At 50.6% G+C, this 143572-nt stretch overlaps 1 protein-coding gene across 4 annotated transcripts; it reads right to left on the bottom strand.

The window, feature by feature from the left end:
* Positions 1-27573: 27573 nt before the first annotated feature.
* On the bottom strand, positions 27574-140139 carry FAM222A (family with sequence similarity 222 member A). Of its 4 annotated transcripts, none has more exons than XM_075898836.1 (3): positions 139524-140136; positions 81313-81444; positions 27574-30604 (listed from the first exon to the last, which is right to left on the bottom strand). In XM_075898836.1, exons 2-3 carry the CDS (start codon positions 81392-81394, stop codon positions 29361-29363), a joined length of 1326 nt encoding a protein of 441 aa, XP_075754951.1. In that variant the 5' UTR covers positions 81395-81444; positions 139524-140136; the 3' UTR covers positions 27574-29360. The 4 variants fall into 4 exon arrangements, with proteins under 4 accessions (XP_075754951.1, XP_075754954.1, XP_075754953.1 ...); XM_075898839.1 differs by lacking the exon at positions 139524-140136 and adding an exon at positions 136128-138125; XM_075898838.1 differs by lacking the exon at positions 139524-140136 and adding an exon at positions 88696-89263.
* Between the last annotated feature and the right edge of the window lie 3433 nt (positions 140140-143572).

The following is a 143572-nucleotide window of genomic DNA, read 5'->3' as shown; positions in this document are numbered from 1 at the left end:
GACTCACGCGTCTCCCAACGGGTCTTAACAAGGGAGTGTACCAGGGTGAGACCGCTGAGGCTCAGGGTGAGTCAACCACACAGATGGGTCAGGTAGCTTGGCCCATGTCCCCCAGGCCTTTCTGGCACAATGCCATGCCCTTAAGCATGAAAGACATTGTTCAGTTTCTGCCACACTCGGTGCCCCCAACCTGTGAGTAGTGGTGTAAAACACCCCTCAAGTTTTCCCTGCTTGGGGGTGGGTGTGTGGCACTTCGTAACGCCAAGGCAGGCATATGGCAGCGCTAACAGGAAATGGCCCACCCCCGAGCACTGAGTTTAGAGGACAAGTGGAAATAATTAGTCTTACAGTTATCGGGCTGTTGCCTCCGATGTGCTGGCTTTTGTTTTTTGTTTTCACTAATATCTTAATTAAACAATTACCTCTTGCATCTATGAACAGTGCATTATTGGTGCCCTCGTTATTATTAGCTTTTGTTATTGTTTGAAGAATGTGAGAGATTTTTTTTTATTAAAAGCAGTTTCAAACCCCAAAGTGCTAGTCCTCCCCCACTCCTTAAAACAGTGTCTGCTGGCTTCATAGGGCGTGATTCTCCGTTCCTCCATCAACCAACTCATTTCACCTGTGTTAACTTCGACTGAGTTGCACACACATCAAGTGCTCTTGTTTTAGCAGACTGAGTGATCTCTGCCTTGTGCCTTGCTTGCTTTCAGAAACTACCTCAACAGCCAGAGAGTTTGGGGTAGTCTCTATAAAATCCCCGGCTACGTCTACACTGGCATGATTTTCCGCAAATGCTTTTAACGGAAAAGTTTTCCGTTAAAAGCATTTTTGGAAAAGAGAGTCTAGATTGGCATGGACGCTTTTCTGGAAAAGCACTTTTTGCGGAAAAGCGTCCGTGGCCAATCTAGAGGCGCTTTTCCACAAAAAAGCCCCGATCACCATTTTCGCGATTGGGGCTTTTTTGCGGAAAATAAATCTGAGCTGTCTACACTGGCCCTTTTGCGCAAAAGTTTTGCGCAAAAGGACTTTTGCCCGAACAGGAGGAGCATAGTATTTCTGCAAAAGCACTGATTTCTTACAGTAGGAAGTCAGTGCTTTTGCAGAATTTCAAGCAGCCAGTGTAGACAGCTGAGAAGTTTTTCTGGAAAAGCGGCTGATTTTCCGGAAAAACTGGCCAGTCTAGACACAGCCCCTGTGTTTACTGAAGCCCAGGCCTAGACTAACAAGGAAACATCAGGAAGTTGTTGTAACTCCGTCAGGGAAGCCCGGTTGGTAGAAGAGGTGAAAGAAAGCACAGTTTAAAGAAAGGAGCTTGGGTGGGCTAGCCTGGGCTGGCAACACTGTGAGAAATCTGGGAGGGGAAATAGCATAAAGGCAGGGGAGTGTGATGACAGGCCGATCAAAGACATGGCATGCAAAGCAGGGGCCCTAACCTGAAAGGCGGACATGCCTAGATTAAAGGAAAACTTGCTTCTGGTGAGAGTGGTGGGAGCTGCCCTCGGTGGAAGCAATGAGGTCTTGATAACAAGGTGCTCACAAGGAGGAGGTGCAGCTGCACCGAGCAGTGGATGAACTGGGCCAAAGAGCTGGTGAGCAGGGCTTAGTGGGCTGATGAGAGCAGTTGGTACGGGTGCAATTCGGGGAAGGAAGCGGGGAGAATTGGATGTGTTAGGGGCAGTAGCAACTTGCAATATAATTATATTGCTATAAACTTAATTCGTAGTGCTGAAAACAAGTGTGCAGTGGCTGGCTTGGGCTGGAGGGAGGGGCCTACGGTGCTCAAGAGAGGGCGGGGAGGCAGCCAGACTGGCTCACAGGTGGGAGGACAAACTCAGCAGAGGAGGTAGCCAAGGAAGCAGCATAGCCAGCCAGGGAAATAGGAGGCTGCACACCAAGGCTATGTCTACACTGGCATGATTTTGCACACGAATTCTTTTGTGGAAGAGTTCTTGTGCAAAAACTCTTCCAGAAGAGAGCGTCTACACTGGCATGTGCTTTTGCGCAAGAGCATCCATGCCAGTGTAGACGCTCTCTTGCGCAAGAAAGCTCTGATGGCCATTTTAGCCATCGGGCTTTCTTGCGCAAGATATTCATGTTAGCTGTCTACACTGGCCTCTTGTGCAAGAACAGGTGCGCAAGAGGGCTTATTCCTGAGCGGGAGCGTCATAGTTCTTGCGCAAGAAGCCCTGATTTCATACATTAGAACATCAGTGTTCTTGCACAAGAACTCCCCGCCTGTGTAGACAGGCAGCAAGTTTTGGTGCAAAAGCGAGTGCTTTTGCGCAAGATCACACCGATGTAGACACAGCCTGAGGGTCTGCCTTGGCTTTTGTGCAGTGCATTTCTGGGGGACAAAATGTTGTAGCTAAGTGACTGTGGGAGTCTCAGGGTCCCCAACGCAGCTCTCTCAGGGCAGTGAGATGTCCTACGCCCTTTTCTACCACACGTGCTTGGCTGGGGCAGAAATTCCCTGCCGTGTTCTCCCTGATGCTCCTGATTCGTGCCACCTCCTTGGACAGGGGCTGCACGAGATGAACTGCTCTTGGCTGGTGAAATGGGCTAGCCCAGTTGATCAATGCTGCCGTTACCTCTTGGCCATGTTATCCCATCTGGAATAACACTGGGTTGCCTGGCCCCCAGCAGAGTGACAGCTGGCCCCTGTGGGGAATAGCATGTGGCTTGTCCAGTGTTTAAACTAGCTCAATACCTGGCCTGGACAGTTAGCATCCCTGCTATTTCTCATCTGAATTGTGGGAGCAGAGGATGCTGGAGGCTCCCACTCAGTGTTCTCTGTATGCTGGGTGCTGGTGTGGCTGCACAGGGGAGATTCCAATGTCACCCAGCTGATTAGTAGAGCACCCACGGCTAGGTTTTTGCTTCTACTGGTGATGCACATCTGCACATGCATTGGTGCACATAACAAAATTGATTCCACACAGAAATGGAAAAATTCACCCACAAACAGAAAAGATTAGAGGGAACATTGCCACCACCCTGAGGTGCTGAACACTCAGGCAGCTACAGGGCTTGCCCCATGAGTGTCCCATCCAGTGTGTGTCACACCTGCTGTTGTAATGTGCAGGGATGGTGAGTGCTAGGGTATGGGACCCCAGCACTTCCATGCCTTGGTGGGTCACTCCCAAAGGCTGTCTCTGCCTTTGGACTTGGGGGTGAGATTCCACGCTTGCACAAGTGTTGTTATGCTCACTTGCCTCAAGCTGGCATGCTAACAGTAGTAACGTAGCTGCGGTAGCCACCCCAAATACAAACCTGTCCAGAAACCACTGGGTCATCCTCAGTGTGACCACGCAGTGTGGCTGCTTGCTGCTCAGGCTCTCCTCCTAGTTCTAGCTCACTGGCACAAGTCTGGTGGCTGTGTGAGCTGGGAATTGTTCTCCCAGCTCTAGTGTGGATGGGGCCAAATCCAGAGTTGGCCCTGAGAGAAGAGCACTGCAGGCTGAAGGGAGACAGGTGTTAGAGAAAGGTAGTGTCAGTGTCCCTAGTCCCCTCCCCCCAGCTCCATGGCTGCAGCGCCCTGTTACTCACTGGGGAAGTGCGCTTGGGGCAGGAATAACGTGGAACAGGGGCAGGGTGAACCAGGTCAGAACAAGGATTAGGCCTGCGCTCATCTGGAAGCCCCTCCTTGGCCCTTTTTGTAGCTTGGCTCATTGGGGACCTGCCCTGCCTGCATTGGACCCACTTTGCAGATGAAATAAATATCCAGATTTTGCATAGAAAAAAAATATCTCCAGACTCCTTATTCAGACTCTGTTTACAGCAAGAAGCCCATAGCCTCAGCGAGTCCACAGGCCCCTTTGGCCGCTGACACAGTCCTTTAACACAGCCTGCCTGCTGATTCCTGCACTCATCTTCCCATTCCTGGGATCCTAGCCTGCAAATCCTCAAGGGCCATTCGCCAGCACAGAGGAAGGAGAAACCCTAGTCTGCTAAGCAAAAAAGATTGCAAAAAAGGGGATATTTCATCTTCATACGTGATTACAAGCCCCTAGCATTAACTGTGCTGGCTCTGTTTAAATGTGATTTACACATAGCTCTCACGTTGTGGTGCAAGTATTTCCCCAGGGCAAGGGAATGAATAAGTTTCATTATCACTACTTAGGAAAAGCTGATGGTTTCAGCTCTGAGTGCAGGCTGCCTAATCTAATGAGGAGTTGGGCCGGCTGCAGATGTCATGCAAGATAATATTTGGAAACAATCAACCTTTTCTCCAGTCAGATTCCCCTCATACCGGTGCCAGTCCCCTGGCCAGCTAGTATCTGACATTCCTGTGTATGAGGCCCAGGAAGAGCTGGCTCAGACCTATGCATGTGCAAAGGGTCCTATCGGGCACACTAAGACGACCCCCTGCCAGGGCAAGGTGGGGGCTCCTCTGGGCCCGCATGCCCCTGTGTGCTCAGGCTGTCACTGCACTGGGTGCCTCCCACTACAGCTCAGGAGCTGAGATTTTTCTGGCTTAATTGAAAATAAACCAATTTTTCCCCCGAAGATATTAATGTCCCAAAGCTGAGGGAAGGGATGTGAGTGGTTTTTAAAATGGCTTGGGATGCATTAGGAGCAGATGTTACTTTTTTCTCCACGTCCGCTTTAACACACACTCATGCACACACACCCCCTAAGCTAGACATATCATAGACACAGGTGCAGCCGATCCCTGTTATGGGCCAGAAACGCATGGCTGGCTATCTGACAGCACTAAGCTACCCAATACGCTTGCATGACCTTCACTTTGGTACTGTACTGAGACAAGGGCCCAGATTCTAAGCAAGCTGGGAGTCTGAAATGGACTCTTTCTCCAGGCACCATTTCCCTAAACTATCTGCATTGCACTGACTGAGGATTGGGTTTCTTGCTTGATGCAGACACCACCAAAAGTCACTTGGGCAGTGAAAGAGGAGATCCTCTGGAATACCAGCTCTGACTTCTACAGTTCAGGATAACAGGCTGTGCCTTGGCTGGGGAGCAGCACAGGAACCATGCCTACAGCTACTGTGGCAGGATACAAAATGTATTTCAGACTGTAGTCAATAGTTGGTAAATATTCCTGAACTTTGCATTAGCCACAGATGGGGCGCTGCAGGAACACCACATAGATAATAAACACCTATTGATGTCTTTTAAGGTCAATTTCAAAGCAAATTGACCTCCCAGGTTCCCATTAACTGAAACAAAGTGAGGATTGAAAAAGGAGTCAATAATCCTATTACACACCCAAAGCATAAGGACCAGTCTGTGCCAGAGAAATACAGACCACAGCACGTTCCCACGCTGTGCAGAGCTGAGTTTATAGTTCTGCTGTGGAGTCCTGAGGAGGGAGAGGAAAAGACTCCAGGCAACGCCTTTAGTGAGTACCCTCAGCCCAGGGCATCTCCGTAAAGATCTGATGCAGGCCTTGAGCATTTCATCAGACCCCTGCCCCACTGCACACATGCCCCTCCAAACTCATTTAAGAGCTTCCCTTCCTAGGATGCTGATCCTGCGATGACAAACCTGCCACTTTGCAACAAAGAGAAGAGAAAAGCACTTGTCATCGGGAATGCAGAGTGCGGAAGCAAATTTATTTTTAGATAAATTTAAAGCTTAATTTGTGAAGCTAATATCAATCAAAATGAGCGATGGGGTTTTTTTAAGCCCTTTTGCAGCAGTGCAATTTATATCACCTGCCTCCTCACTCTCAAGGAGTCCAGGCAGACTCAAAGTTTAATATCAGCTTCATCAGATCCTTCCTTAAAATTATTAGTATTATTATTTTAATAGAAAGATATTTGCAGACCAGAAATGTCATTATTTTCCCACTGACATGTTATTAAACTGCTCGTTGTGCACGTCCTCGCCTGGCAGAGAGCCTGCTAGTGCGTTGCTAGAAGAGCATGACACAGGCCCCCCGGACGGTATTCCTCCTTAACTGCATCAGCTGATTGTCAGGAACAGGAGGTACCCCTAGAGTGGGGATCTCATCTGCTATGCAGGACTGGGGCAGTTTGGTGCTTGAAGGGGAGACCTCATAAGAAAACCCAGGTGTGGCAATGAAGTATGGGGAGCCCTTTCCTGGGCAGGACAAAGAGGTACTGTGCTCTCAGCAGTCCCCCCTTTTGGGTGAGATGTGATACTTGGTTGACCATTTGCAAGCATTCCCCTCTCCAAGAGGGGGTTCTGTTGCCACTGCTATTCTGTATGGAGCCCTTGTATTCACATCTTTCCTCTCCAGTTTCCATAGGGTATCAAACCCCGAGTCATCTCCTCTTCTAAGATGTCACATGGCTGTGGCTGGGAGGTGTCAGAAAGCTGCTGCCTTCCAGGCCAGCGGTGGCTGCCTTTCAGTGATGGGTAATACACCATTTGCAAAGTGCTTTGAGCTTTTCCTGGAGGAAGGATCAGGTGAAAGGGATTAAAATAAGTCCATAGGTAGCCTGAAGATCACTTAGCACGACTCCTAGCAAGCACTGCTGCTAAGAGTTCAGCCACATACCATACGCTATTACCGATGCGTTGGCCATGAAAGTGCCACCTGGTGATAACAGATCACTGAGTTCATACAAGGACTTCAAGCAGACACAGGCACGTCTCCCTAGTACTTGGAATGTTCCTGAACTGGGCTCTCAGAAGAGTGTTTCTTTCTGTATTGCCAGCTGCTGGTTCCTACCAGAGATGTCTGTATTCATTCTGAGTCTCAACTTACTTACCTGATTTGGCACCGTCTGATTCTCAGATATCCGCCGGAGCTTGTGTTAAATGAATACTTGATGGAGGCAGGCACCAGTTAAAGGGGAAGACGGCCATTGTGCATTATACATTTGAAATCTTCCCATGTACAGTGAAATCTGCCAAGATGGATATCTCTGAGGGGCGAATTAAACTGCTAAATAATAAAAACCCAGTGCACCTCATAATGAAATGTAATGACTTCTAGACCTGCCAGATGAATAACGCTGCTCCTCAGAGCTGCTAGCCCCTGATTTATAGCGTGGAGGTAAATATGGTAGAGGCCTCTTCACTGAATTCATTTTACGAAGGGAAACTAATGCCAGAGTAAAGTTACTGCTGTGCTCGGCCTGCCCACCCTTCACCCAGTGTCCCTGCAGCCTGGAGACATTTATCACCTTGAATCCTGGCCGGCAGTGTGCCATGACATTTTAGCCAGGCATGCAATAGTCCACTTATGTGCAAAATGGCATTCCTCTGTGTGGTGTGACCTCGTCTATATAGTGCACATGAAGTCACACTGTATGGAGGATGCTGGACTGTTCTACAAAACTGGCATGCTCCATGCCCATTGAGGGGGCTGGATGGAATGGTCCCAGGGGCCTCGCTGGAACAGATAGTGCATGCCTTGCATATGCAGGTGGCAGGTGCCCCCTTGAATCCCAGCCCCAGTCCTCCACACTTTATGGTCTTTTCCAATAGGAGACTCTCTCCTGCTCCTGGAAGACCAGTCCCACCAGGAGCTGGCTCCAACAGCTGCTGGCCTGGAGTAATGCAGCCACTGATGTAGTAGGGTCCTGCTCGACTGGAGGAGGGAGTTAGCTTGGGAGGTGGAGCAGACAGCAGGGAAGTGTTCGGGGGCCTGCTCCCAGAAAGCAGGCAGGCAGTGGTACCCTGTGCACACTGGAGGCAGGCAGGCAGACTGCTCAGCCCCAGACACTGCACGGCCCACTGCATGAGCATGGGAGTGCTATGGGGTAGTCCTTGTCCGGAGCAGGAGAGACGTCTCCTCACTAGCTGGGGGTAGAAATGCTGACCCTACCGGGACATGCAGGGCTAACGAGCAGACCAGCATAGCTAGGAGGTGCCACATCACTTTGTCAGGATTCAGTGCAGAGCAGATGCCTTGGCTGGGTGGAGAGGTCAGTGCCCCGCAGAGCCCTTCAAAACCTCTCCCCTCCTGGCCTGCACCCCATGGATCATGCTCACCTTCCATTCCTGCCAGGTGCTGCTCTCCTGGGGGAGGCTGGCATCCTGCCACTGCCGCTCGGAGCGTCTGCAATAAAGGAGCTGTATGGCCGGCTGTCATCTGTCTGCTGCCACGCACTGCCTTGCCAGCCTCTCCGCGGGGGAATGTAGCCACTGAAGAGGAGGGAGAGATGGGCAGATCCCCACAGAAGGACAGCAAGGGGCCCAACTGGGGAAGGAGGGAGCCCTATTCCATACGCTCTTGCTTGTCTCATTTGTCCCCTCTTGGGGCCGTTGGGAGCAGATTCCCTGCACGCGGCAGGAGCTCCATGTGCGGCTGGCAGCAGCGTTTCCCTGGGATGGGGGTGAGGGGAAAGCCGGCTTCTGCTGCTCATGACGGTTAATGAACAGCAGTTTGGATCCATCAAGCCAAGCAGAGCAAAGCCCATAAAGGCAGCATGGCGCCTGCATTTATGGCTGACCTAGTCTCTGCAGAATTGGGGCGTGAAAGCAATGGCCAGACAGATTTCCCTGGGCTTGAACAGGAGCAGATCCTGGCAGGAGCTTGGGGTGAGGCAGGGGCCCTGTTTTCCAAGGCAGCGCAAGGCCAGGGCAGCATGAAGCCTGTGACAGGTGGGCCTATACAATCACCTGAATCGTGCGCTGAGCTGGGGAAAGCACAGCAGCGTTCCCAAGCCATTCCAGGTACGGGCAGGGACACGAGCTGATGGGGAAAGGTAGCAGCGGGCAACAGAGTAATTGGGTCAGACAGGCAGGCCCCACTGACCCGCTTCCAGGGCTGTGTTGAAATGACAGGACTTGTTAAAAACAGGAGAGGTGGAGCTGGGAGTGAACGAGCCAAATGAGCATGTTGGCCTGCAGAGTGCCAGACGAGAGGGTTGCGATGGTCCCCTTGGGCCGTAAAGCCTACGAGATTCTGGTGGGGAACAAAAAGAAGAACAGATGCAGGCAACTGGAGTGAGCGTCGCCATCATGTTATCCTCTGTCTCCACCATGTCCTGGGACACTGGGCCTCAGAGAGGTCCTGACCAGAACAGGCCAGAGAGAGAGGGACTTCAAGGACGTCGCAGCCCCTGCCCGCTCCAGCTGAATGCCAGACACCGCGCAGGGCGACAGACATGGCCAGCTTTGATGCGCGCTAAGACTGTCAGACAATGGGCTTTTTCCAACGAAAACCTGCCCGCCACCGAAGTGACAGGGGCCAAGGGATGCCCTTCCAAAGGAAGCTGTGCTCAGTACTTTGCATTTCAAATGCATTCACCATTTCCCCTTCTTTTCTGTGTCTTTAATCGAAGGAGAAAAGGGTTTTTAACAGAGAGTTTGCCCAGGTAGAAAGCAGGCTGTGGTCTTTGCTTGCCAAGCCCCTTGCTTAAAGATGGGCAATTACAGTTATGTGAATACCCCTAGCCCAGCTCAATGACCAGCACAGCCCTGTGCTGTATCCTGCCTCTTGCACTGGACTCTGATTCCTTGTGGACTTGACTCCGCAGGATGTTGTATGAGCTGCCCTGATGCAGGTTTGCACAGATGGGGGCTCAGGACCCTGGTTGGACAGGGGCAGCCAAGAAGGATTGGGAACAACTGGCCTCTTGTCCCAGACACAGCTTTGTTTCCAAAGATCAGCACCAATGGGTGTGCCATGACCCGTCCCAGGGTGCTCAGTAGGCTGAAAGGTGTGGAAAGGCACTGGCCAGCCTGGGGTACCCCAAGGGGGTGGTTTGGTCAGCTCCCAGAACCCCAGCTCTGTGCTAAGAGGTGCTTGTGAACCTGAAAGCTGCAAACTGCACATGACTCCCCTTGATTCTCCAAAGGGCAGGTACCAATTCCTTTTCTTCAGGGCCCTGATGCTTATGTAGCTGAGTCATCAGCTTCCACCTTCTGCCATGCCCATGCCAGCCAGCAAAAGCTAGGGGCAGGGCATTGCACGAAGCAGGGAGCCCTGGGGACTCATGGGGCCTGAGCACAACTCCCCAGTAGCCAGATGAGCAGCCAAGTACCTGCACAGGCCACGTGGGCAATGCTGTTCCATAATGTGGCCTGTTGTGCAGCACCAGCCACACAAGAGTCCATCCCAGGGTTCCCCACTCCCTGGTGCTGAGATCTGCTGTGTCATCACAGGCATTGTTGAGACAGTCAGTCCCTCAGCACTGAGTCATAGTGACACACGGGGGCAGAGTTAAGGGGATGCAGGCTAATTTACCATTAGCATGTGCCTCATCAAGAGCTCAGTAGGGGAGGAGTGTTTCTGTTTTCCATGTCCATCTCCTCAGCTGAAGCCAACCAAACTGGCAGTGCGGGGAGGCCCAGGTGACCAAGAGGTGGTGGGAATGCTTTCTGGGCCAGGGGAAGCACTTTCAATGGTGCAGTAAGTTCCTCCCAGGCACTTGGAGTGGGGAGTAGGAGCTTGGCCTCTCTGCCTGATGTTACTATAAATACCCAGCCGATCCATGGGCACAGGGCCCCCAGATCTGGCACTAACCAAAGTGCTTTACCCTCGCTGCAGCCAGAGCTGAGTTTCAGGGTAGTACAGCATGAAGGGCACCCGCCCATCTGTCTGCCCCTCCTCAGGCAGGCAAGCGGCTTTGCTGGGCTCAAGTGAGGTCGGTAATCCCAGCGTGTTAGCAGGATCTGACACCTTGCCTCCCCTCGTCTACTGAGTGCAGGCAGTAAAATAGGACAGGCCTGTTGGAGCCTACAAGAGCCGGCACTGGCTGCCTGGTTTTAGCATTCGTGCTACTAACCCCTGGAACACTGCTAATAAGATTTCCGGGTACGGAAAGAAGCCAAGAAGTGTGTTGAGTCCCGGTGGCTTATACTGAGCTAAGTGTGTATGGGTGTGTGTGCGCTGCTGGGGGGCCGTGAACATGGCAGGTGGAGTGTGTGTGAGTGGGGAGAACAGCTCTGCACCCTGGGAAAAAGCCATGGGAAAAAGCTACCCATGTGTGCACGGAGGTGGGGGAGGAGCTCTCCTCCCCCAGCCTTGGGCCTGAATTGGAGGCCCGTGCGTGGCCCTACAGGAGCTAATGAGTTGATCCATAAGAGTGAGTCCAGCTCATGTTTGGAGGTGTTGTGGCTTTGGGGCTTCACTTCCAATTTCCCTGGCAGGAGAAGGGGCGTTCCAGGAAAGGGTGTACTTCTGGGATGTGACTGGTTGCTGTTTATCCCTTGCTGCCACCTGCGGGGTCTCATTTTCCTCTGAAGCTGCTGCTCTGGGCCCAGACGGGCCCTGGTTCTGTCCTGGGCTGCCCACTCCTGTGTTCCACATCAGCAAGAGCGTGGTCCCACTGGCCATGCCACCCCGCTCCGTGCCACCGGCATTCCCAGGCAGGATTTAGAGTGTAGTGCAGTCAGGGAGCCAAGCCAAAGGCTGATTGCATGGGTCCCGTGTCCTCATTCCCCTCAGCCAGGCGGCTCCCGTTTCAGTCTGTGGTACAGTAGCACACCTGAGCCCCTCTCTCCGGATGCTCTGCAATGCATTCACCAGGGTGGCTGGTGGCTGCCAAGAGGAAGGCGCAGGCCACAGTCAAATCAAATCAATCTGCCTAGCCATACATCCCACAGATGTGGTCCCCGTTAGAGGCCACTTGCCGCACCCTGGCGTCGAGATGCCACGTGTACTTAACCTGCGAGGAGGGAAGGAGGTCGTAGCATTGCTGGCATTAGTTGCTGGTGACTGCTGCCTGAGAGCCTATGTCTTCCCAACAGTTCTGTAACAGCACAGCTCCGTGGTGGCCAGGAGGTGGAGCATGGGTGGCAGGTGAAGGTCCAGCTGGGGAAGACAAGCCTCAGTCCCACCCCTTCTGCCAGAGGCTCCGCCCCGGGAGCCCCGCCCCACCCACCCCCAGCCTGATACTTCCTGGCCACCTGGAGGGCCGGGCGGCTCTGCTGTGGCCCCAACCCCAACCACAACCCCAATCCCAGCCCTTCCCAGCAGCCAGGGAAGTTGGGCTGCTGTGCTGCAGCCTCAGCCTTCCTGGGTGGCTGGGGCACCTAGGCAATTTTGGGAAGGCTGTGCCTTCTCTTGCCTACATGACCCTCCGCCCTAAGGTGAAGAGAACAGCAGCCAGCTCTTTGTCTCTACGTTACAGGCTCTTATCCTGCAAGGGACAGGAGCAGCCCAAACTAATTCCAATCCCTTGCAAAAGGAGTTGGAAGTGAGCTGGTGTCTGTGTCCAAAGGCCCAACCCATCCCCTGGGCCCTAGTGCAATCAGTGTGGAACTGGGTGTCCAAATTCAGCCCAGGTAAAAGCAGGTGGGATACCCAGGAAATCAGTAGGTATGAGACAGGGCAGAGTCATGGACAGTTTCCTTAGCAGAAATTATGGGTAGCTAGTTCTGTGCACATGTGCTCGTTCACACAACAAAATGCCCTGACCTCTGCCTGGTTGGAGTGGAGATCAAAAGGAGTATGGTGAGCACCTATGCAGAGGATCCATGTGGCTCATTAATCAGATGGAGATAGAGTGTGTGTACAGGCTGGTCATTAATTTACAATCTGATTAATGCTTTGCATAATACTAAAAAAAAAAAAAAACCCTTCAGATGTACTGTGAAAACTCACTAATTATGAGACCCACTTTTGATCAGCCAATTCACTTCAAATAATTTACAAGCTCGCCTCCTCTTCTTTTCTTTCTCTGCTTTTCCTTCTTAGCTCCCTCTGTCCAAATGCCCATCAGAGAGTGCTCAGCATTAAAAACAATCCTGGAAACCCTAAGTCCCTTCCTAGCTTCTGGACCCATCACTGTATCACAGAGGCTGGGGTAACATCTGAGAATGGGCAGGGAACGCCAAGGCACCCTGGGAGCCAGTTCACAGTGACAGCCGACAGAGCTTAGCCTGTATTGCACTCAAAGCAACTACTCCCATGCTGTGGCTGACCTCTGAAAGTGGAGCAGCTGGTGTCCAGATCGGTGCATGGTGCCCTGTTTCTGAAAGCAGCCGCTGATCCCGCTTCCTGTAACTGACACCCCTTCTGACAGCTCAGCTGGAGAGAGACTAAACAGAGTAGTAGCTTTTTCTGTCCGGGTGCTGAGTAGAAGAGATAAGGAGCGCAGGATGGGGCCTGTAGGACCATTTCCAATGAAAGCACTTTCCAGAGAAGTGACAAAGAAAGTCAGGGTTTGCTTTCCCCTGGATCTGCTCCAACACAGGGCAGGAGCAGTTTGCAGAGAGATTCTATCAGTGCATCTCCCCTGGCTGGCAGCAGGATCCTCCCCTGGGGGGGGAGTCTGGAGGGCTGAGATCTGTTTAGGGCTGCAGATTTCCTGGCATGGCTGGGAAAAGGGAAATGGAAGATCTGAGAATGCCTCTTTTGTGTGGCTAGTGAGGAGGCCTGAGAACCAACCTTATCCCTTCCCAGACTCCAGTGCCATGGTCACTCCTAGCCTAGCTCTGCTCTAGCTTCGCCCTCTAAAATCTTCCAGCCTCAGTGTGATTCCCTCTAGAGTCACCACAGCACAGCTATTGGGGCCATACCTGCCCCTGCCCAGAGCAGGGCATCAGAAAATGGTGCATGCGGGTGTCCTGTCTGCACTAGTGCTCTCCCCACTGTCACCAGTAGGGCTGTACCAGTAGTGGGAGGGGGTGGGAGGGACACAAGGCTGGTGCAGAGACTCCCTGGGATTCACAGTTGGCAACCTCTCCTCTCGCTGTGCGCTGGGCACGCTGTCACTGAAGAAAGGCATGTGCCATGGAGTCCGGTGGTGCTTTGGGAATTGCTGGTTGTGCTGTGGACCTGGGTTATGTGCTCTGAGGAGCAGGCCTGGAAAGCAATCAGTTACAGTGGGCACATAGGAGAGAAGAAGTTGTAGGCCAGAGAGTGTCAGGATTTCAGCTTACTGCAGCGGCGGAGATCTGGACTCAGGTCCTAGCTCTTCTGCAGCCTTCCCAGGGGAATCCTTGGAGTCGCCGTGCCTCAGTTTCCCCCACTGTACAGTGGCAATGAAAAGAGACTCTCAGGATAGAAAGGGCTAGTGAGACATCCAGTTCCTCTCTGGCCCAGTGACCCCTGTCCTTGTCCTGGGGGTCTTATGTGGTTTCCTTTCTGTAGAACACTCTGTGCGCCTTGGGTGCATTCATTCTTGGTCATGAAGCAAAACACAAGCTGAGCCATCTCGGATGGAGTACCCTGCTCACCAGCGTCCTCCCCTGGGCGCAGGCTGCCAGGATGGCACACACGACACAGCTCCAAGGGCGCAAGTAGTGTGAGAGTAATAATCAAACACCGCCAGCCGTCCCCAAAAGGAGCAGAGAGGAAGGAACAGGCTGGTTCTCTTTGGAAATGAAGCTGGCTGTAGATCTTGCTGGTTCCTTTTCCAAGGGGGAAGGTTCCTGTTTCCTTCACTCCTATGTGCTCCCCCATGAGCTTAAAGGGGAAGAATGAAGGCAGTTTCCATTGTGCCCTTTGGCTCCTGGGCTCCTGCCACGTTAGAAATCCCACAGCCTTCTGTCAGGGAGCCCTTGGCTCACCCACTCCCCTTTAATACAAGGGAGGCTGCTGTCTCCCTGCTTGAAGCCCCGTGAAGAAGAGTAGCTGCTAAACTATCCATGTTGCTGGGCCGGCTGCTCCCCGTCAGCTTGGATCTCAGCAGCTGCTGTTCAGTGTGGCTCATGAGCAGCCGGCGGGGGCAAGAGGGTGCGTCAGAGAAGGAGAACGCCAGGGAGGAAAAAGAGAAAGCTCGGGCACTGCCAAGGCTGCATCCATGCAGGCCAACGTTTCTGCTCAGCTTGCTGGTAAACAAGAGGAAAGGAGACCCGGGGATTGCACCCCCATCCAACACCCCATGTGCCAAGCTGGCTGGACCTGGCTTTCCTGCCTCACAAGCTGCTCCCCAGTTGGGTGATAGGAGCTGGTGTAATGCTGGCACACTTTGGTTGTCTGTGGGTGGAATTGAACCTGGGACCTCTGGAGCTTAGGGCATGAGCCTCTGCTGCATGAGACAAAAGCCAGCTGGCTTGGCTAAGGCTGTGGAGCAGACTTGCTAGTCTCTCGGTGAGTGGTCTCAGTGCTACTAGATGAGACAGTGCAGCGGCAGCGGGAGGCTAATCCCAGAAGGGCTAGAGTGCAGCAGGGGAATTCAGGCTCGGTGTCCCGTTCACAAGCTTTCCAGAACCTGGCTGGGGAGCCCTGGCAGGCCCGTGTCTTCATTCGGCTGCAGCTCCCCAGGCCTGACTGAGTCTTTCCTCTGTGAGTGTTTCTGGACACTGCCACCCCTCCAATGCAGCTGGCAGTTAGCACCTCCTGACAGGGCTTGCCGTGCTGAGACTGTGTAATGAAGCAGTATGTGAACACAGCAGGCCTGGGGCCTCCTCACTGGGGGGCTGACCCCACGCCCACCAAAGTCAATAGTGGCATGGGAGCTCTGAGTTCAGCTCAGCCAGGGGCTGCCTACCAGGCCTCTGGAGGAACAGCTGAAATAGTCGGACTCTTTTGAGGAAGTGACATTGGTCCCAGATCTGGTGCCCCGGTGCCCCATGAGCTATGGGTCCAGCATGTGTTGGACTGAATCGCACCATTCTGATTTGGTTTAAAAAAAAAAAAAGAAGTTGGACGTGATAATCAATCCCCCGCAGGTTGGTGACTCCAAAGCCCAGTGCCCAGTAACAGACTATATCCAGATGACGTTGCTCAGGCTGGCTTCCCTCTCCCTGCTTGACTCTATCTGGCCAAGCTTCCCTTCCTAAGCAGTGCACAACATGACGGTGCCGTCTCTGCACCACCGAACACCAAACCGCCTCCTACACGCCCCTGCCCTTCTACTCATATCCCAATCTCCTGACAGGCCCTTGGACATGGAGAGTCTCCACAAGACCACTGCTACCCCTGCACTGGGGAGAACGTATCACAGCAGCGCATCCGGCATCCATTCCTGCCTCCTTTCGCCCCTGTCCTTTCTGCCAGCGCAGCCGGTGCGGGAGGGGCGGGGAGAGGAGCAGAAGTCCAACCAAAGCAGACAAAGCCTCCTTTTCAGCGTTTGTTCCAAGTCCATCTCCTGTCTTGCCCACTGAGCCCTAATCACTGCCTGTCGCCCTCTTCTGGGGAGCAGAAGGTTTGAGAAGAAACATGCAGCACCAGGTGATCTAAGCAATGCCTGCCGACAAGGGGAGCTGAGGGCAGGCTCTGCTTTCTTTGCTCTGCTCTGGCACTGTTCACCATTCGCCTCTCTCCCCCGCTTCTTGGGGCCCATCACCCTGCTCCGAACACCCCAGTGTTGTCTCAAATTCAGCAGCGTGCATCCCCTCATTAGTACCGCCCTGCCGGCGAATCCAAGGGTGTTTTTGCCAGAGGAGTTAACTCCCGGTTTTAGCACAGGTGGGGGGTGGATTTTCACCGCTAGCAGTCCTTGCCCAATGGGCAGACAAGGTTCTCTCCCTGCTGGCTGTGTGCTGGGGGCTGCTCAAGTCGCCAAGCTTTATTTGTTATGTTTCGCTGATCTCTGACCAGGCTGGACCCTTCCCAAGGTCAGCCTGTGCTGCCTGGCCACCCTGAACCGCCGGTCATCATTTATTGATGCAATGGCTCTTATCTGGACAAACTTCCAAAAGCTGCTGGATCCCAGTAATGAGCTTAGATTTATTGGGTCACATGGTGCGCTATCAGAACTTGTCTTCTCCTCAGTCCTCAGTGTTGACAGGAGCTGGGGAGGCGCTGGTTTCTTTAGTCACTCAGTCCTCTCTTGGTGGGGTGAAATACAGGCCCCGCTTGATTTGTGGGGTCAGTGCACTGCTTTCTCAAACATAGATCACTAGTTTGCCTCTTTCAATGGTATTCATTGCTCCAATGTCCGCCTCTTTCTGGCATGTCCTTCAGAAACGGGGCCCAAGAAAAAAAGAAAGAGGCAAGCAGGGTCAGCTGCTGTTCTTATGAGATTAACAGTAAATCAGGTGTCACCTAGCAATAATATTTCAGAGGACTTCTAGAAAATTGTTTTCTGTCCATTCCAGCCATGCTTGGAAGAGCAGGCAGCCTAAAGCTTACTGGGCAGGGGAGAAAGCGAGATGGCTCATTTCAATGTTGATAAGAATATTTGTAACCTTTTGGCACACGTTGAATGGCTTCTAATGCTCATCTGCAAGAGTAAGATTCTGCAATGGTGCTCACTGCATGGTGAATTTATTTTTTTAAATGTGAGGACCTGGAGCAAGGAAAACTGGGAGTAGGATGCTGGGGGCCTTGGCTCACTTGGGGCTTCTGTCCAGGACACACCTGTCCACCCTAAAGGCAAGTAAATACTCATGCGCACCAGGGTGCTGGGAACTAACTGCCCCATGTAACCTCTGCAGGCAAACATGAAACATTCCCTAATGCACAGTAATGTGGCATGGTTTGAAACGGTTCCATGTTAACTGCATGCTTTTGAAACACAACCCACCTACCACGTGGTGTATTGGGGCAGGGAGCCGGCTCAAGAGAAGCATGGTTCTTTAACACACAGTTGCATTATTTGCATAATGCAAATTTCAAAGTTTTTTTTAGTTAAAATCTGTATTACTCTTTGGGAGGCTAGGGACATTTGATTTCATGACAGCACATCTTATTTACCGAACAGCAAGTAACTGGGCCAGGAGACCTAAAAAGGTGTGAGGACACATATATGCTCTGCATTGTGTGAAAATCATCCTCTTTCCCGCCCCGCCCGCAACATGTCACGTACTTCATCAAGAGGCAAACGAAGCACACAAACTGAAACCAAAATCTCTCACCTTCACCAAGCAGGCCCCCTTAGCCAAGGGAAGGTGAGATTTGCTCACTTTCTAGAGGTAATGTACATCCCAGGCTGTATTGTGCACCCTTCGGTTTCACTCTGTCCCTAGGCTGAGAGATTCCCATTTCCCTCTCCCTAGGAAGCCACATGCTCGTCAGGTTGAACCATGCTCATTTCAGCCTTGTTCCTGTGACACTGGCAGAAGGATAAAACAGATATGCCCTGAAAGGAGAAAGACTGCTCCACTCTGCTAACAGTACCTGGCAGTGCACACAAACAGGGTTGCTGTGGACACCCATGTCACCAGGGTGTGAACTGTACAGCTCCCGAACAACAATCATATTCTAGCAGCCAGAGCTCACTCGCTCTCCCTCTCTCTCTCACACACAATTTTTCCAGATTCCCCTTTGAAGGCACGAATGTGCTGCATCGTCACATTTCTTTTAATGTGGCATCTTTTTTAATAACAAAGATCTAAGCAAAGATTTTCCTCCAGACAATTTAATTTTAACATGCCAGGCAGGCAATTTTGTTCCCTTTTCCCCTCCCTTTCCCAAAGTAGCATTAACCTCTGTGAAATTTTTCTTTTGTCCCAATTTCTCTTTGTTCCCTTGATTAGCTGTCATGCCAGTTACACTGCGTATGACTGAGAGTTCCCTTCCTACCATGCAATAAATATCAGGAGAAACATGTTGTTTGCAGTTATGGTAAGGGAACAAATAAGACAAATGTCACTGTTTTATCATTCTGGAAGGAATGCTTTCCCATTCCTGTCAGCAACGGGGTGATAGCAGACTGCCTGAGAAGGCAGCCCTTTTATCATTTGACCATCTCCTTGCACTGTTAGAAACCTGGCACTAGCACCTAAGACCATGACATTATTCTGTGTTTGTCCTGTGACCAGCAAGCCAGGGCCCTGCTCCATGACTGAAGGAGCTAGCTGGTACAGTAATATAAAACATGCATCTGGCCAGGCCAAGGTGAAATGCAATCAGATAGAATCATAGAATCCTACCGCTGGAAGAGGCCTCAGGAGGTCGTTGAGTTCAACCCTCTCCCCAAAGCAGGACCAACCCAACTAAATCATCCCTGCCAGGACTGTGTCAAACTGAGACTTAAACACCTCTGGGGATGGAGATTCCACCCCCTCCCAAGGTAACGCATTCTAGTGCTTCCCCACCCTCCTAGGGAAATAGTTTTTCCTAATCTCCAACCTAGACCTTCCCCACTGCAACTTGAGACCATTGCTCCTTGTTCTGCCATCAGCCACTACTGAGAACAGCCTCTCTCCATCCTCTTTGGAACCTCCCTTCAGGAAGTTGAAGGCTGCTCTCAAATCCCCCCTCACTCTTCTCTTCTGCAAACTGAACAAGCCAAATCCCTCAGCCTCTCCTCGTAGGTCATGTGCTCCAGCCTCCTAATCATTTTGGTCGCTGTCCTCTAGACTTTCTCCAATGCGTCCACATCCTTTCTATAGTGGAAGGGTGGAGGGGCCCAGAACTGGACGTAATACTCTAGATGCGGCCTCACCAGTGCTGAATAAAGAGGAATAATCGCTTCTAGATCTCCTCCTAATGCACCCTAAATAGCATCCATCCAGCAAAGGGTTAACAACACAGGCAAAGAATATTTTTCTAGATATAATTCTGATTTTACTTGTTTTCCTTGGAGGTTTTTAACTGGGGAACAGTTACGTGTCTAGAGATTCTCCAATGGGAAGTGTGCTGGAAAGACAGAGTGTTAAAGGGACATAGGTGTTGCAACTCTCAGAACAGCTTCTTGTCCAAAAGGGAAGGCTGAATCAAGATATGCCACTCCAACGATGTTAGTGAGGTAGCTGGAGTCGATGTATCCTGTTTTGAGTTTTCCCACCATCCCCACAGTGGGAGGCCGATGGGAGCAAATGCTCTGGTCAGCTGCCCTTACTCCTTGCAGAAATTGGAGTACCAGTGTTGACAAGGGTGCCCTCTGACTTCAATTTAGCGAGTCTTAACTAGACTCGCTAAATCAAATTCCAGAATATCAATTGCAGCAGTACTGATCTTCCATCTAGTAAAGACATAGCCCCGTCAAAAGAAAGAGACAACAAAAGCAAAGATGCAGACACTAACATGCCAGCAAAACTTTTGTCATTCGGGTGTGAAAAAATGTCCCATTGAGCAATGTAAGTTTTGCTTGCACAAGAGCTCATGTGCTTTGTTGGCAGGAGATGTGTTCCGACCGCTCGTTAAGTTGGTTTTATTATGGCGACTGTCTGTGGCTATACGGCTATTCTTACAGCAGCACAGCTCTCTTGGCACAACTGAGCCACTGTAAGCTGTAGCCTGAAACAGGCTGGTAGTCAATGGATTGTTTTTCTTTCTTCCAAGCCAAACAATAACCACAGAATAAATTGAAGAGCTCCATACAATACGAAGCGGTGTCAGCCCTGCGACTGACAACATCCAAAGGTTTGCTCTGCTTCAGATCCATTTATAAACAGCAGCAGCAGAGATGCATGTTTTTCAGACTATGAGATAAGACCAGGCCAATGGGAAGAGGGAATGGTAGGAATGCCTGGGAAGAATTAGTCCAAAGGCTGAAGCAATTTCAGTTAAAACAAAACAAAATAAAAAACAAAATGAAAATCAGGTTCTGGAGTTCTGGGAACTTCCTTAAAAACAACCCAATCCCCACAATAAAGCTTTGGCCAACAGGAAACAGACTTAAATCTAGCATAAGATATGTGTTGGAACATGGATCCAGCAAGAATGAGTGTGCTTAGTTACCAATGCATTCAACAGAGTCTCCTCTATGCTTGGGCTCTTTACAATTGTTGAGCTCCACCAGTATAAGTCATGTCATGAGCTGCAGGGTAGATAGGCTGCAGGGGCTGTTTTAAGTGCTGGATATTAGGAAAAACTATTTCACTAGGAGGGCGGTGAAGCACTGGAATGGGTTACCTAGGGAAGTAGTGGAGTCCCCATCCCTAGAGGTGTTTAAGTCTCGGCTTGACAAAACCCTGGCCGGGTTGATTTAGTTGGGATTGGTCCTGCCTAGAGCAGGAGGCTGGACTTGATGACCTTCTGAGGTCTCTTCCAGTTCTATGATTCTATGATTGATCAGACCTGCTTGGAGGAGGGTGAGAGGACATATGAGCAGCCAGTCTATGCTACAGCTTCGGGGGTCACCAATGCAGGTGACTCAGGGTTAGAAACAGTGGGAGACTTGCAAAATGCCTCTACCACAGAGAAGGCAGAATTGATTCCATTGGGACTCCTAGCAGCAGCATTTCTGCTATGATTACATTCCAGCTACCTCCTGTTAGAATAATCCAGGAGCTTCAGGGGTAGCCGAGTTAGTCTGTTACAGAAAACAACAAAAAATGATCTGGTAGCACTTTATAGACTAACAAAACATGTAGATGGTATCATGAGCTTTCGTGGGCACAGCCCACTTCTTCAGTCATCTGGAGTTCACACTTAACTCTGGTCATCTGCAGAAGTAGGCTGTGCCTACGAAAGCTCATGGTACCATCTACATATTTTGTTAGACTACAAAGTGCTACCAGACCATTTGTTGTTTTTTTAGAATAATCCAGTTACTTGGACCACTCCCCAAAGAGCGAGCATGTGAGAGCAAGCACGCGGCACTAGCCTGGAGGGCTGTCAACACTTGACATGGCAGAAAGAGTCATCTTCTTAAAAGGCTCATGCAATTTTTAAATTTCATTTGCCTGACCTGAAACTGACCAGCTTCTTTACAACCTGCTGCGCTCACCAGCCGTCCCTGGATCTAATCTCCTGGGGTGTTTGGGTAGGGAGGGGGCCTCAGCTGGTTTCCGAGCGTGTGAATTCCAGTTAAATCGAACACAGACAGGTTTCCTTGAGACAAAGCAGCAAAGCAGAACAGTAGCCAGTGCTATATCACTCTCCACATGTTCTGAAGAGATCAATAGTGGATTGGAACAGTGAAACTCATTACTTTCAGCTGCTTTGCTCTGAGGAGTGGCTTACAGAGATGTATTGATCAGCGATGTGTATTTCATACATTGGTCACATTTACTGTTGGATCATATAAGCCTGAAAGACAAAAGCTGGATCTACTCTGAGACTGTAAACCCTGCCAACGTTGACAGACCTGTGCAACGTTATTCATGTGAGCTGTCCTGCTGATTCCTCTGATGGAGAATTGGGCAGGGCTGATCATACTTCGAGTGTCCTGAGCCTATTTGTCAGGGGCTAGGAATGGATCACAGGAGATGCATCACTTGGTGATTCCCTGTTCTCTTCATTCCCTCGTGGGCAGTGTTTCTCAACCAGCGGTACGAGTACCCTTAGGGGTAGTCAAGAGAAAGTCTGGGGGGTACGTCAACACAACTGAAATTTGGAGAAAACTGAATTTTTGTTTTAAGCTTTACAGCACTTTATTATTTTGGTACTTTTTACACCAAAAGATGTCATCGCCCGCCTGGCTACAATTAAGTTGTTTAAACAGATGTGTTGCACTGGTAGAAAAAAACTGTATGTCTCTGAAAACTGTAGGTACTGGGGGTACTTATAATTTTTGTTTTTAAAAAGGGGGTACTTTATTAAAAAAAAGGTTGAGAAACACTGCTCTGGGGTACCTGGCAGTGGCCACTGTGGGAAGACAAGACACTGTGCAGGAGGGACCATTGGTCTGACCCACTGTGGCTGTTCTTATGCACAGCTGATACAGGACTAGGACCAGGGCCAGGGAGATTAGAGATAGCCAGGATGCTGAGGGCTGGAGCATGGCCGGCTTACGCAGCGGGGCCTTGCAAAGCTGCTCTGTGGCACAATGCCCCCAGGCACAGCGGGAGGAAAGCTCCCTGTCAGTCAAAATCAGCAGAGGGAAATGGACAGGAAGCAGGTCCCCTGGTGGCCCCCAGCAGTGCAGGAGAGAGGAATAAACGTGGCCTGCTGCCTCCACTCCTCTTGTGCATTAGGCACTGGCCAAGGTGCCTTCAGAACGGGTGGCCCCAGGACAGTGGCTGGCTGGCGTTGCAGCCAGGGGCCCACAGGCATCGGGGGTGGGAGTGGGGGGATGGGGAGGGGCTACTTTAGACAGCCAGAAACCTCAGGAAGCAAGGGCCTCCTGGGACGCCAAGGCTGGATTTCCACTGACATCATCCTCAGGAGGTGTTGGCAGGACTTGTGCGGTCAGCCTGTGCCAGGTGGCTACTGGCTGAGGTGGTTTGGAAATGGAGGGAAATGGAGCGGGACGGGGGTGCTTCCAAAGCAAATAGGAGGGATGTGTAGGCAGGCGGCTGTGTCTGACAGCAGGTTATGCCGTGAGCACAGCTCCGGTTGCCCAGGTGCTCTGTGCCGCAGGCCATCCTGCTCCTCCTTGAGTAAGGGGCAACCAAGGCTAGCGAGGGGCCGCAGGAGCAGCCTTCTTCGTTTCAGTGGGCCGCTAGGTTGTCGTAACCAAGATGGTCTCCTGGGATAGGCTAGTTTTGCTCACTGCGCTTGCACACCTAGAATTTGCAGAGGGTGCGGATGGAACCGTAGCAGCGCTGGGATTGGATGCAGAGGAAGCGCACGGCTCTCACAGTCAGTGTTGTGTGCAACCAGCCCGCACCTCACTGCACATGCCCTTGTTTTCAGTGTGTGTAACTTTAGTGACACCGGTAAGAAAAAAAAGTGCAGAAAAAAACCAGCAGAATCTGGTAAACCTGGGGATGGGCAACAGTAAACAATGTCTCAAAATGCATGCACAGAATCCCAGTAGAATCATGCAGCCCTCAGGCCATAGTTCACCCACCACTGCCTCATTGCAAACAGCCCGGGAATGTGGGGGGAGCTTCCTAACCCCCCACTAGTGTAGTGTGTGCTCCAGGATGTGGTCAAAGGGCATTCCAGAGTGCTAGAACCAGGCTGAGAACTGCAATAGTCCATCCAGGATGATTACTTGCTACTACAGTGAGGCAGGTCTAGTTTAAACTCCTTCTTGGCTTCTTGCTGCTCCTCTCCTCCAGAGTTACACCTGGCTGCTTTCTAGGAACCTGTCGGGTCAGGGGGTTTATTATTAGTTGATTTTCAAGACAGCTTTCCACCAGCAGAGGGAATCAAACCCTGCGTCCCAAGGCCCCCTCCTCCTTGCCACATGCTCTAGGGAGAAACAAATGGAGGCAGTTTGGCAAAGCACAAACTAGGGCTCAGGCAAGGACCATTTTCCCCTAGATCAAGCAAATGCAGCACCAGGGTATGCGCAGGACTTGCCAGGAGTGTACTCACAGGGCTAGAAATTCTCTCATGCTCTGTGATGAAAACACAGTTCCCCCTCCCCAACTGCCCAGTAGCCTCAAACGCACAGCAGCCCAGCTTGCTAAGCCCTCTCTTCCCTGCCAAATCTCATTTGGTTAACAAAACAGCAGTAACAAGATGTGAAATATGGAACCAACCCTTTTTTTCCCAGGATTTCCTCTGTGTATTGTGCCGAATTACCAACAAATCCTTCCTAGGCCTCCGCACTGAATTTTTGCCCTTGAATAGGAGCGAGGCTCAATACATAAACATCCAACCATTCGGCACAATCAGCATTTTTATTAGGCTATTTCTTTCCCATTATCGGGCGGCGGGAAGAACAAAGCTGCCTCTTTCTGCTGGGCTGAGCACCGTGGGGTGAGCAAGTGAAAACAAAATTCCTTTCAGATTTGTGATCAAATGCTATCCTCAAGTGAACACGCACAGCCTTGGAAGGCCGCCTCTCTGTTTGTTTAAGCATTAAAGCCTTTTTGCTAGGCCGTAGTCTCCGATAATGGAACGCCATATGTCGCAGTGTCTCAACAGCTGAGGGAGACAAGGGGCTGAGTGAGAGGAGCCCGGAGTTGAAATCTATTTGGAATTTAATACTATTATCCTAATGCAAGAGGCTCATTGTTCGGGCCAGGAATCTGCTGCGGCTGCCAGAACTGAGGGTCACTGTGGGTGGAACAGAATAGCGGGGAGCGGATCAGTGAGCGGAGTTAGCAGAGACCCCCTGGATTTACAAATAGAGTGGAGCCTGCTTTGCTTTGACACAAAGCCCCTTACACTCCTCTGGAGTGTTTACCCACCACACCCCCTTGAAGAGGTGATAAAATGGGAAGACACAGGAAAACGGTAGAAAAGATGCAGGGCTGATTTCTCGGCGAGGGCAATTTTTATGCAGTGCACCTCAAACACCAGATTGTTCCGGGACGGGATGGGGGGGGGGGAGCACGTGGCAAGCTGGGCACTATGCCTCTAGCTAGAAGGGCCTCACCAGCACCCAGTCCCCCCGCTCCCTCAGAGGCAGTTGAGGACTGCAGGGCGAGGGATTGCTCCAACACCCTGCTGCCTGGGCACCTACACTCCGTAGTGGAGCCATGAATGGAACACCCAGGGAGACTTCCATTTCCAGCCAGCCCACACAGCTGTCTCCTCCACAGCCATTCCTCAATTAACCACACACCCAGAACCATGCAGGGACTGAAAATCTCATGGCTTGGGTTGAGCTCAGCCAAATCTACCCCCACCACATCAGCTCAAGCCGAAGGGGCCAAACAGCCCAGGCATTCAGCTGGGGAAGCCAAAGCCAGCGCTAGCCAAAACTTGCACACAGATATGAAAGTAAGCACAATGGTGTGCAGTTCCGGCAAGAGCTGGCTGAGCTGCAGCAAAAGCCAGCAGGGAGCTATTTAAAGTGCTGGCAGCGACCCGGGTCGCAATAAGACAGGACTTGTAAGAAATGTTACTTTCGCTGCTGCTTACACATGAAATCCAAGCACTTTGCTTTTGATAGAGCATAGCCCCAGGTCATGACCACTCCCCTCCCTCCTCCCTAACTTGCGCTGTGAAGCGCAGGCCCTCTCCTTCCACATGGCCCCCATTAAGCTGGGCTCAGAGCACACCCTGTTTCAACCTCTTGCTAAGGGCAAATGCTTGCTGAGAGCCAGATGTCTGGCAGCAAGTGCTGGTAAAAGCATTAGGTGCAATGTATGTACATGGGTGTGCGTGTGTAGCCTGGTTTTGTTTAATGGGCTGGTTTGGGTGAGACAGAGATGCTGGAGCCAGGGCTGGATTAATAGCTCTCGAGCATTAGAAGTTAATTTCTGATGCCCAAATGCCCTGAAAATTGGAACAACTGACATGGAAGAGACTGACTGGCCTCACACCCATGAAAGGACACAATGCAGTGCTCCTCTCTGTGGGCACAGCCCAGAAAGAGCTCAGAACCTCTCTTGTCCGGCACACTCTGGTCTGGCAACATCTGTAGTCCAGCATGATTTCAGTTAGCTGGACGGGTGTGGCCAAGTTTCCCACGGTCCCATAAAGTTTGTTTATAGCCACCAGTCGTGGCTCTCAGTGTTCTGTGCTGTTCTCTAGCTCTAATTTACTCCAACATGTCTTCCAACAGCCCAGTGAGCAGTGGCAGCGTTGGTAATGCTGCTAGACAATACCGACCTCCTATGGTGTGGCAAGTTCTCTGGTTCAGCACCGGTTAGGTCCTGAGGGTGCTGGACTAGAGAGGTTCAACCTGCATGTTCAAAGGACAAGCAGCAGCAGAGACTATTCTGGGGCAGCTGAGTTCCCTCCTGATGCCTGGGCAACTTGGCAGGACCAAGGACAAACTCTTTTAACCCAGCTCTGTCCCATAGCTGAAAACCCAGCCACCAGCCCATTCCACTCCCCCAGCTACACCTGCAATCACTTGGTGGAGATGCAGGTGGCTAATAGCTGGCCATGGCATGGCACTATTTATCCTGACACCCCCTTGCTCCTTCGCTTTTTCTTTGCCTTTTCTTCTCAAAGCTGCAGCTCCCTGAACCACCCTCCTGGCTCTGGACTTATGTCTGGGCTCCAAGGGGATTCCTAGGGCGAGTTGCCACAATTGATATAGTGACTCAGGTGGCACCATATCTAACTTGGCATCCTGCTAGGGGGTGGTGGATATGAGCAAGATACATTATGATCTGAAAATTCCAATAAAGCAAAGCGAGAGTGCTCATCCACTCTGTTTACTGCTGGGGGAGTGGGCAGTGGCAGCTGGGGCCTTATGCATTTCAGGGACACAGCCATGCCCAGAGGGAGGCATTGCCTCTGCTGGCCCAACAGGAGAAATGGCATGAATGGGGTATGATTTAAGGATGTGTGTCTGAAGACTTGTTTGCTCAGTGGCACTGACAAGGCTCCGGATGGAATATGAGAACGGACGCAGAAGCTGAGTTCCAGCCAGGCAGAGCCGGCCCAAGGTACGGGCCAACCGGGCTATTGCCCAGGGTGCCCCATTGTAGAGGGTGCCGCGCGGGGCTGCTGGGCCGGGCAGGAGCGGCACCATGCATGCTCCGTGTGCCCAGGGCGGGGCCGCGCACGCATTGCACTCCTGGGGGCGGCACCGCACTCCTGGGGCGTGGGGTGCACAAATGGCTCGGGCTGGCCTTGCAGCCAGGTGTTCTATCTTTGGAAAGATCCAGGGTTAGCATGACCTCCTTAGGCATGTGGAGCCAGTTAGGACACAGTAATCAGACCCAATGTAATTGTGCAGCCAAGGCTGCTGGGTCTGGTAAAAGGGTAGTTTCACATTACCTATGACCAATGTTCCCTCTAAACTGCGTGGCTGATTAATCACCTGTGAAGTTGTGCTACCACGCAGTTTAGTGGGAACACTGGTCACGACCCACCTTTGATGCTGGGAATTACCTGTTGCTACTGCACTAGAAGTGGCAGCACTTGGGTTGCAGACTGTGATCATGCACGCTCCCGGCCCTCCCCAAATCAGGAAATCACTTCTCTTACTTGCTGGGAGTGCTGAAGTCATGAGAGTGCAGTCTTCCTTTAGCTCAGTAGGATGGGGCCTCGGGAACCTTTGCCAATGCTCCCCACCATTCCTGTCCCCCATCCCTGCACAAGGGCTGAAATGATCCAGGAGAGGTTGCGGCCAGCAAACAAAATCCAGAGCACACAGCCGATGACATCCTGGTTTTACTTTGGGAAAACAACATTCAGAGACACAGCTTGTGGGTTTTTTTTTTTTTTTTTTTTCCGTTTTCTCTCATTTTTAAAACAATATAGTGCAGACAGCACTTCTCACAGTAGAATATAATGGTCAATTTTAGTATAAAAAACATTCTCAGAGATTTGTAAATGCACTTAGTGCTTGAACAGGCCTTTAAGGGTACAGTACCTCTTTTCCGAGCACAATCACGTTGGGTTTTGTTGGGTTTTTTTTCCTTTCAACATCAAAAAACTTTGTATTTTTCGGTAATGTAGAACCGCTTTTTTTTTTTAAATGAATAGATCTATTAAACACATAATTACATATACTGAATAACAGACCATAATGAACATTTCTGAACGGTTTAAAAAAAGAAAATGAAGTATGCAAATTACAACCTGGTACAATGGCTAGATGCATTAAATGTGATTCTACTTCTCTTCACCTGCAAGTTGCCTCTACAACAGAACAAAGGTATAATTGACAGTAAAAAAAAAATCTTGGAAATCTTAGAATTCAGAATATTCCTGTGATGGGACCTAAGTAGATGGTGGGATGGGGGTGGGGGTGACAGACCACTCCTCCGAGCAGGCTTTCCAGAGCCTGCAGACACCATAATGGCTCCTCATTCATCTCCTGGTAATAAATTCCTTGCCGGGTGCTCAGCTAGATTTACATTTGTGCACAGCTGGATCAGCAAATGATCAGCTGGTTTGAGCGTGATGGAGGGAGATCACAAGCCCTTTAATTTGGAAGTGGGGGTGGGGTGGGTGCAGGAGGCCTGTTAAGTGGGTGTGGATTCTTTTACAAAACAGAGCAGGGGCCCTGTCATTTTGCTTCTGCCCTCTCAGACTCTCTGCCATGGGGGCAGGGGAAACACCTGGAAAACTGCAATGAGAAGGGTAAAATACACTTAACTTTGTGCCCTTTTTGCTCACACAGATCCCTGGCTCCTTAGCTTAATGTTGCTCTCCCCCCCAGCCTGAGGATAGTTGAGCAATGAAACCTTTTCATGGAGAAAGCATCAAAACCGCGTGATGTAATGAAAGTAACACACTAGGCCCAAGCAATGGGGGCAGGCAGGGGAGGGAGTGAAGGAAGGGAGACTGTAGCAGCCAACACATAAATGTACAGTATATTTAACTAAAAAAAAAAAAATCTGTTCAAGTTTTCAAGTGTTTTTCTCTTCCTTAAATAGCCTCCAGACTGTCCCCAATTATTAGCTTTACTCAAAGCAGTGCAAGTTATGGACTTCAGCTAGAAATTAGGCATTAGCTCTTTCTGGTCATGACCAAGCTGAAATGGCATGGAATTGTCGGGGGGCGGGGGAATCTTCATTTACTTAAACCTCTCCTCAGGACTGAGCGCAGGATAGAATTTGGGGGGGGGTCTCCCACATGCAGATCTGCCTGGCACGCACGCACACGCACACACACACACACACACGCGCACAGCGAAACCTTCTCTCCCTGGATAGCAGCAACTTGTAGCAATTCCCTGTTCACATTCGTGGAAATGAAACGACCGCTTCAGAGCTCGAGAAACAAACATCCCTTCGGCTTCCAGGTGTATCCAGTTCAAGGGCCTCAATTCATTCCAGAGTCTTTGGGGGCCCCCAGCCCTTTTGTGAACCACCCCGTCCCCCCACCCCTGCCCAGCCCTCGCTTCATTTCGCCACAGACCCTGGCGGTGCCGGAGAGGAGAATGGATGCCAGCTAAGTTCCCACCATGGCCTTTTGTTTGGAAATCAGCATCAGGCTCTTATCTGTAGACGGGCAGGCGGATGTGGGCGTGTTGATGGTCCAAGAGTCTTGGCACAGACACAGTCTCATAGCCCTTGCCCAACATCTGCTCTTTGATGCATGGCGGATGGATGTCGTTGATGAGATACTCCAGCGACTGGAGGCTGCTGCTCAGGATGGAGGTATTGCAGAGCGTTTTGCTGGACAGTCCATCAGGGGGGGCCACACCGAGCTCACGGTGCCCGTTGGCGACCTCCTGGGGGTTGTAACAGTCGCTGTTGGGGGTGACCAAGATGCTGTTCCAAGGCGGGGCAAAGTACTGGCCCACCGAGAAGTTGCCGTGCATGCCCACACCGTTCAAAGGGGAGGAGCTCACCTTCTCCACCGCCCCCGTCAGGGTGTAGGGGCGCGAGACCCCCGCACATGTCTCTGGGGATTTGCTGACGGCCCCCCCCCCGCCACTGCCCCCGCTGTACATTCGCAGCTGCTGCTGTTTCTGCTGCCAGAGAAGGTAGTCCATGCTGTCCGGGTAGATGCCAGCCTTGGGAGCGACGGGCATGGCCAGGTTGGTGCTAAGGGTGAGCTCGGCCCCTTTGCGGCAGTCGGGCAGGATGGCACCGGCATAGGCCACAGCAGCGCCTGCCGTTGCCATGGTAGCGAAGCCACTGGCCGCGCCGTGCTTGGCTGGGCTGGGGTTGGTCACCACCACCCCTTGGCAGGCCTGCTGGGCGCCCTGGGCCTGGCACTGCTGATTGATCTGGTAAATGATGCTCTGGATGGAGGGCAGGTTGGACTGCGGCAGGCTCAGGTTCCGGCCCGCGAGCGGGATCACGGATGTAGCCACCGTCACATTTGGGGGCACTGGAGCCTCGAGCTGCTTCTGAGAACTGTGGTAATTCAACTGCCCGGCGCACGAAGGGCCTGGAGCTAAAGTGCTTGACACTGGGTAGGGGGCGACAGCCACCTGCGCTGGGGACATCTTAGTCCGCTTGCCCTCAGAGTTCTTCATGATGCTTTTGCTGGAGGCCTTCACGATGGCCAGGAGGCCCTGGTAGCTGCTGGCATGCCCGGGGTAGGGGCTGTAGCGCTGCCCGGTCGTGTCGTACCCATTGACCGTGCGGTTAAGGTGCTTGTGCTGGGGGACCCTGATGTTGGTGGGAAAGATCTTGATCGTTAGGGGGCTGTTGGCGACTTTCTGTGCATAGGCGTCCAGTTCGGCGGGGCTGGGGTAGCGTGGCGAATGCATGGAGGTCACCGTTTCACCTAGGAGACACAAACCAGGCAGGGCATTAGACCTAGCAAGGAACACCACCAGCATGCACGTGACGAGAGGCACTGGCAGCAGGGGATGGTGCAATTTTTGTTTAGAAAATGGTTTGGGACACATGGCAAATGGGAGCTAGAGAGCACGCAGAAATAAACCGAATCATATATATAGTAGCCCAGTGTTTGAGAATCTGTAATGCCGAAAAGCTGGCTGTTCCCTCTGGGCGGCCTAATCTGCATGGGGAGTGCAGGGCCCAAATGGCCGCTTGCTCCCCGCGGCAGCCCGGCTGAGTGGCGCAGAAGTCAGCCGAATGCCACTGTGGGAGGCAAAGGGGGGCGGGGCGGTGGCAGCGGCTCCAGGCCCCGCCCCCTGGCCGTGAACATCATCGCCCCAATTTCTCCACATCTTTCCTGAAATGTAGTGCCCAGAACTGGACACAATACTCCAACTGAGGCCTAACTAGCGCAGAGTAGAGCGGAAGAATGACTTCTCGTGTCTTGCTCACAACACACCTGTTAATGCATCCCAGAATCATGTTTGCTTTTTCTGCAACAGCGTCACACTGCTGACTCATATTTAACTTGTCATCCACTATGACCCCTAAATCCTTCATCTCAGCATCTTGCTGTTAAATCGCCTGACACATATGAGGCTCATTCTGCCATTGGTATCCCCGGGAAAACACCATGTCAGCCTCCTGCAGGCATTACAACGCAGCATGCTCCAACAGCAAGCTTCCCTCCTCCCCACAGCCTGCAAGTGCTAGCTTCTGGCACCGGGCTGGATCCTCCAGCCCTGCAACTGCTGAATGTTACATCAACAAGAGTGGGCACCTATCCTGTTTACCAAGATCTCAGTGCATGGGCAAGTGGCACGTCACCCAGCCCAGTCCCCCCAGAGAACGTTTGAGAAATACATCACTGTTGTTCATTTTCAGAACAGGGCCTTTTGAATGAAAGCTGCAGGTGCTTCCAGAATGGGCCCAACCTCACATGAGGGCAGAACCTCAACTTTTCTTCAGGATGTCTGAGTCTGAGCACGGTGCTGCTGGTGGGGGATTCCTCATTCTACATTGGTAAGAATCGTGGGGGCAGAATCATTCCCAGTGCACTTGAACTGTCCAAGCTGCAAGAGGGAGCAGCAAGCAGAGGCCTCCTTGGAGAGAGCCCTCCCCTCTCCATACATACACACACGCCTGCTACATGTGTGCACACAGCCTGTGCCATGTGTGTACACACACCATCACATGCGTACACGCCTGCTGCATGTGTTCACATGGCCCCTGCGCAATGTGAGTTCACACTAAGGACTAGTCCACTAGTTGATCCCGCCCCCCGTTGTTCCCTCTATGAGGGGGGAGGGGTACATCAAAGCAGCAGCTGCCGCACAGCAGAGCCAGGAATCAGCTGTGTGGCCGCTGCAGCTCTGAAACCCAAGGTGCTGTTTCAAAGGGGCAGTGGCTGCACAGCTGATCTGCGGCTCAGCTGTGCGGCGCTGCCTCTTTAAAACACCAAAGTGCCATGGAGCCTGGGGTCAGCTGGGGACTCCCCAGTTGACCCGGGATTCTGTGTGGCATGCAGCACAGCATGGAGCCCGGGGTCAGCGAGGGACTCAAAGTCCCCCGCTGACCACTGGCTCTATGGCTTTGAAAAGGCAGGGGCTCTTGTACATGTCAAAGGAGGAATGCGGAAGTGCCTATCGACTAGTCAAGTAGTTGATGGCATTTCCATCGATTACTCGACTAGGCAATTAACTGAAATTTAACCTCTTTAGCACACACACTCTCCATCATGTGCACACACCCTGCCACATAGAAGTGCAGATGCCCCCCCTCCCCCAAACACCCTGCACTGTGCTTGCTCATACTTCTGCCACATGACATGTACACAGACAACCCTTCCTCCTGGCAACATGTGTGCACACACACAGCATTTGGATTCCTGAGGAAATAGAAGTGGCCTGTGGGGATGTAACTGGGGAACATGGGGCTGGTCAAGTGAGGCAGTAAACAATGGTGTATTGGGAGAATGTGCCCCAGTTGCATCTGGCATGTAGATCCCAGCATGTCAGGTGCAGCAGAACTGCCCAGAAAAGGCAGATAAACAAGGTTCCACTGCATGGGGAGGGAATGCAGCTGTTTCTATCCCTGCATGATAATTGCAGATATTCATGCTAGTGCCTCTTCCTCCTCTCCTCCAGCAGCCCCTCGCTGCACTTGGCTACTTTGGTATTTTTCAGTTATTCAGGAATGCGCTGCCTGCTGCCCATTCCTCTTGCCTAGCTCCTCTTCCTGCCAGATCATTTCACTGCCAATCTCCTCTTCTTGCACAATTTGAGGCTCTTCACTTGAAAATTCTTCTGAAAAAAAAAAATATATATATTGGGGCGGGAGACAGGGGAGGAATCCTGGTGCAAAACCTACCCCCAGCAGCAGGTTTCAGGGAGTTTCTTGCCAGCAATCCCCATCAAGTGCTCTGTACCTGAGCTTGGCAGAAATCAGGTCACAGTGCAAACCTGCCTGCCTCCTTTCTCTTATAAAGTCACTTATAAGTGGCCTAAAATAAACTCAGTGTGGAGAATGGAAATGTCACTTTACCCAATGGGGGTATCTTTCTCTGAGATTGGATTTAAACTACATTATACAAGCAATTTCATGGGTGCTTTGCGCTGCTACGAGAACCTCACCAAAAATGGAAACGCATTCCATTTACTAGCTATAAATCAGCAGTTCCTATAATGAGCACAAAAATGTCACTTTTATGCAATTTTACAGATGAACAAAACTGGTGAAATTAACTGTGGTAACCTACTAGAGTCAGCAAAAGCCAGTGCAGGAGAAAAAAAAATTATATATGTATATATTTTTGTTCCTCTCAAACTCTTTCCCAAGCAAGTTCCTGCCATTCTGGTGTGAAAACTCATTTGTCGTACCCATTATACTTTCATTTGGAGTTTATCTTGAGTATCCAATGAGCCACCAACTGTGAAAATGATTAAATCTACAAAATCTATCTAATAGATGGAATAAATTAGGTGCTTAGACTCTCTACACACACAAGGCGGCAGAAAGCAATGGCTGCTACTGAGTCATTCACAAACTAAACCCTTTCAGACTTCGATAGCTGCCCGTGAGACTCAAGGGTCCCCCCCACCAGCTCTGACTTCTGGGCGAGTTACACAAACAGCACTCTGCAGCCTCCGGGCTAACTTTTTCATCATCATATTGTGAAAGGGAAGTTTCCTCTCAGGTATTGGGCAAAGAGAGGTGAGAAATATACGGCCCAGGAGCCAATACCTGACTCCAGTCTGGATCCAGCTTGCTCTAGTCTCCAGGGTACACGCTGAGGCATGCCAGATCTCTACTCCGCTTCCTTGTGGACAGCTGGGCACAGGGCTTTTTGCCACCCCTAGGCACCAGTTTGAAGCTGGTAATGACTGAATGAGACCCCAACTCACTTGCAGGTAGTGACTGGGAGGGAGTCTCAGACCTACCCCTAGATGGGTGATTTTCACACTTTTTGGCCCATGGCCTGCCCTGCTCAGTGCAGACCTTTTCACAGACCTCCAGCCACCCATGATGATAAAATGGGGGCTGAGGAGGAAAGGGGGTGTGGGATCTTGCCAGGAGGCTGTGTGCAGGTGCAGAATGGGGGTATGGGGCCTCAGTGGGAGGACGGTATGAGGGGAATGGCGTGCAAGGTCTGGACATGAGGAGGATGAGGGGTGCAGTACCAGTATTCTGGAGACCCAGGGGCCATGTTCTCACCCCAGAGGCACTAGCTTGCACCAAACCTAAATCTGGCCCTCAGCCTCACTGCTGTTCCCATGAGACACCAATAGGAGCATAATACATTGCTGAGTAGGACCACACTATTCTGGCTGCCTGGAAGGTGCAGGGAGAATCGGGTAGGGCACCCCGAGAGCACAGCAGCCATTTACCAGTCTCTTACCATTTCAAAGTCAGAAAGTTTCCCTGGAAGTTGCCAGAAGAACCAAGTCAGTACGATCATCAGCTGAGCTGTGGTGTTGCCAGGATTCATGGTGGGGAGCAGAGACCCAGCCAGAGAAGTGGGCAAAATTGGAAAACACCAGAGTAAAACTCTGAGTTGCCAAGATCTCTCCTTGATCTCTCTGCTCCAGGCAAAAGGTGATGCAAACCTCCAAGGGACTGCACACGTAAGCCTCACCAGCAGCCTGACAGGCCCCACAGCCCCTTCGGCCCAGGAATTAATCAGGAGATGTAGTACAGGCAAGAGGTCTCTTATTTTGGCATTTCCAGGTGGCTACAGGTGTTGGGGAAGGGTCTGACACATCCCAGGTGCCCAAGGACTTCCCACTTGTTGCTGTCCTGGGGGAATAATAGCAATGAGAGACTGAGTTCAAAGCCCAGATGAGGGTGCACTGATGTCCCATCTAGTCACCTCAGTGTTTCACCATGTTCGGACCAGGCTCTGGGATTATCTCCTATGGGAGCCAAGCTAGACACTGGGTTAGTGTGTGTGTGTGGGGGGGGGGAGGGGGGGGGGCAGCCACAGAGCTAGCCCCTCAGAAACCCTGGTGTCAAATTCAAAGTGGACCCTCCTGAAAGCCTCAAAACACAAACCCGCCTTCCGTACCCCCAATTCTCAGTTTCTCTTCAGAACCAGCAATGCCAAAATGTCTCAGGAAACATGGTTCCAGTGAGATTTCCAACACACTTTTGCAGATGCAAGTGTTGGAGAGACAGAGTCTATGGCCAGGGCTTGGTCAGTCATCACTGCTCTCATGCCACTAACAGCCTGGCCAAGAATAAGTTCAGAAATGCCAAAATAGGGCCTTGCTTTTCATTTACAATGCACATCAGATCTGCATTTCTTCCCGGCCAGCAGGCAGAGCAGCAGGCCAGGTCATTGGCTCCTGGGCAAAGTTTTCCATTAAGTGCCACAAGTAATTGTACACACAACAGAGCAAAGGACTGTTGCAATATTCTTAAAAACCGAAGCTGCACAGTTTTGTGGAAGTGGAAAAGCAACCCCACATAATGGAGACATTAGCTGCAAATCCTCTTCCCTGAACATGAGGAGAAACCCTTGTTTTTAAAGCCATGAGGAAGCATGGGTGTGTCCTTTTTTGAATGAGCACCCCAGCCCCTAATAAAGGCGGTAGAAAACAAGTTCCCTGTGCAGTACTCTAATGTCTCCCCAATACGATCCAAATAACAGGAGATAGTTGAGACACTGGGGTTCTGGCTATATGGGGCAGGCAGAGTGGAGTATGCAGTGGGCTTGAAATGCAATTGCACGCCCTCAATTCCGGCAGAAGTAACAACATGGAAAAGACATTATAGCACCATTTCACACATACTTTATGAAGATGGGGAAATCGTTCCACATGACTAGGAAGCGTCCTTGTAAGAATATAAGAATGGCCAGATTGGGTCAGACCAAAGGTCCATCTAGCCCAGTATCCTGTCTACCGACAGTGGCCAATACCAGGTGCTCCAGAGGGAGTGAACAGAACAGGGAATCATTACATGATCCCTCTCCTGTCACCCATTTCCAGCTGCTGACAAACAGAGGCCCAGGGACACCATTCCTACGCATCCTGGCTAATAGCGATTGATGGACCTATCCTCCATGAATTTATCTAGCTTTCTTTTGCACCCTGTGAAAGTCCTGGCCTTTACTACATCCTCTGGCAAGGAGTTCCACAGGTTTACTGTGCACTGTGTGAAGAAAAGCTTCCTTTGGTTTGTTTTAAACCTGCTACCTATTAATTTCATTTGGTGATCCCTAGTTCTTATGATATCGGAACAAGTAAATAACTTTTCCTTATTTACTTTTTCCACACCTGTCATGATTTTATAGATCTCTTTCGTATCCCCCCCAGTCTTCTCTTTTCTAAGCTGAAAAGTCCCAGTCTGATTAATCTCTCCTCGTATGGCACCTGCTCCAAACTCCTAATCAATTTTAGTTGCCCTTTTCTGAGCTTTTTCCAATGCTAAGATTTTTTTTTCAGAGGAAGCGACCACATCTGCATGCAGTACAAGATGTGGGCAAACCATGGATTTATACAGAAGCAGTAAGATATTCTCTGTCTTCTTCCCTTTTTCTCTTTCTTAATGATTCCTAACATTGTTTGCTTTTTTGACTGCTGCTGCACATTGAATGGCCTGTTTTCAGAGATCTGTCCACAATGACTTCAAGATCTCTCTCTGAAGGGATAACAGCTAAATTAGTCCCCATCATTTTGTACGTATAGCAGGGATTATGTTTTCCAATGTGCATTACTTTGCATTTATCAATATTCGCCCTTGCTGCTGTTGCATGGCTGAAGGACCCTTGGGGGTGTATCGGGTGAAGAATTAGGAAAGGTGTCCAAGTGCTCAGCTTGTGCTACCATCTCTGTGGTGCTACCACAATTGGACCCAGGGAGCTATTAATGTCATACACAGATTGCTTCCTGGGGAAAGGTCAGTGGCTGAACTCGGGTGTCAAGGCTTTGAAAGCTAGATTCCCACCGCAGGTTCTAGGATAGATACATCCCGTTTGTTCCCAAAGGCTGCCTGCTGCTGCCCGGCCTGCTTACTGCAAACATGCTGCCTCCCAAAATAAAGCAGATGATTTATCGTGGTAATACCAACCTATTCAGGGTCCACAGAGGAGACTCCCAGCCCCGCGTGGATAGGCTGTTAAGATGGACGTGGGAGACTCCTCTCTTTGTGCAGGAGTCCAGGAGCAATGGGAGAGAAGTTCCAAATGGAGCTAGGCAAGCAGAACTGACAGTTGCACGAGAGAGCAAACCCAGCAACATGCTGCTGAGCAACTTTCAGTGAGGGCATGTGTATTACGCAAGCCATATAAATACAGACCCGTCCTCCAGTCTCCCGCTCCTGGTTTGTGAGAGAACGGTAATTACTGGAATAAACGCACAGTGCAAACCCAAGTTAACTGTAAACTGTTCAGGATTCACCACCGCATTAAACCTCACCTTTAATTGTAACTAATTGGCACCTAGCTAGACAATCTGAAATTCTGTGGTCAGCCATCCCTCTTTGCGAGGTGGAAACCACAGATAATTCGTACTCCAGTGACTGGTGAAAGGTGCATGGAGGAGACTACAGATAACCAGCAGTGGGCTCGCCCCTCACTGTTCGGATGGTGGAGCTGCTCTGCTGGCCAAAGGACACAGAGCAGATAGAGGTTAAATCTCAGGAAAACACCTTAAAGGTGAGAACAGTAGGGCTCATGGAACAGCGTGAATCTGGAGCCTGCAGCTTCTTCACTGGAAGTTCTCAAAAGGAGGCAGGAGAGCCAACAGTCTTGAATAGTTTAGACCCAATAAATCCTGCATCTTGCCCAGGAGATTGGACTAGATGATCCTTGTGGTGCCTTCCAACTAGGGATATGAATGGGTAACCAGTTAATTGGTTACCCAGAAAGCATCACTTTTACTAGGTGATGCTTACTGGGTAATGGTTAACCAGTGTTGGGAGCAGCTGCTGCACAGTCACCTGAGCTGGCAATGAAGGTGACTATGTGGCATTCATAACCCTGTGCTTGAAGCCACCTGAGCGCAGAGTCAGGCAGAGCTCTGCCTTTCATTGTCCTTGCCATTAAGCCCCTGTATTGGTAATTCAAAAGGCAGAATGGAAGAGTTCACTGGCCATTTGTCCCATTAAGTTAATGTTATGGGCTTTTCACAGGTGTCTTAAATAGACATTATTAATGAATATTATTAAGGCAATTAAAATCAGGCCTTTGGAGCAGGATTAAATATACTTGCTGGAATAATGAGAAAGACACTCTGGATCAGCAGCTGCCATCCACCAAAATGCAGGCAGCAACCCAATTCCAAATCTAGAGAGTGGGGGAGCTGAGAGAAACAGGGCTTGGACCAGGGAGGACAATAGGCCCTTGCCAGGGAGCCTCCCCAGTCCAGTTTCCTGATGCTCGTAGGCGGAATGAATATTAGACAATTTGACAGCTCTCCATCAGCTCCAAGTATCGTGGTTCTGATTCAGACAGCAAGAAGGGACACCTTCTGCCCCTGACAATGTGAGATTTGATCTGCCCCTGCTCAGTGTTCAAGGGAAAGGAGGTATCTCGCCTTCCTGCCAGCATCTCTGCTTGGGAAATTGACCATTTGCACCTGGTCTTCTTCGCTGGACACCAGGCAAAGGAACCGATCAGCACATCCCTTCTCAAGACAGAAGGTTTTAACAAAGCTGAAGGGTGGAACTCACCCTGTGCTGAGGATCAGGTGTAGGCAGCACTTACGTTCTTCTTGTCCCATATTGGTCGTCAGCACAGGGGTGAATGTCACTGGACAGGAACGGGAAAGTTTTCACAAGGCTGTGTAAGATTGTTGGTAGGAACAAGTTTCTTCCTTTACGTTTAAGCATCCCTGCAGTGCCAAGGATGCAACAGCATGGCGCCTGCAGGAGCAGTGTCAGAAAGAGAAACTAGTCAATCTGGTCCCCCTGGCTAAGGGAAAGGAATTGCATGGAAAATGATCTCTAGCAAAAAGGGGCAATTTTTAAATGTCCTGAGCTTAGGCCTTCAATACTAGCCTAGGAGAGGAGAAAACTCTCTCGGGGGGAAAGTAGCACTGCCCAGTAAAGTAGTTAGGTAATTCCCATTATAAGAACCATCAGAAGAAAACAAAATAATGAATGAAATGAGTAGTGTCCACTGACTGAATTCAGGATCATGTGAGAAAATAGTATGCAATCATAATTAAAATATGGCAACAAAGCAAATGTGGAAAAGAGAGCTCAATTAAGGTGAAACAGGCAACCTTAACTACATCATTTCCTAGCTTAGTGTTTGACTTTGCAACCTTTTTTAAACATAGTCTCTCAAGTCTTCTGGCTTTAGGCACTATTTCATATGAAGCCAGAGCTAAATAAAGCAGGCAGCTGAGATTTGTTGCTGCTTGAGCATGCTGAATGTGTGCGCGCTTTCCATTTGACTCCATGGCTCTTGTCAGCAGCTGGGAGAGTAGCTCTCTCTGCCACCCTAATGCTCAAAGGCTGGAGGTTTTACAGGACCGGTGGCTCATGGCTGGGGTGTGGCTCAGAGCACTGTTTGGTGCTTCTGTCATGTAGAATCCCTCATCATGTCCAGGGTAGGACTGAATTCTTAGTTCAATCTCAGACACAAGAAAAGTGTGTGTGCATGGGGAAGGGGTAGGTAACCCAAGAGGGGCTACTTGGTTATCAGTGCCAGTTAGTGGAGTCACTACATACCAGGGTGGGTGGGCAATGCCCTCTTCTAAATAAACTGGTGTCACTAGAAACCAATGTCCAAGTCAGGCCACTTGCGGGGGACTTTCCAACTAGCCAACTTGTGAGATGTCACAGGTGGTCCAAACCCCCTGCAGAGCCCCCACTATCTGAGATATGCATCCCGTAGCTGCTGCAATCCCCCAACAGACAGGTGGGATGAAAGACACACATCTGCCTTCCTCTTCATGCCAGCACTACTGTCCTTTGAGGTGGCAGCATTGTGAATACCCAATTGACATGCCACTAATTAGCTGGTGACGTGCAGAATCCCTAGTGAAACAGTTCTATGGAACAAGGGAGAAAAACACTGCATGGAAAAGCACTGTCCCTCTCATGGGAGGAAGGATAGAGATGGGCCTCTGACTGATGCGCCAACAGAGGATGGGCGAGGCCACTGATAAGAGACAAGGGGTTTATCCTGGCTGCACAGCTCCGCCATCATGCCTGGTGGATGGATGCGAAAGCCAAAAGGAGCTGGCTAATTTAAAGAAGGTGGGAACAAAACCGCAAGTGTCTGCAGCATGGGTCCACGACAGAGCTCCCAGAACAGGGGCCGCGCTGCAGGGATGCGTCTGAGAGAAGGGCTTCCTTGGCTGCACTGCAGGGAACTGGCAGACTTGGTGTGGGCAGATCCCTGGGGATCTCAGGCTAGAAAGCTGGTGCTGGGGGAACTGAAGTTTGCTGCTATCCCTGCCTCAGGCTGAACCAAAGCGGGCAAATTTACCAGCGAAGTGACAGGCCTCTGGTTAGACCGGCACAGCTCCCATGTGGCTCTCTGCACAACAGCATCCTCGTGGACATTCTGCCAGCAGAGCCCCATGGTGGAATTATACTGGTGCATTTCTCCAGGCAGACACGCCCCACGCCTCTCCTCACAAAGGCGGCAGAGCACAGAGCAGGGGAACAGCAATTCTCAGAAGCAAGGGGCGATGGGGGAGTGGTTATGCAGGCAATGGGGCACAGCTCCACCTGGGCTTACAGACACACCTGGGCTCAAGGAAGGCCAAGGGAATGACCATATAAGCACTGCTGGAGTCTCTGTGCGATGGGCTGGAGGGATGCTGCCAGCAAGGGGGGGAAGCACAAAGAGGAGGCAGGAAGGGCCATGAACATCTCCAGGAGTCCTAAGATGAGGACTGCTGGGTCCACGCAGGGTGGAGAGATTACTGCAGGCTACTGGTACCTTGCGGCAGCTGCCCCCTGGAAGCCCTTCATGCCAAAGTAAAAAAGGATAAGAAGGGCACACTATGCAGAGGAAGCAAGGAAAGGCTTTCAAGGTACATAAGGATGGTGTCCTGGAAGGCACAAACATACATTAAAAGCTCCTTTAAGGAGAGAAGAAAGGGCCCTTCTTTTGCGCCTTCTACACACCAGCTGGGTTGGCTATGACAAGTCACAAATTCAGTGTGTTGTCACATATCAGGGTGACGCACCGAACCCCCGCTGGGAAAATTACAAAGCTACCAATTTCCAAGAGGCTCCTGGCGTGCTCTTGCGCTCCACTGGTAAGCGGCTCCCCCTCTCAGGAATAATTACTGCTTTCTAACGGGCTGTAATTACTGAGAGATGCAAACTCTCCCAAATCACCGCCATCACCCGTCACGTACAGACAGCTTGCCTGACACTCAGCCGGTCGCCAGTATTTCTTCCCCTCCTCTGAAACTTGAACTGTCAAAGACATTACAGCAGGCCCCCATCTCAGCTCACAGAATATGCCACAAAGTCGGTTTCCTTATGGGGCTAGGTCAGCAGGGAAGACAGAGAATCTGTTCTGTTTAAAAGTTAATCTGTCATGGAACAATGCACGGCAGGGCTGGCTCCTCCAGCAGCTACGCTGCTGTCAATCCAGAGTAACTCCAGGAGGGCATCCTGGAGCTACAGCAATGTCATGAAAGCACCACCTCTGTGTACTAGGCCTGCTCTCAGATGGCCCCAGCTGCGGCTGGCTTTCAGCACCGCTACATTCAAAGAGAAAGTTAGCACATGAAAACTCAGACAAGGCTGGATATAAGCTTGGCCCAGCATCTAGACATGTCTCATGTCACATTCTGACCCTAGCACTTGAAGGGGGAAGAGAAGATACTGCACATTTCTTGAACTACACAATCAAATGGCAGCATCTGTGTCCCGGATGGGAAAGGCCCCAGACCTGACCTACCTTCTTATATCAGCAGGCAGAACCCATGTAATTCCAGCTCTGCTGGTTTTGCACACACAGGCACATCACATTGGCAGCAATCCATGCTCCCAAGAGCCAGCAAACCAATGGGTGCCCTCCCAGTATAGAGTCATCAGAGGAACATCAGGCTGGAAGGCATCTTGAGAGGTTAAGTCCAGAAAAACGAAAGCAACCCAACAGTGACGGGGACGCCACAACCTGGAAGCCTGTTTTAGAGTTTGACTCATCTTATTGTTAGAAAGTTTCATGGGGAGAAGTTTCACCGGGTGGCCACAGAAGCTCATGATCCCATCTATGTGTTTTGCTAATCTCTAAGGTGCTGCAGGACCACTCATTGTCTGTTAAGTGTTTTCAGTTACAGACTAACTCGGCTCCCCCACTGTTCTTACTATCTACCCTTGGTCTTCCCTGGTTGCAGATTAAGCCCAGTCTGTCTCCAGACATGGAGAACAATTGATAACGACCCTCTTTGTAATAGCTCTGAATACTGTTCTCAGCCGCCACCTCCCGCCTCCGTCTTCTCAAAATGAAACAGGCCCAGTTTGTTTAACCTTTCCCTCATAGGCCAGGGTTTCTGAACCTGTGATCAGTTGTGTTGCTGCCCTCTGGACTCACTCCATTTTGTCCACATCTTTCTTAAAGTACGATGCCTGATACTGGACACCGTGCCCCAGCTAGCGCCTCCCCTGCACTGACCTGGCAGGTTTTACATACAACACTCCTCTTAACACATCACAAAACAAGAGGAGCCTTTTTTTGCAACTGCATCACTTTGGCTCATTTAACTGCTGATCCACTAGACCCTCCACCTCCTTTCCTGCCACACTACCCCCTGCCAGTTAATCCCCCCATTTTGTCCTTGTGAGCTTGATTTTTTTCCTCCTAAGTGAAGAACTCTGCACTTGTGTTTACGGAATCTCATCTGATAGAATTCACACCAAATTGTCCAGTCCAATGCCAAGGTCACATTGAATTCTTACCCTGATTTTCAAAGTGCTTGCAACCCCCCATATCCCATTTTTGGGGTCACCTACACATTCTCCGTTCTATTCCCCGAGTCATTAATGAAAATATTGACTAGTACTGGAACCGGGACTGACCACTGCGGCACTCCACTACATAAACCCTCCCATTTTGACAATGAGCCACTCATTGGCTTCAGTCTTTCAGCCAGTTGTGCCCTCACCATATAGTAATTTCATCCAGATCGCATTTCCCTATTTGTTTATGAGACTGTCAAAAGCCTTACTGAAATCAAGATACATCATGCCAACTGATTTCCCCCATCCAGTAGGCCAGTAACCCTGTCAAAGAAGGAAATTAGGCTGGGTTGGTGTAATTTGTTCTTGACAAATCCTTGGTGACAATTCCTTATAACCCTATTATTCTCTAGGTGCTTACAAGTTGATTAATAATTTGTTCCAGTACCTTTGCAGGTATTGCAACAATTATTGCTAAAGGTGCCAAGACTGTCAGCTAGCTCCTTAAGTTACCTAGGATGAGTTTCATCAGGCTCTGCAAACTTGAATACTCCTAACTTTTTGAAATGTTTTGTAACCTGGTGTAATGGACAGGGGGAGTGCTCACTAGCACCCAGAGACTAAGGGGTTAAGCTCAGGTATCTAGCAAAGGTGTCAGCCAGGGGACCAGGAGAACCATTTGAGGGAGAGGGTTGAAATTTGAATTGGATATAGGTTCCCTGCCTGCTTTCTTTGTGTGGGAGAGAGTTAAACCAGGAGTTGAAACACACAGAATGGTTTAAATGAAGGCAGGGCAGCCATATGCCTACAGAATTCAGGGCATGGGAGGGGACCGAACAAAGAGAAAATTAGAAGCGAGTGCCAGGGAAATGTGAATCCAGTCACTTTCAGGGTAATTTTTCTTTATTTGGTGGTTTGGTTTGAACTGCTCTTTGTGATTCTATGCCTCCCCTCCCCACTTACCATCTAAGCATTGTGCCAGAAATCTCTGTTTTAATTTGTTTTCCTTAGTTACTCTGTAACATACAGCAACCAAGTACGCTTTCTCAAGTTTATCTTTTGTTCTGTGACAAAAAAAATCATTTTTTTAAGGTGATGATTTGATTCTTATGTCCTGGAAGGTCTGTCTGTGTGTATCTGCATGCCTCGGACTGAGGGGTCAGCTACCAGACAGAGACTGGATTTACATTTGTTTTTCTCTTTTCTTTTTCAAACTCTTTTGGGGATAAAAAGAGCTTCAAGTACCCCTGGGGTGATTTCAAGAGTATGCCCCTGGATTTTAGGGATCCAAAATCACTTGATGGTGGCAGCAATTCTCCAAAATCTGTGCATTATGATTCTGGGGGGAGTTTTTGTAACCAGTGTCAGTAGAGGCATGGTTTTGAAGCTTTCTTGTGGGCCCCCACCTTCTGCACTTGGAGTGTCAGAGTGGGGAACAGCCCTGACACCTGGTCTTTCCCTACTTTGGCTTGTGTTCCTTTCCCTTTGTGGTTAATTAGGTGGAGTATCCAGTCACCATTTAACTTTTGAAATGAAGACTGAAGCAAAATAGGCAATAAACACTTCAGCTTTCTTGATGTCAGATGTTACTAGCTCTCCTTCCCTGGCAAGTAGAGGTTCTACATTTCTTTTGGTGTCTCTCTTGCATTTAAAGACCCTCCTCTGATTGCCTTTTATGTCTCTTGCTAGGTGTAACTTATTCTGTGTGTCAGCCTTTCTCCTTCTGTCCCTACATATTTCTGCTGTTCTTTCATATTCCTCCTTAGCAATCTGTCCACATTTCCACCACCCTTTGTAGGATTGCTTTGTGATCTTGAGGTTGCTAAAGAGCTCATGACAGAGCCATACTGGCCTCTGTCTAGTCTTCTAATCTTTCCTGGCAAATAAATGTGCATTACTAGTTTAATGACCTCCCAGAACAAACTGTGGGGACTGTCCTAGGGCCCGCCCTTGTGCGACTCTACAATAAAAAACAGGTGTTCATAACCAGAGGGGAAAATCAAAGTTGTTGGTGTAGAGCAGGTTACGGTTCAGGGGTGGGCAATAATTGTTGATGGGGGGGCACTCCAAGAATCTGGAAAGTGGTTGAGGGCCTCACTCTTCCATAATATTAATGGAGGAGGTGCAGGATCTGGGATGGAGGTTAGGTGCAGAAGGGAGCATGGAGTAAGGGAGGGAGTTTGGGTGAAGGAGGCAGTTGTGACTTGGGGCACTGGAGTGGGGTGCAGGGGGTTGGATTGTGACCTAGGGCAGGGAATTGGGGTATAGGAGCAGGTGCAGGGGTTTGCTTTTCAAATCCTCTTCCCTTTCGGGGAAGCCTGCAACTACTTCCAAAATTTGTGAAGTGGCCCTCCTGCAAAAATTATTGTCCACCCCGGTGTAGCTTGTACTACCTGACCAGGCTGAGGTGTATGTGTAGGGGGAGGGGGAGAGAGGAGGAAGGGTGGGACAAATAGGATTGCCTAATGTCTAATTCCTCCTCACTTCCTTTGGGGTAGCTAGCATCCCTGGGTAATGTTCCCTGTCACTGTTTCCATGAATGTGCAGAATAAATTTTGTTGTGTTCACTGAGGTATGGGCCATGTGCACCACCAATATAAACTCATGCTGCCGGCTGTGGGCACTCTGCTAATCAGCTGGGTGGCATATGCCTCTCTCCTGGGTGGCTGCCCAAGAGCTCAGCTCACAGGGAACAATGCCTCTGCGGGCAACTAGCAGGAAGCAGCCTTGGTGCTCCAAGAATGCTCATTGTGCGCCTCTTCCTGTTGCACAAAGTGGCCCTGTACCTTTAACTGGCCAGTGGTATTTTACTGCAAGTGAGGGTGGGAGAGGAAACTGATATTGATCTGGGACTAGGGATGTAAAATCCCGTTTAATTAGTTAAACGGTTAAATTTTATGTTTAACCAGTTCAACAGGGCGAGTCAGGGGAAGAAACTGGAGCACACCACCCCATGAACCGCTGCTGCTCACCGCCTGCCTGCAGTGAGCCCCACGGGGCTGGAGCAAATCTCTGCCTGCAGCAGGTGGGGAGTTGCTCCAGCCCCCACCAGTTAACCATAACCAGTGAGCTGGTAAGGGTGAGGTTAACTAGTTAACCATTCACATCCCTCTCTCGAACGAGGTCAAAATTTCATATGGACATTGAGCACTTGTCAGTGGGAGCAGGCCCATCAACCTACATATTTGTATAGGACCTGACCCAGTCCTATTTGGAACCTCTGGGCACTACAGCAATATTGATCCTAATCACAACAATCCTGGGGATCCAGCTACGGAGGGGAATATTCCCAATTTTCCCTGGGCTCCCTTGGGCACACGACAATGGCTTCCCCCTTACGGCACTGTCCGTGGGCAATCTTTACCCCCGGCTTGTTTGTGAGTGGATGATAATACACTGGAACCAGTTCTGGATTTCTCCCCTCCTCCCCCGACCTGTTCCATTTTTCTAGGCCGCACTCAATATCAGCAAAATAATTGAGTCTGCTCAGCAGCCAAAGATTTGTTCTGGATTTTATTGGAATTTTAAATTGTTTTGTTTCTTCAGTATTTTATTACTGTAAATGGAAAATGCAATGCCCACATATTACTGCAAGCTTCTGCTCAAAGCATTATTGGAAAGCGAGGCAGAAATGAGAAGCCATTCTAATGGGCAGCATAGGCTTATAAGATTATGCCTCCAGCAAAACAACTTTTTACTTTGGCAAATTGGCCACCAAACTCCGTTCAAGATACAGATTTAACTGTAGACCCAAGAATATTGAAACATAAAATGAATCTTAGTTTATGGATTGGGGGCACTTCAAGCTGATTCTGTTCTGAGCCGTGCAGTCATTTAACAATATTTGGCTCTGGTGGCAAGTAACATGTGGTAGCCAGAAGCCAGAGGTCAGTGAGACGTGTGTGTGATTGATTCTGCCCTGCAAATACTAGGGATGGAAAATCCTGGTTTACCAACTAAAGCAGGATGTGGGCTGGGGTCTGCTCCAGCCTGTGCTGGGGCTGGTTGCCGGCTCCCAGCTCCAGTTGTAGCTGCCCCTGCCTGCTGGGTGCTCAGGCTTCAGATGCTGGAGCAGCCCCTGTCCACGGTGGGCACCATGCAGGGCTGGTTGGAGCAGCCCCTAACCATGGCAGGAAGAGAGCTGCTCCACACCCCACGGGTTACCGGTTTGACTGGAACTGATAAGCATTACCCATTTAGAATGATGCCTACTGGTTAAATGGGTAACTGGTTAACCTTTCACATCCCTAGCAAATACTGAACCCAGAAATACAATGGGGGCTATTCAGACACCCCCCCTGTAGAGTTATCCCAGCCTCCTGCTGAAAGCTAGATCCCTGCAGAGGAAAGGGACAGATCAGAGAGGGCCAAAGGGCCCAGAACATTGAGTCTGAGCTGCAGGACAGGAGACTGTTCAGAACCTGGTTCTTTGATGCAAGATCTTAGCTGTTCTTTGAATGGCAAAAGCTTTCTTAAAAAACCCAGATGGATTGTAGACTGTGAAAACCTCCCAAGGATACTAAATTATATTTTAAGTTATCATAACCACCCAGTGTCCTTTGTTCTCCCCCAGCTCCTGCTTCTGGACAGGCTCTCTTACTGGCAGTGTTCTAGAGGTGTATTGAGCTGGTATCTGTGCAAACTTTAAAGACAAATTATACAAGCTAGCATCAGGCAAGTTCTTTTAATGCTTTGAGGCTCAGGTCCCCTTCTTATGCTTTCAAGCGGTAGTATTGCCAGCCCTGAGCATTCAAAAATCATGAGTCGGAGGTGGGGAGGGGGAGAGGAGATGGCTTAAATATCAAAAGATTTTAAAATCAATGTGGGGACTTTTTAATTATGGTTCTGAGACTCAGCGATCACATTTTCAAACTTTTCTCCCCAACTGCAAGAACTAGAAAAGTAAGGAGCAACCAAGGAGCTAGGGCTTTAAGGAAAACCTCAGCTATGGCTGAAACTAGCAACACACACTTGTATTCCTTCCTCCTCTCTCTCTGTGCCTTGTCGAGTTAGACTTCGGAATGGGGTCTGTTTCTTGCTGTGTGTGCCTACAGTGTCTCTACCACAGCAATACAAATGCAAGGTAGGACGCATTGTCTCCTTTTAGGGAAAGGGCTTGGGAGGGGCTTTTAGTTCCCTAAGAAACTATATAAAGAGCATTAGAGCAACATGCCTCCCCTAAAAATTCTACACCACCACTTTCCCCGGAGAACAAGCCCTCCAGTCTGAGGGATGACTAAATGAAATAAATTAACACACTCCTTCTGCTGCCAGATTTTGACTACCGCGCCAACCCAGATGAGCCATAGCTCCAAGAGGAGAGGTGCATTTGAGGCCTACCATTCCCAGCCCTAAGTAGAGAGGTTTGTAATAATCTATTGCATGTGGGGCGGGGGGAGGGAGGAGAGCATGATGGGCTAAACAAAAACACCCCTATTGAGGGGGGAAGACGAACCCAGTGCTAATTGGAAGCTGACAATACCTGAGCTTGTATTATGCAGGAGCCAGCCAGCCCAAACTCACAACAGTTACCAATTAAACCCGGCAGCACAGCAAACACAGTTCCGGTTACGCTCAGAGACACAATAGGCCCGGGTAGGGCCCAGCTGCCAGGCCCCTAATTAACCCTGATTTTCACTGTACACTTTGAAATGCAGGAAGGCAGTTACAAAGTGGAGAACAAGGCAGGGTTAATAACAGAGACCTAAATTGCAGGCCCACAGGGCCTAGGCCTCAATTGAAATAACAGATCTGTCCAGGCTGCTCAGCTGTCAGTCAGTCGAACAATTCAACACCCAAGTTGCTTAGTGACAGGAGAGGAACCGCAGCATCTGGGACCTGACAATCAGTCTCTGCTCATTTCAAACAGATGCAGGATCAAGTGAGCATTTGTAATGAGGGGAGACGGCAGCAGGCTCCCGCCTGAGATCATCTCTGTTTGCCTCCCAGAAAAGGGGAGCGTGTCAAGAGGGCGTCTGACCCCATGTGGGGAGGAAGATCCCCAGCATTCAGATGAGAGCCCAGAGCCCATGTATGGCTTCAAAGGTGGGGCATTAAGTCCCGAGCACTATACGCCACGGATGCTGGGCTTTCTGGCTTTGTACATAGAAAAGATAGGCCAAACCACAAGCCTCTGTGAGCTGGTTACCATCCTGGCTGAGTGAGATGGAAAAGATAACACAGCCGCTCTGGGGCTGAGCTGCTGGGGAGCTCAGGCAAGCACAAGTGGGTGTCGGTGCTGCTGGTGGAGAACCGCTTATAGAACAAAGGAAGGAAATTGTAAATTGTAGGGTCCTGGCTGCTGCGTGCCAGGAATCAGGGGCTTCTGTGCTCAGAGGAGGCAGGGGCAGTAAACATAAACTGCGGCTTGGCTGGAAAATAGCTCCAAGCCCAAGCCATTGTTTTTGTCTGGTCTCCGGGGTTTGGTTACTTCCATCTGAAACAGTTTTGCTCATCTGTCTAGGGACAGCGTGGAGTTCGGGATGGGTTCCCATTTCAGGAGGTTGCTGCGGAGTTGAAATGCAGCAGGGACGGGCCTAGACCTCAGAGAGAAGAACCTATGCTGAAGAGAGACCAGGCAACTTTGACAACAATGAGCCAAGAGCCATGGCAGGTAGATGGCTCTGCAAGACCCTAGGAGCCAGAGAATACATGCAACTAACAGCACTGCCAAGGCAGAATCCAGTCTGAATACTTATAAGGAGCAGGTGTGCTGGCATATGTGTATGGGGGGGAAGGGAAAGTCAAAGGTTTTATCATTCTCTCTGCACTCCAGAATCCAGAGTGGCCATACCCATGAGCTAATCAGGGGACATCCCTCTCCGAGCACCATTTCCTCATTATCAGGGATAAGCAGTTATGGATTTCAGTGGGACATCAGAAGCACAGCAGATAAGTATTCCAGCACTAGTCTAGTGGACTGTTGAATATTCGGGGTACATCCAACATGTACACTCTGCAGGAGGGAGAGCGGGGGGAAGGGGACAACTGAGCTTTCAGCAGCATAGTAGATGTGTTCTGGGCAGACACAAACGACACAGCAGATGTATTCTACCAGGACACACCTGGAACATGCAGCATTCAAACAGTCAAAAAGCAGTCAAGCAAAATGTGTGCTGTCTGCTACAGAGAGATTAGCTCCTGGCCTATGAAAAGACATTTCCCCGCAAAGGCATGTGTTTTCTCCTCTGCGGTAAGATGGGACAAATCTTACTTTCATACATCTCAAGTGCTAAAATATTTTGTGCCAAATTAAATGGCAAACTTTGGGGTCAATCTTTATAATACTAACAAAGACAGAGCTATAGATAGTTATAAGCAACCGGGGGCCTGCATCAATACCAGCACCATTCACCTATAAACATTGTTTCCCCCCCTTTATTTTAAATAAAAACCTGAAAAAAGTAATCAGCGCCATCAGCAGAGCTAATACATCTCAACAACCCGTATCAAGCTGTGTGAGAGCTGAGACTAAAGCATTCTCTGTCGAAGGGATCCTGCTACAGAACAAATGTCCAGAGGAGATTGGGCAGACCCAGCACGTGTCAGTCTTTAGGAAAATCTGGAAAACTGACCTCTTTGGAAAAGCTTTTCCACCACAGCAAGAATGAGACCTGAAACCCTCCCCCACCTAATAAGAACAACCCGTATCTACTTAACTCAGGGCTTAGCAAAACATGGCCCGGGTGCCGGATCTGGCCCACCAAGCCATCCTGCCGGGACCCTCAGGCACACAGCTGCTGTGCTTTAAAGCTCAGTCCCTGCAGCACTCTGCTCTGCAAGGAGAGGGAAGCCTCTGCCCACAGCCCAAGCCTCAGCACATGTGGGCCGGAAACAGCCGGCCAATAAGAACTGACCTCAGCCAATCGCTCAGCTCCTATTGGCTGGAATCAGCCAGCCATTCAGAGCTGAGAGATTGGCCTGGGGATGGGGGCTGCACAAGCCGCTTCCTCCTCCTGGAGCTGAGCGCCATGTGGAGGGAGCTGCCTGCAGTTTGGAGTGGTCTGGGGTGCTGCAGGCAGGGAGCCCAGCCTGCCTTGGGGGCGCTGCAGGGCTGCTGGCTTAGGGAAGCGCCTCCCAGCCAGAGCCTGCCCCTCCCACCTCTGCCCCTCCCGCATCCCAATTCCCTCCCCAGGTCACCAGCCAAACCCTCTGTACCCCTCTGCCCCAGGTGACAACTCCCTCCCAGACCCTGGACCCCTCCTATGCCTCTGCCCCAGGCCAGAATCCTCTCCTGCCCCCAAACACCCTCCCACACCCTGCACCACAATCCCTTGATCCAGGTCACAACCCCCTTCTCCGCCCAAACTCCCTCTCGTACCTCATACTGTCTCCTGCACCCCAGATCCTTACTCCGTGTGCCCTTCCATACCCAGCCTCCACCCTGGATCCTGTATCTCCTCCTCAGAAAATCACATCCCTGGACCACTTTCCAAAATATTGGAGTGGCCCTCCCACCCCTGACCCAACACCTGCTTTGGCAAAACCCTGCTGGTTTTCCCAGGCCCTCCCCTGCACCCTGGTTCACATCCTACTAAAAACTGAAACCTGCCCACCAGGAGAGCACAAAACCAGAGTTCTCACCCTGAAAGTGAAGAGAATCACATGTATTTTTCATCCCTCCCTGCAGACAACATTGAGCTGCAATCTAACCCACCCTCTTTGCTCAGGCAGGAGCAACAAACTCTTCATTTCCACTGTGCATATTGTCCTTTTGCCTCCCTGCTAGAGCTCAGGGTGAACTGCTCAAAGTAGGGCACCCGTCATCTTGCTGGTAACCACCTCCCAGGGCATGAGTGAACACACTGAGAAGTGGCAGGCTGGAGCAGTAGGGTAGCCAGCAGTTGTGGTTTCTCTTCTGGGTCAGGGGGGTAATTTCCTTTTTCCAAACATCCCAAGCACAACTGGCAGGTGCCAAATGCAGCCAAGTGTTAGCTCCCCCCTCCCTCTCCCTCTGTACAGACAGGCCATCTGTAGCTTCCTGAAGTGCTGCCCTCACTGAACAATTGTCTCAATTTCTTTGAAAAGCAGAGTTGAAGCCAGGAGCTAGGAGCAGAGGAGCCTGCTCAGAAAGGACCAAGGGGATGAGCAAAGCTAGTGCCCCATAGGCATGGTACGAGTTTAACTGATTAACTCAATCAGCCATCAACCATTAAACTGCAGCAAGACAGCGAATCCTCCTCCCCAGGAGCGGGACTGGCAGGGGCTGATGCTTTGGTCCTGGGGAGGTTTTGCTGTGGGCTCTGCAGTATAAAGCTCTGCTAAGACTTTTTAAAGACACACGTTTACCATATTAAATGATTTTTAACATCCCTAGTATCACGTACTCCACACCATCTGGAATAACTATGAGTCTGGTCCTGAGGGGGGCCATATGCCCCACCCATGGTACCCTGTGCCCTCTGGATCAGGTTCCAAGCCTTTCTGGACCACTCACTCAAGTCTGTCACCTTTACCACTCGCAGAGTGCGGTACAGTTCAGCTGCCAGATTCTCTACTCTGTTCCTACAGCAGTCCCCCTGATGAACCAGAGCACCAGAACCAGATGCGATTCTGAATCAGGCCATTCCAATCCCTCTTCCTGTTGAAGCGATCAGTATAGAATTACTTAACCGTGGGGATCATCAGTAGGGTTCAGAGTCAACAATTTTCTGAAATGAGCCAGTGTTTCAGGCTATCTGCAGACAGCTCTGCACCTGGTTGCAATTTGGAAGGTTTCTTTTGCAACCCTAAGGGTCAGAGATGTTTTATTTGTGTATTTATTTTAAGTGACTGCTCAGATTCTGCAGGATTGGCTGGTTCCAGCAGAGATGTGCTAGTCCCCATGGACAGCCAGCAGTGTGCCGGCATGCCCCCTGCTGGTGCAAGAGGTCAGTGCATCCTGGCAAAAGCAGGAAATGCAGAAGTAAATTTTGTTTTAAATCTCAAAAAAGTGTGTGTTTGGGGAGGCGGTTTGAGGAGATTCCGCTTGTGCATCCAGACCTGAAGAAGCAGCCAAGTGTGTCAATAACTCCCCTTAGGGGAACAGGCCCTTCCATCAGACCGGGTGCATGTTGCTTGCTTTAATGTTGCTACAGTACAGCAGGCTCATGAAGGCTGCAGCAGGGAGTCACCAGTGCACCAGGGTGCCCATATTGCAAGGTACCCCCCTCTGCTTTCCATCCCGCAGACCTTACAATAGAGCAACGTTTCCCAAGCTGGCTTGGCGTTTCATTACATCCCCTGGCAGGGTGCATTGGGCCTCAGTAAGATGCAGGGGAAGAGGGCAGTAATGAAGGACTATAATTTGAGGAGGGAGGGGTTCAAAAGAAGGATGTGAAAAGCAGCAGGAACTGAGAACCCGCTGCAGATCGATACTGCAGTGATCAGTATGCCAATGGTGGTTATTAAGGTATAATAGCAATCCAGCTGCCTCTACCACCAGCTCAGGCCTCCTAAGCAGTACGAAGGGAGCTATGATCTGATAGAGCGAGCAGCTCCCATTGCCTGGCTACTATCTCTCTGATCTGCAAGAGACTAAAGGCATTGTGCCTGGCTCCACGCACGCACGTATCATTGTGTTGCTAAAGGCATCTGAGGCAGGGGAACAGAGGACCAGCCCGGATGTTCAGGGCCAAACCCTAGTCTGTCCAGTCTCCAGGGCGAAGCAGCTATGCGGCTTGGGACATTTGGATCAGATACTGTACTTACAATCCCAGGGCTCTTCAGGTAAGCGAGAGGAAGGGGAAGGCTCTTGCGTGGGTCAGAGGCAATTTCAAGGAGCCCAGTCAATCCCCACCTTCCAGGGACATTGCAGGGTGCAGCTTCCTTCTGGTGTGCTGTTCCTGAACCTTCCTTGGGGACTCTGTCTTCTTCAGTGGCCTCTGTCTAACAGGGGAAAGGAGAAGGCACTTTCTCTCCTCCTCCCAATCCCAGAGCCTCTTGACAGGCCAGCCCTTCCCAGCCTCCTTTTCTGGGTCACCCTCTTACCCCTCTCAACTGCCTGCCTCTGCCATTGCTGGCTGCTTCCCAAGGAGCAGACAAGAGAAACTGACCTGAAGCCTAGAAGTTTGGAACAGCAGAGGCCAGAAAGAGGCCCGCAGATCTGCTGGTGATGGGTACAGTGCACTAACCTGCATGCAATGGACCAGTGCCCAGTTAACATTGCTCTGTGAGTGCCTGGGCACCAGGGAGGGTGCTTGAGGTGTCTGTCTGAGGATTCAGGACCAGAAAAGGGACAGTGGAAGGGCTTCCTTCATCACTCTCATAGACTAGTTTTTTTTTTAATTGAAATTTTAAATCTTGCATAAACGGATGGATCATGCCCCTACTGCCGCCAGAGAAAGTGCTGCTGGCAGGATTTGCACTGTCAATTTATTAGAGCAATTCAATCAACAATCCCCACTTTTCTGCCCTGTACAAAAGCAACAGAGTTGGAATGCTGAGTTTGCAGAAACTTTTCAACATAAATAAGTAAGATGGGGGCAACTTTCTCAAAAAAATAAAAATAAAATAAAATAAAATAAAATAAATGGGTTCCCTGAAGTTAGGCTCTGCATTCCATAGAGAGGCACCTCAGGGCTTCTCTACATGACACAGCTTTGCCTCTAACTACAGTGGTATTGGGATAGTGGCCAAAACAAACACCCCAGCAACCCAGCTAACCACGAGGGGCAATTAGACTGGGATAAAAGTGCTTATAGCGGTAAGCCTAATCTGGTTCAGGAAGCAAAAGAATCTCTGAGCCAACATTAAGTTTGTTTTTTTTTAACTGATATAGTTAGTAGAAAGTCCTAACTGGCCCAGACTGATGCAGCTTTTCTAGTTTATACCAGCAAGTGGCTTGGCTTTTGAACAGTGATGAGCAATCAACTGCTCCAATTAAAGAAACAGCAAATTTTATTGGGCTCATAAAAAGGGGGGAAAAGGTGATTTGCAGCATGCTCCTTTTTATCCTCCAGTATTCTGTACTGTATGCAGATCCTAGCTTTTTGCTTGTCAAAATGCAGATGGGCTGAGAGCTCCTAAGGTCCCCAAGAGATGGTTATGCCCAATTCCCACTGCCATTAAGTGTAACTAGTTTCCCCATTTGTGCAGGAGGGTTTGAAAAAACTCAACCCTGGTTCCTGCTCAGAAAAAAGGGTTTTCAATGTACACCCTGTTTTAATAACCACAGCTGTTTATGCCGTAGGGATCATACAAACAGATGCATTACATCTGTACGTGCCTATATGATTTCTGTCATCTTGGCTGATAAGAGGAATATAATGTGGGTCCTCTAGACCTAAAGGCATCAGCTATTACAGCATGAGCTCAATGTCACATAGTTGAGGGACAAAATAACTCATTATCTGTGGACTGGCACAGTGGGGGCGCTATAACACAGTCACCTGTGGGTTGCTATATGTAATATAGATATGCATATACACAATCCACTCAAGTTTGTAACATTTCGTATTAATTTTTTCATTGAGGATTGCTAGATTTGTTGTACCTGGGGGTGGGATGGAAGTCTACAGCCTACTTACAACAAAATATCTTAGAAGAACATGATACTAAAAAGCTGATCTTTAATTGTTCCTACCACAGTCACAAAATCTAGCTGATACTCCATCATGTTGAACCCTTTCCCAGACCCCTCTGTGGTGTAACTCAGCAAAATGGCCCAGAAATAACAAACTTGACCTTGTGTGGCTCTGACTCTCTCAGAGATCAGCTCTGCGAAGTGCCTACAGCAAAGAGAAAAACTACTTATCTGGCTGACCACAGGTATCACTTGTTACTGCACCTGCTTAGCGGTTCCCAACTTTCCGATCAGCAAGGAAATTAAACACTCTGACCACAAAAACCGATGGAACAAACTAAAACAAAAGCATCACTCAGGGTGTCAGGGAAAAATGCACATTCACTTCAAGGTCTTGAGTTCAACCAACCACGCAAACAGCCGGAGAAATCCATCAGAACAAACCCGGGCGGAAAGCCTTGGACAGCAAAACCCAGAATTCTTAATGTGCAAAGACAACAACATTCATGACAAAGCACAAAGAGAAGAGCAGAGGCTTTACCATCCCAACATATTCATCCATTAGCACATTCTCTTTTTAGGCTGACATGTCACTTCAATCGGGCCTTTTTCTCCCTTTTATTCTCTGCCTTGAAGAAGCGAGAGGCTTTTTCTGAGGCGTTTGCTGGATTGGATCACCCCAGGGCGAGCACTTTATTATCTGCAGTCAAAGCGTCACCACAAATACCATTCTACACACACACACGTGTCACTTTCTATTTGTCTCCTCTCGGAGGCATTAGCATCGAGCACTGTGCACAGCGCCACTTACAGAGAGTAAATGAAAAATAAACACTGTGGGAGGGGAAGAGTGAAGCTGGGAGGAGAGCATGGGGGGGGGCACTTTCCCTTCACGGCGTTGCGAGCAAAGAACTGTTTATCATCAAAGAAACATAGCACAGCCGACTCCCTGGCTTGCCTCTCCTGCCAGGGCTGTGTTCAGCTCTAGAGCATCTATCACCCATATCCTAGGCACCCTTTGAATTTCTAGCTGGATTCTAAATTCTCCAAGGTACACACATCTAAGATACAGGGAGAGTCTCACACCTTGCTAAGAATGCACTTGATTTTAAAAATTGGCATCTTAATATCAAAACATCTTAATCTTAATAGCAAAATATCACCGCACAATCAAAATTAACCACAGTCAGCGTTGGCAGTGACAATGATAGGTAAGGTTGCCCAATGCTTCCCCTTATTTTCAGCTGCTTATAATTTCGCAAAGCTGCCTGGGCTGAAATTTTCCATGACAGATGTCTGCCTCTGGCTCAGTTTTTCTGGAAAGTTTAAGGAAAAATACTTCAGCTATTTTCAAGATCGAGATTAAAGGAAACTTGCATTGTTTTGCCACATCAAAAAATTCCTACAACTGTTTAACTAAGAAGCTCTATTGCCCTCCAGTTTTGGAACGGGGACTTCAGATTTGTCAGGGGAGCTGCCCTGATGTCAGGAACATATCTTTTGCTCTTTGCAAAAAGCACATTTGGCTGAATTCAATAGGTTGTATGTGTAAATTTCTGTTTACACATACTCAGTAAAGGTTTGTTAGATGCTGCTAAATTTCTCCAAAATCCCATCTGCGCTGAGCATGCTCCACCTGAACATACCTTCTCCTGAAATTGTTCGGGTGCCAGTCATGAGAGTGGGGAACAGGGTGACCGTCACATACACTCAACGCTTTCCCAGCTCTGAAACGCAGGGATAGTGAGGCAGCTGTCTGACTAGAATGCAGGGATGTGTGGGGTTCAGGAGAGGGCATGGGGAATCAGGACAGACTTGGATGAGGTGGGCTTGGATAAGATAGATAAAAGCAGTTAGGCAAAGCAGAAACAGGTGGCACAAGGATCTAGAACCACTTCAAAACCCAGCATTCCTGAGTCCCAGCAGCCTTCTGCTGTCGGCTAATGCCATGGAACCAAAGGGCACATCTCATCCCACCCCCTTTAATGCTGGCTCGCAAAAGAAGATAACAGCCTGCTACTGCTACAGTTACCAGTTACTCCAGTAGCTCCAGTAACCAAGGCCTGGGCTGTAGATCTAAAGCTCCTAGCTGCTCTCAACGGACGCAGGAGTCAGTAAAGTTCAGTGAAAACCTCTAGCATAAGACACAAGCACAAGGGACTGATTCAGGGTGATACGTCACAACTTTCTGATTTGAGGGTTTGACTTTGCAACCGAAATAACATTCATTGGATGGAGGGGGCTTGGTATGTGACAAACAGCAATGACAGAAAGAAGCCTCAGAGGACCTCAAAAAGCTTCTGTTGAGTTCAGTATCAGAGAGAGCAGGAAAAAAAGGGATGGGGCAGGCACATCCAGGCCTGGAATCAGTAGCTAGGGAGGAGATTCGGAGAGAAGTCCAGGGAGACACTTCTGAACTCCGAGAGCAGTGCTCAAGACAGACCAAGCTTTTTGCTAACACAGGGTGCTTGCTGCTAAAGAGGGACTTGCTGCTAAAGCTGGCGTGATGGAGCTGAAACAGTTTTAGGACTAGGAATTAGAATGACTAGGAGACTTTCCGATAAGCAAATGCTTATCGGATAGTCGACACGCTAGTTGACTAGTCACTTCCCCTTTCCCCCTGCTACCTCTATCAGAAAGCGGCAGTGGGGGAGGAGAGGAGGGAGAAGAGGGGATGCTTCAAAGCAGCAGGTTGTGTGGAGACTGGGGTCAGCTGGGGACAACCCTACTAACTCTTGACTTCCTGAGGTGCTGCTGCTTTGAAATGCCGCAGGGAGCATAGGGCTGGCGAGGCTCTGCTGTAGTTCCCCCCCGCCCCCACTGGCCCTGTGCTCCTCCCAGAGCGTTCACCTTTGAAGTGTAGTAACAGCTCTGGGGCTGATGCTACACTTCAAAGGCGGATGTAATCGAATAGTCAATGCAAATTGCAACAACTATTCTATTAGCTAATTAATTGAAATTGTACATCCCTATTTAGGACAAAATCTGGCCCAACTGAACTCAGTGGCAAGTTTCCCATTGGATTTCAAAAAGGGCCAAGGCTTTCCTGGTGAAGTGCATGCAACAAGTCAATGGCACATTTGGGAAGAGATTCCAGGATGTGGACTGAATTTCCTGCTGCAGACAACACTAGACAATACTGTATCCATGTAATGATTCCTGGAATGCAGCAGCCCCTACATAGTCACTCTTTGTTTTTGATATATTTATACTTTCACTATTGAGCATTGATGCTATTACTCCATTGTAAAGCACATACAATGTCTTCGGGTCCTGTCCAGCACCCACAGACATGATGGCCACCCCCGCATTCCCTGCTCACACTGAAACTGAACTTCTTTGTTTGGCTTTTAAGCAGTGTGCATATTCCACATTTGCTGCTCACAATTCAAGCTGGCTTGGCCCATTGTTATTGGTCACCACACTTCATGACCCCTGACTACAGGGGCAGAATTCATCCTGATTAGAAGCTGCTACTAAGGCTTTGAATCTCTCAAAGAGAGAGAATAGGTAAACAGATTTAGGGAGCTACAGGAACACTTAAACACCTTCCTTCTCACCCATAAGTGCCTTCTGCCAGTGGGGTGGAGTTTTAAACAGGTACGAATACTTGTCTCAAATTTTATGTGGCAATTATTCAGCTCAAATAGAAATTTGGGGCCAGATTCTGTGCTGGTGGAAAGTTAGTACAGCATTGATGACTTTACCCTTCAAACTCTCTGAAGGAGAGCATCTATCTACTGACTGGCCGGGATTGTTGCTTGTGTGTCTGTAAAGCACTGGGCACAATGAAGCCCTGATTCAAATGGGACTTCTAGGAGGTGCTAAGGTATAAGTAAGAATAAACGAATGGTACTTCTACAAGCTGTGACGAAATCCCAGGCTTACAATTACCAGATGTACATTTAAGTCACTGCAGAATTCTCATCACACCTTGAGATATTATGATCTCCAGGGCATGGATTGTGTATTCTTTGTAGCTCGTGTGGCACAATGCAATCCTCACGCGCAGTATTAGAATGCTATCTAAGTAATCGGACACCATACAACTACACAGACACAGAAGACAAATGCACAGCTCAGAAGGGTGCAGCGCAACAACTGGAAACTTTCAGCATTAAAGATTCGCTATGTATTTTACAGTTACACACACCAGGGTTTCAGAGAATTGGTTTTGCTGTCCCTGGTAATGGTGTGGGGCGAGGAGGGGAAAGTTTTGGCCTAAGCATCTTCTCCTGCTCCTAACCCATCATCCTGAGAGCCATTCTACCTACACTCTGGGGACAGCTGGCCTGGCCTGACAGATGTCTCCGGGGTCGCCCAAGAATTCCACAGAAGAGGGACTTTGCAGGGTGTGCACCCCTGCTGTGCTAAGATGAGGGTGACACCACAAGCATTCGGGCATCAGTGCCACACCTGGCTCTCCAGTCTGCTCCTGGTTTTAAATGTTTAATCTGTGTGAAGAGATGCCCCCTTTGCAGGGCCCTCTCTCCTTGGGGCTGACTCAACCCCCCATTTTAATTCAAACCAAGAGGAGCTGAAAAGCAGCCAGGCAGAGAAGAGGAGCAGCCCTGTACCTGGCCCGCAGCAGGGCATGAAGATGGGCAGGGCTGGGGCCAGGAGAGATGTAGCAGAGAACTGCTCCTCTCAGCACACACCTCCCTTTCTTCCCCAAAGCGTGAGCTCAATACAAATAGGAGAGCCGGTGCAGGACAAGCCATGACGGGCACACCAGCAAATGTCAAAACTCGTTAGGCTGCCTGGGCAGAGAACAAAGTGCCCAGCGCCACAAGGGGGATTTCATTTGCTGGGAGATTTACACAAATTAACTTCACAGTGCGTCTGGAGTGTTAAGTTCAACAAGAGCGACGGGAGCTCCAGGCTGCCAGATGGGATACCGGATCCCCACAGGCTACCCGAGCCCCAGGGTGTGTGCGGGGGGAGGCAACAGCTGGTACACAGGCTGGGTGGAGTCTCAGGGCCTAGTCTCTCAGAGAGAGGGGTCCAGAGCTAGATCAGGCCCCACTGCACACTCACACCCATTTCAGACCAGGGCAACCCTGGTCCCGTCTCTGGAACGGTCTCTGATTACCCTGGTGTCTGTGAGAGAGAACAGGCCCTTGGATTCTGACAAACCCCTCCTGCCCCCGTCCTTCTGCAGTATACCTGAGAGCCCCCAGGCTGGCCCAGAAGTAATGCCCCACCCCCATTTGATAAGGAGTGAAACTGCAGACTGAAGCTCTCCTCTGTGCCACCTAGCAACATGTGGGCCTGGGCTCGGATCCTGTCAACCTGAGATTGTCAGGAGTCAGCCCCAGTTGAAGGTTGTGCACTGTCTGGTACAGTGGCTCACCAGTCAGTCTCGCTGACAGGCATCCACATCAGGCAACCGAGACCGGCCATTGTGTTGGCCCAAGCCGGGCCAGGCCAGGCGAACTAGCTCCCTCAGCTCCTGCTGCGGATCTGGGTTTTGGGGTTCTTCAGGTCACTCCTGCACGGCCGTTGCTGGGCTGGGCTTTGGGAGAAAGGGCTGCTAACCCTCAAATCCACAGGAAGAAATGGCAAGAACACATGGCAGCCATCCTCTCCTCCGATTCCCCCCACAACCTCAGCTCCTAGCTCCCAGCAGAGTGGCTGGGAAAGCAGGCTGTCCCCCAAGCAAACTAGGGCGAAGGGGCTGCTGTCACAAAGCCAGGAGAGACTCCACATGGGCCGGTGGGTAAGTGGAATGAAAAGGCCCTGCGGCTAGCCTCAGGCGCTTTCCTGCCCATTTTGGTCTGTCATTAGGAGACACGCTCTTGAACGATCTCCAATTAATATCTGATTTATTTAAAGAAACTGACTTTTCATGCCAACGGCTTCCCGTGGGTCAACATAGCTGTGATGCAGCTGGGGCATGAATGTGCGGAAGCGGGGGTGCGGATGTCAAGACGGCACCACTGAAGTGTCAAGCAAAGCTGCTATCCTCACAGAGCCATCCCTCTGGGTCTCGGGAGCAGACGTGTCCCTTACGGCGGGGCTAGTCCTTCGGCCTGCAAACCTGGCTCCTACCGCTCTTGGATCCCAGCCACTGCAGAGCGAGGCCCAGCAAGCTGGATCCTGCACCAGGGCAGCACCAGGGCCTAGCAGGGATCCCTAAGCAACGCAACTAATGGAGTCAAAAGGTCAATGTCCCCTTGCTGCCTTGTCAGCCTCAGGGACTAGGAATCCTCTATCATCTGTCTCTAATACCTAAACACAGTCCCTCGTTTAACCTATTCCTTGCTTTTAATGTGCAGGATAAGACAGACATACAAAGGTCCCACTCCCCGGCCACAAACACCTTCTCCCCCACTTCCTCCTCCTGCCAGCGCGCAGGTGTCACAGCCAGCTCCTCAGCACCCCACAAACGGGCATGGTTTGAATCGGTGTCGCTCTACCGCATGCCACACACAGCTGGCATGCCTGCACTTGGGGTGCATGTGTGATGCAGACATTTGCTTCATTATTATTCTTGGACAGGACAGAGACACGACACTCAGCACTTACTCAGCACATTCTGGACAGGCTCCCCAACAGCTGCACAAGTGTTTGCCAACTGAGCCCAAAGCTCATTCATTTTATAGATGGGGAAACTGAGGCAGGGAGGGACCAAAAGCTGGTCACGCTGCAGGGGAGTGTCCGTGTCCAGATTAGAAGCCAGGAGTCCGACCTCCCTAAGCCAGAAGTCCACCCCTTGACAGCATCCAGGGCTACATCTACTGCTCCACAGGCATGGCATTCTCTTCTAGGAGAGAGGGGATGTACACATATACCACAGTTGTGGACTGTGGAATTTTACTGATAATTTGTGCAGGTAGATTTTCATGTCAGACCCATCACTGTGGTATCCAGGCCGGGCTGGCTCCCCCTCAGTTCTCCAGGCACAGAGCCTGGGGCAACCCTCCCACCACAGCGTTAGCCCACCCCCACTTCACTCCTTCCCTCAAAACCCACCCTCCACTAACACGAGCCGGGGATGGGAAGGTGGAGGTGGAGGGGAGGGGGATCCTGGGCAGCTTGGGGCTGGGTGGCAGCAGAGGTCAGGCCACCCCACACTCACCGTGGCAACAGAAGTCAGAGCGACCCCCAGCCTGCAGTGCTGGGCTTCACCGCAGTAGTAGAAAGTGGCTTGCCGCCGCCGAGATGCAGAGCACAATGAGCTGGGAGAGGGTGGTGGGGAGCAGGCTGCCATGGGGAGTTTGGGAAACCTAACCCCTGCTGTTGCCCCGCAGCAGCCCCTCGCCCCCCCCCCCACAGATTCCATCTGCTGGATGTCACACAGCCCCCCCGAAGTGTGGTGCCTGGGGCGGCTGCCCCAAACCGTCGCATGGATGGGACAGCTTGGTATGCAGGCGTCTATGGGGAAAAGGACCAGCCCGGATCGGACCACTCCCAAAAGCCAGGGACTGCAGAGGCAGCGTGCTTGGCACCCCCCTGGAAACCTCACCAGGGATCATAGTACCTGAGGGGCCTCCCACATCACACCCTGGCGCGCAGCAGTCCCACAGTGCCGCCTAGTACAGAGCCTGGCTCTCACTCTGGGCAGGCTCCCAGGTCCCATCTGACAGGACATGCTCCCCCATACCACAGCTGGATGCTCCAGGGAGCAAGGCCGTGCTGTGGAGTACCTGAGACCACCCCTCCCTGGGCCAAGGGAGAAATAATAGGGCCAGGCTCCACCCCACTCAAAAAAGCCACCACAGGAAAGGGCAGTGGGTGAGCAGCACCTGGGGACGAGCCTCTAACGGGGTGCGGCATTAAACACAAAGGATGAAATCCTGGCTCTCCTCAGACCAATGGTCACTGATGGCAGCTGGGCTGGATTTCACCCAAACATCCCTCATCTCCCTGCTCCAAGCACCCTCACCACCCAGCCACCACCCGCCTGTGAAGCAGAGCTGTGTCCCTGTGAACGCCTGGAGCTGGCTCCTCCAGGCAATCAGAAGGCAAGTGAGAGGAACATGGACAATGGGCTGTTTTAGAGAGAAGACAGGCCTGTAATGGGAGGCAGATGAGGTCAGGCACCTTGCTAAGCAGCCTCATAAAAGGAGATTTTATTGGCCTGCTCCTGCTGGCCCTGTGGCTGAAATTGAGGCTGGTGGGGGCCAGCGGCCTACTCCCTGCATGCTGTCCCACCTGACCGACCAGCTCCCCCAGACACCCTGTGAGCGTAACTGCTGTGAAAAGCCCTGTCAAAGCAGTGACCTTGGCCTTGAGTTCCCCGCGCACAGGCTAGGGGAGGAGCACAGCTGCAGAAGAGCCCCCTCCTGCCCATGTGGGATAGCTCCACAAAACCAAGGCTAACGTGAAATGAGGGCAGGAGGCTAGGGAAGGCTGTGAGGGGGGAAGAGAATGCCCTCTGCCCCCTTTCCTTGACTTCCACGGTTGGCCAGTGCCAGCATTCGAAAGCAGAAGCCACCACATGTGATGGATGCTCACTTGAGAGACTCCAACACAAGTGCCTCTGCCCCATGAGCAGGCTGCGGGACTTATGGCAAGGGAAGCCAGGCTCCTGGCAGCCCTGGCCTCATCCCTTTGTGCCTAAACCTCCAGGTGCCAGGCCACCCAGACACAATAGCATCCACATTGCTGAAAGAAGCTACCGTCATTAAAAAGAGAACAGGGGAGCATACAAGGCCTAGCCCCTTCCCTCCCACCCCCACCCAGTGGGGCCCATGTTTCCTCCGCTGTGGTCAGCTGACCCCTACCCAGCATTCTCCCTCACTGCATCCTTCACAATGTTGCTGCTGGCCCTTGCTCCCCCAGTCCCAGGGTAGCACCCCCCTCCCCCATTTCCCTCTGGCTCCAGAGAGCCAGTGGGCAGGCGTGGCAATTTGGGAAGGTAATGACTTCCCCTGCCTAGGATAACCACCGCCCATGTCCTAGAGCTCAAAGCTGTTCTCAGATTTGACATCAAATATCCATTTTAGGCCTCCAAAATATGGATTCAGACACCAAAGTCAAACGACCGGACCCTACATCAAACAGAGACCAGAGCTGCAAAGTTTGGATCTTTCAACAAACACCCCCCAAGCTGGAGGAACGGAGCTAAATGGACTCTGGGGGTGCAGGTCCTGATCCACCCCTACTAGCTGAATAGGCCTGACACACTGAAGGGCCCTGGCTTGATGAGTTGTGCTGGCATCCTTTATCCATTCATCTCACACAGACACACGTGACCAATCAAAAAGTGGTTTGAAGCGTTTCCTGGCAAACAGAGTGCATATCAACAGCACATTTTGGGCAAGGCAGTTAATTGACTCCTCTTCATGGCATGTATATCAATACAGAGAGGTAGCATTAACTGATCCCTTGTAGAAGCTGAAAATGAAAGAATTAATCTTATTTCACTCTTGTGTAACCCTTCCTGAAATTAAAATGATATTTTATGAGTGTGTACAAAAAGCAGAGCATTGCTGCAGCTCCTTTAATGAAAATGCCCTTGGAATAAGTTGAACTGTGTAATGAGAAGCCATCAAATGTGTTTTTATCCTATATGCAATTAAACAGTTTTATCACTCATATGAGAGTTTCAACTGGTGAGCAGCAGAGCAAACACTGTAGCATCCAGGAGATGAGGAGACAACACAGCTTGTTTCTAGGTCCCACAGAATTTTCATGCTTTCATTTCCCCTGCACAAACCCCTAGCCCACTCCCACTTACTTTTAGACTTCCTCTGTCCTATGCTCACAGAGTTCTCTGCTCTTGCCAGGAGTTACTAGCATCATACATGGTGAATTAAGAAATTGAAGCAAGATGACTGGATAATTAGCAATACAAGATGCCACAGAAGTAGTAAGTGTTCTCCTCCTATTTAGGGATGTTGAATTGCAGGTAATTGCGGACAGAATTTCCATTGATTACTTGATTAGTGAATAAGGGGGAGGGACACTTGCTACCCCCACTCGGCTCTCTGCCTTTTAAATGTAGGAAGAGCTGCTTGTGCGTCTGAACAGTGCCTGACCTTTTAAATGTATTAAGAGCTGCCTGTGTAACCCACACACCTAGTGTGGTTCACTGTCCCATGCAGTACCTAGACCACAGCAACAGGTAAGAACAAGAGACCTCTACAGCAGGGGCTGGGAGCCAGCTGGCTTTTAGCTCAGAGAGCAGTAGCTCCTATACTAAGCTCCAGAGGTCCCACGTTTAAATCCATCTGGTGGTGGGTAGACCTAGCTCTTTCTACATTTAAAAGGCAGAGCTGCAACACTGCTGCACCTTAGCTTCCCCTACCCCTGGCATCAAGGAGATGGTGCTGGGAAGAACCAGCTTTTAAGTCGGCTCCCCCCAGCCCCCTTGCTGCTTCTGATATAAAAGGTAGTGTGGGGGAGGAGGGAGGAATACAAGTAGTCAACTTGACTGCCCCATAAGCCTAGGCTAATCGGGTAGTCAACTACTCTTTTACATCCCTACTCCTTGTCCCTCCTTTACACAGGTCCTTTTCTCTAGGGGTTTCTGACCTAGAAGTCATCTCTGTCCCAGCTACAGCTGCTTAACCCCACAACAGTGCTATGCAACAGCAGAGTTATCACTGCTTCATGGTTCTATTTGATTTTTTTCTTAAGGCTCCAGCTCCTGGAAGCCTGTGGTTAAAAAATGCAAGCAGAAATTCTCAAATAAAGAATCACTTTTTAGCACACTTGTGGAGAAAAAAACTTCAGAGTTTTGAAGATCAGAAGGGATGACTGTTATTGTCTAATTTGCTTTCCTGGGTAGCACGGGCCGTAGGACTTCTCTAACTTTATCCCTGTTTCACAACCAATAGATCTGGTGGAACGAGGGCATCTCTTTTAGAAAACCATCCTTCCTGACTTAAAAGGATTCTGTGATGGAAAATCCATCACAATGGTTCCAACAGTGAAAAATCTGTACTATGTTTCTAGTCTGCATTTGTCTAGCTTCAACATTCAATCATTGGATTTTGTCTGATAGCTGAAAGACCCCTGTTCTGAATCAATTTTCTGTTCCCCACACAGGTAAACAGACAGTGATCATGTAATCCCTTACCTTTCTCTAAATAGATTGAGCTCCTTCTGTAGTTCCTCTGGCTCTCCACTGGACTCTCTCCAAGTTTTCAACACGTTTTCTGAACTGCAGACCCCAGAAGTGGATGCAGATTTCCAGCAGCAGTCAGACCAGATCACCTTCCTACTCCTATTTCAGATTCCTATTTATGCCTCCAAGGTTGGCCCTACCCTTTGCAGCTACAGGCATTGCAGTGGCAGCTGATTATCTCTCAAACTCCCCAAGATTTTTTCACTACTTCCCACAATAGAGGTCCCCTACCCTCATCCTATAAGCATGGCCTACAGTTTTCATTCCTTGACGTATATAGTTATTTTTGACTGTATTAAAATACAGACTGTTTGCTTGCGCCCAAGCTTACCAAGTGACCCAATTTAAACTGTATCTGTGACTTGTCCTCTGTATTACTCACCACCCCCAATCTGTGTATCATCCACAAATATCAGCAGGGATGACTATTTTCTTTCGGAGCATTGATGAAAAAGTTCAACTGCACAGGGCCAACTAGTAATCTTGCAGGATCCACTAGACAAGCAGGTGGTTGATGATTGTTTCCTGTTTACAGATATATTTTGAGACCTTACAGTCAGCCAGTTTTTAAACAACTTAATGTGTGTCATGTCAACTTTGTGTGACTCTTTCTTAATCAAAATGTGCAGTACCAAGATACATGCCTTACAGAAGTTTATTTCACCTATACTATTACCTTCATCAATCAAACTTCTCATCTCATAACAAAATGATATTGAGTGAGACACCTATTTTCCATAAACCCATGGGCTGCGTCTAGACTGGCAAGTTGCTTTTGCGGAAAAACTTGCCAGCTGTTTACACTGCCCGCTTGAATTTCCGCAAGAACACTGACGATCTCATGTAAGATTGTCAGTGTTCTTGCGAAAATACTATACTGCTCCCGTTAAGGCAAAAGCCCTCTTGCGCAAATGCTTTTGTGCAAGAGGGCCAGTGTAGACAACGCGGTATTGGTTTGCGCAAAAAAGCCCCGATTGCGAAAATGGCGATCGGGCTTTCTTGCGCAAAACCGCGTCTAGATTGGCACAGACACTTTTCCGCAAAAAGCGCTTTTGTGGAAAAGCGTTCGTGCCAATCTAGACGCTCTTTTCTGCAAATACTTTTAATGGCAAAACTTTTCCGTTAAAAGCATTTGCAGAAAATCTTGCCAGTCTAGCTGTACCCATGTTGATTGGCATTAACTTTTAATTCTTTCTTAATTAAGTCCATCCTTAGCCTTTCCATTATATTGTCTGAGTTTTATGTCAAGCTGACAGGCCTATAATTAGTTGGGTCACGCCAATTCCCTTTTTAGAAATACTGGAACAGCAGCATTCTTCCAGGCCTCTGGAATTTCCCCAGTATTCCAACACTTGTTAAACAAAATGAGCATTAATAGTCAGCCGGCTTCTCAGCCAGCTCTTCTAATACTCCTGGTTGCAAGTTATATGAGTCTGCTAATTTAAAGATGTCTAACTTTAAGAGCTGTTGTTTAACATCCTCATTAGCTATGGTGGGAATAGTAACTTTCTTCATCATCATGTGATTCCACTTTTCCGCAAATACAAAACAGAAATATTTACTGAACCTCTACTCTGTACACTCTCTCTTCTGCATTATGATTGATAATTTTACCATTTCCATTTAATAAATGGACTAATACCATTGTTGGAGTTTACATGCTAGTTAAAACCAAAAGGGATAATCCAGTTTATCTAGTCTGACCTATTGCACACTAGAGAATACAGAATTTCCCCCCACTCCTGTATACTTATAACCTATGGCTGAATTACCGATGAAATCCTTTCTTATTGCCCTTAACTCTGCTGGCCATAGCATGCTCCTTCTGTTCTTTTGCTTCTCTTAATTTTCTACAATTTCTAGTTTATAATTTTATATTCATCAATGATCACCATCAACTTCTTTTTTCCATTTTCATGTATTTTTGTAAATACTGTAACTGATTTCACTCTCTAACTCAGGCTATTTGTTTTTCAAATCAGTGCAGCCTTTTCTCTCAACTGTGGCTTTGTGGGCATCCAGTAAAATGTTCCAATAAAATTCCTTATTCACATTTTCTGGATCTTATTTTCTCCTAACTAATTTCTCCTCCTAATTTGTGTTCATCTTTGTAAAATGGACTCTGAAAGCTGGAAACATGATTCTGAAGGCTCAAAAAGCAAATAAAAAAAGAAGTAGGGTTTGTATTAAGTCTCATGCGTTTTAGGCTCTGAATCAGGGTTTTTGATTGGTTGGGGATACCAATGTTTGGACTGAAAGTGAAGCAGCAGCTGCTTCCTCGGTTTAATCCTCATCCCCTGCCCCCACACATACTTTGACATACATTCTCTTTCAAGGTCTTGTACTTGGTGGAAAGTTTGACAGAGAAACTGAGAATCTACAGGTGGAAACCCACCCTATGTAAGAGCCTACGCACTGCTATGTATACCGTAAACTGAGAACCATGCAAGCTCTCTCGGATGGGACGCATTCCCCTATTGAATAACACTGAGCATAACCTTGGTAGAAGAGATAGCTGCAGACAGGAGCAAAACACATCTGCCTCCTTTTGTTACTATTTTGCGGGATCCATATGTAGTTTCCTCCCCAAAAAAGCTATTTCCTGCAAAATTTAAGTTAGTATCAACTACCAGGATCTTTCAAAAGATCCAAGATGCTCGTGTTAGCATTTTAAGAAAGCACTCAGAGTCTTTACGCCCTCCCCAGCAAACAGCATCCTTCATAAGGTAGTGAAATGCAAAGTCTCCCCACCCCACCCCACCCCACCCCATAGGATTAATGATGCACAGGCCTCTAGCCTCTCAAAGGGGAGCAGGCTCAGTGGGCTGGTGTGAAATCCAATCATGCTAACACAGTGTTTACTGTAAAAAGACAGTGTTTGATGTTAGCAAGGCAAACCCCTTTGTTCCTGAGCAGGCTTTGGTAAACAAACCACACTTTTTATCTCATCTTTCTAAAAAGTACCTGGGGGCAGGGAAGTGGGGGGAGATAAAACATAGCTCAGCAAAGCACTTGATGTGCTGGGAACAGGTGAGTTTATTCCACAAACCTTTCATGCAATTTGTTGAAAGCAAGGACACGGAGCATCACACTGAAAACTTCTCTGCTGTGTCAATGCTTCCAGCTACATGCTTGTTTTCAGTTTTTGCTTCACTTGCCCTTCCTCCCCACTTTCCAACCAGCAGCACATGCCACAGAACCTGCTAGCCAGGAACCTGACAAGACTTTGCACTTATCTAGGGTTTTACATCTTCAGATAACTTCACACACCGTTGACTAATTAACCCATATAGCACCTCTGGGAGCAGAGCTTTTATAGACTCCTTTTACAGACTGGGGGAAAACCAAGGCAGCTGATTAAACAAGTTCCCCTACCAGGACACCTGGTTTCTTTCCCCTCCAGGTGGAGGAGCTGAAAGTCCTGAGAGTGTGTTTCAAATGCAGCCGACAAGTTGCAATTGCAGCTTCAATTAAGCGGCTGCTGAGAGCAGAGAGGCCGTGTGATTAAAACCATGAGGTGAGGCTCTTTGGGCTGATAAGAAAGAATGTGAGTTCTCTCATTCAATTAAAAATACCCAAAGCTGTGAACCATTCTAACTGCTCACCATTTGGGAAAAAACCTTGGCTATGTCTACACTGGCAGCTTCTAGCACAAGAACTCTTTTACGGAAGAGTTCTTGTGCAAAACCTCTTCCACAAGAGAGCATCTACACTGCCATGTGCTTTTGCGCAAGAGCATCCATGGCAGTGTAGACGCTCTCTTGCGCAAGACAGCTCTGCTGGCCATGTTAACCATAGGGGTTTCTTGCGCAAGAAATTCATGTTGCCTGTCTACACTGGCCTTTTGTGGAAGAGCTCTTGCGCAAGAGGGCTTCTTCCTGAGAGGGAGCGTCAGAGTTCTTGCGCAAGAAGCCCTAATTTTCTGCAGTACAACATCAGTTTACTTGTGCAAGAATGCGCAGCCAGTGTAGACAGGCGGCATGTTTTTGCGCAAGAGCGGCCATTTTCACACAAGAACGTGCCAGTGGAGAGACAGCCCTCCTGTTTAACACTGTCAGTGTCAGGGCAGCCACAGGCTCAGTTCTGCTCTTGGAGGTGCATGTGGACCCCATATTACCTGTGGGTAACAATACAGTAGGCCCTCCATGTTTGTCCCCTCTCCCCAAATCAACAGCCTAGGCTGCTTCTTTTTGCCCTCAGCATCTTATCAAGCTGCAAGCTCTGGGGTTCTGAATGCAGCTGACTTGATTGGAAACAAAACATGACCTGGCAAGGGGTCCCTCTGGTTAATCCATAATCAATAGTTTCCATGATGCAGCTTTATTTTTAGACAGCCATGAAGAAACTAAAAGTATTATCAGCCAATAAAAGGGGCAATGCAAATGGGCCCAATAATCTCTTCCCCATAGTGGCTCTCCATCTCCAATGCTATCTGGCGAGTCTTCCCCCAGGAGGCTGGTCTAAGTTGTACAATGTTCTGCATGAAACAGGCAGCACAAGAGGTGGGCGGCAGGGGTGGGGAGGGAGGGCAGAAGAGCTAATAGAATGGCTGCCCCCCACCCCGAGCCCTTCCAATGTGTACCTAATTTGCAGTGCCCAATCTCTGCTGATGCTGATGAAGAAAATGACTTGACCAATGTCACTCAGATCTTCACCCCCCTACAGTAACAGTGCAAGTGGGAAATGCTTGCTGAGCCGTCACAGCCCCCACAAATAAGCTGACAGAGAAAAGCTCTCGTGGAACAAATCCTGGCAGAAACAGGTTCTTTGATTCCCTCCCTCGGTGTCTCTTAAGCAGGTGTTCCTGAAAACACCCACTGCACAAGCCCCTGTGCCCGTTTGGAACACATCTCCCTCCCTCCAGGTTCTGCTCTCTGGGCTGATGCCAGGACAAGAGATCCAAATGTTGGGGTCTTGGCTTCGTGCCATGGGCAGTCACCACAAAACCTTTCGAAGTGGCATTGAACTCTGAGCTCACAACTTCCCAAGGCAGACTGAAAACCCAGGCCTGATAAGCAACCAAAATCCTCCAGTAGCTACACAAAAACAAGGGTGTGCTGTCGGAACAGTTTTATCAATACAGGCCCTGTCTATGTGTGCACTGAGCGCTCTGCTTGCAGCCCCAGCCTGCACTGGGCTCAAGCATGATGCAGCCCTCAAAAGAAAGACGAGATTGCGATGGTGCGAGAAAGAAACCTGCTCTGCTGAGAAAAAGATTGGCTGTGAAAGATGCAGCATCATAGGGTGGCCAATAGGGTTGCCAGGTGTCCGGTTTTGAACCAGACAGTCCAGTATTTGAGCTTTCTGTTCAGGAAACACTTTGAGACAATAGAAATGTCCAGTATTTTCTAAATAAGATGTCATGTAGATTGTGATGTAATGTCAAGTGTGTCCGGAGGTTTTGTTGAAACCATCTGGCAACCCTAGTGGCCAATCGTTCTCTCAAAGCCATGTGCCCTGCCACAGCCTAGACACCAGTGCAGTAGCTCACTCCAGAGCTGCCAGCCTGTTGCAGACGGACAGAAGCCCCGGAGCCGCTGCTGCACCTTGCAAACCAAAATGTAGACTCATGGACAGCTAGCTGGGGACTCTTTGCTCTTCTCAGCTGGAACCTTTGAGCGAAGGTTCAAATCACCTTGACTGCAAGGTGAGCCTGTAACATGCCCTGACTACCAGGTGAAGGCCAGTCTGATGCTTGCAGCAGGAATCCAGAAAAGGAGTTGGACGGCGTGGGCGAAGAGCCTCTGGAGATGTCCTGTGATCAGCTCAGCCAAGGCTATTGTGATGTAAACCATGAACCGTGAGCGAGGGCAGGGAGATGTGAGGCTCCTGTTTGGACGGGAATCCAGAGCCACTGCGCACATGCATGACCCTGCAACAGTGTCCATTGTTGAGACATCCTGCATCACCTGTTCAGAGCTGAGGGCAAGCTCCACCCAAGAAACAAATCCATGGAGGAGTTGGGCAGAGCTCAGAGCACAATGTTTGCCCTGGCAAACCAGCCACAAGCAGAGCCCAGAGGAAGGAAGCAGGTGGGCCTCGTTTAGGTTTATTCCTCAATCTATTTCAGCAGGGCTGTGATTCATCTCTTCTCAGCTGCATGGAGATGCCAATTCTCCCTGGCCCAGCCCCTGGTGTGGTCTAGACTCAGTGCCCAAGGCGCTCAGAGGGAGTAATACACCACCAGCAGGGCGGGAACATATCACACCCAGGCTGCACAGCAACCAGGAGAGGGGGAGAAACTGGCCCAATGCCCAGACACTCTCCACACCACAGTACACACCACAACCTCACAAGTGGCCCATAAAGCCCCAAATAGTCTCTAGGGCCAGGTTTGCAAAGATCGTCAGGTGCCGAAAGATGTGGATAGGTGACCAGTGGCTTTTCTGCCACTTCACATCCCTAAAGACATTTGAAAACCAGGCCTCTGGTGGCTCCAACCATTTATCTATCCAGTTAGTCTCAGTTCCTTCTCCCTCAGGTTAGTGTCTCTCCTCCACCCAGAGGGGACAGAATTTGGAGAGCAACAACTGTACATTCCCACTTGTGAAAAACCTGTTGCTTGACTAATTCACAGTCACCCATGCCCCTGATGGAAGCTAATGTCCAGGCTATCGTCACAACCTGCATATTCCTCGCAACCACACAAATGCAAGAGTCAGAGCAACAAACCAAGAGTTACTTCCAAAGGGGGCGAATGGGGATGCTACTAAAATGCTGACAGCAGGCAGAGGCCTCTCCTCCCAGTCGCTTGCTGTAGAAAGCTGTGTTGGGGGGGGTTAGCAAGAGTGCTGGGTAAGGGACAGACACGTCCCATCTTGGATAGCACAGCTCACCTGCTGACCACAAAAAGGTGCCTGACCTGCTGTCCCAGGGCGAAAGTGTTGGTTCCAACATCCTGGCTCAGTTCCAGTTTGGAAATTAGAACTGGCCTCTTCCAAAATCACCCAGGGAGACTCGACAGGATGTGGGAGCTCTTCACTGCCTTGTGACTTGTTTACTAAGTAATGGTCTGAGACCGCAAACTCATTTCACACAGCCCACAAGACAGTGCATCAGGTACTAACAACATGCAATCCTTACTGTGCTGAGCAAGAATTGGACTGGAAAACTGCAGGCTCCAGTACCATTTACCAGCCTCCTCAGCTGTCCGGCCCTGCCGCTTTCTGTTGTTCAGGCGTCCCTGAGAATCTATTTTTAATTATTTTTTCTAAATAGAAAGCGAGTGCCTGGCTCAGGAAGTGCTCCATAACGCTGAACTCAATATTGATCCCAACCAATTACAGATGTGCACTTCCTGCTCACACCACCACAGATGCACTAGCACCCCCGGCCTCGCAGCACATGCAATGGCGTCTGAAAGCAAGGCCTGTATCAAGTGACGTTTAATTAAATATAAGCCATTGTTACCTGGCTGCAGAGTGCAAGAGAAGAGCCTGGGCTGGCCAAGCAGAGAATGGCATGATTTGATTGATCATTTAAATAAAGCTCAGAATGCCTGGAATGCAAGGAAGGTTAAAATCAAAGGGGGGGCCCAGACTGCTGAAGTTAATTGGATGTGATATTTCCTGAAGACGCCTCTTTTTGCGGAGCATCCCTGCCCCTCTGCAAGCAGGCCAGGAAAGGGAGCGAGGGGCTAAGGGAGGACACAGAGAAGGCCAAGACACTGACTCACTGTGTTGGACCTCTCCGTTCTCTCCTGACCATCTGTTTGCCCAAAAGCTGAGTGTCCACGCAGGAATCAAACATCACCCTCCTCCTGGTTCACCCAGAGAACTGACTGTGCAAACACAACACCGAGGGCCCCAGCTGCACAGCTTGATAAATCGGACTTGAAACACTTAGAGATGGCAAGAAGTGGGCCTGTGAGTACAGAGGGAGACAGAGCTGGGCAGGCAACAGCCTAACACACTGGCTTTAAGAGCTATGATTGGTTTAAACCAGTTTTCAAACTACGAGTCATGCCCCAGCACTGGGCTGCGGAATGTCGGGCGTGGGTCTCGTTGCTGAAGGGGGATCAGGTGCCCAGTGGGGAGCTAAGGCAGCTCCCTGCCTGTCCTGCACTGCAGACTGCGCCGCACCCCAGAAGCAGCTGGCAGCTCCTGGGGAGGAGAATGCACAGGGGTTTGCCCCCACCCCAAGCACTAGCCCCACCTGCCGGCTGCTTCTGGGGCAGCATGGACTGACCGGGAGCTGCTCAAGGTAAGTCCCTTTTGCCCCAGCCCTGACCCCCCACAATACCAGAGCCCCTTCCTTCCTACAGCCTAAAGCGCCTATCCTCAGCCCCACCCTGCAGCCCACACTCCAGTCACATTCCTGTTGGAAAAGGTGCCTCTGGCTGGAGAAACCTTGCTCTGTTCCACCTCAATCTTCAGCCCAAGCCTTATCTCAGCCCTCAGAGCCACCCACCCCAGTAAGACCTTGCAGGTTTTGGGGCAGATCCACCCACAGCAGCAGGCCAAGCTCAACAGCCACCTGCCTGGTGCTCTGAGATGGCACCTCACAGGCCACCCTGTGGGTGGAACGAAAGCCTCACATGAGATGGGCCCACGAGTCCTTTGCCCACTGCCCTGGGGGATAGGAAAGCTGAACCCTTTCAAGCAGGTACTTCCAGCCTGTTCTCGTCTTGGAGGAACTAGAAGTGGATTCCCCCTCCCGCCTCCCTCGCCTGACAGCAATTCTCTCCTTTTCAGATATTTCCCCCTGATGAAGAGTCCTCCTGAGCCTCCACCCCGAGAATACTTTCGGAAGTCATAGCACTTCCCTCTTCAATGGCTCCAGCAGCCTCTGCCCAGCTGTGGCTCTGCAGGGACAAGCTGTCTTCCAGGCAGGCAGATGGTTGTGCCAAAGAACCTCCCACCACCACCAAGGAGTCGCAGCTGCAGACTGACTGGATACTCATTGCTGCCTGAAGGAGCCCAGAGCTGTCTCCGTGGCAATGCCATCCCCACAAGAGGCACAAGGTAGAGAGGCCATAAGAGCACAGGGGGGAACGTGGTTCTCCCTTCCACCCCATCCCACCCTGCAAACCAGGCCAAGAAGACCATACCGCACACCTCTGCCTCTTGCTTCATCCCCTTTCCCCTGGAGTGGGGCTGCCTGCTGGGAGATCTGCCAGAGCCAGCTCCCCAGTTTTAAAGGAGTAGAAAATAAATCTCCCCTATGAGAGAAGCAGCCATCGAAAGGAAGAACTTCCAGGCTTCTCACTCCTCCTGTAGGCACACAACTCTGAGCCCTCTGCCACCCTGTCCCCACCGGCATCCTCCACAGGCTGAGAAGCAGCCGAGCCATTTTGTTGGTTTGGGACCGACTGGCTCGTCTCCACAAACAGCCCCAGTAACGGGGATCTCATGGAGTGCCCCAGCCCCACTCCTGTACAAACTGAGCAATCACGGAACATGTGTCACTTTTCAGAGGCCATGGGGAAAAGGCAGAAAGAGAGAAAAAGCAATTATCCAGAGAGAGGGGAGAAGGGAAAAACCCAGGGTGGGTATAGCCCCAGGTGGCCAGGGCACCAGTTCCAGACACGTCAGGGACACATGCAGCTCCTGGTGCAGCTGGGTAAATTACTCAGCTCACCTTTTACATGGAATTAATACAAAAATTAATCAGAGGTGCAGGCGGACTAATAGGATTTCACAGTGGTACTGGGCCAGGTGGCCATTGTGCTGAGAGCCAGACTCATTTAATATCGACAGAAACAATGCCAGAGGACAGAAATAAGACCCATAAAGATAATTACTGAGATACTCAGAAGCAAATTAAGCAATCAGAGGCACTTCTAAATTGTGGCTCATTGGAACAGAATGCTATCTTTTTCTGATTGCTTACGCAGGCATTTCGGAGGTGGCACATGAACCCCACACTGCGCTGGGCAGGGGCATGCCTTCCCCTCTGCTTCACAAGGCTTAGCACCGCTTCTCCTCCTCGCTTATCACAGGTGTAATAAATAAGGAAGGGAAAATTATATTCAAACACAGCTGCCTGGCCCTGGATGTCACCTGTAATTTAGTCTGAAATTGCAGGAGGCCGAGAGAAAGAGAGGGGTGCTGCATTTTCCCATAATGAGCAGAAACATACGGTCAGCTAAACTTTGATTAAGGCGACTGGGCGGGCAGAGGCAGCAAGTGCATTGTGGGGAATCGGGTCCACAAGAGACTGCTGCTGAGACGGGACAAAATGGCTCCACAGTGGCATAAAGTGCATCTGTGGCCCATGGATCCTTCTCACCCGTCCCTTGGACTTGGAAGCACTGGGTGGCAGGAGGAGAACCTGGCTCAATAAAGATGGGGCAGTGAGAAAAAGGGACAAGCAAGGCCTCTTCTGCATAAAATGCTACAAGCAAGACAGACCGTCAGCAGGTCACCCACACGGGTGTGCCTGGCATGGCTGCCTAAGGACAGGCGGGCACAAAGAGGCTCTCCCCATGCCGTTATCAGACATCAATGCTGTCACTGCACTGACCGCACCTACCTTACACCCTTGGGCACCAGTCATGGCAGAGGGCTTTTGCTTTGCAGCAACCCTAGCAGAGCACTCTGTTCCCTCTGTGTGGGCTGGTGCAGGCAGAATGCAATGTCTCCCAGATTTCCTGTGGAGGGGACAGATCTGCACCCATACACCACCCAGTGTGTCCAGAGTGCGCTGGGATACTTGCCCAGGGACAGGAAGGTATCACCCTGGGCATTGCATCCGATGGCTCCGCAACGCTGTCTCTGGCTGGTTACCAGCCCAGTAAGAAATGCCATAAATAAAAACAGAACCCTGGCTGTCACCACACGTGCAGAACAGCCCCTCTCTCATTGATTTTGTACAGTCTAGTCAGTTACCTATGGGTGAATCAGCCAGGTTCGGCTGCAAGGCTGTAGAGACCTTTTGGGGGTGAGTGCCAGAGGGGCCAGTGGCTGTCTCAAAAGAGCTCCAGGACTAGATGTGCATGGAGGCTGCTCTCGTTTTGCACACTGGAAGGGCAGCGAGGGAAGCTGCATCTATGCTGTGACCATTCTGCAGGGCGGGAACAGGACTCCTGGGAGATGACACTCCAGGCTTCTTGCAGAACGTAAGGCTCAGATGCTACCAGGCCTGGTCCCCTTGGCTCGCAGGAGGCAGAGAAAGCACCGCTCTGACTTTGCATGGCTCGTGCACAAGCGAGGCCTAGGCTCATGGAGAATCAGGTCTGATTGCAGCCCTAGGAGCTAGGAAAGGTCCCATTCAGCAGGGGCTTGGATTAAGGGTGTTAAGGACTAGTTGACTATTCAATAAGCAAATTCTTATTGGATAGATGCATTGACTAGTTGATTCCCTCCACCCCTTTCTTGCCTCTATCAGATAGAGGCAGCAAAGGGGCGGGGATGGCGGGGGGGGGGGGGGGGGAAGGGAAGAGGGTGTACTTCAAAGCAGCAGCGCCGCACGGAGCCCGTGGTCAGCTGGGGACTCCCTAGCTGACTCCGGGCTCCCTGTAGCATTTCCGTGGAACTCAGAGTCAGCTGAGGAGTCCCCAGCTCATCCTGGGCTTCATGCGGCACTGCTGCTTTGAAATGCCGAGCAAAGCCTGGGATTAGGTGGGGAGTCCCCAGCTCACCCCGGCTCCACTTGGCATTTCAAAGCAGCAGCACCGCATGGAGCCTGGGATCAGTGGGGGACTTCGAATCCCTCACTGACCTCAGGCTCCATACAGATGCTTCCACTTTGAAATGCACAAGAGCCTTCGCTGGGGACTCTTATACATTTCAAAGTTGACACGCCCGTGCAGCCCGGGAAGTCCCGCTGACTCCAGGCTCTACACGGGTGCCAGTTTTGAAATGCATAAGAGCTTCCACTGGGGCTCTTGTACATTTCAAAGAAGGAATGTGGATGTGCCTATCAACTAGTTGAGTAGTAAATTAATCGATATTTAACCACCTTAGCTTGGATGGGATGTTGGGCAGCCCCTCCCTCCTCTCTCTCACCTGCCTGCTTGGCTGGCTCTGTTGTGACACTGGCTGCACTGAAAACACTCACAGGTCAGCATGCTACCAGCAGGGCAGTGTGGTTTCAGGCATGCAGGCCAGGCCACGCCAGGTGGTAGCATCTCATGCAGGAATGGGTACACCACTGCCTACTACCTCCCCCACTTCCAAAACTCCTTGGGAATAGACAGGTTTCAGAGCAGGCTGGGAGAAGCACCCAGAGCACCCACAAGGCAGAAAGAACCCAGCCCTGGCTCATGAACCTGCTGATAATCAAAGTGATTGAACCATGGAAGGAACTCACCATTCCTTGGAAGAGGATGGTCTTTCCAAATACTCCTCCTCCTCTTATCTGACTGCAGCACCAGGCATGATTGGTGGGTGTCTCTTGGGATGAGCCTCTATGGCTGAGACCCCCTCACAAACCAGACAGCTTGCAAGCACCCCTGTTGCCAATTAATATTAGAGGATGACAAGTGGTCCCCAGCTCACCAGGCCCGCCCCAGCGCCAATTCCCACAGCGGTCATGGAAGGGAACCTCTGATGCCCTGTGCACACATTATCCTCAGCCTGGCCTGGGTTCTTGACCGGTGCAGCAGGAACAGGGCTTGTCCTTCCGGCATGAGCGAATAGGAACACGTTTTACAACAGCAAGGCTCAATGTCTTCCCAGAGGCAAATGAGAGACCTGAGCCATGCAGTAAGCTCTGAGCAAGCATACACACACACGCAGCATGTCTCCTCTGCACAGAGTGCAAGGCAGAGCCCTGGGAGAGAGGAGAGGTTCCCATGCTTCTGGGGACTGCAACCTTCCCCTTGGGGCAGTGGTAGCAGCTGAACACTCAGTGGGGAGAGCCTCTGGCCCCCTTCTCCACTGGACTAGGGATGTTAACTAAGGGGTATTTGTGCAAACGTGTAACTGCTAGATTTTTTTTTGTGGTTAGAGGTTTACATGGGGGGGGGGGCGGGGACAGCAGGCAGAAGCTGGTTCTTGCAGGGAGCAGGCTTAAAAGCTGGTTCCCCACAAGCACTGGCCCCTCCCCTCGCTGCCTCTGATAAAGAGGCAGCAGCATGGGGATGGTGGTGGGGGAGACAGCTCCACGGGAGCTGAGCCAGTACTGTGTGTACTGGATCCCGCCTGCCTACCTCAACCCCCATGCTGCTGACTCTCTATCAGAGATAGCAGCGCAGGGTGGGGAGGGGATGTCAGGTGGCTCCCACCTGCCCCCGGCACTGCTGACTCTCTGGGAGGCAGTGGAGGTGGGGCGGGCAGCTCCGTGGGACCTGGCTCCCTATGGGCACCAGCTCCTGCCTCCCGGATACAGAGGTGGTGGGGGTGGGGGAGAGGGAGGAGAAGATGCATGTAGCCATTAGCATTAAGTCTGGGTTTACTGGTTAACCGTGTAAATGACTACATGCTAACATCCCTATACTGGAGACTAAGTGAAACATGAGGGTACTTCCCCTGGGGCACAAGATGAACTCAGAGACCAACATGAACTGAAAAGTGAAAGTGCCTCAGAAATACAAACAAAAGTTTGCAGCTTTTTAAGGGCACATGGACCCCCTGTGATCATCTCATCTTACCAGCCAAGTTCCTGAGAACTAATTCCCACTTCAACGCCAAGAGCTTAAACCTGACTGTCTGTTTTAAAAAGGCCATCTGATCAGTTCAAAGCCTACTATCCTCTACTTAAAAAGACAGCAGAGAGAGAAAGAGAAAGAGAGAGAGAGAGAGAGAGAGGGGCCTGCATTTTGTCCAGCATCTATTTGTAGAGGCAGACTGGTTTGATTGCACTGGGGCGTGCAAGTAGGGGGAAGCGTGTCTCCAAGGAAAATACAGATCATTATCCAAATACCTCGTGGCTGTCACATGCTAAAAAGCAGAGCTTTAGCAGTTGATTTGTCTTCTGCCCGGAACATTTAAAAAATCCAACCGAGATAGTAGAAAAAATATCCACTCCCCTCTTTAAAACACACATTCATCACTAGAGAATCTTAATGTGTCTTTCCCAGCCAGAGAGGTCAAACCCGTCTGCCTAAAGCAGCCTCATTAAATATACATTTAATCATGGCTTGGATTGAGAGACAAAGGCTGCTGGAGACAGGTGCTTTACTGGAGTGACCTTTTGGAACCCATTTTAATGTAACTAGTTTACAGCTTATCTGAAAGGCCAGCTCATCAGGAACAGTAGAGCTATGGCAAAACTGGGAAAAGTAATTATTGGGGATGGGGATGGGGTGGGGGAGGGAGGACATAGATAGGAGGCTTCAGAGAAGGTGTCTACAAAGCACCAGGACAAACATCGGTGCAAAATTTTCTGAAGTTCAACCCAGCAACCAAAGAAGTCCAATTTAATTTGCTTATCACATTGCCTTCCTTTCCCCCAGCTCCCCTCTGCTTTTCCTGTCCTTTTTAATGACCAGTTAACTATGCGTCTTTTCCCCGGAGAAAAGCAGCATCAAAGCAGCAAGCAAGCTATCAGGAAGAAAGGGAACTGGAGTCAGGCTGCCTTCTGCCTCCCAGAGCAGGAGATGGAGAGGGGCCTCAGGGCTAGTCTGCCGCAGGACACACCATGTGACACGGCACTGGGAAGGGGCAACCAGTCCTATTCCCAAGCACAAAGTCTGATAGAGCAGAGAGAGGCTGGAAGGTCAATCAACAACCTGGTGCCAGACAATGTATGGGGAGTGCAGAAAACCTCCTCTCAGTCCCAGCCAACCCTGTCACCCCAGCAAAGCGGCACTTACACTTCCGCGGCTCCAGGGTCTTGTTTGGACACGTGAGGTGCTGGGCTGGTGGGTTCTGGGTTCTCTGGAGACAGGCCAACATGGTCCAAGCGTCGGAGAGCCCTGCTGGAGTCACCACTGCAGAGCCTCACGCTGCAGACAGACAGAGGGAGGAGGCGTCAGTAAGCAAACAGGCCTAGTGAGGGCAGCTGAACCTCACACGGCCCCTCTCTTGCCCGCGGATGCCACATACAGCCATGAAATGCGACCTGCGAGTCAGAAAGAGAGCGGGGTGGGTGGGTCACAGTGGGTCTGTGCCCACTCAAAGCAACGTTCATCAGGAGCCCAGAGACTGTGGCTGCTTTGAACACTCCGTGGTCACGCTGGAGGAAAGGCCACCTTGCTACGGGCTCCGTGTTCTCCAGATGAAAATCAAATCCTGAACAATGTCGGTTTTTTAAGCCTGCAAACATTTGTGGTGTTCATCCCCTCCTCTCCCAAAATCTTCCCTATCCCCCCAACAAATCTTTGCTTCTTTCCAGCTGTTTTCACTCCCGCTCTGCACAGCCAGCAGGGCAGCACAAGACACAGCCATGGGAGTGGCACACTTGCAGAGCTTTTATAACTCTCACCTCTGGTTTCAAGCAGAGTACTTGCAATGGCAGCTCCAGGGAGCTCTGCAGGTGGCCCCAGGCTCCTCAGCTGCTTCACAGCAAAACAGGTGTGATTTTATCTTTAATAAAATCTAGCGTGAGGTAACTAGCTACATGCAAGGCCCTAGTGGAGACAAAGCTCTGTAGTTTTTAGGGGAGATCGGTCCCCGACGGGGGCACAGTGTTGACCTTGAAGATAAAAGCTACATGCACCTTGTCTTCTCTAGGTCTTCACAGCCTGGTAGTTCTTCCAGGTGAACCACCTTGATGTTAGCACACCCCTTTGCAGGGACACCCGTGGCCTGGGGATGGCTGAGAAGCCTGTGAATGTTTGATAGCTGCTTCCTCCAAGCCAGGCTTAAGGGGGGGGATGACAGACTGAACCCTATCAGCAGGGGACACCCCAATCTGCAGTGAGACAGACTGATGTGAGACAGAGGGGGTGAAGGGCCTCCTCACATCTCTAACCTGTCCTGCCCGTTAATCATCCACCTCTCTGAACTGATTTCCTCACAGCCATGCCCAGGAGCCAGGACCACGCATGGCCACAAAGTTATCAGCCTTTGTCTCTATGGTGGACAACCTGTAGGCTGCATGTGGCTCACTGGGGCTCCAAATGCAGCCCCATGGACCCCCAGCTGCTTCTCTTCCCCATGCACCCCCCACACACTGGAGCCCAGCACTTCTTGCTCCTCCCCCTCCCTCCCAGCACTTTTAGGGGAGCCACAAATCACCTGATTTGCACTCCGTCCCCGCTCCTCCTCCACCATTCCTCTCCTAGAGCTGGAATGCCACACATCAGCTGTTCATGGCATTCCAGCTCTGGGGGGGAGGAAGGGAAGGAAGGAGGGAGAACACAGCACAGATCAGGTGATTCAGACACTCCAGAAGTGCTGGGGGGGGGGGAGGAGAGAGCGGGTAAGTGCGGTGCACTGGTGTGTGAGGAGTGCATAGGGGTGGGAGGCAAACAGGGGGCTGCAGGTGGAACCCCAGTGAGCTGTAGGCTGCTGCAGCCCACTGAGGTGAAGGAGGGCCACTCATGTAGCCAACCCACCATTCCTGTTTGCCCATCTCTGCTCCGTGTGTGTTAGCATGGCACTGTCCAACCCAGAAAGGCAGAGAACACCCCTGCCCAAAAGGTCTAGCTCTCCTGGATTACTAAGGGTGAAAAGAGGGGAATGATTCGTACAAAGCTCCTTAAATATACATCAGCGAGACTGCTCCTCCATCTAACCATTATCCGTCAGCCAGTTCCTTGCAGGTGGCTTGGCAAAAGTAGGCCTTAAAGAGGGATACCAAAGAGAAGAGGGGTTCAGTTCTATTCTGCCTCTGAGGAGGCAGCCTGCATACCCGGACCAGCCCCCGGCCACTCCTGCAACATGCTGATGCCACTGTCAGGCAACAGGAGACGGGCTGCTTTGTTGTTCGCTGGAACGATGGACACCATTGCCTTGCAGTACGTTATAAAGCACTGGATTACCTCCCCTGCAAGCTGGCCATGAAGATCCCAGCATAGATCAAACCCCTCCTCTCCCCGCTTCAAGAGGATGGGAAAGCCCATCTTAAAACAAACCAAACACTCAAGTCCCAGTGTCTGCCACCAGAGCTAAGGCTGCCCTTGAAATCCAGCTGACTGGCATCAGAGGGATCAAACCAAAGTCATTGCTGACAAGTGTTATGCATTTGGAGCTAATCGTGTGTCCTTCATTATAACTCATTCCTCCTGGTGTACTCTCGCTGCCTGGAGTGGCTCCTGGACTGATCTTTCCTTCCCAGACAGGGTAAGCAGAGATAGACTCGACACATAAGAAAACCAGGCTGCAGCATCCATCCTGCCGAGCCAGAAGTTCTGATCCATTACTCTCTAGGGGTGGAATTTACTGAGGGCAGGTGTCACAGCTGATGTGTTGCATGGTCCCATGCTTTGTCACAGCAAAGAAAGTCTGACCCTAGCTCAGCTGCTCCAGGCAGAGCAGGGTAGGTTTTGGCATTCCTGTTCAAAACATAGACCTCAGGAACACTCCCTGGGGGCAGGAGTTGGCGGGGCTATAAGGAAGTGGATTCCACTTGCTTTCCATGCATTGGGCAATTTTGCATATTACAGATACCCCCAAAGCAAATCCCTACTTCCCCCTCCAACAGGGGCGAGTGGTATGTGTACAAATCACCTTCCCCCTCCAGCACATACAATATCTCTCAGGACAGAGGCATTTTTGTTGCACTCTGACCCTTCCAAGTAAGGATCCCATCCATGGCATTTCAATCTGGATATTTCTTGTTTACACAGAGCAAGGATCCAGAACCAGGACCCAAACCGGCTCTCCCTGCACATCAGCACAGAGCACTAACTGGTCAGCCCACTCACTGCTCCAGAGCCTCATTCACAGAGCATCCAAGCAGACAATGCTGCACAGACATATACAATCTATACCTGGATATGCTTAAAAAGGTAGCATGTAATAAAGTACAATTATTAACCCCTTCCCCCCCACACACCTCCTCTTGTCTCTGGTGCCTTCCACTCATGCAAATCCCAGTGCTGCACAAGCAGTAGTTGACCCCCAGTGCTCTGTGGGGAAGGTGAGTGCAATGGGGTGCAACACAATACAATTTACAGATGAGGAAGTGGGGTGCAGAGAGGGAGAAGTGGACACAGCGAGTCTGTGCTGGGACTACAGTCTAGGAGATGCCTCCAATGGTCACTGTCTCTCAATAAGGCAGCTTGAGAATTCCCTTCCCTTGGGCACAGATCTCCCAGGCTGGGGAATGTTTCCATGGCCCAGGCCTGGGGCGCTGAGCAATGGTGTTTACTGCTAGGGCTGCTGGCAGTGACCCTCTCTGCAGGCTCAGAACCCATGTCCCCAAGGGATCTCCTGGGATCACTGGGTGGGAAGCAGATGCCCAGTCTCACTGTCTAGGCTGACCAAGCTGGCAGGCTGCAAGAGGCACTGGAGCTAAGCCTGGCGCACACTGCCCCCTTCCCCACCTTGGGGGCACTCGCAACCCAGCATTAGGAATGCAAAGGGTTAACTAGTTAAACCACAGCCTGGGCTGGCTGGAGTAGCACCCCCCACCCAACGTGTGGCTTGCCAGCTGGGCCCACCCTGCCGCGTGTGTCAGAGCCCCAGCCTTGCCAGGCACACCACACCACACTGCGGGCGGAGGGCTGCTCCAGCCAGGCCGCCCCGCCCACAGCGCGATGCAGTGGGCCGGTTAGCCAGTTAAACATGTCGTTTAACTGGTGAACATTTTAAAGAGGATTTCACATCCCTTCTCCACACCGCAGCAAACGTTTGCCAACAGACACTCAAAATGGCCTGTAACTGGCTTTGGGCAGCTCTAGAGCCGGGGGAACCCCAGGGCTGGGGTCGGAAGAAGAACAAGTCCTTTTTTTATCATTTCCAAAGCAGCAACTAATCACATGGGGCAGGGAAGGCCCCTCAGAGCTTGGCCACTCCTCCACTGCAGGATGAGAGCAGCAGGATAGCGAGCCAAGCTGAAGGAGGACGATCTGAAGGAGGACAACACTCCATTACCCTGATTAGAAAGGATAAGAACCGTAAGAACCACCACTGCCAGTGACTTCCAGCTACCTCCTCCTCCCCTTACAGGCCCCAAGAACAGAGGGCAGCCAAGGAAGAGGCGGATGCCTGAGACAGGACACGAGTTCCCCAAGAATCCTAGACCGGGCCTCCTGCAACATGCACTTACTGCCATGCCATCGCAGGGCTCAGACATTCCAGAAAGATCTAGAACAGACTCCCAACTGCTCCCCCCGCAAATACGCTCAGTGCTCTGCACTTCACTTAACTCTCTGCCTACATCACTTCTGAAAATCATGGCCACCCATCCAGTAGAATTCTCTTTCCTAGTGGCTGTGCAATACAAATTTAATGACCAAAACTCCAGAGGGCAAATTAGTCTCCCCTTTTCTCGCAATGGCCAGTACAAACTGTTCTCTGTGTCATGTTCTCAAAGCTTTCCCTGGGTTAGTTTTATGGCAAGTTTCTCCATACTCCTTTTAACATACAGGTTGGAGCACACAGTGGACTCCAGGCATAAATCTTGCACAGAACTTCCTGCCTATTCAGTGCTCAGACCTGAGCACTGCTTGGGGAGACCGACCAGCTGGACAAGCACAGAGCACAGGCCTACTCTGCTCCCAGGCACAGCTTGTATATGGGACACACAGATGGAGGTGCCACAAATCCACCTGTGCCATTAAGGCAAATCTGCTCCATTGCCCAGGGCCTACTGAGTTGCCATGATTTGCCATTTCTAAACACCTGGGGCATTGGTGCCCTGCAATTCTAGCCACAGAGAATGGGCCAGGTTCCAAAATCCAGGCCTCCTGTAATGGGGTGGACCATGCCCTGAGCCCAGAAAAGGTCACAGAGAAGTCCTCCAGGAGGATAGAGTGGTGGAAACTGGCCAATGAGGGACCAGAGAGGCCTACAAAAGGAACTGCAAAGCACAGCAACAGATCAGTTGCAGTAGAGCCATGAAGGAGAGAAGCCAAGGGGTAGAGCGGAAGCACAATGGACAGCTCACAGTGGAGAGATGCTGAGAAACTGTGGACTAGAAGATAAAGTCCTGTGGTACAGGCAAAGGAGAGGTCTCAGGAGAGGAAGTCCTGGAGGCACCACTCTCATCTGGAGTGGGGCAACAGAGTCAGAAAGACACTCTACAGAGGACACTGGGTTGTTAGAGGTGTACCTTGGAAGGGGTTGAGAATCATTAAGAGTGACTCTGCCCTAGGGCTGAGATGCTGAAGAGGCTTTTGGTACCAAACAGAGTGCAGGCCCATGTATTCAGTCAGCCAGGGACATGCATGGAATGGAGTGCTGATCCTGTTACCCCTCCCCCACACTTGTGGAAAATCATGGCTCATGTTTCTGAAATGAGCCACACAAAAATGGAGCCATCCAAAATCAGAAGGGCATTTTTGAGAAGTTATCATATACACGATACGCATGGAAGGGGTGTGTGTGCAGGAGCTGTTTATGAGACCTACATGAAGGCAGACGTGCAGAGGAGCTGTGTGAAATTCACGTGCTTAGGTGGGTGTAGCCAGACACAAACCCCATCTTGTTTTTCCATGAACCCCATCTTGTTCCCCCCCCCCCCCCAGAGAGCAAGAGAAAGGCAGTCAGCCTTTGATGCCCTGGGAACACAGGTGTGGTGCCTGTCCCTGACTCTACCATAAACAGAAACCAGACAGTAAATGGGCTAGCTGATGACTGGGAGGCCTCCCGTCGCCGTGATGGCTAGTATCAGTAATTGACATGCCTGCACTGTCTCAGGAGAGGAATCTTCGCCCATCACATACCAGAGGTGCCCACTGTCTGTATCTTCCCAGGTGTGAATTATGCTTTGCACCCTTCGTGGGAAACTTGGCATTCAAAGCTATTTTTCCTAATTAGCCACCTGAGACCAGGAAGAAGCCCATGTGACCCAAGGGGTAGAAAGAGGGTTTAGTTGCCCACCCCATTTGAGCTCCAATCACCTACACCTGCTGGCAGGTATTGATTGTCTCCCGAGGTCCGTGGGACGCCCAACCTCGCCCTACTTCTTCCCGAGGGATTGAGAAAAAGACGCTGGCCACGCCAAGTCTGGAACGCAGGGGTGAGAATTGTACCTGCAATGTGTTTTCTTTATGTGTACACTTTAATTGTCTCTCTGTTATAAGTTTAGTTACTTTATTATAGTTTCTTAAGGCAAACTGCTTCATTTCTATTGTAAACTGCCTTTGGTAAGGTGATTTAGCTATAAACTTTGGGAATAAGTGGGATGCCCTCATTTACTTATAAAATATATATATATTGAACCAAGTTTCTTTTCTTTTATTTTCTCTTTCTTTCTCCTATAATAAGCCAGTGAGTGTCAAGCTTCTGACTTGAACCCGTGCTGCTGTACCCGAACCGAACACAAACAAAAGAACTTCAGCCGGTCAAAGGGACAGGTATAGGGAGAGCTTGGGCGTTTTGGATTGTGTCACTCCCCGGTGGCAGATCCATTGGGGCACTTCTCAGTCTTTCCCTAAGGCTGCCCGCTGCGAAGGAATCTTGTATTCTAGCAGCTAAAATCTGAGGTGTTCTAAGCTCTCCCTATAAACTTATTGGGGCGCCCGTCAACCTCCTCCAGGTTGCCCACTGCAAGGGACCCCGGTCTCAGCAGTTGAAGTCTCAAGTGTATAGCACACACACACACCGGGACATCTGAGAGCCTGTTGGCTGCCCTGTGCGACGGGACCCCGGTCCTAGCAGTAAAGTCACAGACATTAAACTATTATTCGGGGCACCCTCCAGCCTTCTAGGCTGCCCACTGCAACGAGACTTTGCGTCTCAGCAGTTGAAGACTTGGGTGTAACACACACACACACACACACACACACACACTGCCCTGACCATTTCTGCTGACAGTGGGCGTGCGAGAAATAGTGTGGCAGACGTACTAGGATTTCTTTGCTGCAAAAATGGCTTTTTTTAAAGAAAGCTCAGTTGCCAGGACCTGACAGAGAGGACAATGCTCATACAGATGCAGGGATATCAGATTTCTCTGCTGTCCCCCCAAATCAGGACATAGCAGGCAAAGAGCTGATTCCTCTATGCAGCCTGGATCCAACACTGCATTCAGCAGCCAGGAAAGAAGCAGAAACAAAGCGATGCTCAGTGAAGTACTCCACACACAACTTGAACCACTGAACGGCCGGGGAGCAAAGGGAAAAACATCAGGTAAGGATCTCCTCTACCTGACAGAACATGCAGGAGCAAATTAGGGCAGATTAGCAGGTTACTCTCATTTTCTTAGCATTTGTTCCCATTTTTTCCATCAGTTGCTCTAGAGATTCTGCTGCAGCATGAGGAATGGACACAACACATGTGAGTTACATACATGCCACATGCATGCTATTTGTATTGCACACACCCTGCTAGCCACTCTTGTCTATACATGTGGTTTGTATAACTACACAATTTCACAGGCATGGCCCTGTGCCCTGCCACATCACAGAACATTTTAAGCCAGCAGGTCAGTGTCTTTTCATGATACTTCTCCTCAGGCCATGACTTTGGTACTGTGACCTGGTTGCATGCACATCACACCAGACACGACTGGCCTGCAGGTTGGATGTGCTAATAATGGTGCCCCTGCTTGTGTGAAAGGTTATGAGTCTTGTGGATAAGGGGTAAGTGGTAGATGTGGTTTACCTAGACTTTAGTAAAACTTTCGATTCAGTCTAGCATGACCTTCTAATTAAATGATGGTTTAAAGACCCCATGATGCAGAGAATCCTCCAGCAAGTGATCCGTGCCCCATGCTACAGAGGAAGGCAAAAAACCTCCAGGGCCTCTGCCAATCTACCCTGGAGGAAAATTCGTTCCCGACCCCAAATATGGTGATCAACTAAACCCTGAGCATGTGGGCAAGACTCACCAGCCAGACACCCAGTAAAAGTTCTCTATAGTAACTCCTATCATCCCACCATTGGCCTATTTAACACTGATAGTGAAAGGTCAATTAGTTACCAAGATCATGTTATCTTATCAAACCATTCCCTTCATAAACCCATCTAGCTTAATCTTGAAGCCAGATAGGTCTTTTGCCCCCACTACTTCGCTTGGAAGGCAGTTCCAGAACTTCATTCCTCTAATGGTTAGAAACCTTCATCTAATTTCGAGTCTAAACTTCCCGGTAGCCAGCTTATATCCATTTGTTCTGGGGTCCACATTGGTATAGAGCTTAAATAATTCCTCTTCCTCCCTGGTATTTATCCCTCTAATATATTTAAAGAGAGCAATCATGTCTCCCCTAAGCCTTCTTTTGGTTAAGGTAAACAAGCCAAGCTCCTTGAGTCTCCTTTCATAAGACAGGTTTTCCATTCCTCGGCTCATCCTAGTGGCCCTTCTTTGTACCTGTTCCAGTTTGAATTCATCCTTCTTAAACATGGGAGACCAGAACTGCATACAGTATTCCAAATGGGGTCTCACCAATGCTTTGTATAACGGCACTAACACCTCCTTATGTCTACAGTAAATACCTCGCCTAATGCATCCCCAAACCATATTAGCCTTTTTCATGGCCATGTCACATTGGTGGCTTATAGTCATCCTTTGATCAACCAGGACTCTGAGGTCCTTCTCCTCTTCCGTCACTTCCAACTGATGTGTCCCCAGCTTATAACTAAAATTCTTGATATTAATCCCTAGGTGCATAACCTTACACTTCTCACTATTAAATTTCATCCTATTACTATCACTCCAATTTACAAGATCTTCCAGATTTTCCTGTATATCCCAAACCTTTACTGAATTGGCAATACCTCCCAACTTTGTGTCATCCGCAAACTTTATTAGCACACTCCCACTTTCGGTGCTGAGGTCAAAAATAAAAAGATTAAATAAGATTGGTCCCAAAACTGATCCTTGAAGAACTCTGCTAGTAACCTCCCTCCAACCTGACAGTTCACCTTTCAGTATGACCCGCTGTAGTCTCCCCTTTAACCAGTTGCTTATCCACCTCTCAATTTTCATATTGATCCCCATCTTTTCCAATTTAACCAATAATTCCCCATGTGGTACTGTATAAAATGCCTTACTGAAATCGAGGTAGATTAGATCCACTGTATTTCCTTTATCTAAAAAATCTGTTACTTTCTTAAAGAAGGAGATCAGGTTGGTTTGGCATGATCTACCTTTTGTAAAACCATGTTGTAATTTGTCCTAATTGCCATTAACCTCAATGTCCCTAACTACTTTCTCCTTCAACATTTTTTCCAAGACCTTGCATACTACAGATGTCAAACTAACAGGCCTGTAGTTACCTGGGTCACTTTTTTTCCCCTTTCTTAAAAATAGGAACTATATTAGCAAGTCTCCAGTCAAATGGTACAACCCTGTGAATTTACAGATTCATTAAAAATTTTTGCTAATGGACTTGCAATTTCGTGGGCCAGTTCCTTTAATATTCTTGGATGAAGATTATCTGGACCCCCTGATTTACTCCCATTAAGCTGTTCGAGTTTGGCTTTTACCTCGGATATGGTAATATCTACCTCCATATCCTTATTCCCATTTGTTCTGTTGCCATTATCCCTAACCTCTTCATTAGCTTCATTAAAGACTGAAACAAAGTATTTGTTTAGATATTGGGCCATGCTAGATTATCCTTCATCATTGATTTAGATATTGGCATAGAGAGTATGCTTATAAAGTTCGCAGATGATACCAAGCTGGGAGAGGGTGCAAGGGCTTTGGAGGATAAGTCAAATGATCTGGATAAAATACAAAAACGGCTGGAGGTAAAAAGGATACAATTCAATAACGACAAATGCAAAATACTCCACACGTGGGAAGGAACAATCAGTTTCACATATATACAATGGACAATCACTACTTAGGAAGGAGTACTGTGAAAAGATATCTAGGGGTCATAGTGGACCACAAACTGACTCATATTTAGTTTAACACTGTTGCAAAAAAGCAAACATCATTCTAGGATGTATTAGCAGAAGTGTTATAAGCAAGACACAAGAAATAATTCTTCTGCTCTACTCCACACTGATTAGGTCTCAACAGCAGTATCATGTTCAGTTCTGGGTGTCACGTTTCAGGAAAGATGTGGATACACTGGAAAAAGTCCAGTGAATAGCAACAAAAATGAAAAGTCTAGAAAACATGTCCTGTGAGACAAGATTGAAAGAACTGGATTTGTTGAGTCTGGGAAAGAGAAGGCTGAGAAGGGACATAACAGCTTTCCAGTACTTAAAAGGGTGTTAATAAGGAGGAGGGAAAAACATTGGTCTCCTTAACCTCTGAGGATAGAACAAGAAGCAATGGGCTTAAATTGTAGCAAGGGAAGTTTAGGTTGGAGATTAGGAAAACTTCCTAACTGTCAGGGTGGTTAAACACTGGAATAAATTGCCTAGGGAGGTTGTGGAATCTCCATCTCAGGAGATATTTAAGAGCAGATTAGATGGACATCTGTCATGGATGGTCTAGATCAGTGTTTCTTAAACTATGTTCTGTGGAACACTGGTGTTCTGTGAACAACTCGCAGGTGTGCCACAACCTCTTCTTTGTTTTTGTCTTTTTTTGTCTGACAATTTTTTTTGAAGAAAATTTTCATAGGTGTTCCGCATAAAAAAAAAATATTGTTTGGTGTTCCATGGTCTCAAAAAGTTTAAGAAACACTGATCTAGACGATGTTTGGCCCTGCTGCCAGGGCAGGGGTCATGACTTAATGACCTATTGAGGTCCCTTCCAGTGCTTGGATTCTATGATGCTGTCAAGGGTCCAGAGCAAGGCCCAGGGACTGCAGCCTTGAAATGGTGGGTCATTGCTCTTGTGCAGCCTAGACTGGCAGTGCCAGAAATGGATCACCCTCTGACGTAGCTCAGAGGCTGACAAACAATGAGCCACACAGTCCATTTCCAGCAGACAGCTATGGACATGCCCTGGACCATCCCCACAGCTGGCCCTGGGTCTGAGAGCATCAATGGAGGCAGCCAGGAATGAATGACCCAGAGAGAATCAACCCCTAGAGGGGCTGAGACCTCTCAGGGAAGGCACTGCACAGGGACACTCACTGAATTAGCTCTGCAGTAATGAGTAACAAAGTAATAACTAAGCCCCCGGGGCTTTTCCAACCTGCCTGTTTTATTCCTGGGGTGTCTGCTCACGGGGTTACCCACGAGCCATGCAGAGATTCAACATGGAGCCTGCTGACCCAAGAAATGACTCTTGTACACCACTGTCTCCCAGGTCACCGCTGAGCTAACCCTGCCAGTCTGTCTAGGGAAGCACCTGTCCAGCAGGGATCCAAAGGGCAGGCCCTCCTTGGCTGGGACCAGGCTGGCAGATCACTGCAGGCCATGCTGTTCCTGCTGCAGCAGGATTTCCTTCCTCCCACGGAGATACTTAGCCCAGAGCAGCTGCTGAAGCCAGAAGATCCACTCCATCTGCTCTGACTGCCGCGCCCCGGCTAATGGTTCTGTCGGAGCAATTACAGAAATCTCTCTCCTGAGCACAACGGACAGACACTCTTGGAAATCGCCCCCTTTCATCTCTGCGCTGACAAATGGTCGTAGACACATGTGGATTGCTTGTTCCCCGCCTCCTCCGCCCCACCCAGGAGCGAGGTCTCCCCCGCTGCAGAGCAGCCTCAGTGCAACTCCCGGCCCCCCAGGCAGAGGGCCGATGCAAACGTGGCCAATGATAAAGTGGGAACTGGTTCTTGGCAACACACCTGCAGCCTGAAGATTTGTCCTTCAGCACCCACCCCACTCCGGAGGCAGGCAGTGATGCAGAGAAGGGAAACTGCCACCTGTTACCTGTTGTGTCACTAATGCCAGCTGGTCCAGGCAAGGAAGGAGTCAGACGGACCAGGAGAAGGTTGGCTAGTCCCGTGGGCTGGGACAGGACACTTGGCACTTCCGCCAAGGGGTCCCAGGTGTGCCAGAGGACAGCACTGCTGTACCTCCTCGGCCCATCCTTCACTAGGCAGAGCAAGGGTGTCTGAGACGGGACCCTGTACAGCTCCTCACAGCCACGCTGGTGCCTTGGGGAAGTGCCAGAGGTGTCCTGGAGCCAAGTGCACAAACTCAGCAGGCCAAAGAGAAAACGAGACGCTGTGTGAGACTGGCCTGAGCCATCCACCCACCCTGGGGCTGACCCGAACCCCTTGCCTGAGCCCTGCTCCCGCCTTGCGCAGAGCTGTCTGGTTGTTACAGCCAGGACTAGGATCATAGGGTGCTTCCATTTGTTGAGTGGCCCTCCAGCATCCCACAGACCTCCTCTTCCCTGCTCTTGTGAATGCAGGCTTGGGAAGCCCTCCTAGCATGGCACCATAACCAGCTGCAGGACAATCTGGTCAGCGCTAGGTAATGCTGCCTTGGGGGGGCAGGGGGGAGGAGAGGGCTGCCGTTCCTGTGCCAGCTGGGATGCAGATGCTCCCCATGTATCCCTGGGGGGGGGGGGGGGAGTGTGTCAGCCCGGGGCCCACCTTGTACCCACTGCCCTTGTGAGCGAGACATCAGGAGAGGGCAGTCAATGAGATCTTGCCATACAGTAAAAAGCGACCCCCAGGGAGGGACCTTCCAGCAATGATGGATGGTGAGTTCACCAGCAGAGACATCCCTCGGTTGCTGTTTATGCATAATCCAGTGCTCTGCACTAGCACAAGAGACAAGCACAATCTCAGGACTCACCCTGGTGCCATTCCCGCAAGCGCTGCAGAAATCCCAGCAGGATGGGTAAAGTCAGACAGTGTTTCAGAGCCGGCACAGATCATCTGCTTGTGAGAACAGCCCTCCCAGACTCTAGAGCCAAGTTCAATGGCAACCTTCCCCCGAAACTGTTTGGGCTGGAAAGTTCAGAGAATAGGATACTCTTTTCCAAGACAGGTTGGGGGAAGGGGCAGGGAAAAAGTTATTTCACGCTGCACAGGTGTCTGGAGAACCCAAATTGGGCTGTTTTCTCCTAATAATGAAGTATTCATGAGTAAAAGCCTTTTCACAACTTTCTTAAGATACTAATTTCACAACAAGCGCCTTGTTACCATGCAATTATTCCAATCTTGTATTTTGCTGAGATCCCATCTGTCCTAGCCTCTCTTTAAATGAAAGACAATCATGTAACCACCTTTCATTATTCACTATTTTCCTTTCAGCAAAGGTACCCTGAAAGAAATGATTTCCTCTGAAAGGGACTTTTATTCAGTTTCAAAACCAATTTTCTCCTATTACTGTCTTTAAAAAAAAAAGGGAGTGTTTTTATTTCATACATTACGTATCCCTTGTTAATGCAGCTCCCAGTAAAAGCAGCAGTATCCATTTTCTGGCTTTGATTTCTGGTAATTTTAAAATATGCCATTACAATCAGGCAGAAATTATACAGTTTGAAAAGAGAATGAAGTGCTTCTTATTCAGAGACTGAATGCACTTGACTGCTCACTAGCTCGCGTATCTCCACCGGGACTGGGGGTTCATTACACAGCCCCGCTAGGAGCAAGGTTTCACATCACTCGCACGCACACACGCCGCACAACCCCCTTCTCGAGTTTAGTAAAAGCCAGGCGTTTGATTGATCTAAGCAGGCTTCAGAGCAATAGGTCCCTGCTCACGGCTGTGAACATCCCACTAAGCCCGAGCACTTCTTGCGAAGTGTCTTGCAGCACCAAAGAGTCCCCCAAGAAAGGATCTGACCATTGGGCCAGGCTGACCTGGTATGCAGGGGAGCCAGAAATGAGAGCTGTCCCAGGGCAGTGGGCAAGACCCCCAGCACTAAGTTGTGCGTGCGTGTGCATGCATGCCCTCCTTGCCCATGCTGACAGCTAACCCTAACAGCAACCCCACCTCCCACACCCCTAGCTGTGTCTCCACTAACCCTCCAGCACTGCCGCACTGGTAGCCACCATCTGGCTGATTAAGCAAATGCATATCACCTCCCCCACTCCACCAGAAAGGGCATCTTTTTCCCACTGCGCTAATCCCCACACGGCTGCTGACCTGGCATCACCTGAGGAAGCAGATTGCAATTCTCTCCTGATCCCATCCCCACAAGTCACCCCAGAGAGCTAGTAGGGCCGGGGGTTGGCTCCCTTTCTCCCCCCGCACCTAGTGCTTGCATTTTTGCCACAGCCACCCAAGCCCAGCTGTCCTTGGAGAGCCCTTGTGGGCAAAGGCCACGTCTCTGCGTCGGGCTGTTGATGCGGCAGGGCTGTGGGGTGCAGGCCCAATGCAATGCAGGGGAAATAGCAAGAGATGCTGCCTGGTGCACAGAAGAAATGGGACAAAAATAAAGGGAAAAAGCCATGTACCCTCTCTAGCTGCCTTTGATGTGCCCTGTAACAAAGTGAGACCCTGCAGAATACAATGGCAAGCTGGAGGATTCCCTGGGATCTCTGAGGCATTTCACAGCTTGGGCCCAGGACACACAGGAGCTACCTAAAGCTTCAGGGCAAGAGCCAGTGGGAAAACTTGGCTCCTCCAGCTGAACACTGCTCCCCACTGCAAGTGTCCAGCTAATGCGGGCAGGAGCCAGAGCTTTCGCGGAGCCTACCCGAGGCTGTGAACCCAGCGGTCCCAGATCCAAGCTTCAGCACAAGCCTCCCAACCCACCACTTCAAGTGCGAGGGTCCCTTCTTCGCCCGACCTGGCCAATACAGACACTGAGCCCAAGGCACATCCCAGGGAATCACACAGTGGCTGCCACACAACTTCTCCTGGGGGCGAGGGAAGGGCAAAGAAGGGACCACATGAAACAGGTGCTAGTCGTCTCATTCCATGCACAACTTGAAAGCGCTTGGATGCTGTGGTGAGGAGGGTCAGAGAAGAGCAGTGTTTCCTAGTTGGACGCTGTCACTTCAGGAGAACAGATCAAGGGGCCTGCCTGAAGGTGATGAGCCCACCTCAGGGTTGTATCAACCTGTGGGAAGCAATTGGTAAGTCACAACCAGGTTCCAAGAACACAGCCAGCAACCACTAGACTTTAAAAGAGGACAAATGAAGCAGCCCCAGTGTTTTTAAGTACTGGAGACGCTTTCCATTTATCGTGGCCTGTGCATCCCAAAATACATGGGATAAGCAGAAATAATTTCACCTCCAGGGACATGCAGCCACCTCTGAGGTGGAACACAGCGGCAGTTTCACAGCAGCACTGCACGTTGCTGAAATTAGGAAGGGAGGAAGAATCCTGTCTCCAAGTGAAATTGCCAGGCAGGAGTCGAGAGAGGCAAAAACGTAACAATGGAGATTTGGGCAGGCCCCCAGGACTAATATCTGGCAAAACAGGCACCTGCACGTGAAGAGCTGAGTAGGACAGGACCTGAGTTTTGCACCTCATCTGAGTGGCAGCACAGTCGCTGCTAGGCTTCTGTGTCCAGAGTCCCATCACGCTGCAGGGAGCCACCAGTACAGGTGGGAGCAGCTCCGGGGGCAGGGGATGTGAGAGGGGGGAAGGGTTCCTGGAAAGGCTGCTGACAAAGCCGGGACATTTGCATTGCACCCCTGCTCTCCATGTGCTGATAATACTGACTGCCCAACCCTGCTGCAGAACATGGGGATGAGAGGCCACTTGCTGACCTTCCTTGGGACCGGCAGGAAGCAGCTCGCTGCAACTTCTGTCACTGGCTGCAAGCCAGCAGTATTCTCCCTGCCCCCCATGCCAGGTGACCGGCAAGTGCTTGAACAGTGCTGCCTGACTGTCGCTCTCACAATGGCTGGAGAGCAACCTCCGCAGGGGCAGCTCTTAGCCCTGCCCACAGGCATCCTTACAAAGCTTAAGGCACTCTGCAAGTGAGGACACAGCAGTAGCGTCTCCCTGGGAAACATGCAAAGTCTCCTCCTTAAATCCCTTCAGTCGGGGGCTGCAGCATCTGAACTCCATTGTGTGCTTCCCACCTGCCATCCCACTCTCAGCCGGCCACATGTCCGCTTCCTCCCCCACCCTGCAGCCTGGCTGTACAGAGCAGGAGTGGTGGCAGGGTCTGGAAAGGTGAAGGAGGCACCTGTCAGACTAAATAAAGCCACCAATTAATTCAGATCGCAAGTTTGCCCCAGCCACCCTGTGTCACGCAGCTCTGGGCAGACAATTTTTGGACAGCTATGTGAAGTGTCGCCCAGTATTAATGGGCGCATTTAGTAATGTCTGAGGTTCCCAGCACAAGATGCTCATCCCCAAGTGCTAAAGATTCCACCAGCCCCCTCTGTCCATAAGTGTCTTCGTCCGGTTCCCCTTTAACCCAGCCCCAGCCCAGAAACACCTGCGGCTCCCTTTGCACAAAGAGCAGGCACACAGGGTAGCTCCCCTCCTCAGGCAGGTCCAGCTGCTGCCCTGCACCTCCTTTGCCAGCTCAGTTTCGCTCAAAGCAGCCACGCTGGTGTCTCCTGCTACGACTTGGCAGCTTCTAACGGGGAAGCAAATCAGCTAAGGGAACTCCCCACCTGCCGATGGCTGCATGCCTCTCAAAGCTGCATTGGCCTTCCCTCGTCCTACGGCCGTGCAGACCAACACACTGGCCTCTGCCACATTCCCCAGCCCCCAGCTTAGCTGCTGCCCAGGAGGATAAGAGGGGCCTGGAAAGGCAGATCGAGCACAGCCCTTTGTTCTCGGCCAGCGCCCCAACGGATGGGGCATCTCCCCCTTCTTGGGGAGGCTGAGCAATTATTCTCCCACAGCATCACCATGCCTTTCACCTCCTCACTCCCTTCCCCGCTTGGGCACCTGCAATCTCAGAGGCGGGCCCCTCACAGACAGCAGCTCTCCTCTCCCCCAGCTGAGCCAAGCCACCACCCTCCATACCGCTGGGGAAGGGAGTGGCCGACAGATTCCAGGAAGGTCATGCAAAGCCTGGGCAGCAGCGCCTGGGATCACAGCCTGGTCCCCAGGCTCCCAGAGCAATGCCTTGGCCAGCCTTCCTGCAGAGCACACCCTGCTCCTGCTGTGGCTTCACGTATAACCTGGAAATTGGCCCCAGCCTGAGGCCATTCCCATCAGGTGCCCTGGCTTGGGCAGGGCCTCCTGCCATTTGCCATGGGTCAATCAGTTCCACCCCGTTTCATGCAGCACTGACAAGCACTCCTGCAATCAGCCCGAAGGGGCAAGTGAGCCGCATCTGCTGACACGAAGGGGATCTCGCTCACACGTTTTAAGGCAAAAAGGCTGCAGCTCTCGACATAAAGCAGCCCTGGCAGCTACGCTCATCAGCAAGTTAGTTTTTCTGCTACAGTTATCTGTTCATTGTGCCACAGCTGGGGGAGCCAGTCCCCGCCACCTCCCCCTCCCGCCCACAGCAAGGGGGGGCTCCTTCCCTTCTCCAAGCAGCACGCTGAGCGCTTCCCAGAACCCCAGGCTGTCCCCCTGGCTGACTGTGGGATTTGCTTGCTCCCTCTTTCCCCCTCATGACTCCATGGGCCTCGCCTCTCTTGGTGCATCCCTGAAGCACAACTGAAATCTTGGCCCCGCTGCTGAAGCTGAGTGGTCAGGAGTGAAGCCAAGGGCCCAGGCACATCCATGGGCATGCAGCTCCCACACTCAGACACCCACCACAGACAAGCAAGTGCACATGGATCTCCACAGGCAACTCTCAAGAGGCCTGGTCCAAGGCTCAGACCACCAGGACTGGCATTTGAGCCACTATGGGGGGCTGAACCTTCCCCCACCCCTCAAATCTCTGATTGGGCAGTAAGCCTTGGGCAGTTTCTCTGGATTCCCACGGAACAGAAGGGGCTCAGACTTAGAGGCTTGGAAAGCAGCATGGCCCACAGCCCACACAGCCCTGCTGTTAACATGCCCACATATGCACAAGCCCTCATCACCCCACACCACTGATCCCTGACCCAGAGTCCAACAGAGAAAACAATATCTCCTTCCCATGTGTTACGCTCGTGACAGGCGCTGCTCTGTGAGAAGGGATGTACAGGAAGCCTGAGAAATTAAGCTTTATTAGGCTTGACACATGGTCCTTCTTCTACGAGGTAGCTGTGGCCTCAGCCCAGTCCCATGCCTCTCCAGTACGTTGGGGTAACACGTCCAGGAACCAGCCGGCTCTTCTCCCCAGCTGTCAGTACAATGCCCAGCTAGAATTCGTGCCCCAATATCCCAGCCTGAGGACACGGGTCTAAAGAAGGCTGCGCTTGCAAGGCTGAGGGCACTCATATGAAAAGGTGGTGTCAGCCAGCCCCCTTTCCATGTGGTTAATCTGCTTTCCTCAGCCTTGGAGTGGGACATGCACTCAGGCACAGAAGAGCAGAGGGCTGATGGCTGGAGGGGGAGGGGTCAGTCCTGGCTAACACATTCATGTACCTCTTGGCTACTGGTTCAAACGAGCCGTAAGGTTGGTCATGTCCCATACCCCACCCCTTTGCCCTGGCAGCTGGACATGCTCTGCACAGCATGACTGAAGCCAGCCCCGGCCAGGAAGAAGTTCCCACAGGATAAGAAAGGGGGCGGGGGAGGGAAGGGGGGAACAATCTCCATTGGCCATTGCTCTTGGCCTCCTATTACATTGGAAGCACAAGAGTACCAAGCAGTACCAGCCTGTAGAGATGCCAGCATGTGGCGGGAATGACACAGGCCTCTCCAGAAACACTCCCTCCCACCTAAGTCCAGGGGCAGCGAGAGCAGGGAACCCACTTTTCTGGGGCACTGGAGCCCAACCCCAGCAGGAGCCAGGGTAGCAGAACACACGTCTGCACATCCATAGCTCCTAGCTAGCGCCAGCCCCAGGCTGACAGGGACAGGCCCATCTCTCTGGCTGTCCTGAGGGAAGTGCAGGCAGCCTTCGGCAGCAAGGCGAGGACAGAATCTAAAGCCATGCCCCAGCTCCGGGGGTGAGGGGATGAGTCAGCACTTGGCAGAAGCTGGGGGTGGGGAATGGGCTGTCGCACCTGATGTGAAGGAAATGGACAGGACACCAACAACCCTCACCTTTAACAGCAGCAAGGCCATTCTGGGCCCCCGTGTGCAACCTAGCCCAGCCCCGCCAAGCAGGACGAGGCATTGTGGCCCCATGCTGAAGAGCCAAGAGTCACACAGAGAGAGAGGGAGCCAGGCCCGCTCCCTTCCCCCACAGCATGTGCCCTGTGGGCTGAACAGCTGCCGTGTCCTCACCTCACAGGGCACAAATCTGAGAGATTTGTAGAGCCCTGCATAATAATTTTGCTGCGAGCCAGGCCCACATAATGCACCCTGTATGTGAGAGGGCAGAGATGGCCCCACCGCACAATAGGCATCTGTCCACTCCATGGCATTCCGTTAATGCTTTTCAGAAAAGCCCTCGCATCAGCTGACGGGACTTGGACACGGTGCGGTTCTAATGCTAGCTTAGCTAGCTCCAGCTGCATCTGAACTAATTCCAGTCAGCAGGTCCGATTGAGTGCAAGCCGCTCTCTGGCCCTTACGCCACAAGAGGCTACTCAACACTTCTGCGGACCTGCCCTGAGCGTGTGCATCTTCTGCTGAGCACGCTGTGAGGAGCTGGGGTGGGAGAGGGAGATCTGCAGGGTTAGACACCCTTCCTCAGCCTTCACCCAGGGCAGGCATTTCATGCACACTGGGAACAGGGAGGTACAGAAACAAATGGTTGCGGAGCCATCGGCCGTTGACAGAGGGGAACCTTTCCCTGGTGAGGGAAGAGAAGGGACCACACTCTTTCCTTTCAGCCTACACTAAATATTCTAAGTCCTTACCCCTGCCAAGAGAACTTTCCAGTGGGACTCCTTTCTGGGTCGGTCCACACCCTGCATGCAATCTGCTCCAGACCTCACAGGTTTTGTCACCAGGAGCAGCAGCATGAAACTGACCAGATGAGGGTCAGTTTCATCCTTCCTCCTCTCCATTCACAGGGGGCAGCAGAAAAGTGCAGCGCTTCTGGCAGGGTCATTCAGCTGCTGCTTTGGAAAGCTCTGCCAAGGGTGGCTCTGGCCTGGCGACTCCTAGACTGCACAAAGGGACTGGCCTTGGTCTTTTGTATTTACCTGGCCCTGGGAGAGGCAGGCGTAGCCCTGGTGCTAACAAGTGTCTTACTTTTGCTGAGATGTCATTCTCTCTACCCCATGCTCAGAGGGGTGAGGCATTGTGGATACACTTCTCCTTCCCACAGCAGGGCTCACAAGGTGTCTGTCTACCTGTGTGGAGTCATAAGCCCCACCCCGCCCTGCATCTGGAGAAGCAGGGCTTCCCCCAGCAGAGGAGAACAGGCTGAGCTCAGTAGCAGGTGCTGTCAATGCAGATCCCCGCCCCTGGACTGGGAATCGCTCTGACAAGTTGCATTAGGGAAGGCCACGTCACTCTTCATTACTGACAAAGACAAACCGTACCTGGGAGGTTGGCCATGCTGCCCCTGGAGATTTTAACCTTCTCTAGTCTGCAATGCTCTGCACTGGCAGCCAAGCCCACCCCACCCCACCTCTGGGGCAGGGATAGGCTGGCAGGGAAGGACCCATGAAAGATGAGGGCCTGGGTCTACACTAATAGTTTCAGCCATTTGCACATACTGGGCTGGCGCTCAGAACCTGGAATTGGCACTGGAGCTGCTTCCAAGCTGGTACAAAAAGCTTGTGCACACAAGGGGTTTGCATGGATGGAGCTACCGCTAGCGGGAAAAGGGGCAAATCCCTTTTGGCTAAGGAGCCTGTGAGGGTGGCTGAGTGGGGGCTTCCTGCACTGACTGCAGGCTGGCAGAGTTGGGAGCTGCAGGGTTTCTGGGTGGGGTACTCTGTTTTGGAGGCCGTCAGGCTACCTGCTACGGCCTTTCTCCATGACTCGAATCATTCCTGCTGGGCTTTACTTAGGCCAGAGTCCTGTCTCGGCCTCTTATGTCAGAGACAGCTTAAGAGCACAGAAACAGCCACTGCCTGTGGGAACAGAGATCCGTCACTGCTAGTATCCTGCCTCTGAGGGGGTAGCACCACGGAGATTTCAGCAGAAGCAGAGAATCCCTCTGGCTCTCGGGCAGTGGCACATGTCCCTTCCTGACCTCTGCAGCAATTAGTTAAGACCCTGGAGCAAGAGGTTGGATCACTCCCGCCCCATCCAAAATACAGCACCAGCCATCAAAGCACGGCACTACACAGCTCACTCCCAATTCCCCTAACAGGAACCTGGCTTTTCCCAGATGTAGAATATCTCATGACTGAGGCTCCTCATGGCCAAGCAGCAGCATCCTCCTCTCCTGGGCATTTCACAGCAAGGCTGCTCCAGAGCCACAACAGGCCCAGGCATTGAGACAATTTGCGTTTCCCTCCACACAGCTCTCCTGGAGTCGCACCCTGGCAGCGGAGGAGCTAAGCGGTCAGCGGATTCCATTCAGCTTGGGGGCACATAGCTGGGTCTTTATACATCCTAATCCCAAGAGAGGCTGGATCTTTCTCCTGGGCCCAGGCTACTAGAGCCAAACCCAAAGCCCTCTGCTGACATCAGTGAATCTGTCCTATACTGTCCAGGGCAGCTTTCCAGAGCAGTCATGTGGCTGCCGCACTCCCTCCTTTATTAACTGCATTCCACAGACTTTGCCTAGAGCCTGCTAATTTTGAAGCCCTATCTCTAAATCAGACTATTTCTATGCCCAAGGTCTTCATGACTTTAATAAAAAAAAATACTGTACGGCTAAAGCGCCAATGACAGAATGCTTAGGCACCTTCTCTGACATCAGAGGCTGATAAGACCTTCTTATCTCCTCCAAGAGCCTCCGCGAAGGTCCCTTCTGTGAGATAAGGCCATGCAGCTGTCGATAGAGGCTTTCATAGGCAAGGATTTAGATAAAAGAAAATGTGATGGGAAATATAGGAACTTTCAAAGTCTCAGACTGAATTGAGTTGGTGCCGCTCGCCTGAAGAGAACAATGGCTAGAAAGGATTTTAGAAGCAGGTCTCTTGTTCCGCAGAGAATGGGGGATTCTTTGCAACTCCATTTTGTCATTTGTGCCATCTTTGCCGAAACACTCATAAAGCTGGGGGGGGGGAGAGGCATGAGCACAGATCGAGCCACAGGGGCCCATTTGGGAGGGAGGGAGAGATGAGAACAGGCGTTGAGTCCCCCTGCTACCCACATTACAGCTGAAACAAGGCCTGGGGCCAGCAAGAGTGGAGCCGTTTCCGTGAACGGCAGGTCGAAGGCCATTTGGGCTGTGATGATGAGAGGGGCACCAGGAATACCAGGATGAAGTGGGGCAGGGAAAGAGGAAAAAGGAGGAATCAAGAGGAAGAAAATATTTGCTGTCCTATCCACAGGATGGCTGGGGTGGCCACCCCAGGCCCCGCACTTTTGAGCAGCCATCTCAGCCATCCCTTGGATGGGATCGGAGGGTTACCTGGGGCCAAGGGCCTGGCGCAGGGCAGTAGCAGAGGTTCCCCTCCCCACTCACCATAGCAGCAGAGGCTGGAGTGACCCATTAGGCAGCCCCACTCTGTCCTGCTGCCCCCTCCTGGCCCACTACACTCTGCTTCTGTGTGGGGGTAGGAAGCCAAGCACCCCAGCCACAGGATGCTCTGTTTCCTGCAGCAAAGCAGGCCACCAGGCCGCACTGGCTCCTGCTGCCATGGTGAAGGGGGGAGCGACCCCTGGTGTAGCCCTGCACCAGCCCCCCACATAATCCACTGTTCTGCACTGCTAGGGGGAGGGGGCAAAGAGGTGGAGATTGGGGGGGGGGGGAGAGCAGTGCTTGCGGAAGGGGTGGGGCCTGCGGTGATAGGAGGCGGCCCCAGGCCCTCTAGGGACAGCTCTGTATAGCAAGGGGAAGAAATCAAACCCAAGAGCTATTATTTAAGATTGTGAAAGGAGCCTTTGAAACTACAGGAGGGCGCTAACAAAGACACAGGCCTCACTATCCCAACAGCTGCACCAAAGCGCTCCAGCCGAACAGGCCAGCGCTGGCTGATTTAAGCGAGGCCTAGAACATTTAAGTAGCATGCTCAGTAACTTCTTCCCTCGTGCTTGCAGGGCAGCAAGCATGGCCGAAACATGGGTTACTTCTTACTCCTGGTGGAGTTTCTTTCCGGAGTTCCTCCCAGCTCGGATCATGAAGTTTGAGCCCACCGATTTACTTCTACGTACTGCCCGTTTCGCCTGCAAGCTCTGGGGGTAACACCTGGGCAGTACACTGTGCCTCAGTTTCCCTTGCCAACTGCTGCTGGTTTGTTGAACAGTCAGCTCTTTACAATCTTCAGTGCTTAGGACCTTTCAGGGCTGAAGCAATACAGAATCATAGAACACTAGAACTGGAAAGGACCTCAAGAGGTCATAGAGTCCAGTCCCCCATCATCACAGCGGGACCAAGCACCGTCAATATTATCCCTGATAGATGTCTGTCTAACCTGCTCTAAAATATCTCCAGCGATGGAGACTCCACAACTCTAGGCAACTTCTCCCAGTGCTTAACCACCCTGACAGCTGGGAAGTTTTTCCTAAAGTCCAAGCTAAACCTCCCTTGCTGCAATTTAAGCCCATTGCTTCTTGTCCTGTCCTCAGAGGCCAAGGAGAACAATGTGTCTCCCTCTTCCTTATGACACCCTTTTAGGTACATGAAAACCGCTACCATGTCTCCTCTCAGTCTTCTCTTCTCCAAACTAAACAAGCCCAATTCTTTCAGTCTTCCCTCATAGCTCGTTTTCTCGACCTTTCATCATTTTTGTTGCTCTTGTTGTTCCATTGTTTGGGTTTCCAATGAGGGAAAGAAAAGTGCATGTTTGAAAGCAGCAGTGTGGCTGGGACCTAAAGAAGCCACTTTCACTGGTGTCTGGACACCAGGCCCTCTCTTTCAGTCAAATCCAGCCAGTGCCAGCACTCACTTGGTTTCTGGTAGGCAGCGCTGGTGGCAGCTTGGGAAAGGTCCAGCATGCGCTACCATGGCAATGGCACAGAAGGGGACCAGCAGCGCTGGGGAGCATGAAGAGATGAACATGGCGTTGCCTCATGGCCTAGCCCCGGCAGGCACCGTCCCCTTGAGATGTGGGACAGCATCAAGAAAGGTGCCATGCCCAAGGCACCTCATCAGAGCCCACTTCTGTCATTTTAATTGCCTTTTCACAATGAACATGCATTTCCAAGCCCTCTAATCTGGCCAGTGGTGGATGTGGCTGCCAGGGACCCCGGCCTTCCTCCCATCCACTGCAGCCCTGCCTGGCTGCTGGCAGGAAGCCTGCCAGCACGTCACAGTGCCAAGTCGCTTGCTGCATCCAGGGAGGAGCCTGCCTGGCACTCAAAGCAGCGCCAATCCCAGCCCAAATAGGATCCATGTCCCCATCAGCAGGCTCAGATGCTCCTTGAGGCCAGGTCTGTGCTTAGGGGAGGAGGCTGCCTAGCCACGCCCTGCCAAGTGGGGCCAGCAGGGCCCTTACTGTACGGCTGCAATGATCCAAGGTGGCAGAGGATGGGAGAGATCTGTAGCTTGTCTCTGGCCACCTCTGCCAGCCTAGGGTGGGGCGCCCCCAGCAGGACAGATACAGCAGGGGGAGGCCAGGCAGTCTCCTCTGGGTGCACAGAAAGCACCTGTGGCTTGCAGAGGCTCCTCTGTGGCTGAGCATCAGGCATCAACTGCAGCTGGCAATGGATGGCTGGCAGAGCTACGGAGGCAGCACCATCCAAACTGTTTGTTGTCGCTGTAATAAGCCCGTCGCCCAGCGGGGAAGTCTCTTCTCTAGTACAAACAGCCACAGAGCCAGCACTTCCCACCCGCCATGCCAGCACTATGGTGCTTGCTGTTGCACTGAAGCAGCTGCAGAGTCCGGGGGCCAGACTTCATGCTGGTGGTTCAGAAGACAGTCCATGACCGTGGCACTCTGTCGGCACCCCAAACCCTGCAGTCTGCAAGCTGTTCTGCAATGTACACGGGGCAGCTGGCAGCCAGTGATGGCAGGCTCCAAACAACGCTCCACCTGGCCCCACCAGCCCTCGTGCAATGGAAGGCACTGCTGAAAAGACAGGGTGCTGTGGAGGTCCCACTCTCCAGGCAATGGGTCAGAGAAGGGGAGGCCAGGCGGGCCCAGACAGCTTAGTGCCATCAGGTGGAAGAACCACTTTAGAGGAACGGGAAAGTGGCACTTCCCCAGATGCACCACTTCCAAGCAGAGCTCTTTCCACCTTCCCCTTCGAGAGGCTCCAACCCCCCCCCCCCCCAGAGGTGCAGGGAATTGCATTTGTGCACACCTAATGCAACAGGGTCTCCAGGTGTTACGGCAATACCACACATTATCGCCAGTCTACAGATGGGGAAACTGAGCCACAGAGTAGTTGAGTGTCTGACCCAAAGCTCCCCTTCCCCCACCAAGAGTCACTGAGTCCAGGTGCCCAGGCCTGCGCTCACCTCACTGCCTTGTCTCTGCTTACAGCAGCCCTGCTCTACGGGCAGATGGAGGCAGTGGAGAAAGCCTGACTTGCCCAGCAGCCGCTTACGCACAGACGCCGTGCTGGAACTTACCAGGTAATTTATGCTCAACCTGGCAGAGAAGCGGAGGGAGGGGAGCAAGAGAAGGGCAGGCTAGTCAATTAGCAAAGCTGACAGTTTGGTCCTGGAACGAGTTAACATGGGAAAGGTCACCCTGCGGTAAATTATGGGAAATAGAAGATAAAATCAAAAAGAAAGTTTGACGACACCTTGCCGAGGGCTGCAATAAAGCACGGCGCATTACCATCGGCCGCGTCACGACCTTCCCCTCTCCAGCTTGCAAATGTCTCCATCAGCCCTGCCTCACATCCCGCGCCGCCAGCCCCCTATACTCCCCCTCTCACGCGCACAAGCCCCAGGCCTTGCACAGAGCCCTGTTAATAATTAAATGTTAATCTAAAAAGCAATTTTAGCTGCAGTACTGAAGATCTGGCTAGAGATTACATTAGCATGTAAGAGTCAAGGGTAATTTTCTCTAACCCCTCTTGTGATCTTTAAAACCCATAGCTCTTAAAGCAACACAGGCACCTCTGATTAAAACAGGAGGCTGGGGGTCATAATGGAGAAGGATGCTAGGAGTGATTATTTTCCTGCTCAGTATTGAGCTGGTTTCTTTAAGTTTTGGGGCCTGCTGGTGAGGCATCCTGCTCTTCAGCCAGCTTGCCCTCCCCATCCCATGGCCACAAGAATGGGAAATGAAAGTGCCTGGCAGTGGCTAGATGGATTTGCATACTGCCCGGTTCTGCTGCAAGTCCCCTCTTGCTTGGTCTTCCAAGGTCAATCTTTGTGCGTAAGAGAAGCAGGCTTAGCTAGTCCACCAGAGGCTGGAATGCCTGGCTAAAGATCCCAAGGAAAAGGCAGTGAATGCTTCACAAGGACAATTCATTTTCCAGGTTCATGCCAGCTACAAAGACCACCAACTTGGGCTGCCTCTCCTGAAGGAGCCCAGCTCCCTGGCTCATACTGCTGTTGCAGCTGGGGCGGTCTAGATGGACACCAAAGCTGTTCCTTCAAAGGGAGCCAAAGGACCCTGCCAGCTGCTCCACCAGCCACCTGCCGAGCCCTTGGCCCAGGTGAGCGAATGCCCATGCTGCAGACCGGGTCACTGACCTGCCTGGCAGGCTGCCTATTTGAATGGGGAGAAGGGAAGCAGGCAGAGAGAAGAGCTCACAGGCAGATCATGTCCAAACCCAAATATCCTGTGGAAGACCGAGGAGAAGAGGCAAACAGCTAAGCTCCCAACCAAGCAGAAGCTAGTCTGTTAAGAGACACTGGTGACTCCTTGGAGAGCAGTCACCATAGCACTAGTCTGTGCCTAAGATCCTGGTCCCACCATCTGTGCCCAGGTGAGAATATGTGGACAGCCCTGCCAATGGAATGCCAGCAGGACACAGCCACAGACATGAGCCATTGCTGCTGACCCCGGGCTGCAATGGTACAGCTGTTCCAGGGAGGAGTGTGGGGACAGCCCCTGCAGCCAGAGCTCCTCACCACAGCTGGTAGGTCTTGGTGAGGTGACCCCAGGGACTGAGGAACCGTGAGAGCGGCACAGGGAGCTGTAGCATGGGCAGCAAGATGCAAGGCCCATCTGCATGAGCCTCTGTTGCTGCTACCACTTGTGCAATGCAACCAGCTGGCTCCCTAGCAGAGACTGAATTCAAAGCAAAGCTTGTCATGAAAGGCACCCCTGGATAAAACAACTGCACACCCAGGCTTCTATCATTCTTGTACCATGCTCACCACCACCATGCTGGGCGCAGGGTCTGGAATCAGGATGCAAAAGATTAACAGGTTCACTGGTGGGGGCCCAGACACATCACAGGCAGGGGGGGCCCCATCCATCCCCCTTTAATTAACTGGTTAATCATCCCATTTAAGTGGATAACCAATTAAACAGGATTTTACATCCCTAATCTGGAAGGTACTTGGGTTCTATGGAGTCATCAGAAAGGCTTTAAGAGCCATTACCCAGGCTTGGTACTGCCTCCCCACCAAGCAACCTCTCTCCACCTCCAACTCCCTGCCTGGAAATACAGCCCCTCTTCCCAGCCTGCCCTGCGGTTTCAGCCTAGTCTGGCCTTGTTCAGATGGAGGACAAGTCTCACGCATGCCTGCAAAGCGCCACATGCATTTGTCATCACAATCATCAGAGCTGCATGGACAACACAATGTTGTCAGGCTCTTGAATTCAGCCTAACACCGTGGAGCAGAATTCCCGCAGGTGACCTTGCCAAAGGTTTTCTGAAAGTCCAAGCACGCTTGATGCATGGGATTCGTGTTGGGCTTATGCCACAGGCCATTTCCTTGGCACCAGGCAGATGTCACAGAAAGGGTTCCCAGAAAGGACGAGGCAGAAGGAGAACGGCTTTTCCCTCCTCCTCCTTCACCCCTCCTCCCCCCAACGTTTCTTGGAGCACAGAGCAACAGTGAGCAAGGGCACAGTTCAGACACAACTTCCTCCAGTTAGGATCACACTGACACAGCGCCTCCCCCCCCCCCATCCTGCATTTTTTCTTAAAAGTGCAACCACCCCTCTAGAAAACCCGCTCCTCCTCCTAACCATAGTCCTAACCCCTGCTGTCATGCCTCTGAGATCAATCTTTAATACTGCAAAGACCATCTGACTCCAGGACCAAGAACCCTTACAACTGTGGCCCCAAGTGCCTGGTGTCACCCTGGGGCTGGGCTGCTCCTGGGAAAGAGGGGCTGGGCCCAGAATACCTGAAGGACACAAAGCGAACAGTGTAAGTTGCTAATGCTGGCCGTGCTCCTGCACCTTTTAGCTCCTTCCTTGGGAGGTGGGGGAGGGGGGGAAAAATGGGGACGGTCATGTCCTGGCCTCAGTGTTGAAACTGAGAAAGGCCTAGTGGCTGGGAGGTGGGGGAGGGGGAAAAAAATGGGGACGGTCATGTCCTGGCTTCAGTGTTGAAACTGAGAAAGGCCTAGTGGCTGGGAGGTGGGGGAGGGGGGAAAAAATGGGGACGGTCATGTCCTGGCTTCAGTGTTGAAACTGAGAAAGGCCTAGTGGCTGGCAGTATGGCCAGAACCCACTCAAAAACCAGGGTCCCTCTCACAGGCGAGGTTCCCCCCACACCAGGATGCATAAAAGTATATGAATTTGGAACCTGGTTATTTGGCTTCTGCCTTTTAAGCGTCTCAGGGTCATGTTTCCAATCAAGCTTTTCACCACAACACCAAAGGCAAGAAACTTCCTATTTTCTCAAGTCTACCAAATTCTCCTGGCATCTCACGCCACCAATGAGAAAGCAGAGGGGGTGATGTGACCTTGGGAGGAGCTCTGGACTGGGATAGGGGGGTGCTGGGTTCCATTCCTGGCTGATGAAAAGCACTAGGCAAGAGACAGCTCCTCTAATTCTAGCGGTGCTGGGCAGTACCCTGCTGCACAAGGGCTCCCCACTTTTCTCTCGGCTTCTCCTGGTGCTCCCATGACTAGTTCTCACATCATCCCCGGGACAGCCCACCTGTGGCTCTGCCCTGCGGCAGGTGGAGACAGGGAGCTACCACTGTGCTCATCCACCCTGCTGTCAGGGGGGCATGGCTGAGGTTTGGCTGCAGTGGAAGGATCTGGTGGAGACCCCGAGTCCCTGCTTGGTGCTCAGGGAGAAGCCGACACAGACTATTATTATACGCCAGGTCCCTCTTGCAGGGGCAACACCACACCATGCGAAGCAGGCCCTTTGGTTGACAACCAACATACTCCTTCTCCAGCTTTCCCAGCGGTTCTTTATTTAGCAAGCTCACATTTTGCTGCCCATCTCCTCATCTCCCTTTCCTTGTGCTTTAACACCAGGGCCCTAAAAAAGCCAAGTGCCCAAGGCTGCAATACAAGCCAGGCATCTGGCAGCTATAAACCCAGGGAGTTGGGGGGATGTTATTTTATGCAAAACACCCATCTTGAAAAAACTGACTGAATCCCAAAGCAGGTCCCCACTGGAATGATTCTTCAATTAAAAGAGCTGCAAAGGAACTAGCATAGCTTGGCGGCTCATCCCATCTCCTTCTGGAGTGGTTCTTTTAATTAAGGCAGAAATAAAGCAGAAGTTAGGTTCTGCCGTGGCCTACTTGGGCTGACTTTGAAAACTATTCATAAGTCAGCTTCTACTTCAAAAGCAGGAGAGTCCAGGGCATAGCAAAAGCTACACTCTTCTCCCTGTGTGTAGTCAGAAAGGGGATACCGCCCAGAGATGCCAGCACCCCCAAGTCACCTGCCCCATGTGTGGAAGGGGAGGAGCAGTACCCCAGGAGAATTTACTCAGGGCTGGTACCTCACTGGGATGGTTCAGCAGTCACACATATATGGCTTCTAAGAGCATCCGACAAGCCCTTGAAAAATGACAGCCTAGGAAAGTAGTCCTCACTTTTTGGCTTGTGGCCCACCCTGCTCAACGCAGATCTTTCCACACACCACCAGCCAACCACCCATGATGACAAAATGGGTGCAGGAGCCAGCTGGGGATGGGCAGGTCTAGTTGGGAGGAAGAGTTCAGGAGTGAGCTGATGGTCAGAACCTGGGTGCAAGAGCAGGGTGGGGGTGTGAAGTCTGGGCAGGAGGAAGGGTGCTGGAGCAGCATGGGGTGCAGGGTCTCTGTGGGAGGAGGTGCTTGAGGATGAGGGGTGTGTGAAGTCTGGGCATGAGGGATTTGAGGGGTGCTTACCTGACTCTGCCTCCTGCTGCTGCCAGGCACTGCCCCCACTGGCTGTGATTCCAGCCAACGGGAGTAGTGGGGAAAGCCTCCAGGCCTCTGTGCCCTGTAAGACATGGCAGCCTGCAGCACACAGAACTTGGCAGCTGAGGAGAGGAGGGGGAAGACAGTCTCTATAGCTGTAGCCTAAGAACACCACAGCCTGCCTGAGCAGAGAGAAGCCAGACACTTCAACACAAGAGCACACTGCTGACCAGGCCAATGTAACAGCTCTAGCCAGTCTGATCTCTAAAGCCTGGTTATTACTGATTTCTTGCCCCTGGGGTGGGTCTTGCGCTGGAAAGCCACTGAACATAACATTGTTTTGAAACACCCCTGGCACACAGTGCTGGCACCTGGCGTGGGCAAACAAGCCTCAGTTCACAGCCACCTGAAGTGTGCAGCCACTGCCTAGCCGCACTGGCTCTGCAGACCCCACTCGCATCATCTGGCCACCAGCTTTTGACGTTCACCTCATAACACTCAGCTGAAACTCAGTAAAAGAGGCTGTTGAATGCTGCACATCCCCAGCAGAACCCAACCATTGGAGAGGGGAAAGGGGAGTCATGAAAGAACAGGATTAGGGGGAGGAGGAGGGAAAGGAAGTGAAACTGAAATCCAACCAAAGAGGGATGACAGAAGTAAAACAGCATCCACAACAAAGAACGGATGGATTCAATGTTGGCTCTTCCTTAGGTTCCAAGAAAGCTGCTGGGCTATTAATACCATGTCAGAGTTTCTCGCTCACTCCCAATAATAAAGTCTTCACTAAAATTAACACCCATGGGAATGGCCAAAGAAAACCTTCCAGGATTTGAGCATTTTCTTTTTTAAGCCTCCCAAACAGCATCCCTTTAGAACGCTGCTTGTCTAACCAGGTCATTAGCTTTCAACCCAGGTGCTTTTTTGTTTTCCCTTTCCAACCCGGCTTCAAGAAGTGCCTGTTTTCAAAGCAAGCCCAATCTCTTTTGCTTCTCAACAAGGCCACAAAAGCTGGGACAAGGACTTTAAAAATTCAGCCCTGCCTAGAAAAATGGCTGTGACAGCACAAAGAGTAAATCGAATCAGAATGGGAATAAATTGCCTAGTGACTGTTACAAATGATAAGATAGAAGAAATGAGGTATCCGACGTGGACATAAAAGAATTACCCCCCCCCCCCCGCAAGTGCTATTATTTGCAGGCATCAAGGTGAGGGGAGGGGGCTGGAGCGGCCTGTTGAAATTTGTGTGTCAGCTTTAAGAAGGCCTCCCATCAAATGAGCTATTTTGGGCAGAGATTAAAGGTCTATTTTAGCTGAGAGCAGGAAGAGCTCTATAACAGGTTAATAACAATCCTCGAAACCAACATGTCTCAGATGCCTCTGAAATGGCTGCAGACTTGAAAGGCCAGAAAGCACCCAAGCTTTGAGTAATTGGGTTGAGAAACTAAAGGGAAAAGTTGGAAGAAAATTCCTTAGCTCAGTTACTAGCCATACCTCCAACCCCAACGAGGATCTTGGCCTCCGAAGGCCCCAGTTTTGCATCCAGAACACAGAGACTTGGCTGGGCCTCTACAAGAGACAGGTGGTAGAGTCAGTCCCATTTGAGTTCCCACACTGAGCACTGAGGTTTCAAACTGAACTTTTTAGCACTGAAGCAGTTTGATTTTTGCTCTCCCCTTATGATGAGTGCAAGTTACAATGGTGTAAAGTGAGATGTGAATTTTATCCCCAGAGCGAGGCTGGCCAGTAACTCCCTGGGTTGACTTTTTTCCCCATAATAAGAGCAGCTCGTAGATTTAGATTATGTCACTTTGGAAAAGGATTTAAGTTACACTGAAAAAAGCCACTTGCTGAGATACGTTGTGTTTGCATTCCCAACACTGAGGTAGACTCTTTGAAGCCAAAAGGCCACATTTTGGTTTGTTTTTATTGCAAAATGCTCGAGGAAGATTCTTTTAAAAAATCTAGCTGTCTGTTTTAAAGCCACAGATCTAGCAATTCCTGGAGTTGATAAACCCCTTTTAATGACGGGAACTTAGTTTGCCCTTCACTTCAGAGCAACTGTACAGGATCATTTCCATTTCCTTGGAGGATCCGCTCTAAGCTCATGTAACGGGGACACAGCCTTCCCTCTGGCACAAAGAGTCTCTGAGGGGGGAGCTGGAGCAGGGGTGCAGATGCAAACCCCAGGTGGAATGGCCATGCATTTATCCGAGAAAAGTGCCATTTGAAGAAGAGAGGGGACAGGACTTTTGAGATGTGAGAAATCAGCACACGGGCACAGAGTCCAGTAGCAAAGCCTCCAGGCTTCGCAATGTCGATGAGCTACAATTATTACTTCATTACAGGCAAAACGCACCCCCGGCATCCAGTAGAATGGCTGGGAAACCACATGCCCGTATTTCTCTCATCTCACGTCACTCAGAGAGGGGGAAGGGCAGAGCTGTATTCCCATACCAGCTGCTTCCTTTCCCCCCGCCCCGGCCAACATGCACACCCTGGGATTCGGAAGTATGCTGTGGAGACATTCTGACCACGAGAGGTTTGATTTCCGGTAGGCAGGTAGAAGATTAGGTTACTGGGAGGAGCAAAGGATTCCTGGAATGTCATCCCCATCCCCCAGCCTCTTCCCAGCCTCAAACACATAGAGATAAAGCAAGATCACCACTAAAACAAGCAAGGAAGTCGTGAGTTAGCTACTGGCACTGGGTATGGGGCACACTCCCTATGCTCTATTGACTGCCCCTCTAGAAACACCTAGCAGAGAGAAATGTGACTAGAGCCTATTAGTAAAACCATACAACACCACACTGGGGCTTCTCAAGAGACAGATCTCTGATGAAACAAATTACAATCGCAATTACTAGGAGGCTGCACCCCCTGCCCACTACACTCGCCAACCCCACTCTTGCAGGGAGTAGGCAACCCCAGTTCTCCCCCAGCCACTGACAAGGGCTGGGCCCTTTCTCTCGCCCTCCCACCCGCAACTTAACCCTAACCCACCCCCTCTCCTGACTGCAGTGTGCCAGGCCCAGCCCTATCCCTGGTGGCTTGGGGGTTGGGCCTGGCTAACTCCCCATGCCCATGGGGGGGGGGGGGGACCACTCCAAGGCCTTGCAGGCCCATGCTCTCCTCTCCACCTGCCGGGGGGGGTCGCTCAGAGGCCCACAGGCCCCATGCAACAACCAAGCACTCGGGGGGGAGGGAGGGGAGGGAAGAGGCAGGAGGGACACAGATGATGTGACGTCACTTTGTCATCCCCTCAGGAAACTTTTTTTTAAATATATAAAGAGATAAATTAAGACCATCCACAGTGTATCGATCAGGCAAACATTTGCTGAAAGAGGCACCTTGTTTAACAGGAGCTGAATAAATCTCTCTCATCCCCTTGCATTTGTATAGTAGTATGATCCATGCTGAAGGTTCTGCGAAGTGCATCATGAACTGCACCTGTGAAAGTCTCAGAGGGGTAGCTGTGTTAGTCTGTAACTTAAAAAAAAAAACCCTTAAAACAATGAGTGATCCTGTAGGGAGCTTTCATGGGCACAATCCACCTCTTGCGCCATTCATCTGAGGAGGTGGGTTGTGCCCACGAAAGCTCGTGATACTATCTATAATCTTTTCTTAGTTGCTAAGGAGCTACAGGACCACTTGTTTTTAAAAGTTTTTTTAAGCACCTGTGAAATGCAGCCAGAACCATTTCTGTGGAGAAAGGCAACAGCCAATAGGCACACCAAGGCCAGAAGAGAAAGGACACTGTGCTTCACTCACCACACAGGGATTTTAAAGGGCATGTGACAGAGACAAGATTTTTTGCCATTGTTAGGGCGGAGCAAAGCAGGGTCAGCAAATTGTGTTTAGTGTGAAAAGGTTGAGCCCAAAAGCAGAGCGGGTGGATAGCGGGAAGGGACAAATCATACCTGCTTGCTCCAGGAAATCTTGATATTCTAACCGGGCAGCTCAGCCCCCAACACTATTTGCTGGCACCAGGCATTGTAAGAGACCAAACCCTGGCCTTGGTGATACTCTGGTCTGATCGAGTGTAGCCAGGCCTACCATAACATAGATACCCCGGCTCAGCTACTATAGTGATGGAACAACATCAAACCCTGAGTATACGGCTATTGCATGCAGGCTCCTGCACTTAGGGGCTTCGCTGTCCCCCCTAACCTCACTTGCCATAACCCCAAGGGTTGTGCAATTTTCATTCCCAACAGGAGCAGGCGACCTCAGGAGTCCGATGCCCAGCTGGGGGAGTGGTGCGCTCAAGACACTAGCGAGTGTCTCTCTCTCCAGTCAAGCTGAGCAGAGGAGCATTCAAAGCTGGGTGCAGTTCCTGCACAGGGACAAGGTACAGGAACTGGCTGCTGTATAGGGAGGGAGCTGGATGGGACAGGTAAAAGTCATGGGCCAGGAGAGCCATTTTAGCAGCCATTTTAGCAGCAGTGTTTGCAACAACATGGTGGGGGAGGGAGGCGGGGTTGAGAGGAGGGTAGGGGGTCCTAGAAGTGGAGGGCCTGGACAGGAAGAGGATGCAGCCTAGTGGTGCAGCGTGAGGTGGGGAGGCAGGTGCTTGCTTGGCTTTCCTCGCCACCGCACCAGGGCCAGATGCTGAGAACGCAAAGGGGCTGGCACCCACAACCTTCCTGGGCACTCCCCAGGGATGCTCACTTCTATCCCTGCAGGCCCATGCGTGCTGCAAGCTGGCACCTCCCTGTGGCATGCCTAGCACAGCAAAATTGGCCCTTGTTGCCACCCGCCGAGAGCTGGCTGCGAGTTTTAAAGGAGCGGCAGCACTGCTGGGTTACCTTACCACGCATAACGGATTGCACAGACAGGCCAAGCCCAGAACACCTTAGCAGGACAGAACAGCTCCTTGGCAGCACCCTGCTGCCAGCTTAACTTCTGGCTTCCGCCCTGCAGGCCCAGCGCTCGGACACAGCTCTCCTTGTCCGGAGGTCACTGGAGGAAAGCACTAGCATGCTGCAGCTCTGCCACGTAGCCCCATCCACCAGCACAGGACAAGCCACTGCAGCACCAACCCCTTGTCCTCCTTGCTGCCTCTTCCGTGCCCCATTTAGAAGCAGCTGCTTGGCACGGACAGGTCTGGCTGCAGCTCGTTAGGGGCTCTCCACTTAAACTGGCACACGAAGGGGATAAACATGGGGCCCAAGATGACACTATGAGCAGCCACGTGCTGCCGGGGGCTAGATTAGGAGGAGGGCTTATCTCTTGCCGGCTCATAAGGAGACAAACTGCCGGGCTCCTGTCCGCTTCGATTTACAGTCAGACGCAAGGGGGAGGGGCGGGGTGCAGCGCAGTGGTGAGAGGGAGACAGGTGAAGAGCAGCTGAAAGAAGCTGACTGGGGTGTTGGTAATTGGAAGTGGCACGTGCACACACATCTCCCCGGAGAAGGTCGTTAGGTGGGACCGGGAATGAAATGTCAGAGCCCAGCCAAGGGAGCAGACAGGCCAGCAAAAGGGTGAGCTCCAGCATGGCTGGTTTCATGAGGGGCTGGACAGAAAGGAGCCAGCGGAGGCGCAGGGCCAGCACGGGTGCGTCGGTAATGGAGGATCCCGGCGGCTCAGCCTCTAACGGCGGGGGGTGGGCGGTGTTTAAAATGTACATATTTCCCCTGATTTTTTACACGCGCTAAGTCACGTAGGATCAGGGCACACAGGAGGAATGCTGCCTCCAGGGCAGCCTTTCAAAAAGCTGCACCGCCATCACTTTGAGACGAAATCACGCTTGTCCGACACAATTATGCTGGGCTTCAATCCTGTGCGCGACTCTGGCTCCAGCGGCCACACGTTTGTAGGAGATCAATGGGAAGAGTTTTCAAGGTGGCGCTGTGCCCCTCGGGGCTTCGCTTCTCTAGGGCCAGCCAGGCAGTCTGAAATCTCAACCGCTTCCCCAGGATCTGCCTGCTCCTGCATCGCTGCTGCTCCTCCTCCTCTCCCCTGGAGTGGGGAGTTTGCCCCACTGAGTCGCAACCCTGACGCTGCCACACAGGAGTGAAAGCTGGGACCAGGAGCTGCAAACATGGGCATTTTGCAGAGTTGCCAGGATGGGTAAGAGCACCAAGGGGTCCTATTTGCCAGCCTGCACACTCAGGTTCGAGTGCATGCAGCCAGCCAACCATCGGAACGTGCTAACGGCTCCAGCCAGGGTTCCAGACTTGAGCCTGGGAGATGCTCACCCAGTTACACACATACATCCTTTGCACAGCAATTCCAATGCCCAGCTGTGTGGCATGTATGCCCGCCAGCATTGCACGACCTGCCTGTATGGGTGCAGCCCACAGTGGGATGCACAGGACTTTGCCCCGAGGTTTGTTGCAGTAGCACACATCTCCTTTGTCCCTTGGCTCTTACCTACCCCACCAAAGCCCATCGAAAGTGGCTCCACTAGCGACAGGGGCACAGCTCTGGAACACGAGTTGGTATGGACCTAAGTGTGCTGCTCTACTAAACCACTGGGTCGCTACAGAGAGGCCAAGTTGGGCCTGGCTTTGCTAAGTCTGCACTCTCTGCATCTGACCCACTGTGTGTCCAAGAGCCCCTCACTCCGCACAGCCCACATGCTCCTGAGGCCTCACACCACAGACGCACTGCTCACCTGCCCAGGCCACAGGGAAGCAAGCCCAGGTCTTGCCCAGTGACGCTGCAAACCCAGGCAGAGCTGCAGTGGCTCATGCAATTACAGACCCCAAGTGTCTGAACTGTGAAAGAATCTAAGGAAGGAATCCAGGGTAGATCACACTGCTGAAATTACTATAATCAAAGGCTTTCACAAAGACTTCAAATGCAACCAATTATCCTGAAAGGCAAGGGAAGAAAGAAAACAAATTAACATGTTTGCATAGAGCCTTTGCAGCAATACACACACACACGCACACTGCACAACCTACACACGTCCTACCCAATTAACACAGACCACAGATTCACTCCCCACCTCCCGCCAGCCAGCACACCTACACGGAACCACGGCCTGGCAGAGGCAACGCAGAAGTCATGCTTGGGTTACTCTTCCTGAGTGCATCAATTACTTGCTCTTACCCCATGCTCGTCCGTCTGTATGCAGTGGCACAGTCTTCAGCAGAACTGGCCAGCGCTGAGGGAGCCTCCAGCTCCAGCCTAGATCTGAACATCGGATCCTTGTCTCCACCGCTGCTCCTGCTCTAGAACCTCTAGTATTTACAGGTCCACAGGAGAGTTCATCACAGTCCTGGGTCAACTCCCACCCTCTCCCTTCTTGCCATACTGCTGGATACGATAGCATGCCTGGTAAATGGAAAGCCCATTTTTCACCCTGCTCCGCACGTTTAGGGTCAGCATGACTCCTCCGCGTCCCTTTTTCCACCCCAGCTCCCCCTCTATCCTGGGAGCAATGAACAAACACAAAAGGCCTATCTCATGTCAGCTCCCTCCTCTTGGCCCGAGGAAACCGCATTCTCTCTGGGAGATGGCTCTTTTCACAGCACGAGGGGAGGCGGGAGGGCCCGGCATGTAATCAAAGACATGCATTGAGGAAAGCGATACATTTACCAGTCGACAGATGGGGAAGCTATTCAAGGCGGTGATCTCCTAAAGCTGCAGTGGCTCCCGTCCCTACCACCCTCGCCTAATTAGGTTACGCTTCGTCTGTGCTGCAAGTCTGAAAAAAAAATCCCAACTCTTTCTTTTAATATTTAAAAAGAGTCCATCACCCTAAGTCTATTTTGTAACACAAAGCTCTGGAGATTTAAACCCTTCTCACCCGGGGAGATGGAAATGAATGGTATTCTTTAATGAGCTAGTTCAGCAGAAAAGATAGATTTCTAAGATTACAGTAGGAATTCTTATAATTGATGTGTACTTTTGTACCAGGGATTATACCACCATCCGGTCAAATTCCAGCTTTCCTCACCCTGCACTTTCTCCCCTTTGAGATTTCCTTCGAGAGGAAACACACAAGCCCAAGTTCTGAGCAGACACACAAAAAGCTCCCTGCAAAAGGAAAATTAACGGGCTTTTCTCATTTAGCTGTAGATAATCCAACATAACCGCTGAATAGGAAAATAAGGTATCTATCAAGATTTATATATTTGTTTTACAAAGACCTACTTTCTCTTGCTATTTGGTGAGGCCAGATGAACCTCTGAAAGCAAAGTAATTAAAATGAACACAGAACAATACAAGAGCCCTCTAAAGAATGTAGAGTTTCCCTTTTATGTTTATAGCAATTGTATGAAAATGTACAACACAGAACGGCAACAGCTGACAAATGAGATGAAACAGACATGATTTCAAGTTGGCTTATTCCTGCATCTGATTGGCATTAATTGTGAGAGTTTGCAAAGCAGAACACCAAGTCTGACATTAGCTTCAAGCGAACACTTCCTTCTAATAGTCTTAATGATCACAATGCGAGCTGATGATTATTGTGGTGCGTTAATAGCGCGGCCATGCTGCTTCCGTGGCTCGCGACTTAGCTCCACTCACCCATGGCCCCATCCTCCGGGGCTCCTTTCCCGCTGAGAGGCTACCGGCAGAGCTCCAGGGATGCAGAGAGGGTCCTGCAGGGTGATCTGGCTGAAGGCCTTAGCATCTGCAGCCAGGAGGGGAACACAGGAGTTTTGCTTCCTGCAATGGTGGAAACTCAAAGGGAAAAGGCGAGTGTCGATTCAGGCCAGCACCTATGGGTCCAAGAACCGGTGCTCTCCCAAGCCCCCGAGTGACTGCTGTCCTTGGCCTTGCCGTGCTCCAGCTACCTCACACCGAATGCCTTGACCCCACACTTAGAATAGGCAGGGAAAGAGCTCAAGGGCCTGCCGTGCCAACTTGGCATGAGGAGACAGGGATGCTTACCATCAGCCCAGGCACCATGGTAAGGGGCACAGCACAGGGCCGAGGCAGGGAGGCCAGGGAGTGAGGTGATGCTGCTCAGTGGCCTGTTTTTCCTGTGGTGGGGATTTCCTGCTAAAGGGTGGCCCACTGCTGGAGAGCCAGGAGGAGCTTGAAGTGAGGACAGGGGCTGCCATTTTAGACACTGCGTCATAGAGCTGTGGGCACAGCATCTGGCCTGACGGCCGCAAATCTACACCAGTGCTGCCTCCCCCCGCTGGGGGAGCGAGCCCTGAAGAAGATTTTAGTTCTGAACAGCTCCCTGACACACACACTCCTCCCTACCACAAAAGATCGGCCACTGTCCTGCACAGCGTGCAAGGGAGCCCGCTCGGAGCTCTCTGGGCTGGACGGGCAGGGAGCTGCAAGGCACAGCTGCTTTAGGATGGCAGCCCTGGCTGGACTCCATGGGCCAAGTGGGACAAAAGGAGGGCAGCTGTCTCTCCCATTCCCGCAGATGGCTAATTTCTGCCCACCTCCCGCATGCGAAAGCTCCAGTGAACATCTGCACTCTGCTCAGGTGGGTTTAGCATGGTGGCTAGCACTGGAAGGGGGAGAAGGGGTCGTGTTTGCCTGGGCAGCGTTGCCAGCAAGCACGTGTGAGGAATGTGTGCCTGCAAACAGGCACCATGCAGCTCACACAGCTACCGTCACCGCAGTCAAGAAAGGGCACGGCCGGCAGTCGGCTCTACAGGTTGCTTCTCCCCCAGGCACAAAAGCGACAGGTGGAGAAGGACTGAAGGGAGTCACTCGAGGGGAACAGACCACACCGTTTTTTGCCATCTCTCCCATTCCCCGCGTCAGTGCCAGCGGCAGCCCTGCCCACACACTCAGCCCTGGGGGAAGAGGGAGGGCAGGGATGCTGCCCGGGGGTGAAGGAAATGGACCCCTAGCTCAGTCACTTGCTGCCTCCTCTGCCAAAGGGGTGACAGTTAGTGCCAAGGCGAAGCCTGGGAGATGAACAGCTCACTTCTTCTGCATCCTTCCAAAGGATCGGCTCCCCTCCATTCTCCCTCCCCCAGCTAATGCCTGCTTCAGGGCTCCCTGCGCCTTTTTCTGCCCCCTTTTTTGGCACTCCCAATTTGCTGCACCTCTGGCTCCCGCAGCACAGTACCGGGCCAGGCCTGACAGGAACTGAAAGGCGCCACATTGGAGTTCAGGGGGAGCGGGGCCTGGTGGATTTAACTCCCTCTCTGCGCAGCCTGTGCCCTGCTGCCATGCCTGTGGGGAGGGAGCCAGACGTGTCCTTCTGATTTTAAGAAAGAGAAGTGAAAAGCATCAAGAAATCACCTTGCACAAAGAGCGATTCTGAGGCTTTAATGCCAGAAGGGACCGTTAGGCTGGCCTCCTGCACACTGCAGGCCACAGAGCCTCCCGCACATGCTCTGTCAGACCCCTCACCTGGGGCTGCATTTGGGGGCACAGTCTAAGCAGGGGCACAAGCATGGGGGGCTGAGGACTCCAACCAGGCAACAGGAGAAACTCCTTCCCTTTAGTTACAGGCTGAGAAGACTTAGCGCTCTCTCTGTGCAGGGAAGAACCCTTCAGCAGTCTGGCCCACTTCAGGTTTACACAGGAGGAAAATCAATTGCCAACGATCAGGAATATAAAGTGGGAACAACAGTGCTATCAGATGGCAGACATCTGGTTATCTAGCCAGTGCTGGGCAGGGGACAAGACTGTAGGTCACCGAGTAGCTGCATCTCGCAGAAGCTACAGAAAACCAAAGGCCTCTCCCTTAAAAGGAAAAAAAGCAGCTTAGATTAGTGACAGCCATGCGCTAACCAACCAACCAAAACAAACAGCCTGCAGTGCTTCAAGTGACCCTGGCTCATGATCTCCCGTGACAGATCCATGTCTGCACCTGCCTCGGAGAGAATGAACAGCCCTGGTACTCAGCCACCAGTTCAACCCACACACACACTTCCCACACACAGCACTGCCTGAATGGGGTGCACCGGTTTCCCAAGGAGCACAGCAGCCAGCCACTCTGTGGGCTGCCACAGCACCATCTTGCAAAACCCGCAAGCCCCAGCCTGGCCTTTCTGCCCTCAGCACCAATGGGTTTCACAACCCCCATGGCTCCGTGCAGAAAATCAGCTGGGTCAATGGAAGATTTTCTTGGGGGAGACATGAAAGGGTCTGAGTGCAGCTCTGCTGTGTTGGAAGTCTCATAGAGGAGGTTATGAGGCTGCATGAGCTAATCCATGTGCAGGAGGAAGGAAGTGTGGGCCCACTTGTACTATGAGCACAAGCTGTGCCCCTGCAATGGCAAGCTCAAGGAAGGTAACTCTGGCACACAGTGCTACCGTGCAGCCCGGCCCATGCCACACATGCGCCCCAGCTCACACCCAGACTGCAACACAGTGCTTGCAAGGCACAGCAGGGCAAGGGCTGTTCCCAAACATGAAGGCTGCTGGAGTCCTGATACCCAGTCCTGGGAAGGCACCAAAAACCATTGGCGCTGCCCCCCTTTACCAAAGTGCACCTCCTGCAGCTACATCCTGGCAAGTGACCACGAGAACTGCTCTATAGCCTAGAGACCAAGGAGAGGGAGCTGCCAGTGCCAACCCTGACAGGATCTGAACCTGGTGCTTGGCTATGGAAACTGCTCTTCGGAAACTAAGACTCCGCTATTCCCAGAGAAGGAAGACTCAGGGAGCAAAGCAGCAGTCCTTTAGATGAAGACACAGGTCCTTGCTGGTAGAACCCAGATGTGTGTCCCTAGGAAAGGGCAAGGGCACCATGGCACTTTGCACCTGGTGCTGGCCCATCGGAGAATGTCCAGCCATGACCTGCCCGCCCCAGGCAATGGAGCTGCTGCTCCAGGCAGCAAGGTAAGGGAGAATGGCAGAGATGCAGAATCCCCTCTGAGCTCAGCTCTGCACAGGACCATGTACCAGCAACACGCTGCTGCTCACAGAGGCCCAGAGCTTTCCTTCCGCCAACAACACCAACTCCACTTGAACTCATCTGCCTCAGGAGAAGACAGGAGTTGTGCCTTGGAATAAGAGCAGCACTGTTAACCCCCCTCGAGCCTGAAACAGGCACTCTGGAATGCTGCCCTCCCTGCCATGCAGCCAGAGATGAAGCCTCAAAAGCAGCTGTTTGATTTGGAACAAGAGGGGCAAGGGGCTGTGCTTAGGAGCCAAACCCTCCTCCCGTGTCTAGAGCGAATCAAGGCAGTGCATTCAGCAGACAACAGAACCCAGGAACCCTCCAGCCAACAACACAGGGCAATTTGCCAGTTAATGGGACATAAATCCTTATCTTAGCAGATAAGAAATATTCCCTGCACGCACACATCCCTCGTTTTATTGGCCGCCGTCTCATAAAACTTATTGCCCACACGACTAACTAGAATCATTTTTTAATGTAACATTAATAGCACTGCAACCAAACCGCACACACACCCGGCCACGGCTCCTTCCAAAGCCACCTTCCACCAAATAGTTTCACTTATCGATCAACCCAAACAACACACGGCGCTTCACTGAAAGCCAGACGTGGCTATGGAGCCAGGGTCCACGCTGCACCTCCTGCAGAGTGGAGATGCGGTTAGCAAAGGCAGGCAGAAAGAAGTTAAGAGAGCGCTCACTAGCTACTGATTTGAAGCCTCCACCTGCGTTTCTTTCCAAGTGGATTGGTTGGGGTGGGAAAAGTTCAAGGGTGATTTGGTTTTGTTTTGTGTTTTTGCATATGGCAGCACAGATGTGAGCACAATCCATAAAAACTGTTTGCAGTTATACTCCCACTTTGAAGGGCTTGATCTGTCAGTTAGGTAAAATTACATTGGACTGTTCGAGCTGCTGGCAAGGGAAGATAAAAACGCGAAGGCAGATTCCATCCACACCCAGCAGAAGACCAAGACCTGGTTACCAACACAGCTGAGGGGGAGGAGATCCCATTTTGCGCCCAAAAGTCTTAGGCATGGGTTGAAAATGGAAAAAAATCATTTATGATCATCACTCAGCATGAGTGCAGAACTAAATCTGTAACAACTACCATGGTTGCCAGCTATAGCACTCAGCTGCTATGTGGAAACAGCACACTGGGCCTTTGCTTCACAGACCTGACTAAAGGAGGTTCTGCATCAGCTACAGTTATAAGAACATACGAACAGCCAGGCTGGGTCAGACCAAAGATCCATCTAGCTCAGGGTTCTGTTCTCCAACAGTGGCCAATGCCAGGCGCCCGAAAGGAATGAACAGAACAGGGAATCATCAAATGATCCCTCTCCTGTCACCCATTCCCAGCCTCTGACAAACAGAGGCCAGGGAGATCATTTCTACCCATCCTAGCTAATAGCCATTGATAGACTTAACTTCCATGCATTTATCTAGCTCTTTTTTGAATCCTGTTAAAGTCCTGGTCTTCACAACATCCTCTGGCAAGGAGTTCCACAGGTTGACTGTGCACTGTGTGAAGAAAAACTTCCTTTTGTTTGTTTTAAACCTGCTACATATTAATGTCACTTAGGGACCTCCTAACTGTTAGTCCCCTACTAGACCTTATACTTCCCTATACACAAACGTCCTCACGCAGTTGAACACTGCTGCCTAGCAGAGGCCAGTGACCTATACACACAATTGAAGACAGCTGTTCACTATTATTTTATGTACTGGGTAGCAGGAGAGCACAGAGTCTGGGAAGTAATTCAGCCATAACGTGAAACAGTTACATATTAGGAGGCAGCATTTCCTAGGGGATAAAACAGTGAACTTCATCTTGGAAACCTGGGTTCTAGTCCCTGTGCGTCAGTTTCTCCATCTGTAAAACAGGAATGTGACCTCTTTCGTAAAGGGGTTTTAGCCCTGCAGAAGCACTAGGAGGCATTGCTAGTCTATTGTGAGACACACCAATGCAGCTGCCGGACGGGTAACGGACCATAAGTGTTTAACCTCTCTACAGAGCGTGCCAAGGGCAGCGCTTGTGGCATGGGGCTTTGGGAGAGGCTGTGAATCGGCAGCCCAGACAAGACTCATGAGAGATTCTTGTTGTGCAAGGTGTAGGGATGGAACACAGCCAGCCAAGAAGGGGAGCACCAAATAGGCATGAGCTGGGGAGTCAGATCTATGCAGACATCTGACAGTAGTTTGGGAAGAAAACAGAGATGCCTTCCCCATTCTCCACTCCCTCAATGAGTTCTCCCTGCCTGTGCAAGGAGGCCAAACGGCAGGGAAGAGCAGCAGTGACAACTGGAAGGGGCAAAGCCGCACTGAAGTGAACAAGCAGCAGCAGCATCAAGGCTGGGGCAAATCCCAGCAGTGTTCAGAGGAGGTGACAGGCAGAGTTACTTACCGGGGACTCAGGACAAAAGCAGCAGCTCAGGAACCGGCCTGCCTGCCTGCCACTGTTTAGAGCACACCACATCTTACCATCGCTCCACGCCTCCCTCTTCATACCCAGCAGCCTTGACTCAGCACCAGCTGTAACAAGCCCCATCCTGGCTCTGCCCTGGTCCGCACTGGGAAAGCCAGATGGCTGTTTCTACAGACCTGCCTTGCTTAAGCAGCGCTCAGATCCTTCACAGTCACTAACTCTGCGCAGGGCAAGCCATCCAGCTCAGCGGCACATTGTGAGTGACCAGAGACGCTACAGCGGCGTGGTGATGGAAGTCAGGAGATAAACGCAACAAAAGAGAGAGGATCCTGTGCATGAGTCACCCGGCGCTCGGGACCTACAGTGAGGGCTACTCGACCTGCTTACAGTGCACCCTGCAGCCCAGCTTTAAGCCACTCACATGCTGGACAGAATTTTGCTACTTCGCTGACAGGCGTAACAAGTTTTTATTAGCATGGCCACACATGAAGCAATTTTGTTCCTTACCTGTGGAGAGTGCACCAGGACCAGACAGTTGACAGCTTCCCCTACCCTTCCCATGACCATCTTGTGTAGGTCTTGGCACACACAAGTTCCTTAACCTACTGCTCTGTTACAGTGCCTCACTGAGCTATGTTAGTCATTGGGGCAATGAAGATGTACTCAGCCTCATAGGCTGTACTTCCCCTTGTGGCCATCAAGACAAAGGGTAACTTAATGTCCCCTTTGTTCTCAGCTTAGCCAGGTTTTTGCAGTGCAGTTGGCCTGTTCCATCATCCTGAGTTTTGGGGGTAGCAGAGAACCAGCATCTCAAACATCCCAGGACACCTGCCACACAAATGCTGGACTATTGTCACTTAGCAAGATACCCCCTTCCCCCAAAGAACACGAGCCCTAAGTTGCCATGATAGCTGTACAATGCCCAGGCAGGATGGATCCTCCTCCTCTAGTAAATGCATCTATAGTTACCAAATGATATTAGTTCCCTCTGGCAGTTATAGGTAATTCTCTGGTGTTGTTCACCTGTATTCCTTCCCCACAGCACCATCAGTTTGCAACCACAACCCCACACTCCCAGCAGCAGCCAGGACTCAAGATCAAAAGAAGAAGGCAGCAGTTCTCCTATTGCTCTATAGCACCTAGCTAGCACTGTACTGTCTGCAGTTAAGAGTTATTCCCTGCAGGTGTCTGGCTGACACCCTAATGCAGGAGTCCTTGGAAAAATACCCCCTGGGGGCACAATTCTAATAGAAAGCAAAGGTTTCTCCTATGGCAGAGCACCTCAGAGTCATGGAATACAGTTTACACGTGTCCTGGGGGGAAAGGCCAGTACGCAGAGCTGCCCCGAGTGGCACATCTTAGGGGAACTGGAAGGCCTGCCTTAGCAGGAGCATCTCGCAGCTCCATCCCCAGGCTGCCAACGGCTGTGTTTTAACCATTAGCCTCCTCATTGTTTTTGTTAACAAATGTATCATTTGGCTTTGAAAACTCCTAGATCACTAATAATTGTTCCCTGGGGAAAAAGACATAAAGACTTGATACCCCCTTGTTTTGTAAAGTCTGTGAAGAAAAAGTCGTAAAAATAGCTTGTTATCTCACCTATTCAAGCTCCAACTGTATGTTATTGCTAATTGGGTATAACATCCTTGTCTTGTTCTGCTCTCCGAAGCTAAATCAAGAAAGCGCCACTGCTGCGAACTAATTATATCTCTGGACTGCAGACTCCAGCTTGTCGTTCCCTTTATTGAGTTAAAAAATGGTCACCAACCTTAATCTTTCATATCCCCAAGCATCAGGGCTGCTGAAAAACTACTGCTTCCATCTGTGTTCCTGGCAGATGCAGAGGAAGACTGAGCATGTGGCTGGGAGAGCTCAGGTCTCTGGCCCAGGCTTTGCCCCCGGAGGAAGCAGGGACAGACTGGCCCAGGTGACCAGCAATGGGAGCAGGAGCCTTTTGCCCGTTTGCATTTAGCCAGCAGCACCCTTCCTTGCCACATGGAGCCGTGGGAAGGAGGGGCACACTGGCTTAGCTGAAAACACCGGCTCACCAGGAACACAGAGCTGTGTTCCAGGCTCCCTTTGCAACGCCCCGGCTCAGTCAATGAGCACCAATATCAAACTACTTCTCGCCATCAGTGATTGCAAGAGGGCAGTCTACAGCTCAGGGTGAAGGCACCTGCGTACGGGAAAACTTGCATTGTCGTTGCACTTTGTGCCCACCATTCATGGCTTCAGGTGCAGGAAGGGACACAAAAGCCCTTGAAATGCTGCAGGGCAGGACGGAGCTCGGGCAACAGACATTAACCAAATGCCCAGTGGCAGGGAAACAAAAATGGAGCAGGCAGAGCACACGCCATCCTGGCCACGATGCCATCCACCCGTACCCTCTTTACCTAGCATTTCATCCATTCTCAGCATCATTCTTTTACCCAGCCCAGGGCAGGGCCCATCACCGTAGGGCTTCTGCATGGAAGAGACCCGCTAAGGGTTACATTGCCACTGGGTCAGCCCCTGCTCTCTGCTCACTGCCCAGGACAAGAGACAGTTCGACAGGCGGTCTGGCTGAGGGAAGCAATCCCTGCTGTGATGTCCCAGCCAGGCAGGGAGCGCCAGGTCTCAGGGGTGAGAGACAACTGACCTCTGCTGTGCTGTTATCCGGAAAAACCTGACTGAATCTTTCATGCTTTTCCAGAGCACCCAGGAAGGTTCGAGGCTCATCCTGCCGGCCGCCACGGAGCTGTTTGCTTGGACAGAGCTCTAACCACACAGCAGCTGCCACACAGCAGCCTCTCACTAATGCAAAATCCAAGAGCACTTTCTCCCCACTGGGCTCCCTCCAGACATGGCAGCCCAAGAACCTCACTGAGATTCACCCTACAAGCCTTCACCTCTTTTCAAAGCCACGGTGAAAAACAGCCCCTCAACAGGGGCAGACCGAAGAGTTCTGCTGAGGAATCCGTCGCTTTTTCAAAAACATTTTTCTTTATTAACGTCTTTCCAGCAGTTGCTTTTATACCCCTCTCATCAGGCGGCGTTAATATACAGCCATGTCTTTCCAGGGCTGGGATCAGACACTATTTCTGGATTGCTGTAGATCTCCATGCAGCAAGAAGGTGAGGGAGTTTTTCCAATAGACTTTATTCATTCTGTCCCCAGTGATTTATTCGCATAGAAACTCATTGCTGACTGTCTAGATATTATGCATCTATTCTGGTCTGTTTAATTCCCATTGACATTAATGGGAATTACACAAGAAAAGATAAGCCCTCCAAGATTGTAAAACTACGACACAGATATTAATGGACTATTTCTATTATACACACACTCAGATGCCGTACAAGTTATATTCTACTTCAGAAGCCAGAATGGGGCTGCGGGACCCTGGAGGCAGTGAATCAAGAACAAAAGACAGAAAAGGAAGCCAGTGAAGAATACACATAAGCAGATTCAAATACCAGATCAAATGGGAGTCAGTGAGAATTTAAATGATTCCTTGGCCTATTAAAAAAAAAACTCCCTCTAATTCTCCCCCACTTCACACTCTTATCCTTATAAGTAACCCCAAGATCACAGGGAACGCAGTAAATAATATCCTGTTACGTGACCTCACTTTGGGCACGTGGCAGTACTTGTGTCAAGTCCACTGCTGCCCTTGTATGATCAGTTTCCCTTTCCTGTGGGTTTCTAAGAAAACTTTTTCAAAAAGATAGGAAAATACAAGGGTGAAAACACAAATGTTCTCAGGGCAACTCAGAGGAAGGTACTGACCTCAAGTTGCTGGCCACTCATTTTTTAATCTGACTCCACAGTACATTGATGGTGGCCCTACAAGCTAGGAAGACTTCTAATGTGCCATTACTTAACTTTATTGTAACCATGTTGGACAGAAGAAAGGCAGCTCTGCTTCAGTTTGCTTCACTGATATCTTCTTTGATTCGCACACACTTCTGAATTGCAGAGAAATGCACTGGATCTAAAACTTAGCCAGCATTTTCTTCAAAGGGAAAAAAAACCTCTCTTACTTTAGATCAGGCTTTGTAAACCTCTTGAGGGAAAAACCTAAACTGATGCAGCAAACTAGCCAAGGGCATCTCTTTAAAACTGATATTCCCCTGACTACTAATAATTAACCTGAATCACTTAAAGCCTATTTCAATTTGTCAGCTTTAACAGCCAATGCTACACAGTAAATCAAACTAAGTGTGTCCATATAGGATCTATGTATGGGGAGGGGGCAAGGGGAGATATCAGAGAGACCAGGTCAGTAACTATCACCCAACACAGTAACTCTGCCTCTGGCTTTATCAAGAATAGCATGGGCACATGCATGGACCAGTCTACATCATACTAACAGCTTTCTAATTCAGTAGCAATAACAGGAATATTTATACCATACATTAGCAACAGTGCTGGAGTCTAAAAATGAAGTCCAACCGCCCAAGAAAGCACTTACCCTACAGAAACAGTGACGTACAACAGGCTAGCAGCATTACCAACATTAAAAACCACCTGGCAATATTTCCCTCTTTCCTCTCCACCCTCCCTTGTTGCAGAGCTGAATTAGAAAGCAATATGAATATTTATCTCTGACAGCTAAATCTCTTCACTACAAAGTATTAAGGCTTTATTAGTGTTTGGTTACCACTGATGATAAGCCAGCTTTACTTCTACCCTGAAGCCTGACAAAAACGACCTACAACAGGCAGATGGCTAAAACCTTGAAGATTCCTTGGTTCCAGGAGTGTGAGGAAGGGGCGGGAGGGGGGGACCCACAGAAACATGCATGAACTCCATCTACCTGTGTGCCAAGAGCTCAATTTAGACCCATCAGCTGAAATTATCCTTTTTGCTGCTTAGCCTGCTGCTGCTCTCTGCTAAGCCCTTGTGCCTTCCCAGCTTCCAGCTGAATTCATCCACAAATCACTGCTCAGGAGCTGAGTTTTGGGGGTGTGCGGCTTGCCATTTTGGGTTACAAATGCTGATAGTCTCTCTCTTTAGCGCTCGGAGTCCCAGGGGCTATAAAAATTCCCAGCAGGCTCTTGTCAGTTTCAGGTCATTAACTTTCTTTCATTGGGAGTTTGTTTACAGTGAGCCATAAATAGATGTATTTGTGCTGCTCACTAGCAAAAAAAAAAAAAAAAAAGGCAAAACAACAACCCCACATCACCCAGACCCTGCAAAAGGCTGTTGAGATGCCACATGCCACATAGAAAAGGGGGTTGAGAAGCAAAGAATCAAAATTAATAATTTCCTGCTTGTCTTGCATAGCAATTTAGAACAAACTGAGGAGCATGGCCAGGGAGAAAAACAGCTGCAGGAGGGTGCACGCTCCCCCAGCTTATCCTCCAGGAACTCTGCTGGCTTCTTACCCCCCTGGGGTCAATCTACCTTTGCTTAGCTCCAAAGGACTCATTTTAAACAAGTGCATCACATTTTCCACTGATGTGTTTTCCCCTCCTTCCATGTCAAGATAAGAGTTGGCAGAAGCAGGCTAGCCACTGGGTGATGGGTCTCTGTGCCAGTCACATTCCTCAAATGCCAAATTCAGGAATTATAGTGCAATATCCCACCTCCCCCAGCCCGCTGACAAAGCCAGTGGTATTACAACAATGTGTGTATGCCATCCTTCATGAACCCACGCCAGCCCTGCAGGGCAACAGGGTCAGCTCTGAAATTATGAGGGGAGCAGGGGATTGTTTTCAGAAATGTGGTCAAGTTAAGGCCAAAGCTCCCTTGTTTACTGAGATGTGGGAGGGCTTAGTGGATGCAGTTCATGGAACTATGGCATCACCCCCCCATGTAGGCCCAGTGCAAAGGGCACCAGGCATGCGACTGCCATAGGGAATGTGTGGTGTATTGAAGCACGCTGTTTGCAGCAAGTCGCTTAGTGCATTGGCAGGATTTCAAAGGTAGGAGGAGCCTTTGCCAAGGGCATCACATGTCGACTTCCCCCAAATCTCTGCATTTCTAGTCAAGAGCTCAGTCTAGAAGCTTGGCTAGGCAGACCACTAGCCTTTTCAGACAGCAGCATTGTCATGCACAGATGTGGGCTGTGAACACCTCCATTTTCCCATGTTCTGAGGAGGGGATGTGTCCAGACTTTCCCCAACGACTCCATTAGCAACTCGCCCAGCAGAAACACTTCCCTAGTCTGGAACAGAGTTCAAAGCCAGGCAGGCAACTCCCTGTGCATGCTGGGATGCATCACCTGTAGGCCACAGGTCCACATGTAAGGAGAAGGTGACATGGAACACGGATGCACACATGGCCTGCAAACCATGCTGTGCAAGCCTCCAGTCGCTATCCAGGCCCCAAGTATTCTGCAGCAATAGAAGCAGATGCAGAGCTGTGGTCTAACATTTATCTCTGTACTTATTACCCACCCACCCCTCTCCACTGAACAAACTATGCTTCAGCCTTGAGGGTTGTTTTTAAAAAAAGAAGAAGCCCCCATAAATGTAGCCCAACTGTAAATAGATGCAGCTCTCTCTGCCCCAACGTCCAGACAGTTGAGAGCTGCAAACAGCCCTGCTCATCTCCACGGACATGGACCCTGACACCTAAAAATGTTGCTGGAACAGGATACCATACTCCAAGAGGCTCTGTGAGACAGACCCATATTCTCCTATAGACAACCACCTAACCTCAAGATGATTCTTACCAACAACCACAGGACATACCACACTAATACCAACCCTGGTACCTTCCCTTGCAGCAAACCCCGTTGCCAGCTTTGTCCACATATTCATTCTGCTGATACCATTATTGGACCTAACCAAGTGAGTTATAAGATCAAGAACACATATTCCTGCGCATCCAGAAATATAATTTATGCTATCATGTGCCGAAAGTGTCCGTCTGCTATGTACATTGGACAAACATCTCAGACACTTCGCCAAAGGATTAATGCCCACAAAACAGATATCAGACAAGATCACAAAGAAAAACCAGTTTCTTGCCATTTTAACCAGAAAGGACACTCTCTCAATGACTTAACCACCTGCATTCTGCTACAAAGACCTTTTACATCTACACTTGAAAGGGAATCCTCTGAACTGTCATTCATGTTAAAATTCGACACTCTCCGGGAAGGAATGAACAAATACTCAAACTATCTTACCCATTACCAAGATAGCTTCCCCAATTATCACCTCTAATACCATTAGCTCACAGACATCCCACTCTCCCCACCTCTAATATCATCAATTCACAGACACTTACCTTCCTTCCTTCCCCCCCCCCCCCCCCGCATCTCCCTCCTGTTCTGAAATGTGATTTGTCCTTTTCATATGTGTTCATTTTTTTTAATTGTATCCTTTGGTATATATGGTTGTGACAATTTTCTTCCACTATTTGATCTGAGGAAGTGGGTCTGGCCCACGAAAGCTCATCATCTAATAAACCATCTTGTTAGTCTTTAAAGTGCTACATTGTCCTGCATTTTGCTTCAGCTACCCCAGACTAACATGGCTACATTTCTATCACTAATTAGCCATGTGAGTTTGCCTCCTATCCCTGCGTTTGATGTTTCAGCTCCAGCTAGCCAAAACTGAGTTCCCGCCTCACAGGGCAAATATTCTCTCTGCACATGAACTGCTCAACAGGTTAGGAATCTACACTCACTCTCCCACTAGGGCAGCAAGTGGGGGGGGAGGGATGGTGAAGGGGGAGGGAAGGGATATAGAAAAGGATGTGGCATGCACGCTGCTCAGGACAAGTGAAGTTCTCTCAGAATGGCACTGCTACAGGCCTGCTGCCCTGATATAGTTATAAAGAGTAACTACTGGAGTGGAGTGGTCCTAACACCGAGTTTCAATTTGTGAACACTGAAAGCAGAAGCCTTCCCCTGCCCTAGGGAAAAAAGAGCATGGAAAGTGACTGACATCAGTGAGGGGATTCAAGGCCAAGCCGGGCAATCAGCCATTACCAGGACTCCCTGAACAAGACACAGAACCAGCCACGGTTTCACTACAGGCAGAGGTTCCCTGAGGGCACAACATGCCCAGAGGCCTGTTGCCTTTGGGGCTCATTTTGCTTCTCCACAGGACGGTCCCTTGCCAGTCCAAAATTCACAGGGAACTCTTTCCACTGAACATGGAAAATTTTTTAGAACTCCATACCCACGCACCCTGTAGTCAGAGCAACGCAAATAGCCCCTTCTCCCCGTGTAAATTAAAACACCCATTAGGCAGATTTCAAAAGATGTCAGTAGGCTTATAATTATCCACGACATCCTTCGGAGATAAAAGCGATTACCGGGGATGCAAATCACTTAGCAACCAATCAGTGCCCCCAGAGTGCAAAGCACTGACCAGCCATCCATTTTCGCCTCGTCCTTTTCTTCCCTGCACTGAGCAAATACAAACACAGATAAAAAGCGGCACAATAGCTCTTGACACGCAAATAGGTTAACATAATAAAGCCAGCTTTAGCCGGCTCACTCGAGGGAGAAAAGCAATTCTGAGGCAAGCAGGAGGTAATAAAACAGGGCTTTTGTGTTCCCGGCTTCCATTCTCACCCCGTGCCAGCTCTGCCGCATTAGCGGCTAGGAATCGCTGTTTGATTGAATTACCTTTCATGAATATTAGGTTTTTGAGGAATGTGCAGGCAGCAGAGAAAGTCGAAATGTCTTATTTTCGCATGCACGCGCGCTGTAGCAGCCCATGTGATTGCCACAATTCCTTGTGGGAGGATGGGCTGCCTCTCTGGGAGCATAGCTTCCGCTCTGGACTTGTTTCTGTGGGTGCAAATCCATGTACCCACAATCAGGTGGCCAGATGGCACAAGCAAGAAGGCCAGTCCAGTACAGGCCAAGCTGCAAATCCACCCTGCAGATACACCCATACTGTAAGCACAGGAGAGGTGCAGGAGACTAGGCAGCATGCATTCTATTCAGTGTCAAGCTCTGACCAGACTTTACTCAATAAACTCCTCTCACCCGCTCGGCAGTGCTCTCAGAAACCCAATTCTAGCTAAGAGCAGGAGGGGAGAGCCCACTGGCTTAACATAAACAACAGCCGAACCAACCACAGTATCTGGCACCATGACTAAGGAATGAAGGAAACAGAATATGCAGGCACTTGCATTTTCCCTCAGAATGGCCTTTATGAAAATAGAAACACCCCTCCATCCTCACCTCCAGCCAGAGCTCTGACACAGACACCCCAAGGTGGGGATAAGAGCTGAGCATTATTACTCATTACCCGGGAGATCAGGCCACAGGGTTTTAGAAGAGGCCAGCATTTCACTCACAGCTGGGTGAGATGTGGCTGCCTCCACATCTGAGGCTCTGCAGTGTTTCTCCACTCAGCGGCCCATGAGCCATCCAGCATACCTTGCTCTCCAGAGCCTCTCAAACCACCCCTCTTGATACCGACTTCAGCAGGTGGGGGAAGAGAATGAACCAGGCGAGCATGTGTTGGCCCCTACTGGATGCAGATCCTGATCACCCAAGTTTGCCGTGCCTCTGCCATGCCTCTCTGGCACAGGACATGCGAGGGTGAGGCAGCCTTGCACAGCACCCCCTATCGCAAAGGAATCCAAGACCACAACTTGCAGCACTAAGACAAGCCACCGGGAAAAGTCAACCTGCTCTAGAGGACACCCCCTTCCTGGCCAGGATTGAAGCTGACTGACTATGCAAGGAGAAGCTGGCACTGCTGCTGATCGTGCTGCACCTGTGAAGTAGATCACTGGGGAACTGCAGACACTAGCACCTTTCACGAGGCACTGTTTACACAGTGAATTTTGGTAATTAGAAGTTCTTAATTCATAAGGAGTAGACACAGGTGCTGGAACTAGGGAGATATAGGAAATGTTCCCTCTAATTTTTTCTATCCAAGTGCAGAATAAATGTTGTTATGCGCACTGAGGCATGTATGGATGTGCACTAAAATTGAAACACATTCTGCTGGCTGCTGCTGGCTGTGGATGCTCTACTAATCAGCTGGGCACCATCTGAATTTCTCCTAGACACCCGCCCAAGCAATCAGCTTAAAGGGAACAATGGTTCTGCAGGTCTTGCTGCAGCTCCTGATGCAAAATGGTTTCCATCATACAGTTTGGTTCAATGGTTCTCAGCACCCCGACCACCCACATTGTCCCTATATCCCAGGCCAGGGTCCTCTGTAAGCTGTGCACTTGTGCAGTCACTCAGGAGAGATTCCAATGCCATTCAGGTAATCAGCAGTGTCCACTGCTAGATGTTTTGTTACTCCTGGTGGTGCACATCCACACATCTTGCATGTAAAATGTATTCCACACATGGATGGAAAAGACCAGAGGGAACATTGCCCTGCACATAGGACTGTTTAATGCAAAGATCCACTGTCCAAGATCACCCTTAAACAGCTGAGATCTCGCACTCCTACCCCCAAGCTCAGAACAGACAGCAAATGTGTTATTTACTCACCCATATAAAGCTGCAAAGAGAAAGCATCCAAATGAGAGATTCCCTCGGAAAGCTCTAAAGAATCACAGCACGCCCAAAGAACATCACAGAAAGCAGAGCACTTAACCACAGCTACAAATCGGGTTCCACATCATCCTAATAGGGACCTTTTGTTCTTGGCAGGTAGATCAGTGAGAAAGAGGTCAGTGCCTAGCAAAGAAAGTGAGCCATTAAAAACACTCACTACTTAAATTCAGCTATTAGTTTCTATTCAGAATAATGGACCAATCACATCATTCCATGGCTTCCTTTACTCTGGCCTTGGGATAAATATTCAGAGCCTCAGATGTTTAAATTTTTAATGACCAATCTTATTTCAACTCCACATATATTGTAGTTTGAACAGAAAAGAGAACTTGCATGGGTATTTACTGACTTGTTAAACTAGCAAAGCTGTATAGCAAAGACAGAAAGAAATGCCAAGTTCTTAAAGATCAGCATTGGCTCCCCTTTTAACCAGTAAGAATTCAGAGAGACAAAAGAAAGGATTAAATGGCTTTTCTAATCTTTTCCTGCTAATTGGATCAAAGCACCCTTGCTTAATTCAGATGCTCTTCTCTCCTCCAGGCACCTAGGAATCTTCCAAAAAAAGTCAGCAAATCATTTCTTAGACTAGATCCAAATCTCTCCAAGCTCTTCAATTCTGTTTTGTATGTTTGCAGCTTCTTAAATTGAGAAGCTAAGTGAGGGAACCTACAGGCTGGAAAGCTGTTTATCTAACTGAAATGCCCCAGCCTATCTTTCCCCTTAATGAGTACTTTTGACTAGCCCTCCTGTGCATAAATGGGTTATGCTTTTCCTGCCTTTCCTGTTTTCCTCCAGTAAGTAATTGGCCATGTCTGTTAGGAACATTGCAAGTTTCTCTTCTCTCCCTTGCAGTCACACCTGTTATGTGAAAGCTATTGGCAGGGTATGTTTTCTTCTAGCAAGCAATGCACATTTAATGAGTTCACTTAGAGACGCCACAAGTATATTATGACTTGACACTGGGCACACAGAAACACACCCATCTAGTAGACTGGTCACATGCAATTGTGTTGCATGTGTATCATGTATGCATGCCATTTATTAAGGAATGTACCCACACACATCAGGCAACCTAAAGTAGTGTATGCTCAGATTGGGAACCTGAGAGGCACCTAAACATGTGACTTGCAAATACATTTTCTAACACACATTTCACTAGGTTTCATTTAAAATGTGACGAGTCCTACAGTTAGAATCAGTGCCAGCACACGCACATACATCTTTACTAAAAAGAAAATGACAACACAAGCCCCATATCAAAAGGTCCACACTAGAGAGGAGGAAAGACAAATACTAGATGATTTTTCTAAGCTCAAATATTAATCTCACTGTAGTAACTGCAGACACTATCAAGCTGAACAAGAACTTAGTTTAAAAATTCACTGCTACCTCCTTGGACAACATGACGTTACAGCTATGTGCACTCTGCCCTTAGGAACATGCCGTTGTGCCAACCAAGCAACAAGAAGTTACTCGCACACAGACTAGCCACACAATAGAAAATGGGATGCACAGTTCTGTAAGAAGCCAGATACCGTTGGGGATCTTGAAGCAACAAGAGCAGTAACATCCCAGTTGTTTGATCTAGTCAGATTACCTCCCGTATGTGCAAACATTTGGCGCAGGACAAACAGAAGATATTTTCAAATTACACTCCTACTCTTCCTTGAAACTAAATCTACAACAATGAAGCAAACCTTGGGTATTTTGCTTTGGACATCCTAAATATTCCCCCCAAAGCAAGTAAGTGTCTTTAGATATTGGCCTTTGGACTTGCACTGCTCAACATTAAAACTTTCCATATTTAGCATTTAAATTGCCTTCGTCTGGCAGCTCTCCTCAAAGTCAGGGTTCTTAGTACCTGGCACTAGGAGCACGTCTAACTTTCTTCTCTCAGCTCAGCCAGATAGGAAAGGTATTCCGATCATCCTTGGTCATGTGAAAGGAACTGACCTCAGCTTAAACAGCAGGAAGCCACTAAATGACCAGTAGTATTATCCATTTAATTCTTGCAGACAGCTTTGCTTTGCCTCCAGCAGTTTGGATCCCCCACAACTGAAGTTACAGGAGATATTATTACAGATTCTCTCTTTACACAACAACTAGCTTGAACATATTTCAGGACATTCCTTATATTTGGAGACAGGTCTGTGGATACGCAAGGAGAGAAAGTTGGAAGCGTGAGAGAATAGCTTCAAAAGGAGACCATCTCTCAGGTGTTTTATTCTCCTATGTCACTGAGATGAAATATTTCATGTGTTTCTGCCCTTTCATATATTCTGTTTGCAACAGCCACAAGTATTTCCACAGCTACCTAGGGAGCAGGATAGCAGGCAGAACAGCTGCAGCAAGAACAGGTGGGTTATTTTTCTGTAAAAATCAAGTACCACACCATCAGGGGGGTCAGTGATGAAACTAGAAGGATATCTATTTGATGCAAACCACTCTCCTTAGAAGCCCATGTCTCTGAGTCTCCCTCCTCCCTCCCCCGACACAGAAATGGACCGTTTGTTACCATCAGCCATTCAGCCAACCACTCCAAAAGGCGAAAAAGCAGTTTGGGTTTCATCTCGGAATTGGTAGATGAAAAGAGAAGGACAGAAATAAGCCACCCCAGTATGCCAGCCCTCTCCTTCGAACACTAAGCAGGTAAATCTGGCAGGTCCGTCTCCGTTTGTGTATCTTACGATGTCACCGGGGTTTAGCAGCATTGGAGAGAACCTTTCATCTGCTTCTCATTAAGCAGAGACGCCCCTTTCACAGCTAAAGATACCAGAGGGCCATGGAGGGATCAGCTCCCAAAAGGAGAGGGGTTCAGCCGGTGTGAACAGGCAGAACTGCCCTGCTCAAGCACACAAAAGAATTTTGCAGGAAGAGGGGACATCGGAGGGGTCACATGTGCCATATGGGGGGCCCCATCCCCCAGATCCAAGCCAGTGGCCCGTAGTTAGGAGATCCAGCACCGAGTCAGCCGACCCCCAGCTCTGCCGTCCGTGTCACTCGGCTGGGGCAGTTCCCAGCTGCGTGGGAAGCCCCCGGGACAGGGACCGGCTGCACGGCCCTGAGGAGGAGGGGCGGCCCTGGCAGGACCATTGCCTGCGCCCGGGGTGAGGCCCCTGCAGGCAGGCAGAAGGCGGGTCTCGGGTCTGGGGCCCGGCCCTCCTCTGTCTGCGGGCCGCGAGCCCAGCCCCGGGAGCCGCTCCGCGCTGCCCGACAGGCGAGGCCCGGCCCGACGCCGGGTGCCCCCAGCCCAGCCGGGCTCCTTCCCGGCCCTGCGCGGCGCCCGCTGGCGGAGGAGCCCAGCCGGTCCGCCCCAGCCCCGCTACTTACCCTCCGCGCTGCGCCGGGCGGCTGCCTCTCCGGGACGCTGCAGGCCGGAGCGAGCCCCGCGGCCATGAACCGGGTGCGGGGGATCCCTGGCCGCAGCCACAAAAAGCCGCCCGGGCGAGAAGCGAATCCTGCCGCGGGGCACGGCCGGGCCGCGCGCTGCGTCTCACGCCGGCGGCCGGATGCCCATCCCGGGCAGCGGGGCTGGGAAGGAGCCGCAGGAAGCTCGGAGAGCGGCAGGGGGGCGCTCACATCCCGGGGCTGGCCGGGCTCGAGAGATGCCGGGTCCCTTTGTGCAGCCCGGGCAGCCGCTGCCTCCTTCCCGAGGCCCCGCTCCCCGCTAGCCCTTCATCGCCGCCGGCTCCCCCAGCCCTGCCTGGGGACGCGCCGGCTGCAGCGCCGCCTGCCCGGGCTGCTGCGGCTCCCGGCGCGCACAGGCTGCTCCAGGCCGCAGGGGCGGGGGATGCACCGGCGGCTCCTTCATGCACCGGCGCGAGCCCCGCACGCTCGGGCTGCTGCAGCGGCGGCTCCAGGCCCGGCGGCCTCGCTCGCTTCCCCTCCTGCCCGGCGCGCGGCTCCGGCGACACTGAGCGACGGAGCCCGAAGCCCGGCGGCCGCACGCGGCTGAGCCACGCCCCCTCCCCGTTACCAGGGTGACGCCCTGTAGCGTCCTGCGGGGGGCGGGGCCGCTGCCACGCGTCCTTTCCGCGGCAAAATTGAAGGGGAGCCCCGCCGCGGGCCTGCCCCCCTCCAAAACTACAGGCCCCGGCATGCACTGCGCTATCAACCTCCTTCCCGGTCTGTGCTTGGGGCCGCGAAGCCCTCTGGGAATCGTAGGCCGCAGTGTGGGGAGCTGAGCCTCCCCCCTCAGCTGGGTCCATTGAATAGTCGGGGGGCATCCTGTGGGAAATACTAAGGGACATGGGCTCTGGAGGGTGGCCCAGACTCAGGGGTGGCTGCAGTGCATCCCCCACGCATCCATCTGCTCCTGTCTCCCATTGCCCTGTTATTCCCACTCCCTGTTTCTGTAGTGTGGCTGGTTTCTAATCCATGACAATACCTGGTCATGGAGTAAGAGCTAGTTTCCTTAACAGACTCTTGGAGGGACTTCTTTACAGACTTTTGACAATCGGAATAAATTTTGTCTCCTGACTCTCCATTAGCCACTGTTTTGCTAACGTTCCCAGTGGATTGGAGAGGCATGATTTTCCTGTGCAGTTATCATGCTGGCTTGCCCCATCACAGCATGGACATTGAGGTGCTTTATAACTCCTCTCAATAAATATTGTTTCCAATAATATCTTGCAGTGAAGTAAGACTGATTACAAAGAGATAAAAGGCTCTGTAATCTATTCCAACTCCCAGAGCCAGCCTTTTTCCTTGGATAATGTTGCAGTTTCATCTGCATGGGTCTTTGCTTGAAACTTTTTCCCTGTGCAACATCATGCTACTGGCATCTTGCTGGTAAAACACATAAAGTTTGAACCAAATCTGTAAATCTTCTGCTCTCATATTACACACAGTCTAGATATTAGAAGCAAGGTCTGACACGAAGAGCCTTGAATGACTGACTGCTGATGGACCTGAGTATTTAATAATGAGCCAACTCACTGCCCCAGGAGGTTTGACAGCAACATTTTCACTGGCAAGGGCTGCACTATCACCTCTGAGTGACCTATGTTGTCATAGACTTCACAGATTCTAAAACCAGAAAGGACCCCTATGATCACACATAACACAACTGCATGAATTTCAGCCAGTAATTCCTGAATCCAGACCAATTAGAGTGTATCATTTAGAAAAAACGCCCAGTGTTGATTTAGGACCTGATCCTAAAGCTCACTGAAGTCAGTGGATAAGATGCCATTGATTTCAATGGGATTTGGATAATGTTTTCAAGGAAGGCACCAAGGAATGGAGACTTTAGCACATCTCTTTATATGTTTGAGGCATTCTGCAGGTGCAGGCAAACATAGATACAGTAAGTTATCCCTACCTAAGACAGACTCCCAATTTTCTGCTGCACCTTGATGGAGGTGCTAAATAGTTCACTGGAACTCTGAGTTTTTTGATATAGGTCAGAACAGGATGCAGAAGTTTCAAAATACTTTGGCTTGTCCTCTAAATTTTTCTAGTTCCATTTTCTGTGTGAAATCCTGTTCCCCTTTGGAGACTTCAGGCATTTAGGATAGTTAAGATACTGAAATTTGGGGTATATTTTTATAAGGATCCAAATATCCAAACCTCTGGAGATTTCCCCTTTCTAGTTCCCATCCAGGGAACATTAAGGTTGAGAAATTATAATAAAATAATAGCTAGATATGCTTTCAGGAGAGTAATTCCTCTGTGTAATTATAACACATATTATCCTCCCTATGAAAATACATTATCCTGAATAAATTATCTCTTTGAGCAGGGCTATTCATACTATACATTTGTTTCATTTCTTTCTTTTTCTTTTTTTTCCCTTTTTACTAGTATAGTCACTATGTTCTTGTGCAACTTTATAAATCTGCTGTTGCTTATTTATCTCCTTTCTATGTTGTAGTCTAGGAGGCTACAGATTATAATAAAACTATTATACATTTGTGAATAGCAAATACATTGTTCAAAGATAATTTAATCAGACCATTAATAAGTCAGCTAGAAAGAGCTTTTTATATTCAGTACAAAAATGGAAACCTCAATTTTCACAGAAAATGTGTTAACTACCTAGAGTCATTCACTGGAGCTTGGCAGTGCTACAGTGTGTTTGCTGTGGAAGAAATCTCTTTTGAATCAGGTGAACATTTTAACTCTGTATTAGTCTTGAACAAGACACTGTCAAGCAGTTTAAAATTTGGATGGGCTACCTAAATGTTTACAGGATAGAAATGGTTCCATGACTCAAAAAGAAAACAAATGGATAAACTACTTTTTTACATAAATATTTCTCAACAATGTTGGGAGCCCACACAAAACATTACCCTCCTAAGGAATGAGAACCACACAAAGTGAAATTAACTATAATTGTTAAATGAAACTGACCAGTTTAATGTCAATATTCAAGATGAGCAAATTACCAAAAACAAGCAAGCAGCTTCCATCAGTGGTGAAAGATAAAGATTTTTAAAAGCCCTTCAAGCTCTAGCATAAATAATATATGGTCTACATCTTCTGGCATAACCCACATTGCCCTGGAAATCTAGCCTAAAAGTTTTAAACACATGTGGTCTCATTCTGATCTTGATTACGCTGGGGAAGTAGAGTTACTCTGGATTTAACTGAGAGCAAAATCTGGTCAGTGATCTGTAAGTTGACAGCATCCCTTTAATTTAATATAATTCTGTTTGACTGGCACAGGAAATCCAAATTGCTGAGCATTTTCATCTCTCATTGTGACAAATGCGTGCTGTAATTCTTTGACCAAAATGTCAGTCGGCTCTGAAAATGACTGGCCCTAGAATGAGAGAGATTTCCAAGGGATTAAAACCAGACCATTACTCTCCAGTTTAAATGCATTCATGTCTCTGAAAGCCTATCTGCTTTGGCTCCTTTTGTACAAAAAGTTATTGACTTATCAAGGTTAAAATACATTCAGCATGGTCCAATAAAACAGGGATCTCTCAGCATTCATGCTGTCATTTGGAGGTCCGTTTTCATGGCAACAGGGCTCTTTTCTGCACATTAAATGGTTCAGTTGTGCAAAGTTCAGACATTACATAAACAGAGAGGTAACAACAACAAAAAAAATCAATGAGCGCATAGGCATGGAAAAAGGAGATAGCATTGATTTGTCCCACCATCGATATTTGGGATCACTGCTTCTTGCCCTGTACAAAATCCTCACACACTGGCAATAGAGACACAGAACAAAGGCTGCAGGACACACGGGGAGAGAATGGGCCTTCACTTCACAGTTCACCATCTCCTTCCCTTTAATTAATATTGTCTTTGGTCACAGACCAGGAGCTTCCAGCTGGGCTGCTGATTCCTGCATGTGCCAAGCACAGTGAGAAACAGATCCTTTCAGAAATGAAATGGAGAGAGACCTTTTACTCTGATGATGTCTT

This window comes from Pelodiscus sinensis, chromosome 15 (genome assembly GCF_049634645.1).
Source record: "Pelodiscus sinensis isolate JC-2024 chromosome 15, ASM4963464v1, whole genome shotgun sequence".
NCBI lineage: Eukaryota > Metazoa > Chordata > Testudines > Trionychidae > Pelodiscus > Pelodiscus sinensis.
This window is presented reverse-complemented; position numbering and strand designations above follow the sequence as displayed.

Bases quoted from the DNA above. Each gene is read 5' to 3' on its own strand.
- FAM222A (XM_075898836.1), bottom strand. From the start codon at position 81,394: ATGTTGGCCTGTCTCCAGAGAACCCAGAACCCACCAGCCCAGCACCTC. The intron at 30,605-81,312 runs GTAAGTGCCGCT...TGTGTCTCCTAG, and splicing joins GACCCTGGAGCCGCGGAAGT to GTGAAACGGTGACCTCCATG.